This window comes from Dromaius novaehollandiae, chromosome 1, assembly GCF_036370855.1.
Source record: "Dromaius novaehollandiae isolate bDroNov1 chromosome 1, bDroNov1.hap1, whole genome shotgun sequence".
Lineage (NCBI taxonomy): Eukaryota > Metazoa > Chordata > Aves > Casuariiformes > Dromaiidae > Dromaius > Dromaius novaehollandiae.
The window spans coordinates 4,660,767-4,804,945 of record NC_088098.1 but is presented as its reverse complement, the minus strand read 5'-3'; the positions used below and the strand labels follow the sequence as shown (position 1 = coordinate 4,804,945).

General features: G+C 43.5%; 1 protein-coding gene and 1 long non-coding RNA gene across 5 annotated transcripts; one reads left to right on the top strand and one right to left on the bottom strand.

Moving 5' to 3' along the window:
* Nucleotides 1-67,650: 67,650 nt before the first annotated feature.
* On the bottom strand, nucleotides 67,651-69,054 carry LOC112994788 (uncharacterized). The gene is made up of 2 exons (XR_003262024.2): nucleotides 68,560-69,054; nucleotides 67,651-68,395 (listed from the first exon to the last, which is right to left on the bottom strand). It is a non-coding gene; the product is annotated as an uncharacterized LOC112994788 (long non-coding RNA).
* Nucleotides 69,055-69,085: 31 nt separating this feature from the next.
* FAM107B (family with sequence similarity 107 member B) lies at nucleotides 69,086-130,602 on the top strand. Of its 4 annotated transcripts, XM_064504798.1 has the most exons (6): nucleotides 69,086-69,214; nucleotides 71,145-71,264; nucleotides 92,738-92,881; nucleotides 120,140-120,323; nucleotides 125,150-125,303; nucleotides 127,341-130,602. In XM_064504798.1, the coding sequence occupies exons 3-6, from the start codon at nucleotides 92,833-92,835 to the stop codon at nucleotides 127,455-127,457; spliced, it is 504 nt and encodes a 167-aa protein (XP_064360868.1). In that variant the 5' UTR covers nucleotides 69,086-69,214; nucleotides 71,145-71,264; nucleotides 92,738-92,832; the 3' UTR covers nucleotides 127,458-130,602. The 4 variants fall into 4 exon arrangements, with proteins under 4 accessions (XP_064360868.1, XP_064360875.1, XP_064360878.1 ...); XM_064504805.1 differs by lacking the exons at nucleotides 69,086-69,214; nucleotides 71,145-71,264; nucleotides 92,738-92,881 and adding an exon at nucleotides 74,651-74,681; XM_064504808.1 differs by lacking the exons at nucleotides 69,086-69,214; nucleotides 71,145-71,264; nucleotides 92,738-92,881 and adding an exon at nucleotides 95,093-95,113.
* The last annotated feature ends 13,577 nt before the right edge of the window (nucleotides 130,603-144,179 follow it).

Genomic DNA, 144,179 nt, shown 5'->3' with positions numbered 1-144,179 from the left:
CTCCCCACCATGGGGAGTCCCTCTCGGTCTGCCTCACACAAGCCCCCTTGCACTTGGCCGGGCAGGTTTATTCTTTGCATGCTGCGTTTTACAGCTGCATTATTCTACCACTTTCCAAATCTTGCTTCTGAGTCACTGAGATCTCAGTAGAATTTGTTTCTATTTTCTGGTCTCATCAATGAGCACAGTGTAAATGACTCCATGTCATTTCCCGCCCCATCTTTGCACTGAGAAGAGAGTCCTGGAAAACTGTTTTTCATTACTTGGCTAATTTTACCAAAACAAAATAAATGCCAAAAGCCAATATACAGGTTGAAGGCTAATCTATAAATTATCTTGTTTGTTTGGATGCATCAAAGAATTTGTGAAGGCATTTGGTAATGTCAGTATTAACTATGTGGATAATTGTGGATTCTTGTTGAGTTTCCACCTGCAAGCTCCAAGTTTCTCTTCCAGAAAATAATCTTTTTTCATGAATAATAAAAAATTAGTTATATGAATGCAGTCAGTTCAGATATAGCTTTATCTTACATTATGCAATCAAAGATTATTTCAATGCTGGTCACTCTGCATATCTTGCTTTCTATACCAGACAGCCACACCTCTGTGGAGATACTTTAGCACTAACAGCTATTCCTTCAGAAATCCTAAGATTTGTTTTCTCTGACTGAACATTTTTGGTATTTATGAAGGGCCAAGTTCTGCCACCTTCTCCTACCTGAGTGGTGGAATTTTTACCTATTCTTAAAACTTTGGAAGAGTAAGATTCTGCTATCTTAGCACATAATATAGCTATTCTGAGGCCTTCAAAGTCCATTCCCTTTGGCATCACAATCTTGAGGCATGTGTTTCTCTTTGCTTCTGTTCCTCTTATTTATCTCATAGCTTTAAGTTGAGGACTGTTGCACATAGAGATATTGTAATACCTAATACACTGAATATTCTGAGGCTAGGTGATAGCACAAAATATATGTCTGAAAGGCACTGGCCTGACTGCAGCAGTCCAGCTCTACATGATACAAGCATTCAGTCTCTCCCCAGCCAACATGCCTAAGTAGTGATCTTTAGAAAAGTCCATAGAAGAGTCCACTAGCTTAGAAAAGTCTAAGCCATAAAAATAAGAAGGGAGTTCTTATTTCCTGATTATTTTAAAAGGAAGCACAGTGGCAGAAGCCAGATCATCTGGTTCATTAGGTCCCTTAATGAAACAACTGGGCACAGCCAGACCTAAGTGTTTGAAGTGGCGGGTCCATCCCAAGAGTACTGTCTTTGATTTCAGTGCCACAGTGTCAGGCACAAAGTGCTGTTGTTTGAACTTTACAGGGTTCAGAACATGTACGTGGAGCTTTACTTTGGGTGCGGAGTCTACACAGAGACTAAAACCTTTCCAAGAATAATGGCAGGTTCCTTTCATTTAGTGCCAACTATATATTTGAAATAGAGCCCTGTTCTGTCACCCTCTTTGCCAGACACCAGCGGTCACAACTCTCCAGCTGCTCTGTTTAAATTAGTGCCTTCTTGTAACTCTTTAATTAAGCAGAAGAATACCACAACAAAAGCAGAAGGGATTCTTAGCTTTGCTGCCTTGACACAGACCAGATATACGCCTTGACTAACAAGACGATGCCTTCTCTGGGGACAGGATGGTCTTTCACCCATACACTACCTTCCACAGCTGCCTATAGTTCTGCTGTTGTACTAGCTCCAAGAAAAGAAGCTATGCAAAGGCATATGATGGAGTCAACGAATAATTTAGCAGGTAAAAGATGCTGAATAATATTGTATAGATTCACATGTCATAAGACACGTGTTCCTTGCTCCACAATTTAGGATCGTAATGACTGGGTTGGGTAAAAAGGGCTTCCTTTCTTTTCTCTGACCCAGTCTGTCACAGAACTTGTGTCTGTCCTTTGGCATCTTATTAAAAGTAGTAGCTGGATGCCAGAAGCTTCAATTCTTTTTTAGGTACTTAAACTGAAACTTGGACAGATATTTAGAGGTGCTGGGGAATGTTAGCCCTTCACTCAGCATCTGTAGAAAACAAGCCCAAGATAACCAAAACTGGGCCTCTAAAAGTAGTAACAGTAGAGGACTGTTTCAGCTTCAGACCTAAATTACATTCCAGAACCAATTAATAAAAAATCAGTGTTTAAGCTTTATTTCTTCCAAAGTCCTAGAAGGCTCAGCAGAGTGATATGGACCCTTTGGTGAACACACAAAAAGTAATTAAATGCAGTGTGACACTGCTGGCCAGGTCTCAGCTCAGTGAGATTTCAAGTGGCTCTGGTACAATTTCTCACTAACTGATGTCTTCAACAGGAAGAGCAAGCGCTGACGTAAATCAGCATCAATACCAGCGCCGCATGAGTCCTGTCCACAGCCAAAGCAAGGCTGTTCCCAACAGCACTAGCTGGCTCAAAGAGGAGACAACATTTGCAGGACACTTCTCAGGCTCAGATTTCCTTGGGTGGATACAAACTTCTTGTCTGTCCCAAGCACCGTGAGCAGAGCCATGCATGCTAGCCATGCCCAAATCCCGTGTGACCATGACCCTGCTCCACATCCCCCTCCCTCGTATCTGAACTGTTCAGGCCTGCTGTCCCCACGAGTCCTGCAGTGCTGCATTTCCGTAATGCCGCACCAGCATGGGAGGTTGGACGCATTCGCCTGTTCTGGGTGGCTTTCTGCACAGATCATTTTTCAATGTTAAGCCCAGCTCTTTCTCTGCTTCAACAATCATGTGTAAAAGCTCCTCTGTCTGCTGCCATCTTCCTCCTGGGATCTGCCAGACTTCGACAGACCTGCCCGCTTTTACATGCAAAAACTTCTTGGTACTAGCTGTCTTTCTGCCGAGCATTTATGTGGCCTTCTAGAGGTTAAAAGTAAACATAAGTCTTAAACTGTAAAAAACAGTTTCAATTCAGCTTCTCTTTAATGAATTTCAGAAACTGAAGTGAACTTCAGTCCTTCATGTTGCATTTCTCTCTGCTATTGGGTCCCTACAAAAGAATTATTCTTCTGTTTTTTCCCCTATTATTCAATCAGTCAGTTTTGATGCACATACATATATCTCTTTGATAGGAACATCTGATATTCATTATATCATTGCCATACAATTCCCTTTACATACAACCTTCACCCTTTACAGCTTTTCTTAATTGTGACATTTGCAAAAGAATAATTAAAAAAAAAGAAGAGATTTTTCTTCTTTCAATCAAATATAATCATGTACATAATTTCAAAATGTTGTAATCTCATAATTTCAAGACAAGTCTGTTTTCATTTCACAAGAATTCTGCAATTTATTGTTTGGTATTATAGTTTTGTTTTACAGAAAAGTGGGTATATCAAGACCCAAATCTTGAAATCCTCTGGTCTGAAATCATTTACAACTTCAGAAAGGAAAGAGTCACAATCTCATCTCTTGGGAAGTTCAAACAATAAACTGAAGCAGTAAACGAAAATGATTTATACTGAACCATCATCCACTGGCAGAAAATTAATGGCAGTAGGATTGGGTCTTTCTGTGTGTAACTCAGAAGGTTGAAATAGATAAGTGTTTAAGGTCCAAAAATATTCACAAGGTGATACATGATGGTAGATTTATAGCAGAAGCAGGAGAGGGGGAGAAGAAGAGCATTTCTGTGTCCCCAGGATCCTCTCTGGCAGTCATGATTACAATGCTAACATACCCCTTAACATGACTCTTGTTTGCTGGAGATTGGTATTTCTGAGCATCTTTCAGTAGCTTACAAAAGGGGTAGAAAACGAAGCAGGATTACCTTGGACGATTCTCCTTCCCTTGGTTCTGCCCTGCCAAGGTTTAGCTGGCCCAAATTCAACAGCAGACGTCATCCACCATCACGGCATGTTTGGGCAGTTCCCAGGCTCTTTCCAAATACCACTGTGGCCCTTCTAGTCTCTGCCGTCAGGTTAAACCAGTCCTGCCCAGAAGCCTAGAAAGGATCAAGCAATCGCATCCACTGGATGACCCAGTCTTTTGAGTTCACCTTTGCTGCCAAGGGCTTTCATGTCTCCTGCTCTCCATCTGTACTTGCATTTGCCCCCACAAAAAGGGGACAAAATGCTATCTTCTTCTGGGCAACCCCCACCTCTTGCACCTGTGTGGGTCTGTCCCCATTGCGGCCCTAGATAGAGGCTGAGGTGGGCTGGGGCCCTGTCACTGACGGTGTGTTGGAGACTGGCAGAGAAGGCCTACGACTCACAGCCTCTATAACCTGTAACTTCCTTTGCTCCTCACCTTTACCTCTGATTGTTTTTTTTTTCTTATGTGATTTTAGCATTTCTCGTGGCAAAGAGAATAGTTGCAGATGGAAATTACCAGGTTTCAGGAATCCCACTTTGGTTCCTGGGCTTGACTTTCTTGTGCTTTTATTCTCCTGCCCTCGGTAGACTGGAATGGGAGGTTTAACCATGATGGGCAGGATATAAGAGAGGACTTGTGCACCCGAGAGCTCATCTGTTCTCCCCCCGTGCACTGCAGCTGATTTAATAAAAGCTATTACCTGTCTCTACAAACCTCCTTGGGCCATCGAAGCTACAATAAAACTACAGCTACCACCTTGTTGAGACAGAACTTGTGTTTGCTCCCTGAGCCGGTCACTGGTTTGGCTGTTTGCCCCGTGCTGCAAGGTGTAGCAGGCCACTTTGTCTTCGCTCACTCCCATTTTCTCTGCAAGGATTTTGCTGGGCACACGTCCCTCTCTTTGCCCTCCCTATCTAATCTGAGATCGCTTACGGCTGTCAGTCATGCCTGATGTTAGCCAGCTCCCGAAGGAGCTGATGGAGGGGGAGGCAGAGGCGCCGGGCCTCAGCCCTTCGACACAGATGGCCTGAGATGCTGGGATTTCCCTTGGAGTCCCCAGGCAGCTGTGATACCCACAGATGCCCACACAAAACCGCGGCTCTCCTCCGCAGAGTCCAAGCCAAGCTGAGCTCTTTTACCTGCAGTGTAGCCACCTCCTATGATTTTATCCTGCCACACGCTTTTTGGGGGGTTTTCTTAATGTCCTGGTGGTAGCAATAAAATCCTTATTGTCTTTTAAAACCATAATGTGTTTCTGGTCCTCGCGGAAGCTGAGAAAAGCTGGAACACCCCAGAGGCTTCAAAAGCAAATAAAATTAACAGTACTTTAGTATCAAAGCAAATATCATTATTCTGATCATGTCTGGCTTCTGATTTGAGGAACCCTGGAGCCTCTCTCACACGCACACGTGCGCCGGGCAGCATTTAAAGGCTTCCCAGGAGGGCAGGCAACGCTGCATTTTGCTACCCCGGCCTTCCCAAGCCGGGCAGAGCGGAGGGCAGGCTGTGAATGATGGCCCTGCAGCTCCCCATGTTGCTCCGCAGCCACGAGGCAACGGCAGAGGGCAACAGCCCTGCTGCCCTAACGCAGTTCTGGGACAGCAGGGTCAGCCCCCGCAGCTGGATGTGGCTATTCTGCACCCCCAAAATCAGTGGCCTCAGGCAACGCCCTGCTTTTCCCACGCTTGGAGTCTGCTCCTGTGGCTTTAATTTTTGGGGGGCTCTCCAGTTTCAGGAGGGACTTGTCATTTCCGTAGGAGGTTCTTCCTAGACCGCCTGGCTTGTGAGCATAGGGGAGAAGGCTGACACACGCTGATTTTAATTAAACCGTTCTTTCAGTTCTCCAGGCTAGTGTAATTTAACTGTTTCTCAGAGATAATATTAACACTTGCATCATTTTTCATCATCATTAGTTTTGTTTGAAGAATTGCATTAGAGAGGACCCCCCAGATGCAAATGCTCTCTGAATCCTAATGTGTCAGTTCCCTTCAGCCCTAAGCCATTATTTCTCAGCCTAAGACCAAATGTTACCAGCAACAGGAAGGAGCTTGGCTTTCCGAAAAAAAAATCAACAGAATTGCACACTCACAGAACTGGCATAATATCTCAGTAAAATCTGTCTGCTTAGAGGTGTCATTTGTCAATAAAATAATAGTAATAAAAAAACCAGGTACATCTGGCTGCAGGGAGTGAAGGGGGAGATGTGGAAATCGGTGGCATCACCCATGGCAAAAATCCAGGGCAATATGAAGTGGAGACATGGTGAGGTGGAAGGGAGCCCTCCTCTCCATCGCAGTCAACAGCATTAAGTCTCATCTCCACTTGTCAGTTCATTAGCAGCCCTGATTGCCATCAGAAGCAGTAAAATAAACACCATCGCAAGTGGAATACTCTTGAATTAGCTGCTCAGGCCTCTCAGGATATGAGCTCATACTTTACTCAGCTCTAGAGAAAAGGCAGATAGATAGCAAAGTATGGATTTAGTGTGTTTGTTTATCGTATTGCCCTCCAATTTGGAAAGGCTTTGCTGTTGCGTTTCAGAGGTTCACTCTTTTTTGCAAGGACAGTGAGAATGTGGCAGCTCTCATGAAGACATGAAGACATTTGCAAAGCTTAGTTAGGTCTTAAGCCCAGAACGGGAGGAATGCATATATTAAGATATAAAGAAGCATCTGGAGCCCAGCTTGCTTTAATGCTGTGCCTAGGAGAAATACTTCGAGTGCTAGACTAAGCTACAATCATTTTGGTAGTTTACACTGACATTATAAAGTGGTGTCTCTCTCTCAGCCCATATGGGCATGAAACTGTAGAAGCTGTGTTGTCACTTCTCCATTTTACAAGAGGAAATTCATGCGTTATTCACAGGCGAGTCTTGTGGGGCCCACGGGTGTGCTTGCACCCCGGAGTTCCTGCTCCGAAGGGCAGTCAGAGCAGCAAGGTCTGCCCACTGGCAGAAGAGCCGGGGAGCCAGGATTCCTGCAGTCATTTACCATTTCCCCACTGAAAATGTTAATTTGGTAGTTTGATTTCCTGATCGTGTACCCATCTGAGCCTGCCCCGTGTCCCCACTGCCTGCGCACAGCTGTGCTCCAGCAGGGAAGGGGCAATAGTTGAATCCATGCTGAGTTTTAGCAGACCTACGTTAGGGCTTTTGCCAGTATAAGCAGTGTGTAAAAGAAAGGCAAAATCTTAAGCAGTTGGCCTACTAGAAAGCAGCTCTGGTTGCAGAAAACAGTCCCATGCGGGTGGAACGACCGTATCGTGCAACGGGCAGCAGGACCTGGGGTGACCGACGCCAGCGTGGTGGGCTGAATCCCGTGCTCCACGTTGGGTGTCTCCTGGGGAGGAGACCGAGTCACATCCACGCAGGGGGACCCAGGGGAAAAGTGGTGTCTCCACAACCTGGTCCCCAAACAGGGGGCTGGGGTGCGGGTAAAATGGGTTTGTGGTGGCAGCTGAGACCAGGCAGATGACCCTCGGGTTCCCACTGCGTGCCGGCTCCGTGTGCGGGGTGTGTTACGCTTCCAGGTCCCGCGGCGGGTGGGAGAGGACGGGCTCGCCGTGCTACTGAGAGGCTCGCTGTTTCGGAGCCATGAGCCTCCTCGGTCACGAGCCACGCTGCTAAGAGCAGAAAACAGCTTTTTTTACTGGTAGAGCTGTAGTGGGGATAGATACGTTAATGACTGAAGTGCTGTTGTATGATGGTAACTGTGGCTGTGTAAATAACGTAGATTATTTCTAAAAGTTGTGCTGTTTTCTAGGATGCACCAAGACATTAGAGGGAAGAAATCTGTATAATCCAATGCTTATTAAGGGTTTCTTTTCTAGTCTATGGTGTCACTGTGAGCTTGGCCCAACTGTCCTTCCCCACCCACCTCACCTTCATGCCCTCAGCGGACCTGCCTTTCACCTTTCATTTCTTCAAGATTCTGCTTTGAGCACATTTGCTTCAAAATAGTAATAAATCCTAACCTGGCCGTCAAAATGCATTAGCAAAGCCTGCAGAGTATATAACAAGAGATGCTAAACACAATATCTGGAGCAGTACAAGTACCGGTATGCTGTAACCGTGCTCCCTGCGGAGGTGGCGAGGCCAGAGGTGCAGCAGGAGCGTTGCGTTAGTTCATGCCTTGCAGAGCAAGGAGCACATCTGGCAGGGGAAGCACGCGCTGGAAGCTCTTTCCTTTCCAAGAGCTCACCCTGAGCCGGGCAGGGCTTCCCATCGCTCCTCGTGTGAGGGCATTTCCTCTTAATCGATCTAGGAAATCCTGCAGAGGGAACTGCCTTGAGAGCATATTGAAATGAAGAAGTCAGCGGTCAAAAAAAATATTTGCAGTGAGCCTGGGGAGATGGAGGGTGCCGGTGGTGTCCGCTGTGCAAGGTCTGGCGCTCCCAGTGAGGTCGTGGAGCTGCGCCTGCCCCGGGCCGGCTCGGCTTCCTAAACGGGCAGGACGTTTCTCATTCTTTCGACCTGATGAATTTTCTGGGGGTAGCAAGACAAATGACACAGCCGCCGCTCGCAGTAAATAATTAACCATGTCCACATCCAACGCTCCCGTGCGGAGGGCATGGCTCTGGGTCAGGACTTCTCCCGGGGTTAATCTTGCCCTCCCGTGCCGCAGGTTGCCGCTTCCCTCGGCACACGGCTGTTCATCGGGCCGTGGTCTAAACCGCATCTGTGAAATGACCTGGAAAAACCCCGCTGCCACCCGAGATTTGTTGTTGTTGTGTTTATCCTGGGTCATTTCACAGATGTGGTTTAGGCTCAGTTTGGCGCAACCGCAGGGGCAGTAAACTGCTGTGGGAAGGCAAGGACTGAGAGCAAGGATACATGTAGAGGGGCGCGAATCTCCGAACCGAGCTTGTCACCCAAGAAATCGAAGGCTGCGAGCACGGCCAGAGGAGAAGCAAGTGAGGGGGAGGGAGGAGAGATGCCTAACGCTGCAAAACTGGAAGCCAGGCAAGTCTTGTGAGGGTGATGAAACTGGTCCTGCTCCTGCTTCCTCTCACGTGCAGTCCAAAAACAGTGGGATTTTAGCAGGAACAGTGCTGAGCTCTGAATCTATTTTTTGCAATTTCCGGTTTTTTATTCATTCCCCAAATAAAAGAATACATTGCCTGAAATTATTTCTGTCTCTGCTAAAGAATTTTTTTTTGTTTTGGCAAACAAAACAAAACAAAAGCCAAGCAGAAACCTTTGATCAGCTCTAATGAGATTATTAATATTCACCATAGCCGTGCATCAGGAAGCTATAGTTTCATAATATGGTTTCTTAAAGTACTGATGCTGGATATCAGTATGAATATTTCAGCTCTTGTCTTACGTCTTTCCCGGTTGTATCTTAAAATGCATCAAAACATTATGACACCCGCTAACCTCTGGAAATACCCAACCATAATGATTCTGGTGACTTTCTGTAAATGATGGTTCAAAGGCTTTTAATGTATTTTGGACCTCACTCATTATGGATTTATGGAGATGGCAAAGGGTAATAAGATAATGGATATACATTTTCGGCTGATGTGCTTCATTCATAAACATACTGCCAGCCTGGTTTGTGCAGGTGGAGCTGGAGGGCAGGTACACGGCGCGGTTAAATTCCACGTCGGGTTTGGATGTGGAATGTCAGGAGCAGCTTAGGAGAGTTACTGACCTGGTAGAGGAATTTGGCATCATTTAGGCTTTCTTCTTACCTAAGGGGAACGTGGTGAACACGTGCAGTTAATGTCCGGGTTTTTCAGGGGACAAGGGCAATCTAATAGGGCCGAGGTAAACTTTTTTCAGGAATAAATTAGAGGTGAGCTACTCCGCTTGCCTTTTCACCTCTTCTTTATCCTTGCTCTTTGGCTGGCTTGAAGGCACGTGGGGCATGTGTGGGAAGGAATCCCTGAACGCAAACAGCAGCGGTGAAAGCTGAACACGTCACCTCATCACTGCTTCGTCTTTCACACCCCTGCGCAAGTGTTACTAAGGCAATCCCAGTTTTCAAGGCAAACCTCCTGCACTTTAGAAATGCATATGATCAGATATTTTGGAAAGCACTAACTGGAACTGCCGCAGTTTTGGGGAACTGGCTGGGTGCCCTTTAGTACAAGACTAGGGGATGGAGCCCTTTTCCCAGGGCTTCTTCACTCACAAAACTGTGTTGCTTTAATTATAACACCGAGCAGCTCTGCTAGTGTGGAGCAATTTAAAAGTTGTTTTCCAGGACGGCTGGACCTCCATCCCTGGTTAAGGGGTGCTGCCTCTCGCTGAGCCCCTCTCCGAGGTCAGTGCCGTGCCGCCATGTCCCCACAAGAAGAGCGGGGAGATGCCCGACCCGTGGAGACCCCCCGACTCGCCCAGACTCTGCTGCGGCCACCGTGATGCCCCGTCCGCGCGGGCAGTGCGTTGCAGCCGGGCCCGCGGGCACTCCACTGCTTTGCACTCGCAGCCCTTCGGGGAGCACCCCGGCTCCTGCCGCGGGTGCACGCGTCTCCAGCACGGCTGCAGTCTCCGAAGGGCAGAGAGGGAGCCCCATGGGAGCTCTGTCAGATAACGTGGGTGCAGGGACCTGGTGCAGGTCTTTCTTTACCGCCTGTGGTATCGTATCAGCATCATCGTCAAGAGACTAGTGTGGCTCTATAACCTGATTCGCTTCTAGGGTCGGCTTAGAAACCCCTGGAAGTTCATCTTTGATTTCCGAGGGAGCGTGTTGGAGACATTTAGGTAATAATCCTTCGCACAGGAATGCGGAGGGGAGACGTCTCTCCTCCGAGGGACTGACGGATTTATTGCCCTGGTATCTGCTGGGAGCTTGGGTTGAGAAAGGGCAGCCGTGGTATCCTGTTCACTTGCCCGCAGAAGGCATTAACACACTGTCAGCCCTTCCTCGCGGAGCGAAGCAAATGGTCGCAGCCTCCTCCTCCTCCCTGCAGGTCGCCTCCCTTTCCCTTTCCCTTTCCCCCATGTGACCGAGCTCTTGATAACCTCCCCCTCTAGAAATCAAAACCCCCAAACCCAGCAACTTCATCTGCCTCCTGAGCAGCCTTTTCTATCTTCTTACTTCAGGGAGGTTCTTTAAACAGTCTCCTGCCTTTGGGTACAGAAAAGTCTTCTACAGCCTCTCTTTTCTCTCTGCAACTTCAGTGCTCCAAGCCTGTGTGCTACTGCCTAGGGTGACCGTTCCTTCTGGCATATGAGGTCTGCAGAGCGGACACAGGCTTTCACACCTTTATTACAAGGATAAACTTTCTTCTGCTTTGTGACAGGCTCTTTTTTAACCCCTGTTTCTCAAACCAGCCTGTGCAAATTGCACGAGCTTCAGATTTGTTTAGCAGCTCCTTAGCCTCCCCTCCTGCCCAGCAGACATGTCAGAGCCTTCCTCCCCTCCAGGGCTCTCTGCTGCAGGGTGAGGACCTCAGGAAACCCTAAGCATACCCTAAGGATAAGAAGGCATCCTATCCTAAAACAGTGGGGAGGAATGGCTTTGCTATCTCTCTCTGCCAAGTATAGGGTGACCAGTAATGACTGGTGAGAGCTGGGATGAATCCCATCCACACAGAAGGACTGGTCCATCTTTTTATTTCTGCCTTTCCTCCTTAATCCAGGATATGCTCTGGGAAGCAGTCTCCAGGCTCAGCTGATCCTGTTGGCTTCAATCCCATGCTTGCATAAATTCTGCAAGGAAGTCTGTCAATATTAAAGCACACAAGCAATGAATTTGTAGCAAATCCCTTTGATCTCGCGTGAGATATTTGCCTTTGAAATCAGACCATTGTTAGCTATTAAGGTTTGTCCACTTCATGTTCTTGAGACAGGAACTGCCTTCCTGTCTACATTTTGTACATTGGGAGCCTCTGATTTATAGCACTCATGTCCCTGAGGGATAAAATTGGTCATTTCTGCTGGCATGGGCATACAAAATCCTCTGCAGAATTAGAAATCGCTGCCTTTCTTCAGAATTTTGATGTAATAAAAACAAGGCATTCTAAGAAATCCATATGACAAAACGAACAGACTTTAAGGGCAGAAGGAACCTTAATGCATACCTAATCTAATCTCCCAAAGAGCAGAGCCATTGACTATTGTATAGCGATATGCCTACAAAGATCAACAAGAAAATTCATCAACATTTCAGGTTGTCTTTGGAAGAGATGTCAATTTTACTCTGCAGGTTTTGAGAGGGGCATTGCATAAAGCTAAGAAGCATGGTTCTTGTCTCTGCTACTGAAAAAAAAAAAAAAAAGAAAAAGGAAAAATAAGGAGGCGGCCTTCTTTCCAGGGCTTATGACTGAGTTTATTTTTCTTCCTGGTCCAAATTCTGCAGCTTTTAGCCCCTTATGGACATTTTTGCTTGGTTAACTCCTACTCTTGACAGGAGTTTATGAATTGGTCCTTGGGAATGAAGGATGTTTTGTTCACAGCATCCTAATCAACACTTTCCTCATGGGACTTTGAACCTACGGGAAGGAAACACCTTCCTTTTCTGGAAAACAAATCTCTTGAACTGCAAGCAGTTGATGGCTATTTGTGCTTGGAAAGCAGAATATGTTTGACAGAAATGCAAAGGTTTGTTCCCAGCCAAAAATCACACCTGTAAGCCTTTGATTCAGGGAATCCTACTGCGATGAAAAAGGATTTGTAAAATAGCAGTGTGGTCTCCCCCTGTGAAATAAAAGATTAAATCTTGATCACTTTGCTGTTGACTCAACTGTTAGCAGTTGAAATATTATTTGCTCAACTCAGTTATGATCTGCAGAAAGATGATGTGGTTAGAAAGTCCCCAAAACACAATGAAGCTTCAAAATTTCCCCATTAAAAGAAAATTACTCATATTTAGCAGAGGGAAAACTAAGAGCAGATTTTATGAACAGTTCAAGCCAATCCAAGACTGGGTGTCTGACACGAGGGGCAGTCCTGCCTCCCCCTATTGCATCCCATTCCATCCTGTCCCGTCCCATCCCATCCCATCCCAGCCACGCATTCCTCCCACCGCCGTTGTGCTGGACTAGCAGGTGTGAAACCACCCAGTGAGTCAGGTCAGCCTGTTAATCTGGCTGAAAAATGACGCACTGAGCTGATCTGACTTGCTGCAGAGCTGCGAAACAGGTTGTGCTGACACAAGGGAGCGAACAGGAGCAGGTGGCCGGGGCAGGGAGTAGGCAGGACCACACCGTTTGGTGGCAACATGGTCTTGTATTGGCCTACACTGATTGTGAACCACAGACATGGACGGAGGGATGTTCCAGTGTTGGTCCTGGTCCAGGACAGTGAGGTCTCATTTCCCTCAGAGGGTTCACAAGCACAGTCTGAGACCACAAAATGTACTAGCAGGGGCAAGAGAAGGGCCAGAGTTGACTGTAATCAGAGCATGGAGAGCATGGGCTGAATGCAATGGGACCCAAACCCAGCAGCCTGGCCAGCGCCCAAGTGTGAGAGCACGTCCCCAGCTCTACAGCCGCCAAGGTTTGTCATGGCCAGCAGCTGGTTTATAATATCCTAACCCTTTGCTCAACCCTAGCAACTCATATTGCTAGAAAGTTGTAAATGCGCACGATGGCCCATGTGAAAGGCATTGCTGTCTCGCATGCAGATGGGTGGTGGTGGACTTGCAGCAATGGACACAGGGAACCTCCCAGGCCCTTTCCTCTCCTGAACTCCCTGTTTTCCTGCACACAGACACCAAAGGTGGATTTTCTGGGGAAATAAAGGAGGTGGTAGCCCCCTCCCTGTTACCACTACCCAGTGTAACGTGCATTTTATGAGTCATGCAACGTTAGCAATTCTGTTCCCATTGCAGCTGTGTCCCCCCCACTATGCATGTTATATGGGCTGTTCCTGGCTCGCAGGCTGTAATATATCCTCAGCATGGGAACGGCTTTTTCCAGATATCGTTTCTGTGGTCTGCATTTTTGCATGCTTCATACTATGACACATGCTGAACTTGGTCTCCAGCTCTGCAACTGACACAGCTTAGCCCCCCCATATGCCACCTGCACAGACAGCGGTTCCAGAAAAGTTGGAAATAAGTCTCTGAGAGGAAGGAACATGCCCGTAAATGAGGAATATGACAAACCCCTGTGCTAAGATGTAGAGCTGTGCATGTTGTTTGCATCATGTTAAAGAGGAACCTTTTCAAACCATATTTCTACCAACACCTGTGATGATTAAAGATGAAAGAGTTTTCCAGCACCAGCTGAGGACAGCCTGTCTGACCTGGGTGCGAAGGGTCCAGCGACTCCAGGCACCCTAATTCTGTGCCTGCCACGGCTGTGGGGACAGGGCTAGGACTAGGCAAGGGAATATGCAGAGTGGCTGAGGCACAGAAACCATTGTTCAGGGCTTCCACAGCAAAAATTCAAGATTATTTTTGTTGTAGACTCCCACTGCCACCGAAAACAGCAGTCCATACTCCTCTCAGTTCTGGCTTCTCCTTCCCCTCCCTGCCTCACCCTCCTCCCTGTGCCAGCATGAATGCTGCTGTGTTTATGCTGTGACCAGGAACGGGGAACTGTTCTGGGTTAGCACTGCTAGAGGGTTTCAGTGCTAATGCTGTAATGGTAGCGGAGAAAAGCTTCACCTTACCCCGGGCTGTTGTTCAGGAGCTCACCTTGTATAAGCATGCCTGGCTTTGGGGGCTTGCACTAGTCTAGTGGGGAAAGAGCACATCTCTCTTGCACTTCAGCCACCCCTCTCTGGAGACCTCCCTCTTCCCCCAGATTGTGTAGATCACTGTGTTTTGTGGATCACAAGACCACGCAGTACCCAGATGTTGTCCTTGCCCCGTGCTGTGCTGTGTCACAGGCTGTAGCGCTGCTCTTGGCTTTCCACAGCATTCCTGCTGAGTGGCCTGACCACATTTATTATGCAGCCAGGGAGAGGATGAGCAATAGTCTAAATAGTAAGACACACCATGGCAGCTGATTTCAATGCTTTTATATTCAACACTGCTTTGGTGACTCCACTTTTCTGCAGTAAAATTGTGACAGTGCTGACTCCTAGCAAGTGGGTTCCAGCCCTTTCCACTGACGTGTTATTATTGTTCTTAGGGGATCCAACCTAAAACTCATTCAGATCAAACTTGTCATCAGTTTTGATCTATCCTGTTTAAAAGGCCCTATTGTGAGCTTTCTGTAGGATTTTTCTGCTAGGCAACATATTTGTTGTCAGAACTTTTAAAGCTGCTTTGCTTATACAGATCTCATCTCTCCTCCACCTGAAATCTCCACCAAGTTCTAACAGAAACAAAGGCTGGGCATAGAGGCTGCTGCCATTTTGCTCTTGGCAGGCTCATACCTCAATGTACGGTTGCTCTGGTTGCTGGGGATGATTGCTCGATGTTTCAGGAGGGTCTTTGCAGCTTGATGTTCCCATGTTCCTCTGCCGTGTGCAGGGACTCAGTCTGGCAGGTCCCTCCGTATTCCACCTCTAACCAGCCATACAAGATCACCAGCCCATTCCTTCTGAAACTGCATTTTCTGCAGGACTCTTCCCATGACTGAGGCTGAGTTGAGCTTTATCAGACTCTACAGAAGCAGGCCATCCTACAAACTGGAAAGAAGAGAAAAAGGTGTTGGGTACACGAGGGTTTTAATAATGCATGCGCCAAACACACTGATGCGCGTAAAAAGCCTGGCTTCTTATTGCCGTTTTCATCTGATAGTCTCCAAGAGCTTCTGCTGCCCGGGAGGGCTGGCCCACATTTTTAGGCTTTGGTACCTGTGAACCTCAATCTATCTTCTGCACTTCAGCGGCAGCAGACAGAGTTTACAGTGGAGAGTATGATCTGGAGGGAAATGGGGACACTTATTAAAGTGGTTTTGATTCGACAGTAGCTACACTTTCACAACAAGAACAGAGCACATCAGAGAAGTCCTTATCCATAAGATCATAACACATTTAAAGCAAGTCATTGTCAGCAAAGCAGTTTGGGGACAGAGTACAGTGAACCCTTCCAAAGTGACTAACTAATAGCCAAGCACTGCAGTTATTAATGAATTAATAGCCTAGCACCAGTCATGAAAGAAAAATAATTGCCTTTCAGAGACTTTTACCTGCTCATTGTAAAGTTGCATGACTAGTTTGTACATTCGAGCAGACCAAATTGGACATTAATCTAAGTCTAGTTTATGGCACTATGCACTTTTTCCAGAATATAGTTCAGTTCCAGCTTTTCAGCATTAATAGACATTTATGATTGCAGAAGTGAAGCTGAAAAATAGACTGGAGACTTCAGAATGCTCTTTATCCTGAAAGTTTGGTGACTTGTGCAGGCCAGACAGATTTATGTATTTCCCCTTGTAGAGGTCACATATTTCTAGCTCACAGATAATTTGTGAGTTGTAGAAGAATCTGAATCACTGCACTCTGAAACAAAAATAACTAGGGACTTTTTAAGGTTGATTCTGGTGGCTAGGTTTCTTGCTTTGTTTTTTAAATTATTCTATGAATAGTGCATAGCTGGGTGCATATGTTAGATACAGACCTTGAAAACAAAAACAACACAGAGGAGCATGGGTAAGCACAAATGTTTAAATAAGTTGGTACCATGGTGATGGGGAAGGACTGTGCAGGGACCAAGCTTGCATCTCAGCCTAGCCCTACATGCAGGAAGGAGAGGAAAAGTGGTGCAAATACCAACCCAACACCAACCACCTGGATACCCCTGGTTTCCCTGGCCTGGAGATGCATGTCACTGCTGTGACCTCCGCTGCACAGGGCAGAGGAGGAAGGGGAATAGCTTTCCCTGCCTGTCAGGTGAGGGGCGAAGGGGCCAAGGCAGGGTTATCAGGGGCTGTGATTTCGAGGCATGTGTCGCTTTCCCGTGTCTTCTCTGTATCGGGGTTTCCAGGCTCATGGGAGGCACGAAAATAACCCTGCTCCAAGGAATCATCAGGGAAAACCAAGTCTGCCTCTCTTCATCTCTGAATACACCTCCACTTACTACGACTAAAGCCCAGAAAGGCACGTGTGATGACTACCCCCTCTTCTTCAAATACGCTTATTCACAAGTGGGCTGCCCATGGCAGAGGACTTTGAGGCAACTGTATTTCAATGCACTGCATTGCTTTGGCTGAAAGGGGCTAAAAACCCTTCTCTGCCCTATGGTGACACCAGGAAACAGCACCCTGCGGGCCGAACCTTCAGGGTGGTTTGGGCCAGTGTCATCTGAGCTTAGACCCAAGTGACAGGTTGGGGCCAAGGTCGGGGCCAGGCAATCGGCTGCAGTCAGAGCAGGAGGGAGGAGAGAGGGGCCAGGAAAGATCCAGGGCAGAAGCTCCTGGGAGTCTGCAGGCTCACCAGTGAAGGGACAGAGCTTGATGCGAGCCTATAAGGAGTAGAGAAATCAGTTGAACAGCATGTAAAAGAGAGCCAGTTGTCCAAAGAGGAGGTTTCTCCTACGTGAGCCCCATGGAAGGTCTGCTCTGAAGAGGAGGAGATGGGGACTCCAGCATAGTGCACCAAAAAGCTGAGAGGAAGAGGCAAAGCCCATGCTTTGAGTTTTTTGGCCAATACGGCAGATGGAAACACAGCCCTGGGTGCTGTGTGACTGCCTATTGGGAAACCTGGAAAGAGGAAACTGAGGCAATAGCTGTGAGGGAGGATGATGGTCTTGTAAAAATGACCCATCTGAGTATCACATGGGAAGCATGAAGCAGGACCTGGAGTTGTAACCAACACTGCAGGGCTACTCAGGGGTGTCCATTCCCCACCTTATTTTCAGTCCCATGGGAATTTACTCAGAAAAGCCCACAAGCCACTGAAGGTCCTGGAGAACCCATTTATAAACATGAAGACCTTCTTGGTGAGCGCTAGTGATGTCTATATATAGTTAGTCTGTACTGCAAAGTTAGGAACCTCAAGAATTTCACATGCTGTGACATCTTGTCCAGAGGCCATCCTGCCATCTTTTTCACCAGTAGTATTGCTGCAATACTTTTTGACCTGAATGACATCTGGATTACTGTGTCACATGAGGACTCCTACTGCACCAGGTGTCTTGGTGGAAAGTCCAGAAAGTAATGAAGATTCAGACTGAAAATATTCTCCAATAAAGTCCAATTGGCTGTAGCATCTACTTTTCCCCTTACGTTGCTCCGTAGTGCTAATATATTCACTGGAAAGGCTTCTGCCTCTCTTTACAGCCTGCCAGGCAATGTGTAACCACGCTCACATCCAAATATAGGATTAATCTTGGTTTAGATCAGCCTTTGGGCTGCTCTGATTACCCTGGGAGTTGAACCGATCCCCAGCAACTCCCGGGTATTCCTGGCAGCGCCCTTCCTACTGCTTGGGTCCTGTGCTGGACACAGCACGACAGGGCACAAGGAGAGAGTCGCCGCGTTGTGAAGCAGTGTGAGGTTCATCCCCTGTCCTGGCTGGCCTGTCCATGCACTCATGCTTCTCCAGCAAAGGGGCACGTGAGGCTGAATCACGGCGAGCAGGAACCAAAAGGCACAGAGCTTCTCTGCCGCGTTGCAGCTCCTCTTGCAGGACACATGCACATATTTCTCCTTTACCATCCTGGAGCAGTATTCTTTCTTTCCATTACTGTAGCCTGAGGGAAATCAGCTGAGTGTTACAAAGGGGAAAATGAAAAGAAAAAATCTCTCGCCTGTTCCACTGCTGTATGGGAGCACAATAACAGCTGCACGTGGGTTTAGCTCCTACCTTCTGGAAAAGGACTTAATGAGAAATGGTAAACATTTCCCAGCACTTTAAAACCCATCATGAGGCAGTTAGGAGGAATAACAGTGCTGCAGACCTCAAGCATTGCTTTTATAATCTGATTAAATTCTGCAAGATTTCTCTAGGAGAGGCCATGAAAGTAAACTACCTGTGTGCCCTTGCTAATTCAGGTCCTCCCACACCTGGCCTTAATACTGCCACTTGTCTGTGGGTGACCCTGAGATCCTATAAGGTCTTAATTCCTGCCAATGGGAAAACAACCGGTTTGACTTTTCTAAGAAAATACATTCTACCTCTTCCCCCACTTCTACCAGCTCTGCCTGAAAGCACTGCTCTTAACCAAACGTCCACGCTCTGTTAAGCCAGGAAATCTGCCTGCATAATCAAGGTTAGGGTAGTTTGCTGCCTGCGAGGGGTCTTCCAGCGCATCGCCTTGTCCCCGCGGAGCAGCTGTGCCACGGACCTCCGGTGACTCCCCGGTCGCTAGGTGTCGGTGGGCTGAGATCATGCTCCTTCAGTCGATTCTCATTATATATTCTGGTCCCGTTTCAAATGAATAAACACAGAAGCAATGTGATTTAACGCGGAACATGTGTTCCTTTGTTCCCACACCTTTCACGTTCCTCCGCTTATACACGGGGTTTAAAAGGCTTGGATTTCCTGTTTGCAGCTGATATGGGGACCGAAGGCGTGATGCATCAGCATGAGCGTGCCCCAGCGTGGGCGAACCTCCCCCCACCCCGCTCTGCTGTGGACAGGGAAGGTCCCTGAGAGCTCCTTGCTGTAGGTGTCTCCCATGAATTTGGAGAACTGCCTGCAATCTGTGCCGGGGTGTCGGGCCAGGCGCCTGAGATTAGGCAGGTGTGGCCTTGGCATGGGACCCTTTTCAGTCTTGGGTGTTCAGCTGCTCTCCTTAAACACAAAACCTAGCAGCTTCTGCTTTCTAAATCTTCGCTGCAAAGCCCTTTGTAGAATTGCACAACTTGGCCACGCGTCTCAGTCATCTGGCAGTATTGTTGTACAAAGCATAAATAAATGCGGGAGGATTGGGGAGGGTTTCCTTTCTTCCCCTCCTCCTCTTCCCTCTTTGCTTTCAACTCTGTTGTTCATTTTGGGCAAAGTCACTAAAGGACTTGGTGTCCTTTAACTGTAGCAGATACAATGGCAACCTGTGCGCCTTAGGCTGGTACGAGGGTTTGCTGTGAACGAGGCTGAATTTCCTTTTATGCTGATATCCAATTAAAAGCTTTTTGGAAGCCGCTTCGTTCCTGGAATCTGTGAGCCCTCCTGACACAGTCTGTGTCCAAGTCAACAAATCCAGCTCCGCGAGTAATATAAATCTTGGCGCACGAGGGAAGCCCGCATAGGAACAATTTCTTGCACCTTGGTCCTTCCATTAGAGATTACCTCAACCACAGCTATGGGAAGGATATAAACATGAAGCGTGGAGGCTGCTGAAGGTGGTCTCAGCTGGGAATGCAGCAGAGGGACGGATATGCTGAGCACAACCTGAGCTCCAGCTGAGTTTTCCCTCTGCACCGAAGCTGCCACAAGTCACATGCACTAAGGGTGAGGAAACAAAGGAATATATTTGTTTGAACAAATTGTGTTCTAGAAGATGTTTGTTAAATATCAAATCTCCTGTTACTGGCATGATAGCCCACTCGCAGAATCACCAGAAGTGATGTGGGAACCAACAGAAACTATCTCAGAAACCAAACACCTCTGGCACAAGATTTTAAGATAATTTTACTGAAAGTCTTAAGCCAGGAACACAAGTAAAGAATAATGCAACACAAGTATTCCATAGAAAAGATAGATATAAAATATAATAGAAAGAAAAAAAAACCCTTAATATTTAAAATTTTGCATTCTGAGAGTCTAATAAATGCTAGCAGATAGTTAGCCTGTTAGAGAATGACCTTATCATGCATCAGAGACTGAGGAGCTCTTCAAACATCCTTAGGTGACAAACTGAGCATGAGTGGCAGTTTAGTTTTAGAGAAATCAGAGCACAACCTTCTTAAAAGGCTAAGGTAAAGCTGCACTAAATGTGGCAAGCAGCTGTACCAGTTTTCCTGTCCTACGGTCTGAGTTGGTCAAATGAGCCCGAGTTTGTACACTGTGGTTAAGCCAGATCAGATTATTATCGTTGAAAATTTATTGCTTCTAAAATTTCTTGTTGGAGATCACTTCCCTTGTTCTATGTCCTGTAACAGCTTTTCTCCCCTAATTTTGGCTAGTGGCTGACAGAGCCTGTGGAGCCTCACAAAACCCATTGGAGGCCTATTCAACCAAAGGATGAGAGTCTATCAACTTCCAGGTGCTTCTTTAGTACAGATGGGAAAGGATAATGGTTTTGAATTGGCAATTGCTGTTCAAAGGCTTCCTGATGGCCTCCAGTGTGTTTCCAGAAAGATAAATTTATCCTGTCTGTGTTTCTAGCCCAGAATGCTTACACTTCTCTGTGTGGAAACAGGAAGAAGGTAAATCAAGTTATAGTGACTATCTATAAGCTTATTTAATATGAGGTAGGAACTGGTGCCTGGGGATGTGGAGGGAAGCCTGCATGATTTGTTCTTTGGGAAAAATCTGTGTAAATATCATTATCGTGACAAATGTGATCTATTTTTAGCTCCTCTGTCTAGAAAAGTATTTATGTTTCTGCTACGCTCAGGTTGGGAGACCTAGTTCATGCCTTTGCCAATGTCTAGCTCCCATCTTAAATTTCTTCTTCCCTTTGCCCAGAAGCTCTGGTGCAATGCCTGCATTGACATTTTGCTGCCAGTGTATAGATGGATCTGCTCTGCTCCGTCTCTGCCCCACTCCTTTAAGCAGAGAAGGTGTTTACCAGACTCCTCAGTGACAAATATCTGGTCACGTCTCACGGCCTCATTTTGCTTGACCTGTTCACCACATGTAACGCAGTGGATTACTGTCTCCTCTTTGGCACTGGACCCACTGTTGATTTTTTGTGGAGCTTTATCCTCCTTTTCTGATTTGGGGAAAACTCATTACAGTTCTGTAAATGCCTTAGAATACAAAGTGATTTCCCTTTTGCACGAATCTTAAGCAATACCTTCCATGCTGGCCTCCTATCTTCTTAACTTCTCAAATTAACGACACACAATTTGTATCTCTCTAACACCTGCTGCTCTCTTCACTGCTTTGGCCACTGCATCATTACAAAAAACTTGGCAGTTCCAGCCTATGTCACTAAATTCTGTCTTTGGGGAGCTGGATCAGCCCTTATCCAGTAGTTCTTGTGTGTCTTTCTTGTTTGCTCTATAGACGCAAATATTGCAGGAAAGGCAGAAACTACGATAGCAAAAAATATAGAAATCAACAAGTTGAGCCAGGGAATGTGCTGTGCCTTAGGAACAAGGAAGTTGCAGATGAGCTGTCTGAAAATCAGTCTTTCTCGTAGGTATTTTTTCCTTTAAAAATAAAAAGAAGCAAAATTTGATTTTGCTCTGAACTGAACCAACAGCAAGAGTTTTCAGAAATTTCCACAAACATATCCTATGAGAAGCCTCCAAAATACCAGATCCCTAGAAGCTCCAGAAGGTTTCACTGTGGAAAAAAATGGGTCCTTTTGAAATAACATACACTCCTTGACCGTCAGAGCTGTTCCCCGGTACTCACTCCCCCGTCCACTTCCCACTGCTGAGGAACCGCCAGGTACCCTCGTGTGGCTGCCCTGGTCTCCACCAAGGTTGCCCAGACCCGTGGGTGGTGGAGCCATTTCAGGGCTCCCAGTTGGCTGCGCAGCCCTGTGGCAAGCTCAGGAGCTGAGGAGGGTTAGAGGGACCAGTGGGTCTTCTCAGCTGGCAGCCGGGGGCCTGGGGCACTTGTCGCCAGGAGGTCGGACATGCAGAGCAGGGCTTCACAGACCGCCCAGAAACCCCCCTGGAAATCCCAAACCCTCCAGCCCTGGTCCAGGTAGGTCAGCTGGATGCTGCCCTGATCTTTGCCAAATCCAGCTGAATATATTCTCAGCTAACCTTCCAGACTTAACCAATATCTCACTAGGAGCATTTCCCAGAATCACTGCTCTTTTGGGTGAGAAAGTGGGCCCAGCAGGTAGGGTGCCAGCCTGACTTCCTACATCAACCTTAGGAAGTCACCGATTCTCAGGGGTTCAGTTCCCTCGTTGCACAAAATAACAATTTTATGTTGAGTGCACACATATTTGTTGCAGCAGGTGATGTGTTCAGATATGGTGAGAAGTGTGGAAGGGAAAGGACCCGTCTCTCCCACTGTGGGCACTGCGTATACTCGTAACTTACCCCTTTAAAAGTAGCTAGGCTTCACGTAGATGCTGCCCTTTCAGTGCTTCTCTTGTTGAGCAAGGACTGCTAGACTCAGCCATAGAGATGCCATTTGGTTCTGCTTTCCCCCCCCCTTTTTTTCTATTCATTATGAGAGCAGACACCTCTCTCCGCTCCTTGATTCAGTTTGAATCTATAGTCTCCTCATTTTAAAAACACAAAAATTGTAGACCCATCCTACTTTGAGGGGTTGCCCTTGCAACCTGGAGGGTGAAAGACTAGGCATGATTTTCTGTTTCGAAAAAAAAAAAGGAAACTGGAATATGATCCCAGGCTGAGACATTAGCGTTAAGTGTTTCAGAGGCCTTTTCTATCTTGAGGTGGAATTAAAATTTGTGGATGCATTCAGTGCATTTTAATACAATCAAGAGGCTTAGAGACATCCAAAGTGAGGCTTTTATTTCAACTGGAATGGTTTCTGCTCAAAGAAATTGTGAGAAAATGTTTCTGTAAGGAGACAAAGAGGTTTTCCAGGCAGAAAGTACAAAAGCTGTTTATACGGCTTGTGTATTTGATCACAAAGCCCAGGGCAAGGCTTGAGAGAGCTAGTGACAAAGCTTTCTTCCTTGAAGAAAACCAGCGAGGGAGCAAACTACAGGAAGAGATCAGGCGAATCCAGTCTGACTCATTTTAAAAGCCCCTAAAAAGCCTCCCCTCTTTGTAAAGAGCCTTTCTACCGTAAAGATGACACTTTGCAATGTTGGCTTTCCCACTAACCTCATAACTCTGCCAGCCAAAAAATAAATGAGATGGGGAGGGAATCATCTCAAAATCAGAAGACTTACTCCAAAAACAATTTTGAGAAATATTATGTATTTTTCTATCTATCTATAAATATGTATATTAAAAAAAGAGAGAGAAGCAACCAAGAGTCCAGGAAATTCCCCAGTAACTGCTCTTGCTATCGATTTTGTGTGGGAAGAGCTCAGATTCAATAGCAATGGGCAGCAGTATATATAACCCATAACACATCTGGAAGCTTCTTCTAGAACTGAAAATCCTGTGCCAAGAACAGTCTCTGGCTCCCACATGCCTTTTTTTGGGCTATGTGACTTGTATTGCTTAAAGAAAAATGTGTCAGCCTTCGACCCGCACACTAAGCTAAACTCAAGGGGATTCTCTGCTTTTCAAGGATTTCTGGCCTGGGTGAGAGAGGGATGACAATGCAGGCAGGTGGCTGTTTTCTGACCTCGAGATCAGGCTGGAGACTTCGAAAAAGACAGCACATGGGACTCAGTGTTGGTGGCAGACCACACACATAATGTCTTCAGAGCAATTTTCCCCTCATCATGAGACTGCACGGTTGCCAGCACACAAAGGCTTAATGTAGGAAGATGGCCACATGTGTCCCAGACAAAGGGACAAAGTTTCCTTTAAAAACAGAGGTGTAAGGAGATGATGTTCAATGCTAGCACCACCCACTTCTGCACAAGAGAAAGGGCCAAGCAATAGTAGGTATCCTCTACTACTTCCAAATGGATTTGAGATCTCCGAGAGGAGATGGGGGACCAGATAGACCAGCATCCATTCTTGTTTTAAACGCCTGGTTGTGTAGGTGAAAACTGTGATCTCTAGCAGGTATCATAACATACTGGAATGCAGTCCTTAACTTCTTTGCATAAGAAGGTAAGAACCCGCTGTCATGGCTAAAGTCAGTGGCTCAGCAGTCCTGGAAATCAGATTCGCTTAGGAGGCTGCCTCTGCATTGTGAAGACCATCTTGAATTGCACAAGTTTGATTTTTTAATTAGTCGTCTTCTGCAGAGTTATAAAACACTGCAAGGCTGGCTAATGCACAAGTGTGCCACTGTTGTTAGCTGTTTATAAGCCCTTGCACAATGCAACAGTCATGATGTCTCTCCCCTTTTTAACATATTTTCCCCTCTCATTTCTGCATGTTTTAGGATTTTTTTCAAACTCACTTGTCAAGGCTCCTTAGCTTGCCTGATGGGAGGCCAAAGTGAAGGGTGTTTCCTAAAAAATTTCAAGACTTTTTTGTCCAGGGAAAAATATGGGAATTCTTTCAGTTTATATCAATTTATATATGTGTATCAATAAACTCAGTTATGATTAGCTCAGTAAATCCATCTGTATTGTTCATCATGTCTAGGATAGTGTTTATTGTTCACTGATACTCATAAATTCAGCTCTGATGTGACCTGGGCAAGAGGGGAGGGAATTTCACATAGGTATGATGGTATTTTCCTTGGCAGAGTATGTGTGTTAATAACCCATTGCATGAGTTGCAATAACCCATCAGCATGAATTGAATGGCTGATCAAGCCTACAAATGCCAGTCTCTGGCTAGCCAAATGCATACTTCTGATGGGTACAGCTCGACCCCCACATTCTCAAGGATCCCATTAAAACCAGCTCTATCCCTGACCAAATCAAATTATTGCACACGTGTTTATCAGGGTCAATCATACAGAGAGTTCCAGTCTGGATGAATTAGAAATACTCAACTCTCCACCACTTTGAAGGTGGGAGATGACATCTGACATCCAGAATGAGCCTCTTTCTATACCTTTTGTTAGCCTGTGACACCCCGAGCAGCAGATTCCCAAAGGTCTGCAGGCGTTTCCCATTAAATCAGCAGGCGCTAGGCCTTTTTTGGTGCTGGCCCTTACGTGCCTGAAGCTCTGCAGTGACACCTACTAACAGTGAACTCCAATGGGGCTTCTGTATTTGGTGATGCAGGGGTTCAAGCAGTTCACTTGGCTATCATTGAACCTAACTCCAGACATACTATTGAGGACTTCACTGTAGTGTTCTCCACACTTTATCTAAATGATGGAAAAGTCCAGAAAACAGCCAGATCTGGCCAGGTAGGTTTCCTACCCCTCTCTTCATCCCTCATCCCTTGCTTTGTGGAGAAACAGTCAGACGATGGTGAGCCAATGTAAATGGCTGGTGCTATGCCTGACCTACTGGGTCCTGGGTTAGGGAGCATGGCTCTGCTATTAGACACCTGTTGTGTGGTCCTTTGGGGCCCGATTCAATTGGCATGGACAAGAGCAATTCATAGACTAGTCTAAACTATTTGGAGGTCAGTGTAGTGATGATCCATGATCCAGGGATCCAGAATCACCTTCACAGTGGCGTCTTTCTGTCACTCCAAGGATCACGTCCATGAAGGGGAGAATCTAAGTCTGTGTCAGGCTTCAGGGGTTTGGTCAGGAAGAGCCAGAAGGTCTGTTCTCCTCTGGAGGAGCAATTCTCTCAGCTCTCAAAGGAGGATGCGGACATTTGCAGGGCAGCTACTAATCTCTAGGCATTCATGTGAAAGGGCAGTGTCGTTCTGTGCTGGGATTTATGAGAGCCTGGGAGAGGAAGTTAGGAAGTGTGAGTGGGTGTGATATCCCCCTTCGCTTGTTCAGACTGAAGAAAATCAGCTGTCAGAACAAGTGTTCGCTGCTGGCCTGGTAGGCAGTTAAAAGATACAGCAGACAGCATGTATGTGAACACCCATCCTCCAGCCTTTCATTATCAGCAGCTATTTCTGGATCCCACAACTTTCTCCAAGCTTTACTTTTACCCCTGGAGATGTTTTTTTTTGCTTTGCGTCAGAGACAAAATTCCTCTGAATAGGTAACCAAAGGGACACAATCTGTCAGAAAGAAACAAAAGCAGGTTTTCTGCTAAGGGGAAATGGCTGTGGCCTGTCTCCGAGCAGCAGTAGCACCTCAGAAAGAGATGGTGATAGAAGCTGAAGTCTGGCCAGAGCCATAGTCCTCATTATCTATCTGCGTCCTCTTTACATTGGCTCAGAGGGATGAATTATGAAGGTTTAGCAATCATTTGTTTGAGCTTAATGAAGGCTTATTCTTCTACCAGTAACCACATCCTGATGCTCCTTTATCAACATGCATGACCTAGGTGTCCCTTCCACAGCATTGGTCCTATTTCTGGCAAAGACTTGATGAGTCTCGTGTGCCTTGTTGCATCCAAGTATTTCCGAACTACTCCATGGAGAATAACTAATATTTGAAAAGTGGAAAGGAAGATACTTTATCTGTGGAGGAAAAGTGCTGATACCTTCTAACCCAAAGGAAAATTCATTTGGGTTGAGGGATCTTTTGTCTTTGGAGAGAAACTGTCAACAGTATAACTAAAAAAAAGAAAAACAGTTGCAAGATATGAGCATCCCCCCTAATCCATCATACAAGCTTTCCCTGATGTTTTGCTCTCAGCACTCTGTAACAAATCATAGGTGACAATTGCTTTCTTTTGGTGAATAATCAGGGATGTGCTTCCTTCTGCTTGTTCCTTCTGCTCGCCATGCCATACCAGGGAGCTTTCATCTTGAAGGAGGAGTTCAAGTGAAAGGACTCCCCCAGACCTACTATTTGTCATAATTCCTTAAGTGCTCTCTCCCCTCTGCATGTTTGTCACCTTTTTGCAGATCCGGCCAATAAATTGAGCCAGTGAAGGGTTTTGGTAAATGTATGCATTGCAAAGCCAGGGTAAACACGGACAGATAGGTGCCTATATGTGGAAAGAACCATGGGATCTTCTGATTTGGCCTCTAGGATAGGCCTAGGACTTTTAGAAAGGTACTTCGTATTGTGTCTAAAAGGGACTAGTGAGACCAGCACCTCTCCGGTGAGCAGTACCAGTGTCTAATTGTCTCACAGCCAGAGCATCAGGCTTGATCACCAAATTGCATTTATCCAGCCTCAGCTTCTGATCTCTGAATCTTATTGTGTCTTTGTCCATGACAGTGAAATGTTCCCAAACCTGAGCTGGGGAGAGGGGCACAGCCCTCATTTGACTGGGGGGAGAGTGGACAACAATAAGGCTGTTGCCACATTGCACAGTGCCAAGAAACAACCGTAACAGAGCTAGAGAGTGACAGTGGGAAGAGAACTAAACCTAATGCTCCCCACCCAGTAAGCCCTCTGCCTGTGATGTTTTCCCCAGGCATTTGTTTCTCTGACCAGTCTCCTCTCCTCCTTTTTTGGGCTGAGCCGAACAGCTTAACTTTTTTATCTCAAGGCTTGTTTCCAGTCCCCAGAACCGTATCATTTTCACGTCCTTGGTGGGTAGGTACAGAAAGACCTACGACTAGGTGACCCTAGTGGCCATCCTAGAAATATGGTGTACAGGGGCACCTCACTTTCCTTTTTCTGCTAGGCATTGCCCTGTGCTGTAAATCTACAGGTCACATTTAGCCACTGCCTGGTTTGTGCAGCTCAGGATGAGATGCCTGTTTACCTCAGCTTAGCTTGGTTGAAATCTGCAGGGCTGATTTTGCAAACCCAGCTGAGCTGGCCTCCAGTTGCCATTTCATAGACTCCAGTCTTGCCATGCAACCCGTCTCCTCCGCCCCCAGCCTTGGCTGCCTCCTCTCTCCCCTTCCAGCGGTTCCCACGAAGGCCCACGCTGTTGGGGTTGGCAGGCGCTGTGCCCACATCGCACTGACAGCAGCATCACTGCTCTCCCTGGACCCTTCATGGTCTCTCCTCCACCCTGGGTGCTAAACGCAGGGACCAGCTGAGGCATCTGCACTGGATCTGGTCCCTCGTGGAAAATCCAGAGTCTGACACAGCCTGAGGAGTTGTATTGGAGGGAACATTATCCCGGTTCGTACACGCATAGGCACGTACATCAGCTGCCCTATCTCTCGGCACGTTACCTCTGGGAGATAGGAAGCTCTTGTAATGGAAAACACACACGGATCTGCTGCGTGAGAACGGAGACAAAGCCCTCACTGGGGAGCTCCTCCGTGCTGTTCAGCATGGGGCTTTGTGGGGCATGGGGCTTATTCTGCACTCGCTGTTTGGACAGACAGAGGGTAGCATGTCTGGCAGCATTAGGAGCAGATCCACAGTGAGTTTTGGTGTCTGCAGCTGAAACGCTGCCTTTTGTAGGCTCCAGGAATCCACCAGGCTGAAGGGTTTCCTAAAACCAGATGCTGCTGCTTTCAAACCCAGATTCCTGAAAGGGAATTGCTTGAATCCACACCAAAGTGCTCAGATAAAAGTTGGACTACTTTCCTCTTTCCTCAGAGGCGCTGAGTCAATATTTTGTTTTGCTCCCGAAAAATCAGATCCCATTCATTTAAATCTTCCCATACCTAACTTTGCACCTGTCCTGCTATGTACACAGATACCATCGTACAAGCTCCAGCAGGTCTGTAACAGGAAAACTGAGGGAATTATTTTACTTTTCCACCTCTTATAATTCCATGTTATATACTCATATATACACAGGGAAGGGATCATTTACCTCATTTGTCAGCTTCAAAGGCTCAGATAAGTTGTGGACAACCAAAGAGAAGGAATTGCACCCTCCAAGCTTGATCCTGAGATTGTAGATTTGCTGGAAGGTCTCCCTTGACTGTACTTTTGGATTTAATCCACGGTTATGAGAGGCAGCTGAAGACACTCCCCCAAGCAGAGCATTTCCAGTCTCTATTTCTGTGGGACCAGTTCACGAGGGGCAGAGAGCTCTCCTCTCTGGGCTCTCACCTTGCTTCATGTCTCTGCCCAAATGTTCAGTGAGTTCCAGTTGTGTTGGAGCCCTTGGGAGAGGGATGGAGGTGATGAGTGCCTTTTGGATAGATCCCCAAATCACTCTCATATGAGAAGGGTGCCATTGATCTGAGCAGAATTTAAACCAGGTGCTGTGAAACTAGAGCTGGTTTACTAGAGGAGGTGGGTCAGGAGAGGAGAGGGAAGAGCAAAATGGACAATCCCGATGTGAGAGAAGCCGTATCCCGTTGCCAGGATTGTGGTGTACTGTTGACTATGTCGCGTAAATCAAGTACAAGCTCTCCACGAGGGTGGTATGGCTACACATTCTGTGGGGCCGAGGAGAAACACAAAAGGATCAGTTGTAATTATTACAGCCCAAATTACACAATGGAATAAGCTGATCATTTAGCTTGTTACTCTGTCATAGTTGGCATATGAACCAAATACATGCATTTCTAAGGATTATGGGCCAGAAATGCAGATATTGTAAATCCTCTTATCTATCCCAGAAGGCCTGTAAGAAACCTTTTCTTTTTATCTTAGAAGTGCTGAAATATGTATGAAATGTTACTCACCCCATGCACCCATAAATATGGCTCTTGCCTATCACTGCGTTTTCATTCAAGACATTATTTCATCCCCTTGGCATGTCGTTAACCACCCAGTCCCCTCCTTATCAGTCCACTTCAAACAGGGAGGAGCGCTCATGTAATGCTGGGCCTCCTTCATTTTCTGATCCATTTGGGTTACGTATGTGATCAAAGTTTCCTACGTCAAGGCAGATGCAGGCGTGAAGCCCCCGGTCCCGCAGCGCAGAGGGGGCAGTGCATGGCAGGAGTCGAAGCACACCACTGCGAAGGATTAGGTGCTCTCTTGTTACTGATAGGCCCTGAAAGACCTGCTGCAGCTGCTCCTCAGGAGCATCCAGCACCTTCTTCTCTGGCATATTTTCTGCCCTCCGCTGCTAGCATGAAGGCAGCCAGCTGCAGACCCCAGCTTTAGAAAGAGCTGTCTTCTTCAAAGGCAGCTGTGCAACTGGAAGGCCTGCCTCTACAAAGTGATAGGTAGGGTTTAGTGCTTTCAGCCTCTAGAGTCTTTGCTTCGCTGAGAAACTTCATCTGGGGTACCAACCCAGGCTAAACGTTTACTCGGCGCAAGCATCAGCATAGGCATGGGAGCGTGAGCATGCTGCTCTCTCTCAGACAGGTCCTTGGACCAGACCCTAAGCTGGCATTGGGAAGACATTCACAGCACTTGCTGGACAGGGACTAGGCTAATCCATTTAGCTTCTCTCCTAGCTTCCCTTAACTGCCTGAGGCAGCTGCTTTTCCAATAGATGCAAAATGCATTCTGCAAAAATAGGAAAAGTGATAGTCTCCCCTTGCATCCGCCCAGCAGCTCCTGACTAATAAGTCCTGCATTGCTCTTAGCTCCCACCAGCACTGTGATCCCACTGACAGTGGAAGACAAATGATGTGTGAAGCAGCCATAGAAAATAACAAGGAGGAAGGGCCTTTCCCAGCTGAGTGACACCGCACACCGTGACTGGGGTACTTTGCCCTACAATACCAGCAAAGTGAATGGAGAAAGTCATGCAAGACCAGTCTGCTCATTCCTAGAAAGTGGCTTTTTGGTTTCAAATGCACAGATGTGTGCTCACATGTATGCAGCTTTGCCAGGAATCAATTATTCTTTTCAGATGTTGTTAAAGTTGCATCTCCAATAACATTTTCATGTGTATATCAGCAGCAGAGGGAAGCACAAAGCGGTATTTTTGCCTCACTTGCAATTAGCTTCTTGCTGAGAGCTATCATGATGGTAGTCTCTTAATGATCCCAGACATAAACCAGAACAGAAGGGATTTTGTCTCCTTGGGACGGCCCAATGCAACCTTTTAGGGTTTTTGAAGAAGCTGTTTTCTGGTGCGGCTTCGGTGCTAGTGCATGGAGGGTATGAAGTGCTAATTTTAAAGATTAAATAACAGGGCCTGTAAATGCTACTGAGGTCCCTGGTTACTCCTTTATTTTAAATCCTTTACTGCTGGACACTACATGTGAATCTAAGCAGATATTGTTTCTTTGGTGCAATATAAATTGAAATTTTGACTTAGCCATAACTTGTTAAATCCTGGAGCATAAAACTGCCCATGTCTTTCTGGGGTTTTTAAGAATGTAGAGCATAAGAAAGTCTGTGCTGTGTCAGACAGATGTTCATCCAGGCTGGTATTCTCTCTCCAGCAGTGGCCACACACAGGCTCAGGGAAGAGTAAGAACAGGACAAGCGTATACGATGCTGTCCACGTGCTCTCCTCACCTCCAGCTACAGTCAGCTCAGGGGACTTTCTGAGCTGGAGGTGGTTTCTGTGTATTCGATAACCCCCCGTCCACTTCTTCCCGTGTATTTGTCTAACAGCCACTTGAGCCCACGTGAAGCCATCCGTCCTTTGCATCATTCTCATTGACCTTCTCTGAACCATTTCCAGTCCTGTTATGAAAATACAAAATGGAAAACTTCTGTTCTTTCATAAAAAGGAAGTGCTCTGTCAATCTGAGATACACAAGATGGATTAAATTTAGGCAGTAGAAAGTGGTGGGTGTATTTAGTGGTAAGCCATGTTTGTTTGGATGCCTTGACATGACATCTAGTTCTCACATAAAATGTCATGTGCTACAACTACAAGAAATGTCTTCTTAACCATGTATTCTCTGCTGTAGGGTTTTGATTTTTTTTCAACATTTGATGAATATTGGTATTGGTTTTGATTTTCACCCCAAATTAAAAATTTTCCATAGATGATCTTTCTACAGGGAAAATGCCACGCTCACTTCTTTCTCAGCCCGTAGTTCAAATTGCAGTGAGTTAACTCTGGTCATTCAGGTGGTGAGGCAGCTTTCAGGCAGCTGCTCGGGGGATGAAAGACGAGGGGGAGTGACGCAGTGGGGTCACATGCTAGGTGCAAGACCTTTGCCTGCAGATAATGCAGCTGTGCACCTATCCTTTTTCACTGTGATGGACACCACCAGCTTTAGCTGATTAAAGTCAGCGTGGCCAAGAAATGTTGCAGCAGGTCAAGTTCAGCAGGCTCCACAATAGACACAGCAGTGGGACCCAGGCAGATACGGGAGAGAATGTCTCCCTGGGGCAGCCCAGGTCAAGCGATCACCCAACAGCGCCCCGGCAGTGTCGCTCCCTCTTCCTAGCCTCCGTTTCTGCTGGCATTTCCTCTCCTCTGCCCACATAATTGCCCCCTTCACTTCTCTCCCCTTCCTGCTCTGCTTCAGTAATCTGCATTTCCTAAGAAAATGCAGGGCTTAATTCTCATTCATGGTCATGTTTCCCCACTGTGAGATTATAAACAAACCTCCAAGTGGACGTAACTGCTCACTCCTTGCCCCCTGTGCAGTTGCTTTGTGTAGTTTCTGTCAAAACAATGCCGAATAACAGCAAACTGTTCACAGACTTGTCACTCGAGAGGTTGTTGTTGTCAACCGGTTCTCCATAACCACCTCCTCCGTCCTCCTCCATTTGGTGGCTTGTGTGTGTGACAGATTTGCAATCTACACTGCATTTTTAATAAACCTGTTCTCCTTCTTTGGGTGTCAAAGGAGTCATTCTGAAAGTGAATCTCAGCATCTGACCTCTCTGAGCTTCCCTCTTATATTTAATCTGGAAATACTACTCTGAAAGCTAAATATGATCTCCTGCTCGCTTTATGCTCTGACAGCTCCTCCTTCGCTTGCCAGCAGCATTACATCTTGTCATTCCCAGTGCAGAGTCCTCCGGGCTGAGTCACTTACTTACATTCATTTCCACGGCCGGTTCACCACCAAATATCCCGACAGAGGTGTACGCAGGATGTGGAGCTTGCAACGGGGCTGTCGTTCCTTGTTTGTGGGTAGGAAACTGAGGCATGCAGAGACAAAGTGGTTTAGCCTGGTGTCACAGAGGAAGCCTGAGAAAGGGGCTGAAATCTGGTGCTTGAAGTCCGTACGCCGCCCACCGGAGCATGCTGTGGTTAGTAAAATAAGTTGGCATGAGACATGATCCATGCTATATTCTTTTGCTGTGGCTGCTGAGAAAGCTTGGCTGCCAGTATTTTTGTCCAGCTTGACAGACCGTACGCAATCCTACCTGTTTGCATTTCTTTCTGAATACCTGCCTGGCTGTATTTGCTGCGTAAAGTCAAACTATCTGTACCGTGGGCTGTAACAAGGCCAAGCAAAGCAAAAATTGCACTTGTTATTTTAAATACAAGCAGATGATTTACACCAAGGAAGGGGTGCTGGCTGTGTTGCCAACACTGTTCTGAGTTCCTCAGAACAACATTCTTTTTCCAAAGTTGCAGCATGAAACCTGCTTCCATCACACACTCAAATCTCAGTCCAGATCTCTCAAACCTGTTCCTCCTTTTCTTATTTTAAAGCACTTGGACAATTCTGACAAGGCATTATCCAAAGATCAGCTGAGAGTGCTGAGAGAAAATCTGAATTTCAATTGTCCTTCACTCAGGTAACTGCAAATCAGTTTTCACTGTATCTGGCTGTGGTCTTGCGTCTGTGTGGCGTCCATTCACTTCTCAGCACTGAACACATTTATCTCGCAATAGATGGCAGGGCCCATCTGATCTTACTGAAGTCCTCTCACAGCTGGCTCAGGATAGTCTCCAGCATTCATCCTAAACTGCATCTCCAGGTTCACCTCACCTCTCTTAGGTGACTCTCTCAGATGGGGTGGATCACCAGCTGGAGATGACTCTCTGTCACCATGGCCAGAAGGAGTCTATGGACCAAACTTAAAGTAGACTCCAAGAAGATTAAACTGAGGTGAAAGGAATCTGTCCTGGATCAGCTTGCCCCAAACATGCAAGAAGGCAGCTGTGGAGCTAGGGACTTGCCTCGCCACCTCCATAGTCTATGGTGATCCTGCATGCCCAGTCCCACCTTCGCCCCATTCTGCAAAGCATTATAACAAGGCTATTTCCATTCCACTGAATGCAGCCGTATATGTGCTGAGCAGACAGCATCGGAGTCCGTCAGGGTACATAGTTACTAATATGAACCCGTTTATGGGAAATGCTGGGTTCCTTTTCTCAACCAAACTTTGGGAGATCACAAGTCAGAAGCTTGGCTTTGACTGGATTTTTCTTCTGAATGCTGAAAACATTTACTTGTCAAGGGGCAAATTCTCAGAAGAAAAAACCAATTGTGCCTGTTGGTCTGTTCTGCGTTTGGCATCAATGGGATTTTCAAATGAATGGAGTTAGTATTTTAATAAGGAGAAGCTGAATAATTATAGTAAGAATTTATTTTTTTTCTGGAATGGACAGAGCAGCATAATGTCCTCAGCTGGAGTGTGAGACAGTCAATACTAGGTTTTAATGCCAAGATTAAATCTTGGATTTTAATCTCAAGCCAACTCTACCATCCAAATGCTGGGTGGGTTCTGTGAAGTTTCACATGATTTCTGAGCTTCAAATTCTCCATCTGTGTTAGTGGCATCATGGGGAAGTGACATCTGATACAGAGCTGTTAGGAGGCTTCCTTTAATGCTAGGCATGAATTACAGGACTGTTTGATGAAAGATCTTTTTGATGTAATTTCATGTTTCTATTTGTTATTAGAACTATTCATAATTCCCTGTCTCTTTTTGACAAACAGTAGGATGATTTGCATTTTATCTCTTTTCTTCTGTTTTCTCTTTGGAAATGCAACATAAAAGGAACCAGAAGAAGATGAGGAGTCACAGAAGGAGTTGGATTTGCCAGTCTTGGAGAATGAGCCTGTATCAGGTATAAGTGACATATACAGCTTGCTTCCTATCTGTGGTGCAAATTAAATCCAGTCTTTTCTAAATTAGCATGAGCCAGGATAATGTAATGATTTGTGATGTGATCATGGCAAATGAAAGAGACATATGTCTACATGAGCAGACCTGTAATGCTGAGACGAGGCCTAATCTACCTACAATGCATCAAATAACCATAGAAGTAGCATCATGTAGTTACTCTGCATTTATGTGACTTTCAGAAAAACTTGGAGGAAGCTAGAACAAGTCCAGCCATAATGTTCTTCTGTTTCCCATTTTGCTGTGACCTTCAGTGCTATTTGAGAAGCGAACATGCTTTTCATCATTCTGATGTTCTTCTGAGTTGACACAGTCAGCCGTTGTCTTGCTTCCTCATCTTTATTCTGCAGGAATCATAATACTCAACTTGCAACTTATGGTAATTTTTGGAGAGACAGTTGTGTCTGGCTCATCCAAAGACACCCAATTCGCCAATACTAGTATGACAATTAGATTCTGTCTTTGTCAAAATTAAACCAGGTACATTACAGGATTTGGCTCTGATATACCCCATAAATCATAGAACACTTTATTGACATACAGCTACCAACATAAGGATATATCAGACCACACTGGGACTTGTTATATATCTATTATGGCCTCTCAGTTGTCTCGGGGTTTCTTCAACTTGTTAACACAGTGATTTTGCGGTTCCATAAGAACAGGACAACCACTTGCAGCTAATGTAATTAAAAATGGCTTTGGCCTCATCCCTTGTAAAAGATAGTGGCTATGGATATGTGCAGTATTTGCTCTCTCCTGCAATCCATATACCCTAGAGGCATGTCCTTACATAGGGAATGGAGAGGAATTTGTCCATCTCCCCACTTAAAAAGCTAACAAGAAATGATGGGTCATGAAATCTCTCTATAAGGTTTGGATATGAATCACAGCTAGGCTGAAGGTTGTTTGTTCCAGTTTGGCAGAGCTCGTTGTTAAAATCATTGCCTGCTCCCAAAATAGAAAGGGTTAGAAAGATACCCAGCAATGTCTGTTCGCTGCCACTCCAAGTTTGTTTTAGTGGGAAGTTCCTCCTTCTCCTACTCTTGCCTACAGACTTGTTTCTTGTCTTGTGCACCTCCTGTTTCTCCAGAGATGCTCTGGGAGAGGGGACTCCAGCTATTCCCTAAAAAGAGGAGGCTTCTAGCCTGCTAAGAGAGGTTCCATCATAAATACTACCATCACTCATCAGGTCCCGCTGTTGCATCTGCTTTATAGAGTCAAAACTCAGAGGGATAATTTGTCTGGTCCTGTGAACAACACAGGCCAGGTTGCATTTAAATTTGGGGTGATTTGGTAAAACTGTATGAATTCTGTTAGTCACGCTTGTTGTAACAGCTCACTCTGTGGAAGGAAATCTCAGTTAAACAACCTCCTCCTCTGAGATAAAGACTCCACCTGCCAACAGCGAGAGGGATGAGATCCTAAATAAATGTGACCCCACATAAGTAGTTTTGGACACTCATTATTCTCATATGGACTCCGACTTGCCAACCCGGTGCACGTCCCATTATCTTTGCAAGTGCTGACCACATGTTGATGCTGTGGGAGCCCTGCCTGTGCTGGGTCCAGAGATATTATATCTTACCCTTATGGCTTTCTAGTCGAGGCAAAACAAACAAGAGGCCGATGCACATTTCAGCTGTTTATGGTCTCCTCCTCCTTTTCCTCTCTGTGTGGTTTGCTGTGAGTATAGTTATAAAATACAATGTTCTCAGCAAATCTGTGATTATATGCTCAAGTGGGGCCAGCATTTAACACAGGCCCACCCAGAGTGCAAGCCAGAGATCGCTGCTGGAAAAGGACCCAGGAAAAAGCTGCGGGTGTCTCTATTTAGAGTTTTTAAAACTTTCTGAGCAAATGAAGCAATTGGTCTCTAACATCCAGTGCTGGAACATAGATGAGCTCTAACCTGAACCCCAGTTTGTTGCTTTAAGTACAAGCCCTTGCCTACATGGTTGCTACAAGCTACAGGAAAGGAATGGCCCTTCGATTGACGGAGAGGGGGAAATGCTGCCGTACCGATTCCCCGGGCACTGTCAGTACCGTAAGCTCCCTGCCGTGCAGCGGCTGTCGAAGCCCCTGTTCTGGGGTTGCCTACGGCTTTTCGGTACAGCGCAGAGAGACAAAGCTGCTAAGGGCTGGTATTTGCACCGATGTGAAAAAAGAGTAGGAACTGGTGATTTAACGCTGTATTGTCCTCATAACGGCTGAAATCAAATGGCCCCGGGAAGCGCAAGTTGCTCCATTCCTACTCGCCAGTAGCTGACTTTGCTCCCTTAGCACCTCTCCTTGCATCCAAGGGGTTTGCACGGAGTACAAAAGTGTCTTCCTGGCTCTGCAACCCCCCAGCAGCCTCGGGGACCAGAGAGGACACAGCACCCTGCAGAGCTGAGGGACACGTCCTCCCTTGGCCCCAACCCCAGCCAAGGGCCTGTCCCCACTGTGAGATCTGGTTCAGGGTCAACACGGCGTGCAAGGAAACGACTGAGGGCTCTGGCCTCAAGTCAGTGCTGGGTCTGCCCTGCTTTAACGCGGAGGGTTTTGTGTGCAATGTCTGTACCACACCTTGAAGGCAGCTTTGCGATGAACTGGGGATGGAACAAAACATTTTTGCCAGCACAATTTTTATCATCTGTCAGCCAAGATCAGTTTCAAGGTTCTTCTTATTTTTGTGGCTGACAAAAAAAAAAAAAAAAAAAAAAAAAAAAAAAAAAAGCAAGGCTCCCAGCTCTTGTTACTGCAATCCAACAGGCAAATTAGTGAGCAGAGATCCTCTGAGCAGCACAGAGCTCTGGGACTGTTGCATGAAGAGTCAACTGGAGATCAATACTGAGCTGAAGAGTTGCCCTGTGGATTGTGATTTACCTAGATTCCACGAAAGAGAGAATCTAAGCAAGACTTACTTAATCTTCTGGGCAAAAGAATAGCAAATATTTTCCACAAAAAGTCTGAAAAGACCAGAAAATATTTTTATTTTTAAATGTTTTTAACATTGCTCACAGGAATGTGTCATTTTTTAAAAATGAAAAACTGCATATTTTCCTGGCTTAAAAACAGGAAAGCGTCAAAAGAAATTCAAGTTTGTGGAGAAAATACTCTTTAGAAAACAACAAAAGAGTTGTTTTTCATAAATCTCTGAGCGTAAACTAGTTAAGAACCAGTAAGATGCCAAGAGGAACTGGGAAGAGAGACTGAAGCTCCAGGACCCACTTTTGATGTCCAGCTGCTATCCACATCCATCTGTGAATGACTGAAACACAGAATATCCTTTCCCCACCCAGACCCTCTGTGAGACAGGACATGAGGCTGATCTGAAGCTGTTAGGAAATGCGCTGGGTGGCTGTGGGGCTGCTTTCTGGGTCCTTCATGCCGTGTAGGTAGGGTAGGAGGATTGGAATGAAGTTGAAGATCTCAGCCCCTGTCTTCTTGGTTGCAACGTTTGTTAAAGGATGATTAGTTCCTCTTAAGTACCAGGGTTAGAAGAAGAATAAACCATTACAAGCCTAAACCACAGCCCACTAAAAGGGAATTTTCCCCTTTGCAATTCCTTAGACTTACCTCTGGCTCTCCAGCAACAGGTTTGGTCTTAACTCTAAGCCATAGTTTAAATGTTTATGGCCTAAGGATCAGCGCTAATAGCTTTGGCATGAGCCTCGTGCAATGTAAACAGCATGTTTCAGTGACTTCTTCTCATCATTTTGCAATTGCATCTTACTCACAACCCCCACTGAACACTTCTCCCCAGCACGGGCGTCAGGAGCGATGCCAGCGCTGGCTGTCACTACCGAAGGCATGTGGTGTCCAGAGAAAGGTAAACATCCCAGACCAGGCTGAAACCACCCATCCCACCGCTGCTAACCTTGAAAGCGAACCAGAAGTAGGAAACCGAGGAAAATGAAGAAAAACAACATTCTGGCTTTTTGCTAAAGCCAGTTCACAGGGTGGCTCCTCTCTTCTCGATGCAGCGGTGTGGTTACACGCTGCGCCACGAGCAACCTGGTCCTGATCCAAGCAAAGCACCACAGAGTCCTGCTGCGGAAAGCTCACGTCTGAGCAGAACTCAGAGTTCACAGGTAACGGGCAGGAAAAAGAAATTGCAGTGTTTGTGTATGGGCACGTGTGTGTGTGTGTGTGGGGGGGGGCAATATGCTTAATTACTGCATATCATTTCCTCGTACGGCAATGCATTCGGGAGCCAAGACACCAGGATTTCTCCAGCCACAGTGAAGCCTCTATCACGCAGAGGATGTAGCTACAATGGTTTAAAATATTTAGGGCTCCAACTGGACACTCCACTCGTCTGTCAGAGAATACCGCTTCTGTAACAGGGTGGGAGAATGAAAACACTTAAATTAATTTATACAAACAAAGGAGGTAGAAATACACATGCTGGATGCTGAACTGCACAGTAAGACATGGGAGTATTTCTGCTAACTTTTAGCTCAGCCTGTGCTGCCTGTGGCATTAAAGCAAACATTTGCACCATGCTTCATAAAACAGAAATTACTCCCTACACCACGTATGTTATTAGGCATTTCAGAATGATTTAAAAAAATTCTTTCCTGAAACACTGTCAAGACTTCCTTCAACTGCTGCAAGATCAGGCTACGGGTATTTTTAACCCATGCTGAACCAGCTGAATTGCAGTTGCTCAGCTGTAAAGTGGAGGCCGTTCTCCTGGCAGCTGTGGCTCAGCTGGTCCCTAGGCAGCTCATGACTTTCTTGCAAGACTTCTCTTTTAAGCCACAGCTTCCCTTTTCAGTTACTATCGAATGAAGTGTTTTGTCATCTGGGACTTCTTCCTTTTCTGAGGTAGCAACTTACCTGAGGATAACCCAAAATGACCAGGACGCTTATATCCTTGGCAAGAGAGCTGCTTCAGCAGAAGTGGAGCCGCAGGTTAAAGAATGGCAAGTGGAGCAGGGTGTAAAAAGTGTATTGCTGAAATAACCCCCTGGCACTCAGCAGAGCTCAACCAGAGATGCATCTGGGTCTCGGGAATGGGAGAGTTCGTCAGGTTTCAGATTTATCTACCTTGCACTTCTTCCAAGCATTTGCTAGGTGTTCTTTGTGCGTGAAGGGGACTGTGTGACCAGCGCAGCGGTGCCGATGTGAGAGCCAGTCGTGAGCTTGTAACAAAAGTGTGAGGCTGCAGGCAGGAAGATCTGGATTCCGTTTCCATCTTTTTTGCAACAACATCCATGTCTTCAGGGCCCATATGTTTGTCTCTCTGTAAGGTCACATACAAATGGAAAACTGAAAATCAGAGGAAGCACGGGAAATGAAGGGGGAGAAAGGGTGCAGAGTGTGGGGGTGTTTTTCTAAAAGGAACTGAACTCAGCGTAGCTTAACCTGCTCTAGTAAAAATTGAGTATTTTTTGCTCTAAGCATAGGCAGCATCGTGATCGTTCTTCCAAACTATGGCACACTTGTTTATGTCGAGATAAAAATAAGAACTTAAAAAAAAAACCTCTCTACAGAGTATGCAAATATACATCACACAGCTTGAACATGACTTAAAAAAAAAAAGAACACGGCACATGCGACTTGATCCAAAATGCAAATACCACATAGCACACCAGGGCTCAGAAAGCAGTTTCTTTATATGATTTGCAGCAGAGTTATCCCCTGCCCTGGCCATCCCGAGAGCGAGCGCCTGTATAACGGCGTGGCTGAACGTGAACAGACAGAGGAAGGGGTTTCCCTGGCAACCCGAGCAGATGGAGGTGCTGCCGGCAGCCGGGAGCTCCCCCTTCCTCGGGGTCCCCCTCCATTGTCCGCCTCTGCTGTCATGGAGAAGGTGCAAAGCATGGAGCCACCGGCCAGCGCAGGAGCGACCCGCGTTGTGTCCCCTTCTCCGAGCAGAGGACGGTTCGCCAAGTGCCCAGGTTTCGCTATTTCCCTTCAGTTTGGCTGAGAAGCAAACAGAAGTCGGGGGATTTATCTGTGTTTCTTGAAGTGGTCAAATGGAGCTGGAAATCTTGAGGGATTTCTGGTATTTCCTACTTCCGGTCAGGCTAAATATACTCAAGGATGACCTTTATTTTGATATCTGAACCCTACTCTTCTAATCCTGATGTGAAAACCAAACCCAAGAGGTTCCTGGAAATGTGAGATAAAAAAGGTGCTGGTCCATCTTTTTTCCATCTCTGGAAAGCGAACGCAATCATTAAGAGGTTTGGCAGTTCAGCCTGTTTGTAATTTTATTCCATATAAATCCAGACCTCTTTAATTTTACTCAGTGAAGCTTTCCTCACCTCCTGCTTTTTTATAGAAAGTATAAAGATATATATATTTTTAATTCCTTTGGGACCAAAAGTCTCCCCATGCAGCTCCCTAGATTTTTCTTACTGGAGAATCTGACACTCTCAGCTAAAATTCTAATATCCATGAAATAGAGTCAGTAAAACTTCTGCTTAAAACTTTCGCAGACTCCAGGGGAGCAATCTTTTGTCAGGATGGCCTTTAGCTAATATTCAACCTTTGGCTACGTGGAAATCCTCTTCTAGAAGATCCTCCAAGAATGGTCTTCCTTTGGCCTTTTGTACCCCATACATTTTTCCTTTCTAGAAATAGGTCTTCCCCTGGCTCAAGGGGGAGATCAGGCACTTTGCCACTATGGGACATGGTCCATATCTCTCACTCTGCATCCTCCAGCTCCAAGATAGCATAGTTCCTAGAAAAAAACTGTTTTTTTTTTTAACTAGGAGTTTTTGTATTAAAAATATTGTATGCCATGACATAATCTATAAATCAGTTCTCCCACTGGAGAGTGGGACTTTTGGCACGTTCTTTGTGTCTGTCTGCCGGAGGCTCTGCCAAGCGATTGGCCACATCCCAGCAAACGCTGTTTCCTCGTTTCACTAGGGCCCTCTGGAATTAACTTTACCAATATCTTACTATTATCAGTGTTTTATTTCTTCCTCTAACTGCCTCTTCTCTTTTAATTCATGTCATCAAGTGCTATATATTAAGAAGGCAAATTGATGCTCATATAGCATTTGTAGAAATTTGACAGAAATTTCTCAAATTCTTCAATCTTGGGTCCCTAATTTTTTTCATCTGGAGATACAGGACTTGTATGAGACCAGTCATGGCAGGAGAGGCATAAAAAGACCTCATTTAAGGATTTTTAAAAGTAGTCAACACTTTTGAAAGAGAAATACAGTCCTTATAGTTAAAGCGTATGCTCATCTGCTTTTGAAGCCGTTGGTGTTGGTCTTGGAGACGGGACACTGAGCCAACTGGACTTCATAGGTGATCAAGCTTAGTAATTCTCGTGCTCCTTTTTCAATCTGCCTATGACAGTCTCTCCTGCTGAACTTCTCGTTATGAATCAGGTTTATACCTACACTGGGTCTGGCCCAGTTTCTCTCTCCTTAAAATACCAGTCTAAATGGAGTGCATGAGAAGCAGAAAAACTATGTACTCTGCGACTAAAAGCCGTAGCCTGCAGAGGAGGTATAAGGCATGACCCTGTAGCATCAGCTAAAGCAGCTGCTATGAGGAGAGGGCGTTTCAGCCTGGGTCTGCCACTGCTCAGCAGGACCATGTGGAAATCCCTCATCTCCATAGCTTTGCCATACCTGTCTGGACAGCAGGCTTTTAAAGGCAAAGCCACAGCTAAGCTTCAGTCCCAGCTGGGGGTTTCAGGTGCTGCTGGAAAGCAAATTACGACAAGAAGGAGCCGTTTGCAAGCAGTCAGGGGATTTTGCAGTTGCTCTTACCCAAGTCTGTAGAAAAGAACATCATTATCTTCCAAACTTCAAATGTTGCTTTTCAAGTTGTGGAGGTAGCACGGTGCTTATTAGTCAGCACTGGCTTTATTTGTGAAAGGGGAGCCGCAAACAAAGCTGCAGCTCTTGTCTTTGCAAGTGAGGGAGACTGAATTTCCTGCTGGGAGGAAACTGGATAGGTGGTGAAAACTTCATGGAAAGATTTGTTTGCCAGCTGTGGTGAGGTGGGATGCCTCCCAGACACCCCACCCTGTGGCGTCTGCTGCTTGTCACTGCAGAGAGATTAAAACCCAAAGCCTCTCCAGGTCTGTACGGACTAGAGAGAGCCTCCTTAGTGCCAAAGAGATTAGAGTATTTCCTCCACCCATCCTGCAGAAAGTGTTGTCGCCGACCGGCAGCACAGCTCTTCTTAGGGTCAAGGAAAAACAGTGAAAAATGCTGAGCAGCTACACAGAGTGCAAGAGTAATACTGAAAACTGCTAAGAACCAGAAACTGCGAAATAGCTGTGATATCAGGACTGAGGGGAGCAGAGAAAGCTAAATTTGTATATTTTCTGTTATATAAGTTTTCAAACAGCGTTGACGTAGGAGTAAATAAGCAGGTGGATTCAGGTGTTTAGCTTTCCAGCTCATGCAGTGAGAAATGTTTTTTCCCTCAGCAATGTGTTGGAGAAAGGGCTCTCCTTGCTGATGGCTGGAACTGCATGAAGCCTCCAAATCCCAGGCCCAGCCTAGGCTGGGGTAAATGATATGCTCTGTAAAATATGGTCAGGTTTCAGTATCAGATCAGCTAAACATGCTTCGGAGGCAGCAGGGTCTTCTCTGTGCTAGACTTTACTGATGCCTTTAAAATAGCTCCTACAGTTGAGCAAAAACTGCTTCCTGCTCTAGCTAAGGCCTCTCCAATCCGTCTGCTCAGGCTGGCAAAACCCAACAGCAAGAAGCAACAAGTCACAGAACCATCTGGCTCCAAAACGCCTGCGCAGGGCAAAGCAGGGGCAAGTCCATGCAGTCCAGCGCAAAGGAGTAAGAACAAGAGTGATCCACCAAGGGTGGTCTGTAGCTACTGTACTCCAGCGGAGCCCATATAAGGTGGCCACAAAGCAGGTCTACGCTTACGCTAGTGGAGAATACAGAAGAGAAAGAGAAGTAATGAGGCATCATGTCGTCCTAGGTAACTGTAGGAATATTAAAGCTCAGAATACAAGTAAAAATAACAAACAAACAAATAAATAAATAAAAAGGATCTTGTGATCTGCCCCAAGGAGAACCAGTCTCTATGCCATGAGCCTCAGGCTGAGGAAGAGACAGACACTCTCTCCTTTGCCTCTTTCTCAGACTCAGCCCTCGTGCAGGGATGGATTTGGGCCCAGCTGCCCGCAAGGAGCACCAAGAGGAACAAAATAAGCCTTACATTTTCCTCTTTCCTGTGAGAGAAGTACTTGCCGTGGCAGGTCAAATAGATCATGACTCTGCACTGATTTCTTAAAAAATTTTCCTACAGCAAGCAACAAAGTGAAAATCCTAGGCCAGTGGAAAGGAAGGGGCATAAGGTGGGATAGGTCCCTAGGTCCAAGGATGAGAAGAACAACCCGGAGACCTGAGTCCAGGTTTTTGGTCTGCCACAGACTCCATATGATTTAGGGCTACTATGTCAGGTAAACACAAACTGGAGCCAGATCTCCAGACTAAACTGACTCCAGTGTAGACCTACATACTGGGGCCACTCCTGCCTGAGCACTGGAGACTTCCTCATGCCTTAGCCTGGTCTTGAAAGAAGTGGACAGAAGAGGCACATGTGGAGGGCCAGGTGCTTCTGTATCCAACACATCTCGAGCTCAGCATTTCCTAAGCACGAGAAGACACAGAAGGCACATGGGTTGTGAAGCTCAACATGCCTGAACCTCATCAGCCAATTTATGTCTTAGTGGCCCAGCGTTAACAGAAGGCAATACCGCTTTCCTTGCTGACAGTGACATAGTGGGAGAAAGACGTGTTATTCCAGTACGGGTACTTGACATAGCTAACACATAGAAGACGAAGATGTAAAATAAATCAAACCTAGTGGCAATTTATCTGGTGCTTTCTCACATTTCCACTTGGTTTCCTCTTCTGCCACAACCCAGCTCTCCACCCCTCCTCTGAGTATCTCAGCCTGATTTCCCAGTCGGTAATCCTCAACTCCCTCCACATCCCCTCTCAATTTGATGTAGACGGTCTAATTGTATATAATCCAGGAGCTATACTGAACACACCACATCCAGTCCTGCAATTCCCTGCACGCCAGGGATTTACTTACACTCGTCTTTGCTGGGCATTCAGAGCACGTCTCGCTAAGGAGAACGCTGGAGATTAAAAGGTCAGGGTGAGGGTGAAGATGCAAGCACACTCCTTCACAATGTTTGATAAGCAGCTTTGGGTTGTAGTGATTTTCACTTATGAAGCCAGAAATGTTCAAGAGAGTCATGGTGTTATCACAGAATATTGTGGTCTTGCTCTGCCATGATTTTTAACTTTGCACACTCTGCCTGCCTTGCTGGGCTGCCATGGGGTACTTTATGGATGCAATTCAATGTTGCTTTCTTATCTTCAGCTTTGGGAACTGTAATTTTTTTTCTAATTATAACCTCTTTCCCCTTTTTGTCTCCTACTCCTTGTTGATGAGGGGAGTGGATCTTCAGTAGGGCCATACCGAGATCGTGTTGGAAGACGCAAGCTGAAGAGCTGACCTCTGAAGTGACAGCCCATCCTCTGCAGAAACAGTGTTAGACTAGGTGTTGTATGCAATTCTGTAAGGGAACACGCTCTTGCATTTTGCACAAAGAAAACCTCCCTGGTATTTTTGCTTAACACAGGCTATTTTTAATCAGTCTCAAGGGCTTGGCAGTGTGCAAGTTTCAAGTTTTGGAAAGTGTGAAAATGAGCTGAATGAAATCAGGAAGACAACTTATCTGGCTGCGGGACAAAACACAGAGGCCAGATTCCTAGAGGTTACTGGGAAAAGAGGTTTTAAATGACAAGCATTTATCTTTCAGTGCTCATAAGCATTCTTTGTCAGGAGGGATGGGTGGGGAAGAATGAGATGTTTTTATATCCTTAGAAGCCTTAGGAAAAGAGAGACATTGTTGTTAAGGAAAACAAACCTGCAAGACTTTACAGGCTCCTGCAGCGAGGAAGTGCTGGCAAAGAGGATGAAGCAACTGAGAGAGTTTCTTGGCTGCTGTGAATTGGCAGAAAGTTTCAGGGGAGCAACGCTGACGGGTAGCAGCGGAGGAGCTGGGCCCCGAAAGCACGTAAAGGTTGAACGTGAACACCAGGTGTCCTGGCAGAAAGCAGCAGAGCTCCGTGCAAGCCCAGGGAGAGGGGCTGAGCTGGTCTCCGGGCTGGACTGCTCCAGCGCAACGGAGAAAGCACTAGAGTCATCCTACCCAGGTGACAAACCTTTAGGGACCCATAAGTAGCAGGAATGACTAAACCATGTCTCCTTCTGTAGAGAGGACGTCCTGGAGTAGATTTACGAGGTAGAGAAAGGCGGGCTATAAGGAACTCTCTGTATCGGTAATATTGAGCTGTAACATAGAGTGAAAGGACAGCCAGGACATGCTCATGAAAGAGCTGAATCCTCCCGACATGCACAGTAATTGAGGTATTCCTGCTAAAGACAGGTTTTACTTTTTCCTTCCTTTTCCTGACTTTTTTTTTTAATTTTTCTTTTCTATACCCAAAGTAAACATACTCTTCGTTCAGACTCCTGCCCTGACGCAGCAAGTTGAGTTTGGTTTAATAGCAACCCATGTTTTGAAAACTCCAGCAGATGAAGTGTGAAGAACTTCCAGGCCTGCTTTCAGGCTCACTCCTGGAAGGGTTAGCGGCTGGTGTGCGGAGCAGTGCGTTTCCTGCTCCACGGCAGCGAGTGAGAGACGGATGGAGGAAACAGATGTGGAAATTCCCCCCTAGCCTGTCACTCAAAAGGAGCCAAAAGCAGCTTCAGCCTCTGTTCTGGTGTGCTGGTAACTCCTGCTTAGTTCTGCTAATGGAGAAGGGCTGCTAGTCCTGGTCGTGGGGTTATCATGCTGCCATGCAAACAAGCAAAGGAGGAGGAAAACAGGTTTTCTTTTGTTCTGTTATTATTTTTCCGGCTTGCCATCCGTCAGGTAAAACCTCACAAAACGCCTCAGTGGGTTTCTCAGATGCAGTCAATGGACGTACTGTACTGTGGTACCATTGACTGCAGGGGCTGAATGTGACCACTGTTACTCGCCTCCTGGCTCCTTGCAGGGACTGCTAAAAGGCTCCGAGTTAGGTTCAGCCATCTGAAGTGAGCGGAAGCAGGTTTTATCATCAACAGAGGTGAACATTCATTGCAGTCAGTTTGCATTGTCAACAGCTCAGCTCCCCAGAAGGGAATAACTACACCACTTGCAGATGGAGCGGCTGCCTAAAGCCCGAGCCTGTAAATTGTGAAACACGCACTGCACTCACTGAGGTTTCCACTGCAAATGAAGTTTGACAGGACTAAGCCTTCTGCATGCAAATTTCTTAAAGAAAGGGACTGCATTTTGTGCAACTCTGGTCAGACATTTGGTGATGCTCAGTAAATAGTATTTTATATGTTAAAACCTGTGCACATGCTGTTCCTCTCCTAATGTGTAACGTCTATCTGGGAAAAGCAGCAGTCAAAATTCCTGCAATTACTAGCTATACAGTTATATTATTTTTTATTTGTATTGTATCAGGAAGAGAAATCTGATAAGCGTTTGGGAGAGGATTTACATTGATCAAAATATTTTATAGTGAATAACAGCACGAGGGAATATATAATGATTTCTGTTTGTCCAATTAGAAGGATGGTGGTGAAGATTACTGCTGCTCCTAAAGGGCTAACCAGGATCTGAGCTCCACTGTACCGACACAAATTAGGAGAAAATCCTGAAGATCTCACTGTCTAGTGAGAAAGGAAAGAGCAATCAACCCATTTTCCCAATGGCAAATTCAGTCAGAGAATAACGGAGAGACCCACAGACTGTAACATTCATTCGTGCAATACCTACAAAATACACAAACACCTAAGGGATTAGGACCCAAAACTTCGGCCAGCCGTTTTGCACACATGGAGAAGTCATTTCTACAGGGAGCTGTTTGGTTAAAACTTAGCTTGCAGGAAAGCCCAAATGGGTAGAAAAGTCCTTTGTAAGTCTCTCGGTTAAATATATGTGTGTGATCCCAAAGTACCTGCATAGCTCTTGCTTTTGGTGGATTTCCCAAAGAAATCCATATTAATTGCTGTAATCTAGCCCAAATGCCTGGAATGCCAGCACTGTCCCAGGCAGTCGCTGTTACGGCAGCCTGCCTTCTGCTTCTCCTTGCATTCGCTATAGGTAGGAGTTTTATGAGCCAAAATGTAAGCGCCAGGGCCAACGGAGCTGGAATCCGCTGGAGCTGCCGCCTGGCTTAGGCTACCAAACCGATAAATAATTACAAAAGGAATTGCAAGCTCTGCGCTAGCTATCAAAACCAGTGGAAATTTTATCTTTGATTTCACAGGAAACTGGATGGGGCCCTTAATCTTTGTGACTTAGGGAGGGAGAACGGTGGGAAAACACAGCTTTTGTTAAGGAAAAGAAAAAGATGCAGATAATATGTAGTGTTTTTGTCAGGCCCTTAATTGCTGTTGCCAAGGAAATGTATCCTCTTGGGTCAGGGGTAGTCTAATGACAAAATGCAAACAGCTTGATTCATGTTTATAGACAGTGCCAAATTCATCCCTGGTGCAACTCGGCCGAAACATGGAGATAGATTTGGCTCGTTATCTAGCTAGCAATCCTATATTGACACGTTCTCTCAAGCTATTTTACAAACAACACCTAATATATTAAAAGGGAAAGTTAAGGAAATGTATTTTTCATGATTTATTGCTGCTTGCCTGCCAGTTGTTCGAACAAGGACTCCATCAGTCTGTTCTTTTTTTGCATTTTTATGTGCTAAAACAAATGCTCTAGCTTTGGGATTTTGAATCTGCCTCAGAAAGCTTTTAAATCAACAGCAGCAATCCCTTCACCCTCAATTATTGTTTATTTTTACATATTTTTACAAGACATTTCTAAAATAACCAGCAATTATTAAATTTCTCGTCACAATATTGCACTGAATGTCTCAAAGTAAGTGAATACTTTTACTACTAGTTTGCAGTAAATCATCGCTGTAGAACATAGTTATGTTTTTCAAGCAAGGAGGTGTAATTAAAATACTTGTGAAGCTCTTGTGCATGAAATGTCTTCCCAGTCCCCGTTCATTCATGCCCTCATCCTACATAAAAAAGATCAGTGGGCACTTTGCCATGCGTGTAGGACTGCGTATGCTGATCCAAGTCATGGCCATGAAATACACTCCAGGTCTCTGGGCCTGCACAGGATCTTTTTGGACTTCAGGGTAGCCGCAGTCATGATTTAGTTCTTTTTTGTGTTTTCTTTGCTTCAGTGCTGCACCAGCGCTGGGGGTCTTTGCACTGAATTCCTCTTCTTTTGCTACACAAAGAGGGAAAATAGGAGCACGCAGATAGCAGAGGCAGCAGTTTGGGAACACTTAGCTATTTGGCTTTCAGATCAGAGCAGGTTCACATCCAGCCAGCTTTCAGACCTCCGTGTACCTCTCCCTGCACACAGGGGCTACATGTAGCCCTTAGTTCACTAGCACAGTTTGCAATACCTTTTTCTAACAAAGCAAAGCTTACATCAGTTATCCTGCTTTTCCAGGATAACTCTCTGAAGAGAAAATCTGTTTCTCCAAAATCAAAATGCTTTTTTGGTGGAAATATATCTTCCATGAAACTGCATAAAAAAATCTTTTTTTGTGTGATTGAAAAATGAAAAAGTTTCAAGGTTTGCAACACAAACCTGAAAATGATCCAATTCTAAACAGACATATTTTGATTCTTTGGGTTTACAATGAGCCCCAAAGATGCCTGTAGAGGAAACATTTGGTGTAGCACTTAACAGACTGGATGCGTACAACTCACATTGACTCTCGATACAGAAACTGTTGAGATGGCTGTCCTCTGAAATGCCAGAGACGAAGCAGCTGAGGAAGAAGGGAGGGAGAGGTAAGAACAGATCATTCTTCATGGAGAGCTGTTAGCTGTGAAATGAACTTGCAGTGCTGTTAGGGCTGAGCCTGCCTGCTATCTTTAGGAGTCAGGAAACTGGAAAGATTAATCTTAATCTTCCAAAAGGCCTTGCTGCCCCAGCAAAAAGTGATACCGATCGCTGCAAACTCGACATTTGCCACTCTAATTGCCTCCACCAAAAAAGTCCATAGTATTCTTGTAAAAGTTACAACTGTAGGCAAAACTAAAAAAATCCATAAAATGATCAAGATACACAAAAATGAGCTAAAGACTCCCATAAGTTTGCTGGAGACCTTTACATTTGCTTTATATTTAATGTGAAAGATGCTTACATGGTAAAGAAGCTGATGGCAGGTGAAAATCCTGAGAGATGGCTTTGGATTCCTGAAAGATGGATCTGCCAGCTCCGTCAGGATACCTTGGACTGCAGCACAGTTGCTGTTTTACAGAGTTTAAGGAATCTGAGTGTCACTGGAGTCTTTCTTGCAGCTGAAGGACGTTTATAACCAAAGCTGGGAATTGCTGCTGACCTGTCCTTCATAGTCGCTGCTGAGATATTTTTTGCCCGGATGACCCTGATGTGGTTTTTAAGCTGTTGTTTACTGTGGCATGTTGCACAGGAACACTGGAAAAGTAGAATTTGAAACACTTTGAAGTTTTAAATAATCTGGGAAACCCAGCAGGGACCTTATTTTAGCGGTTTTGTTTTCAGTTTCAAGAAGCTGTTACATTTTGTAGACAGGTAATACCACGTTTAAAAAGAATCCAAGATCAGGTCGGTGGGGGCAAACCTAACAAAGTTTTTCTATTTCCTGTCAGACTCACAGACTGTTCTGCTCAGGAATTTGTGCCTTTCAGTCCACATTTAATTTCATTTGCTGCCTGATTTCTATTTATAATGCACAGAGCAATATTATTTGCCAGTAATACTTTAAACAATGCCAGCAATAAACTGCAATGTGAGCAGTACAGGAAAGAGGAGAAGGCATTTCTAAATAAGTTAACTGACTAAATTTCTGTCTTGTTTGGATGCTGAGGGAACCACAGGAATGAATTATAAGTATTCAAGGTTTGCAATGGAGCCTGACAATTCTGAGTTAATTAGATGTTGTGGAATAAAGGTTCTGTTAATCATGTGGTGGCAAGGAGGGGGGGCTCCTTTTAGAAAGGGACCTTGTTTCCCTTAGTTTTCAGCATTCTTATGGTCTGTGACTTTTCTTAATTTTATGTACACGCTCGAATCAAACTATTGCAAACTGGGCTCAGACCAGTCTAAATCACTGAGCTTTAAGGGATTTTTTTCTCCCTCCATCCCACTGTCATCTCCATCTACTACTGCACTGTTGCACATGTGCCTTCTTCAGATCTCTTCAGAGCCACTCATCCTCCCTCTCGCACAGCTGTCTTCCCGTCCTTTTGCAATATGGCCCTATACGTGCTTTCATGCTTCCTCCCTTTATTTAAGCATCCAAATATTTGTTTTGTGCCTCAAGGGTTACACAAATAACAGCAAAGTTTCTGCATTTGAAAGCTTATGACTAAATATCCAGGTCTTCAGGTGAACTCATCTCCAGCGGATCTTTCAGACCCGTTGATTCTTTCCCTTGGCGGATAGTGGTCAGAGATGAACATAAAATGGGCAGCTGGATCTCTGCATCTGGTCTCAAGTACTTCATTTTGTCAATTAAACTGTGCTGCAACGTGCACTTAAGAGAATCACCAAAATACCATTTAGCAAGTGCAGTGCTAGACAAAAAGAGCAAGTACAAAACAAACAAAAGGAGGCAGCTCCTCAGGCAGCGTTCAGTCGAGCTGCAGAACTCATTCCTGCAGGCTCTGGGCTGCCAGCACTTTCCATGAGTTCATTAATGGACAAATTCATAAAACCACTGAAGGTGGTTACAAAGACACCGTCTGCAGCTCAGCACATCCTTGTGCCATAACTTGCTGAGGACAGAAAGTATTCTGAGGAGGCAGCACTACCGCCTTGCCCTGCTCCTACATGCTTGCATATACCTTCACTGTTGGATGTTGCTGGAGACACACAACACACTAGAAATAATGACCTGTCTCATCTTTTTATGAAATATAATCGAAAAATACACATGAGCTTCATTAAACAAAGTGTCATATTTTCCACATTCTCGGAAATATGAGGTTAAAGCAGTGGCATCTTACACAGGAGAACTGTCCATCTTTGGCTTTGTTCCTCTCTTAGGTTTAATGTTCAATAAAGTTACAGTAATTTGGAGCAGAGATGCTCACAGTCCAAAGTAATTAGCTCTTAGTCAGGAAGTTCCCCCAATGTCAAGAGCGTAAATCTTCCAGCCCACGCAGATTTTAACATTCCCATAGCACATGGGGCCCATTAACGCTACTCGCAGCCCTTAGGAGTGGCAGTGCTGGGGCTGCTTCGCTCCAATGCCTTTCAAGCGCTATTTCTGCTTTGCCTGCCCGTGGTCTCTTTGGGGCTATTTCTGAGTAGCTTTGCTCTTTCTGCACTCTCAGCTGCATTGGTGCAGCCAGCAGGGAGCTTTAAGCAAGGGAGCCGGAGGGTCTCAGCGCCACGAAGGGACCGGCGGGATGAGCACCAGGGTACCCCTGTGCTTGGGTGTGAGAGTGTCTTATGGCCAGTATCTTATGGCTGGGGGGTTGAACCCAGCTATCAGCCCCAAACCACATACATCTACTGCTTTGGCTAAATGAATTGCTTGAAACTAATAATAACCATTACTTTCCTGCGTTGACCTCTTGCAAAATACAAGCTGTAGAAATGCACCATGTGCCCCTCTGCTTGTTAGTGTACCTAGACCAAACCCATCAGCTAGTCTTAGCTGTCTCTGCTGGCAGGTATCTATGCTACATCCAGCCTAATCAGCTAAAGAGGACCAGGGCTAAAACCAAGCACCGTCTCCAGATCACCTATGCTGTTTAAACATTAGCACGCTCCCTGGCACAGCTATGGCCCTGCCAGCTGGTAGGCTCCTTGGCACTGCTGAGGCACATCTGGGTGTCACTCAAACAGCCCCAGGGAACAAAGTCGCTTAGGGAGAAAAGCAGAAGGTTGATTTTCAGGGTGGAAACAGGCCTTTTTTAAGGCCAGATGGTATATCATGATGACAGACTCCTTGGAAAAGCGTTAGTGGATCTTCTGCACTGATCCCAAGCCAGTGCCACATGCTGGAGGAGGGGCTGGTAGCTCCTTTACTTTGCTAGCTTTGAGGACAGCCACTGCATTGAAGAGCTAAGCAATGCCAGCAAACCCTGTGATTTTGCCTCATTATGTTCTAATGAAGCAGGGTGTGATGGAGCTCTGATTTAGCGCTGTTCTTTTTCCAACAAGGCTGGTGGAGAAATGTCATATTTCACTGAGAGAAGCAGCTCTGAGGAGCACTTACACTAAGTAGTATCCTGATTTAGATTCAGCCTGTTCAGATTAGTTCTGTAGATGAAAGTGGCTCTTACCACAAAAAAAATAAAAAAAAGTCCTTCTGCACTTCTCACCCTTTTCACCACAGCTCTGCACTTCTCACCCTTTTCACCAAAGCTCGTCATGGTATTTGCAAATGCGCCAGGCCTAGTCTCCACTTTCACAGTGGGGGAAAGTGCTCTGATATCCAATCTTGGCCACGGAGTAGCACTCATGAATCTAAGCTAGGACATTCACAATGAGGGACCTGCAGCAGAAAAACTGTGTAAGAAACATCCTTCACTCTCTGCCTTGTCCTCATGTCCACATCTCAGTTGTGCTGCAGGGTGGGAGCAGGGGGACAGGGGAAGAAGGAGCACAGAGCAGGGGGAAGACATCTCTTTATAGGGCTTGGTCACCAGATTTCCTGCAACCATAGCTGATCAGAGGTCATCTGTCGGACCCTTGGCCAGCTTGGTTTCTTCACGTGTTATATAATTACAGTCTTCTAGGAAGAAGGAAATGGATTGTAAAAGATATGCACTGTTTTCTCACATGATAAAACATGCATGCCTGTATCCTTCTACTGAAGGAAATCAGGCAGATGTGGTCCACCGCCCACCGCCTGTATATCTTGGCCTGCCCAGACTAGGCCTGCATGAATTTCACGGTTACATACATTTATTACCACCCCTCTCAAGCAGGTGGGATGTATGGGGTGATGCATAATAGGTGCAGAGTTTTAAAAGTTTCACTTTCAGCCTGAAGGGTTTGTTCTGAAGCCAGGCCTCTGGGCTTTGCCTGAGGACAGTTTCTCTAGGTGCCTGCACAAGCTGTAAAGACTACTGGAAGCCTCTCTGCTGAGGGTGAACCCCTCCAAAGCCAAAACCTAGAGAGAGATGATTGCCTGGAACCTCAACCCACTCATTCATGGCTGGCCAGAAAGCCTTGGACATGCACTGTTCAAGGACTTCACGCTGTCTAAAAAATCAAGACCCAGATGTGACCCTCAGTCTTTTATAGACTTAATAAGTCCTGTGGCTACCAAGACAGAGTCAGCTGGACTTCCTTCAGTCGAGTGAATATTTCAGGTGAGACAATTTCAAACAAAGTCACTGAAAATCAGAATCAATTATGTGTTCTGAATCACGCAAAACAAGCTATGACATTGGCTCCCACATCTTAAGTAAATGCTCTAAACTCCAAATTCTTGCCATTCTGAGGTGGAAAAAAATGGCTATCATGTTGTATGTTTTTTCTCAGAAATCTTTCTTTGTTGAAACTGGTGTGAACACTCCCACAAAAAATCTCAGCTCAGGTAGATCAGGCTTCCCTCCCGCCCCCCAACAAAAAGCCAGCTCACTGGAAAATTCCCAATCTTCTCTAAGCATTATCCTTATAATTTGACCCATGTATACATAATTGCAGATGTCCTTTGCTGTCCACAACTGGGCACAAATGAAGCAATGCCTGCAGCTTTGTTAAGCTTGCTGACTTTTATAACGGGTGACACAAAATCATGCCCACAATCATTTTCAGGTAAAAAAAAAAAAAAAAGAAAGAAAAAAGTCAATTTGAAGCACCATTGAATTTCAGGATCTTAGTGGTTTGGCAGAAAGTGATTCTACTTTGATTTACACTCAGTTAATTTTTCACGAGGTGTCAGTCTGCACAACAACTGGCCATTTTGGTCTGAACTGTGACACATTGGCTCTGCTCAAACTGAAGCATGAAGCCCTCCTGGCCAGTCCCCATCATCAGCCTCTCCTGCAATGCTAACATTCATTCTGGCAGATCGTGTCACAGCTGCATGGCTGGGTTTATCCCACACGTCCTCCCGCTGTGCCTGCTCCCAGCGGAGTTCATCAGAGCAGAGCTGCAACTGAGACGAGACCGCGGTGGGAGAAGCCAAAGGCCTGGCGGCAGGGCAGGGGCCTGTGTCCGCTAGGGTCAAACGCGCATTCAGAGTGTAAAAGGGCACAGTGGAATGCAAAAAGATGTGCGTGGGAAAGAGGAGCAGCTTCGTGAGTACCGTGGGGAATCTAAAGGCACGTCAGGAAAGCAGGAAGGTGGGCAGAAAGAGGAAAGCAGGCTGACAAGATAAAAACATGGTGTGGGGGGGCCTCAAGCTGATTAATGAGCTCATTGTTGTTGATGTTTGCTGGTGACCAGAGAGGTCACAAGAACTTCCTACAGCTGAGCCTTTGCGCACAGAGCAATTAAGTCAGATTTACTGTCTCCGTAGGTTTCTTTTGTTCTACTAAAATTTCCACTCCTTTTGACTCATGACTTTTCCAACTTTGGGAAGCCCAGTGCCTGCCTGACTAGCAAAGAATACAAAGTCCATGCATGTGAACAAGGATGTGGATTTTGACCTGAAGTGTCCAGACCAAATCCAAGGTGGAGAAATCTATCATGATATCATCGCACATTCTTCCACACCTGTGCAAGTTTATATAACAGAGACTCGTTTTGCTTTGAGGTTAGATAACCTGCGTGAATTGTGCCCCACTCCAAACCGCTTAAGGACATGAGAAATGCCCTCCTGCTCAGATCAATAGCCCAGTCACAGGTCTTTCTCCTCCACCTTCTGGCTCTAAAACGGAAATCCAGTAGGCACGATGGCAATAGGACATACTAGCTAGGGAGAGCACAGGAGCATCATTGCTCCTGATCCATTGATCCTGCAATCCATTTCCCTCACACTCTCCAGCATCCAGTTACTGTATCGGGATTTTAGAGGGGAACTCCCTGCCTCTTCCCCTAACTATCTCTTTTTGGACCTGTTGTCCATGAATTTCTCTGTCTCCTTTTGAACTTGTTGAGACCATCTGCCTTTGCAACCTTCCACGGCAACAACTTTCAGAATTTCACTGCCTGCTGTGTAAAGAGGTGGCTTCCTTTGTTCTGAACCAGTCTTCTTCTGCTAGTTTCTTTGAGTGCTGTTCTAGCTCTAGGACTGTGGCATTGGTGAATATCGTAGCCACTTTCACCTTACCCATTTCCTCTGTGAGCTGGCAAACCTCACCCACATACCTTCTCAGCTGCCATTTCTCCAAATTGAAGAGGTCCAACCTCTTAGGTCTCTCCTTGTAAGGCAGCTGCTCCATCTGCTTGACTTCATTTGCCCTTCTCTGTACCTTCTCCAATTCCACTATGTCCTCCAGTGTTTTTGATATGCAAAAGCTTTCAGTTCACCACTGAGACAAACTGTGCTGTTTTTAAGTCCTGTAGAGCCATCTGATCTTTGTGACCAAGATACCCAGTGCAAATTATGTCTGCCACACAATCCTGGTTGAGCCAATTTGAAGACCAAGATTTATCTCTGGGAAAGATGCAAATCAATTCTTCTAGTAATGAGCAAGCATTTTATTTGTCAGTTTGTTTTAATTTTGCAATCTGTTCATGGACAGCTTATGAAATTGAATGGCACAAAAGAAACTATATCCTTGAAGTTATCTGCTCAGCTTTATGTTCACCGTGAGTTTCCTGCCCTTGTTTTAGTTAATTTCTCAGTTCATTTTAATTTTGTGAGTGTTCCTTGTTTTTAATCACAAGCTTGTGAGAATCCCATAGAAATACAGAGTTTGCCATCCCTAGCAAACAGATCAGCTTGCAGCTGGGTTTAAGAACACTTGATGAGAAAAGCATTTCACTGTTTCGTCTAACTAGCCCCTTTTCTTTGTTTTCTTCCGCTGTGAATTCGCTAGTTAGCAGATTATTTCCTATAGCGAAAGAGAGAGTTGTGAGGCCTTTAGTAACGCTCCAGCTCTGCTAGGAAAGCCACTGTGCTGATGGACTGAATACTTTCAACTCCACCCTTTTCCTCAGTCCCTTCTTACCATCACTTCAGCACATTCCCATGATCCCAGGGACCCAAGTGGATTTGCAGACCTAAGTCCTGTATCCTGTATTCAGACATAGAACCATACCAGGGGATTTATATATCCAGTAATTCCTTTAGATGCTGGTTGATTGAGGAAATTGGCTGAAACTATTGCATCATATACAAAATATGCCAACCTCCTAACCCATGTATGCAATTTCTTAATGACTGTTGAGATGAAATGAAATAAAGTGACAATATAGGTATTCATGCTCTGGAGATCTGAATGATCTAAAATGCAGCAGCACTGAAATTTAGTCTGCTTCTGTGGTTCTAAATAGATCAGGATTGTTTTAATTGAGTTATGTACTTAGTTTAAATGAGCTTGAGATGGCTTTATGCAGTCACCGAATAATAAGATTAATGTGGGACACAGACCAAAACCAGAACCATTTATCTAACTCTTCCCAGTCAGGGAGTTTTGATTATATCCCTCATCCCTCAAAGCTCCTATGCTGGATTTGGTAAAACAAAGCTCATCCAGCACAGTATGCCCTATGCAAACAGGGATTCAGATATGCTGCTTGGACTGCTAAAATCACATTCGTGTGCCAGGCGTGTCCTAAGGTGGCACACTGTAAACTCAGTTTGTCCTCTCTGACCCCTTGATATTATGGTCAGTGAAATGAAATGTGCTTTGAGCCAAACTTTTGCCAGCCTTTTCCCATCCACTTTATTACTAACAAAATATGTGTCTTTGCTCTGGGTGCTGTAAGACCAGAATTATGAAATTAGTGGACAAAACCAGTGCACCATGAGTAAATGCTACGGAGCTTCCCTCACCTCTCCAAAATCTGTAACGCATACACAAGCGAAACTCAATGATTTTCCATTCTGTCTCTTGTGCGAAGGGACATATGGTAAAACACTGTGGCAAGCTGGTCACAGGAGATGAATGAAAAATCCCTCCGTTGCCCATTAAGTCCAGGGGATACAGACAATGAGATACTCACAGGGGAGGAGTTGGTTTTAAAGGCAACTCATATGCCGCTTGTCCAGGGCTTAATGCATGGGAGGGTCCCATAAGCTACCCAAAAGAAAGCTCGAGGTGAGAATGACCTGTGTTACAAGGTCTGCCCAGGATCATTATAGGTCTAACATCAGCTTTTGTAGAAGGACTAGTATCACCAAAAATTTTTTTTTCCAGAAATGGCTTTTTAGACTAAATGGAAACATTTGTAGATAATATCTGTATTTGTTAAAAGTTTTAGGAAGGCATGTAGTTTTTTTGGTTAATAAATGAACAAACCCTGAAAAATGTTTCATTTTAAACTGAAACAAAATTGTTTTCAAGTTTCCATTTAAATATTTTGCCAGAAAAACAAAAATTCTGCGTAAACAGCTCCTTTTATCAGACCAGAATCCGCTTGAGTAGTATACGTGTATTAATAAAGACACATATTAGCAACTCTGTAAAAGAGGGCAGAGGAATTTATATAAATGACTGGCAAAAAACCCCAACACAGTAACTATGCCCATCAAAGTGGTGCACTTTCCCCTTGTGATTTTCTCAGTTCAAGGACATTTAGTCTAAGCAAGGATTAAGGACTGAGTGTTTTCTGCAGGGCCATGATGGCGATTGAATGTACTGGGGGAATTGCATTCCCCTCTAAAGGCAAGATGTATACTGTTGCAGTTCTGGGACTGTATTTTCGTAAGGGTCCTTTTCTGATGTTTTCTAACTACACTTTATTTCCACAGGACACTTCAGAAGTGAATTATTTCATTTCTGTGCTTCCAGGAAAAGCTAGCAGGAAGCTTTTTGTTTCCTTTTCTTCCTCTTTTGTGCGTATGGGGATTTATTTAATACAGCTGGGAGGCCAGGGCCCCCTGAGATCTATTTGTATGTAACTCCACAACTGACTTGCATTATAAAAGAATGCAAATGCAACACATATTGACTGTATGGGTCATAATGGCATGTCTAGTTCAGGGAAAGACTGAAGTTATCTACAAATAATACATAAATAACAGAGTCCTCTTCATTAAAGTCTACTGTATTTACAGGCTAGTGCTGCATTAGTTAATAGCTCAATAGAAAATGGCTGATCAAAACCAGAATACAACTGGTATAAATTTGAGGGAACTACAAGGAGATCATCCGGATTTAGATCCTTTGATTAAAAAGGACCACAATATAGCTAGATGAGGGCTGTAGCCATGTAAATGAGAACAGAGCTTTTTACTGGAGCTGTTTGTTTCTATAATTGTTTCTAGCGTGGCAGCCCCACTCCCCACGCATTAGCATTCACCCTCTCATCTTTCCGTAAGAAACACTCCGTAGCTTTTGTGAAATGAAATCAACATTGTGACACGTTCGTCTAGCAACCAGAGGAGCATTGCAAACCTAGAGCTGCATTTAAGGACACCGGCTACTAAGGGGATGTTAAACCTCGCTTTGACTGAGTTTTAATTTTGAAAGAGATTGTAAGTATTTGGAATCACTTTTTTGGCAGGTCGGAATTGCAGGTCTAACTAAAATCAAGAGAGACTCTCTTGTTGATTTTACGGGACATGGGTTAGACCGAATTGCTTAGCTCCTGCACCAGAGAAGCCTGAAGAAGTTTGCCTTTATCGATTGAAGGATCATGTGTCCTATAAGGAAGATTGTACTAAGTGCTAGTGATTAATATTTGCACAACACATTTCTTACCATTGGTAGCAGAGTATCGTCTCCTGTGAGAAGACTACTGAACTTTGGAATTTCTTGCCAAAAGATATTGACAAAAGCTTAAATGAATTTAAAGGGAAATTGGACAAGTTCATGGGAAAGAGATCTATCTGTCTGATCTGAGTTACCAGATTCACAGAAATCTATATCCACTCAGGAAGATGCAAGTGGCAAAAGGCTGTGAGAGTATTGGGGTATCATATGCCTTTACGCTTTTCTTATTCTCTTCCCCGGGCATCTGCTTTTGTTCACCGTGGGAGATGGCTCTAGCCATCTCTGAATCTAATCTGAACAGGGCAGACTGCAGGAATCTTACGGTCTTTTTGTATCCTCATACATGACCTATGAGAAGGAAGTGCAAAAAAAGAGGTCTCCAAGAGGAGTCCCTTGTAAAGATCCCAAGATCTGTTTCACTAGGAGGGATGGTGGGGGATGAGGGAAGGGGGGATGAAGGTAGGGCTTACGTCCTTTCAGAAAGAAGCCGTAGGACTGCACCCAAAGGATCAGTGGATTGCTCTCTTTCTCGTTTTCTGTAAAGGTGGCAGCATGCACTCACGCTTGTGGGATAGCTTTCTCAGAGGTACCTTCCTAAGATCCTCTGAGGCCTGTCCATCAGGACAGACAGCACTTCCTTGGACTGGTAATGTAGGCCAGGACTGAGGAAGAGTGATCCTGTGTAGTCCCACCATGTCCTCATACGAGTGCTTCTCCTTCCACCACTTGACATCTTGAGCTATCTTGGCCTCCTTAGTACAAATTAATGATCTAATGAATAGCATGCACGGATGATAGCAGTGACAAGACAGCTTGTTCTTTTTCCATCAGAGGGCAAACTTCACTCTGTATTTGGAGCTGAGTGAACAGTAAGCTCCCCTTAGACAGGAAGAAATGCTGTGGAATAAATGTAATCTGGGTTTTTAAAGCACAACTAGAATAATTCATTAGTGTTCCATTCAGTCAAACTGTCATATAACTCTTGGCTTGGGTTCACAGGCTCCATTAATTTGTTTGCCAGAGGCAAATTTGCCCCCCTGAAGGAAATAAATCCTTCTGTTTCTTTTTATTTATCCAGATGGAAATATAAAGCTGTAAATAAAAATAAGCTATCTACTAGTGCTGAAACATAGTGGTTACACTTGCATTAAGGCAATGTGCAGCTTAACGCTCTCTCCAATGAAAGGCGGCTCACAAAGGCGAGGTTCAAGGAAAGCTACAGCTCAGGTAGGACCCTGGGAAGCTGTACATTTGGGTTATTATGTGCAGGGAAGGCAACTGTTAGACCTTGCAGCAGGTACGGATCCAACACGAGGGCTAACAGGCCTTTTACTCACTCAGGCAGTGTGGTAGGCTGTGAGATAGTTTTGCAGCTGTGCGGTTGCACAGTCCTCTCTTTCAGCTCAGGACTGAATCTGTTTACTTCACAGAGCTGTAAACTGGGCTAACTCATCCCCATCAGCACCGACATATCCAATTCACCCTCCAACCCAAGGCATAAATTATCTGTCTAAGGTGCAAAAATCTCAAGATAAGCTTGTTCCTTCTCCATTTCTTTCTGACATTCATTGGTCTTACAGTCAAAAACTTGCAAGCAAAGTATTTTTCATGTATCTTGGTCTGGAGATGAGACATCTCCCAAAGTTTTCTATTGCAGATCGGAGAGCCTAAAGCAAGTGATTTATCCAGTACCTTTTCTAGGGTCGTCACCTGAATTGTCACACACATGATTCTTGCGGACAGAAATACTTAGAAGTTTTCTATTGACAGGTGTACGGACATCAATTTTGTAACTCATTTTTGTGGTGAAATAACAGTCAACATTAATAGCAGTGGTGATATGTTATTCAATTGGAAACCACATGGATATCAGAAGGAGACTGGTCTGGAAATGTTTAGCCACACTCTTGAGCATTCATGTTTATCCTATGTAGGAATAGTTTATCTCATTTCAGGTTCACTGGGGAAGCCACTTCTTGTATTGTAGTCACCAATAATTGAAGAGACATGCAGGATTAGATCAGGTTTGATAATGAGGGGAGAGCAGCCCTGAGGCAGATGCTCTTAAGCAGAGCTATAATTTACTGGCAACCTTATCTAACATATAGTCAGTCAATAAGAAAGCCTCAGAGGATGTCAGGGTAGCCACAGCCTCAATCAACCTGCTGATTTCTTTAGAAGGAATGCCAGCTGGTTACTAAACCACAGGGGGTGGGAAATAAAAATAAAGAATTAGGGACAGAATAATAATTTATTTCAGAGGGAAATCAGGAAAAATGTTGAAAACTTGTTTTTGTTAATTGCTCATGTTTGTGTCATTACTTTTTCTTATGATTTGTATTAGAATTGGTGACTGGAGACTTGTCTGAAAGCGGGGATCTATTGTGGTCACATGGTATCTTCACTACCCACTGTTGAAGGCTCTGATATGGTGTTTCCCATAGTCTCCTTGATTGTATACAAGACACTGTTATCTGATTTTGAAGGCACAGCTAAAAGTGTGGGTTTCAGCCAAGGTTTCTACTTTCCCTTGGGATGCTGACTTTGTCTCTTCAGTTTCTTCCCACATATTTTCTCATGTGTCTGGAAGAACAAGACAAGATCTCCCATGATTAATGACTCACTAAGAAAGAATCAGAGAGACTTTGAACTTATTTTAGCACAACTTCCCCAGGAAGAATGCCCCCAGAAGTCCTAGTGGCATGCAGGACTAGATACCATGCAGGCAGAAGTTTGCAGTTCAGCTGCTTAAGCTGAGCTAGCCAGAGTTGTTGCACACCGATGACAGCCACCCAAATCAATTCTGTCGTGGAGACAAACTCAAGGGTGCAATGTACCAGTTACTTAGACATGGAGAACCAGGAGCTCTGAATCTTACTTCCACCATTGCTACCAATGTGTTGACTTGTGTGTCTCTATCAGCTCTATGACTTCTCTAAGTCATCTGCCATCCTGTGGCTTTTTTTGCCTTTCTAGGACTTTATGGAAAAACAAAGCAGTTTGGCTGATGTTCAGGATTTCTGGATGCTCAGCAGCACAGCTGCTGTTGCAGTATCATAAGCAGAGTTGATCTGTGCACACAAAGATAGCCAGATGCTCTCACAACTCGAAAGCCCCCACTGATTCTTCAGAGCTTACTGCAAGCTTCGGGATGTTGAGCTTGCACTAGGCTCACTGCCACGTACAGCAGCAACCTATGCTCATGGATTTCTGCGTAGGAAATCCTCCATAGGGATATATAGCAAACTCAACACTTAAGAGATCAAACTCCCTGCTTTTTAAATGCCAAGTGCTAGCAGGTATGTTCTTTTGTTGTTGTTGTTTTCAGATTTGGTGGATTCTAAGGCTTCCATTAACTGTAACTGGAGTTGACAGTTCTTTGAAAATGAAGATCTTCAGTTTCCTCATCTCTAAAATATATATGCTTATATATTCTGGTGCTCATATATTCTAGGCATGCTGGAAATGGCATAGTTATAAGGGCCACTGTTGATAACTTTGGGTTGTTGGGTTTAACAAGCACTTTGCGATCCTGTGATGGAAGGTGCTGTAAAGTCTTGATCCGTGCACGTTTCTTGCAAGTGTCTATGTGGCCCATGGAAAGTCATTGGAGTGCAATCATTACTACAGGACAGACAGAAAAAAGCTGCTTGACATTGGCAATTTGCATGAGCTTTATGGTTCAGAGCATGGAGAGTATCTTGTCTGTCTTTCCCTTCATGGGGCAAAGAGCACTTGATTATTTGCTAGAGTGGGAAACGATATGAGATTGCTGTACTTGTTGTAAGGCCACCCCCTGTACAATCAGCTAATGGCCTGTCATGTCTGGTAAACAAAATTGCAAGGGAACGGATGAAATAGCCCAGCCTGTGTTGCAGTCCAGATGTGTCCTGGCTGGAGGTAGCGACAGACCTCCTCGGAGGCTTTGTCTCACGCTTTTCTGCCTCTCCAGCTATTACAGCTGTATATTTATAGATTTTTCTGTGTCATCCCTGGGAAGACAGCTGGGCATGTCTTTATAGGCCCAGTCTAAGCAAAATTCCTTGTGATCTCCATGGGAGCAGGAGCAGCTTCCCAGCCTTCTTCATGGCTTTGTCGCTTCATCTCTTCTAAGAGGAAACCAGAAATGAGTGTTCAATCTAAATCTAAAGGCTGTGGCAATTTTAGCAATGGCAATTTAGCAAATCAGCTTTGGATATGGCTTTCAGTGGCAGACCCAACTCTAGAGAAGTCAGATGGAGAAATTCTGTTATTATTAATCACTGTACCTCAAGGTTTCAACTCTATAGCAAATGCCAGAGACATGTTGTTTGAATCTGTTGTATGTTTTACATTACAATTCTGAGCTCACCTACTACCATATGTTTGAGGATCTGATTTCCCTAGAAAAGTGCCACGGAGTGTGATGCACTCTGTGTTTGTAATATGTGGGATGCACAGTAGGTCCATAGAAAGTCTGTGTGCCTTCAGGATCAAACTGACAGATCAGCTCAGAAATCTGGATTTCTTTGTACAAATGCCTGCTTCTTTCTGCCATGCCTACTGATACAATTTATGATATTAGAATGATATAAAATTACTATAATACCATGAGAAGGCAAACACAGTCTATGTACAAACAAAGTTGCAAGATAAGGGGAGAAGGTGGCCAGAAAACCATGAGCGAAATGCAGGCATCATTTTCTGACCTAATCCCGTGAAACCTCTAGCTTCTAGGGGACAATCTCTAATTTTCTCTAGAGATGAACCTCCTGTTTAGTGTCTTCTATCTGCAGATTTCAAATTGCATCAGCAAGGAAGTCAGTTATTTTCCCTGTTTTACTGGAGCAGAAACGGAGACAAAATTACTTATTTCAGGTTGCCCAATCGGCCAGTAGCAGAGGCAGTAAGAGAAGCTGGGGCTTGAGAGTCCGAGTTCAGGAAGTGCATAGCAGTTTTTCAAAGGGCAGTCTATAGGCAGGGATAAAATCAGTCTCTAAAAGAGTGATCAAATGAAATTCTGCTGTTGGAAGGGAAACAGAATCCCTCTTTTTTCTGCAGCCTGTGGAACAGGCATATTTTGGATCCTACTGTGCAACATTAATCACAATATGGAATATTTGAGCCAAAGGTCAGCCACAGGGGGCCAACTATTAACATATGGGATTTGTCTGTCTCCTTCTTCCGTAAAGATGCAGCACGCTGGGTAATTAAACTTTGGAGTGCCAGTGTGGAGTGTATTCTGGTTTTTGCACTGCTCTTTGTGATTTGGTCCAGAACTATTTCCTTTCACTGTATGCTCAGAAGGAGAGGAAGCAAAGGTGGCATCCTGATCTTCACTACTAATACACAGGAAAACTTAGAGGAAATCCCTTTCATTTCCCTGGCTTTGTGTAAAGAAAATCCTGCATACTCAAATGTCGTATTGTTCAGCTCCTATATATATTTACGTATCTATGTGCATAGCAGATGTTTCTTCAGGTACTTACCTGATGTCTCTGCAGAATTATGGTATGGAAAAATATTTATGGCAACCTACATTCTGGTTATTTACATTTATTAAATTAAAAATCTAAAAATAATATTTTAAATTGGTATATTTGAACAAAGAAAACCACATTCTCATAGGGTGCAAGTCAGTGCTTCTCTATGTTATCTGGAATAACAATACTGGTATGCTACCTGGGCAGTGCACATCTCACGTTTACAAATGCAAGCAGGTAATGGGGAGGCATTTTGCCACTTTGAAAAAAGGAATTACATATAGCTCAAGAATGTCTAAGGAAGGCATCTAGCTGAAGCTTGTCAGAAACTGCCTTTTATAACCAGCAGAAGCACTTATCCAGTTCTGATATAGACACCTAAGGTAGGAGGCCTGAATCTCCCTCTGACGGCACCTACCCCCCCCTACATGACCTGCTTAGACGAGACATCTATTTTCAGCCAGCTAAAATTAAGCAAGTGGAATCCCACAGCAGCTGACTCTCTATTCCACTTTGTTTCTGTCAAAAAAAAGTTATTATTTACGGTTATATTATGGTAACAGTCAAAGGCTGAGTATGGTGCAGACACAGAGTAATATGCAATCCCTATGCCCACAAAGATGACAACCCAAGTAATTAAAGGATGGTCTTGCTTTTAATTCTGAAGTTTGACTGAAAAGAAATATAAATGCCAACAGTCAATTAAAATATATAATATAAAGATCTGATTCATAAGACATCAGAATGCCAAACTACTTACATCCCATGATGCTTAGACAATAGCATGACTATATACTTTTGGCTATGATGTTAAAAAAAAAAGGATTTATCTTGTTAAGTATTTCCAGTACATCATTCTGCCTGAGAGCTGTTCTAAAGTGCAGCCAGTTTATCCATGGTTTAGATTCCAATACACTGCTTTTCATTTAAAATAAAATGATAACGTCTTATGCAGTGCTTTTCATCTAGAAAGATCCCTGAGGCTTCCTCAAGTGCTTTTTGGAATTTCAGCACCCACAGCACTGGTGGAAGAAGGCTCATCATGAGTATAACGTAGTGGTGGCCAAATTTCCTTATCACATGAACCACGTATGATAATTTTCATAAGGTCAGGAGCCATGAGGCACATGCTATGTGCCTAAAAGAAGGGGAACTCCAGGAATTTGAGTGGTCCGTGGATGGGAGAAAGTGCAATCCTCAGGTGTCCCCTTTCCTCACTATAGGATGGAGCTGGGCTGGACCCGTGGGTAGCAACCCTTACTGACCCACTTCCTCCCCACCCAGAGATTTGGGACACCTAGCAGCTCTTGTGCCAGCACAGGCCCACTGGCAACCAAATGCCACCGCCCCATCCCTTAAATTGCTTGTGAGAGGTTTGACTCAGAGCTATCATTTGACCACTGAGTAAGGAAGTTAGACACTAGGAGAACAGACTGATCTCAGCCATCACTGATCCTCAGATGTGTTCTTGGTGAGTCCTTTCAACTTTCCGCCTGTCTCTCTCTGTCTTTCTCTTTCTCACATATGCACAGTGATAGTCTTCAAGTCTGGATACGACCACGGGGGTTGCAAGGCATTGCAGTCATTTCATGCAGCACAAGCTGATGGTATGTGTGGGCAAGGACTTTGTTAAATCTGCACCTGGCATGATCAGCAATACTACACAACTACACACTTAACTGAATCTAACACTGGAACAAAGCAGCTATCACCATGAGAAATGCCTGTGCTCCTTTGACAAGCCATGGCAAGATACCCAGAAATTTTAGGTAGCTTCAGCAAAGTGTTACATTCCATTTAAAGGTGTGGATATGCAGTATCTGTTGGAGGAGACAGTACATATCACAGCAAAAAAAGCTGTCTGAGATCAGAAAGGGTCAGGAAACACTGATGTAGTGTCAGATTTCAGAGCAGGGACAACTGTTTGCGCAGTGTCTAATGCAACAGAGATAAAAAACTTGATTAGTTCTAAAGTCTCTTCAGAAGACGAATGGTTAATGCTTACGTACAGAAATGATATGGAGAGGTCGGTAAGGTCAAGAATGCAAAAGATAGGGAAAGCCAGCGTTCCAGCTGGCCTTGCAGCTCCTTTTCTTTGTTTGCTGCTCACAATTCTCTGATTATTCGCCATTTGCCCCCCTACAAGCTTCAGACAGAGGGTTGCTCACAGACCAGGGAGCCCTCCGACATTCATACTCCTTATTCATCTAGGCACATCATTTTACTGCATTTAATAAAAAATAATCATTTTTATGAGTTATTTCTCTCTGTAGTATCCATGGGCTCTGCATACAGGAAAAGATATATCTCACAACACTCCTGTGAAGGAAAGTGCATCTGGTCAGTGAGGCTGGCCATAACCAAGGCTGACACTGTGAACACTGACCACGCAAGTGGGTGCCCAACTTGTGATGCTGCTAGTTGCTTTTTGAGGAGCATGTAGCATTTTATAGCATTTTGTTTGTTCACAGCGTAGCTCTGATTGCATCTGTTGGCACTTGGCATCTGTAAATCTGATCCCCGACTGACTCAAACAGAGCCAGAAGAGAGAGCGGTCATGCGTGCTTTGGCTTGCATCCATGTGCTAGGTTTCGCACAGGTATTTTGTCGTTTCCCTTTTTCCTAGTGATAGAACAGCCTCACACAAAGACCTAGGCTGGCTTAAATACATGCCAGTGCTCAGGATTTCCGCCTTGCCCCACGGAAAACAGTAATTCTCTGGAAATAGCACCACCTGCTGAGCACCCAATATGCCTCCCACGGAGGCTCCTCGGGGTTGGGGTTTTTGGAGGGGATGGGTCCATCTCCCAAGGCAAAGCGATGCTGGACGCTCGGCATTGCTTAGCCCCCCAAGCCACGGTCCGACGGGCCCAGCAGCTTTCCATCCCTGCGATGAGTAAAGACGCCGCTGTCGCTTCGCTGTGATGCAGCTCATCTGCTCTGAAGAAACCTGGAATAATCCTGGGGATAAATATACAAAAGAAGCCAATTAAATCCAAATACGCACATGAACCTATAAACACACATTTCATCCCCCAAAGCTCGTTTTTGGGCGGCTCATCCCCAAAGCCGCCGCGCGTTATGCGACGCGCCAGACTCTCCGCGGTGCCTTGACTCTTTCTTACTTGCTATGAAGCAGGTTTCGGGGCGCCCCTCACCGCCGCTGTGTCGGGCCGAGGCCGGCGGCCTGGGCCCGGCTGCGCCGTGGGCACCCGCGTGTCGTGACCGGCGGAGACATCGCGGGGGACAGCGCGAGGCCGCAACGGTTCTGGCGGTGAAAAGATGAGACAGAAACGGGAAAGTGTGAGGTTTCTGACAGAAAATGGGGTTCTGGCAGTGAAAAGACGAGACAGAAACGGGAAAGCGCGAGGTTCCTGACGGAAAAATGAAAGGAGGAGCCGCTTTCGCAGGGAGGGGAGGTCAGGACGCCCGGGCACGGGCCCCCGCCGGGGCTTCCTCCGCGGCGCAGCTGCCCGCCCGCGGCCCGGCCCCGCGGCACCGGGGCGGGGGTCGCTGCCTGCCCGCCGGGGTGTCACCCGCCTCCCCCGCGGCGGCGGGGGCTGCCCGCGCGGTGACTCAGCGGCGGTCCCGCCCCCGGCCCGCCCCGCCGCTCCCTCGGCGGAGCCGGGGCCGGCGCGGCGCGTGCGGCGGGGCCGCGCCACAAGGCAGCCAGGCGGCGGGCGAGCGGGCGGCTGCCGCGCTCCCTCCCTCCCTCCCTCCCTGCCTCCTCCCCGCTTCCCGCCTCGCCTCGGGGCGTCGCCTGCCCTCGTCCCCCGCGAGGTAGGTGCTGCCGGCGGGTCTCCGGCGCACAAAGCCGGGGGGCGGCGGGGAAGGGCCCCCGGGCAGGGCGGGCGGCGTGCGGGGCTGGGGAGGGGGTCTGCCCTCGCTGCGCCCCCGCGGCGTGCGGGGCCGGCGGGGGACCGGGCGCTCGCGGCCGATCCTTCGGGGTTTTGCCTCGGGAGGGATGAGGAGAGGGTGAAAAACGCAACAATGGAGACCTGATCCTGCCTGCGGCGACAGGGACGCGCCGTGCCCGGGGTGGTGCCCGGGGCGGCGAGCGGCTGGGCAGCTCCTGCCGGGGGGGGGGGGGGGGGGGGGCATTTAAATGCGCCGCAGGACGGTTATTTCCTTTTTCTTGCAGAAAATGGAAGGGTTTTTTTCCCCTCTGTCTCTGCTTTTGGCTTACAAATGCGGCGGAGCTGGTGTTTTTGTTCCCCAATCTGTGGAGCAACTTTTATCCCTGCGGGCTGGTTTGGGGGTCTCCAGGGCGGCTGCGCGTGTCCGTCGCGGCCTTCCCCCCCGTTGCTGCCGCCCGGCCTGGCCTGGAGAAGTCAGAGGTGGGAAGGGGTAAACGCGTTGCTTTGGCGTTGCAGACTCGTTCCCTCACTTTTCCGTCCCGTGAAACGGGAGTTCAGAGCAGCGTCCGATGTGCGGAGCGTGGATGCTTCCTGACGAGTTTGGGTGAGAAAGTAAGACCTGGCCGTGGTGCGAGCCTCCGCGGCTGGCTCTGCCTCTCCGGGCGCCCAGTCCCGCTCCCGCGAGTCTGTCAAAGTTTCCCCGGACGGCCCCGAGAGTTCAAACCTCCAGGTTTTCCTGCGTGTTGGCTCGCGAGCCGGTGCGGCTCCGGGTATGACTACGTGGATAAGCGCCTTGGGAACATCTGGGTGTTCGCTGGGGCCAGGGGTGCGATGCAGAAAGTCTGTGCAACTTCAGTACTTGCTTCTTCCTTTTATTCATTTATTATAGTTTAATGAGACCTGGCATACGTCAGTACTGTGTGGATGTTGTGTACGGTCTCGGCGTCAGTGCGGGGTCTGGTCGGGTGAATTCGGCGCGTGCTCATAGCAAACTCGGGAGTGCAACAGGAACACGCGAGCTTTCGGTTTTCATTGAGAATTTGCAGTCAAACACACGCAACAAAATGAGGAAAAAGTACTTCTGAGTGAGCGTAATAGGGTTGCTGTGTGTAGTTTGTGGAGGGAGCGTTGCTGAATAACTTTCTGGCAGCAGTGCTGTTCTGCACTGGGATATACATTTTTGCACTAAATCCTGTAGCACCAACTAGGATATTGAACTTTCATTGACTTGGCAGAGAAGCAGGAGCATGGAAGAACATTGTTAAAATGGGAGTGTTTGCTTGTGGATCTTGCAGGCAATCTGAGATGCAGTTAAACTGTCTTTAATCTCCTCTTGATATGAACAGGACGCTGAAGATCCCTTGCTTTATTGGTGGTGGTTTTCCTAGCAGTATATGGACGGACAGCGAGTGCTATGAATGCGATAGTGGCTTGCTTGCTGTCGGTGATATTTGCTCAGTAACAATAAACAATTGTTTGCTAGGCTTTATTAAAAACAACCACAAACGCCCTGTATCTCCTAACACAAAGCCTTTATTGTCTTAAAGCAACTGTGGGCCGATTTCATGCTCGGTGTAGTTCCACTGATGTCAGTGGCGTTTTGCCAGGGATGATTTTGGCAGGTGAAGTGTCGCTAGTGTCTTTCAGAGTCCACAACATTGAAGGATAATGTTACTATTTTATCTCTGGTACTTTAGCATTGTTAATTAAAACGTTATGCTGATAGGCCTGAAAGCAGGGGGTAGTGGTGGGGGAGTCATCTGATCAGTTCATCTAAATACTCTCCCCACTTACTTTCTCCCCTCTGTTTCAGTTCTTATGTCCCTTAATTTACGATCTTGCTTCTTTTTCAGTCTTGGCATCTTTTTTCTCTCTTCAAAGTTAAGAAGAAGTTTCTCTGAACTCACCTGGGGCGTTTAAAGGTTTTGAGATTAGCTGTACTGAGCTGTCCTACGGTAGCAGTCCACCGCTAGGTAAGTGAAGAATCGTGCGGCAGCTGCAGTTCTGAGGTCTTTGCTTCCTCACGCATGCACACGCCTCTCCTTTACGAGCTCATTTGGGTGGTAACTGTGCTCAGTGCGTTTGCTGAAGTGGCAGATTGTTTGACAGAGTCACACAGTGCAACAGCCAGGCTTGAGAGAGATGGAGTAGGTCAGGGTGGGGGTGGGGAAATTTGCTGAATTTTTACATAGTGCCACACTCACCATGTTGAGAAACAGAAATGTTTTGGAGTATGCCCCTTCATAATGTCAGTAAAGAAGGAAAAAGCATCTAAAAAAGTGGAGCAGAAAAAAAATTGGTAAAGATAAAAGCAAACGTTCTTTTTTACTAGCTGTGGGAAGAAGAGTGGAATTGTTTAACTATTAACTGTCTTTAATAGAACTTATTTGGCTCCATAAAAGTTTCAAAAATGATCTTACTGAACAGAACTATGTTATCTTTGTATCCAGTTAGCAACATGAAATACATGTGGCCAACCCTTAGGCTCTTCTGACACTGGCAGTTTTAAACAGAGCAAGTTTCGGTGCTCAGCTTTACAGAATCTTTACGGAGCCCTTTTTGTTTCTGACGTTTGTACACTGTACAACTTTGGATCAACCTATTTTGATCTTGTAAGCATGCAAAGGGAACATGTCAGATACAATTCCCAGCTGATACTGTTCTGGCATTTTTGGAAAAAGAAAGCATCAACGAGCAAGATCCAAACACCATCTAACTTTGGGGGGAAAAAAGTGCTTAATACTTCTTAAAATCAGTAACTAGTTTAAAGTTTATTCTGGTCTGGCCAGACTTGACATGTGCTTGAGTATCAGTGGAAGTGTGATTTGCAACTTAACATGAAGTTGTAAAAAGTCTGCAGCTCTTCTCTCTTTACTTGAAGAACATGTACGTTGGAGTTTAATATAAGCCAGCAGAAGGGTCCAGCTGTGGAAAGGGAACTGGTCACATTCTAGCCTGAACATAAAGGTGTAAATTTAATAGGAAAAACTTTTTTTGATAGAAAGAAAAACTCTTTGGTTAGAACTGCATTTCTCAATGATACTTCCTTTCTTCCTGCATTGTGAATCATCAGACTCATCTTGTGTGTGTTTGTTACATTAATGATTCCAAAGTCATGCTGAAGTGGCAAGGTGCTGTGTCTTCTCACTACCACCATCCTTTTGCAGGTGGGAAAACTGAAGCACAAAAAGGTAAATGGACTTGTCCATGTTTACACAGGAAATGTGTAGTGGTGCAAGAACTTGAATTCGCGTCCCCCAGCCTCTTGGCTAGTGCTGAAAGGAGCGGACTTTCCCCTGCACAAGCCACGCAGAGTGAAGAGAAGAGGCACAATCCAAACTGACTGTACAGTGGGGTATGAAAAGCAGTTTGGTTACCCAGCTCTGTGCGGTTAGTGGGCGACTTCTTCCATCAACAACAAACCCTTTATGTTGGTCTTTGTTAGACTATAAAAACCCCCAAATTTTTTGCAATGGAAAGTGCATAACCAAAGACACCAGCACACGTAGGAGAGAGAGAAAAACAATAGGGTGCATTTTTCTTCACCTTACTACCCCTGCCTTTAAGTAGATCGGTGCTGTGTTTCCAGCTTGCTTGCTGGCTGGATCTTTGGGGAGGTCCTTCACCTGGCCTGTTGTGCAGTTGCATGTAGGCAGGTGTCAGCACCAGGGAAGTGAAGGCTTTGCACAGCCAGCAGGGCTGGGGTGAGAGCAGGACTGCCTCACTGCCAGCCCTGCGGTTAGGTCAGATGATGTGACTGCACTTCCCTACCCTGAGGGACCAGGCTCACAATTCCTTTTAAAGGTGTTTTCTAGAACGGGTGAGGGAGCTATGTTTACTTTTGTCATGCACAGTTGCTTATGTAGCTGCTGTTTTCGCCCAGCTGCTGTTCCACTTCAGTGCGTTGGTGTGAAGAGCTGTGCGTGTTGCACGGCAGTGGGGAGTTGAGTGTAGTAATTCTCTTGTGGCAGAAGTCGTCTGGGGAATGTATGAACAGGGAGTCTTGACACCTGTCGGAAGAGGAAGGATGTGGTCAAGCAGAACCATTTCTTCCTCTTTCCATATAACCTGAAAACTTACTGGGCAGTACCTGCTACCTCTGTGTTTTATGAAGCTGAGAATACTGAAGTTAGAAGTAACGTTCGTAGTTACAACACTGAGGTTGGTAGTTGGCTGTTTCAATTGCAAAGTCTGTCATAATCTTAAGCATTACTTTCAAAACGTTTCGAACTGGCAGCTTGCCTTTTGTATTTAGGACTACACTATAAAGCCTTGTGGAGTTGAAAGGCAGGAAAGTTGCAGATAAGGGAGCAGTGGTTCCAAGTAGTATCTATAAATGAATGAGCCACAAAGACTTTGGGGTGTTTGTGTGCCATCATCTGTCCACCGGCCCCATCGTATTTTTAAATTACACTTCAGATCGGCAGTTACTCTAATTTTTTAGCCTGGGTCTGTAGTTGGCAGGGCAGAGTTTGTAGTGGCTTGGTGCAATTTGCATTCGAATATGGTACTGTTTGGCCTGGAGGTAATCGAGGCTGCACGGGTCATCAAGTTTGCACAGATGGGAGGAGAATCCTAGTTTTATGATGAGAGCAGGGAGTACAAATGCAATACCCTTTGCCTTATTTATTCTGTGTAATAGCTCCTGGATTTGCTTACATTTATTAAATTTTTCTGGCAACACGAAGCCGGAAAACTGTCTTTTGTGCAAGTACTTGCTCTTCTTCAAAGAGAGAAATAGCGGAGTCAGTTAGGAACAGAAGAACAAATTCCTTCCATTCAGATGACGTGTGTTTCTTTCATTATTTTACATTTATGCTGAAATTTCAGGCATTACACTTGTTTGCACAATAAATCTGAAATCCTCTGTTCTGTCCTCTGGCATATCTTAGGCTGTTACATTTCCTGCCCCTCTGTACCAGTTGCGCTAGAGAAATATCCTTAGAATGACTGAGCATGAAACGTACCCTTGTTATAAGGAGAGGTTTAATGGTTTGGCCAACAAGCTTGCTGCTTGTTTTGGTGGGATAGGTCTCAGTTTTATCCTCTTCCCAAGAATTAAAGTTGCCTTTCCTGTAAGTTAGAAAGCTAAAATCCACAAATCCTTCTGAAGGAGATGTCCTCATATTTGACTTTTTGGTAGAAGTGGTCCCTCAGCTTTGCAGTGTAGTATACTTTTTGGAGAGGAAACTGAGTCTTGAAACTGTTTGATATAGTGTAAAGGGAAACCTGCATTAAGTTACTTTTGCTTATTTGATTATTAAGGGTTCTCCTGTCTGTCTTAGAAGGATATTCAGTTCACCGTGTTTGTGCCAACTGGTGCTAGCTGACTCGCAGAGTCCAGTGGCATCTGCTCTGAGCTGGAGCCAACGAGATGCTGCCAGTCAAAGGTATTTCTATAGCAATGGCATTTTGTGGGTCTTTCGGTGGGTTGGCGAGAGGGGGATGATGATGGGAAATAACAGAATGATTCTTTTCTCTCCTTGCATGTACAGTGAATGGGCATTCATAAGACCTCATGTATATACACAGTCCTTTGTTCTAGTGCGAATAATAAAACAGAGTTAACAGCTCTGGGTATGCAAGATGATGTGACAAGAAGTGGGTCAAGACTGTTCTTGTGTGCATAAATGCAGTCCTAATCTAGGCCAGTGCCTGTGCTGGATGCTTCCAAACAAGCTGGAAACATTTCAGAGGAGCTGGAGTTTGTGCTGTCAGATGGGTGAAGTGCACCTCTTGCTGAGCAGAGCACTTAAGGAGGAGGATCAAAATGGATGTTCTTGAGTCACTTTGCGTGTTAATATGACTGTGCGGAAAAAGCTTTATTGTTCAGTACCTCTGGAGAACAAGGAATTTAGTTGGGGCCAAGAAGAATTTTCTTTTTACTGGCAGGATGAGTTGCTGAGTGCATGTGCTGTTTCAGCTGAAATGTATGTCTTCTACCTCAGTTTCTTTGCAAGTGTCATCAGGGAAAAAGATGCCTTTCTGAGTATCCCACTGCACTGCTGCTGCTGATGTCCTTCAGATTTTCTGCTATAGTTGAGCTCCTCAATGCCCTTCAAGGAAGAGTGCACATGGCTACCTCTGTCTGCGCTCTCCTGAGCTCTCCTGACTGAACAAGTCATGAACTTCTTACGCGAACATATTTTTCCTTCTTTAGACAATAACTTTTAAAAACTAGCTTTAGAATTAAAGAAATTTCATCTCTCTGAGAAATAGAAAGGGGGCATTTCTTGGGCTAATGCTGCATCCCATTGAAAAGATTTACAAAAATATTCCCCTGAAATTCCAGCAACTAAAAATTCAGCCCTAAAATTTGTTATGAAGACTGTAGTTTGTGAATGTTCATATCAATCAGCCTAATGTGGACAATTTATTTTAAAAGGAGTGTTACACGGTGAAGCACAGGTTACCAGTGGCCTGAGGGCCCTTCTTGCTGAGCCACTCCTGTCCAGCCACTCCTGAAGAGACAGCCCCTGCCCCAAATAATTTACAGTTTAAATAGGGAAGGGACAGTGAGTGCATGGACAACAGAGATACAAAAAGATGAAGCATCTTATTTTTGGTGACATTAATTCAGTCTGGTTTTGCAAATCCAGAATATGAAGGTTTCCTGCATCTGAGATCTGCAGTTTTGCACTGAATGCAACTGTTTGCTGGGGAGTCAAATTTTTCTGAAACTTCTGGTGTGGATGTAGTTTTATGTATAAAGGTACCTTATCACTCATGTTTAATGCCTTACAGGATAAGTTTTTACTCATTTGGCTGCCTTACAGGGGTCTATATACATTCCAGCTAGTTAAGATTTACATTTTCTCTGTAGAAGCACTAAAAAAGACATCTCCTCTACCTTGTTATCTGCTTCAAGGCAACAAATAGGATATACTGATCCAAGACAACATGTTCTTTCAATTAATGTAATCCATTTGCTAGCTTCACTTAAAAATTTATTGCAGGGTGGAGGAGCACAGGCAAATATCCTAAGCCTCTTTTTCTAAGAAAACTGGGCGTAAAAGAAAACCCTAGACCAGTGCTTTTCACTAGAAAATCTCTGTAATTGATGTCATTTTTATTGTGAAATTTTATAAGACTCATCTAAAAATGGGGGCCAGTTCTAGGTGCTCAGTCAGAGATTGATAGTCTGTCTGGTCAGTAGTGCTGGTGTATCTATAAACTACTTGGTGAAGGACTTCGGAGGAGTAACTTAGAGGAAAATATTTCAATCCCAGAAGACTTCTTGGATGCTGTGACAATGGGCCATATGAGTACCTAAGCAGCTAAACTTCTTGATAAAATTATAATTCAGGTATTTGTTTGGTGTCTTCATAATCCACTGCCATGATGTCCTGTGGCTAAGTAATTCTGCACTTCATTTCCTGAAAACTGTCATGGTGTTGCTGGCACAGGATGACTGCAGCATTCAGCCGTGGAAATGTTTTCATTTCTCTGGTGCCGATGTTGTCGTCGTAGGCTTATTCTGTGATGTACTTAGCTTCCTACCCAGCAGGATTCCCAATTTTTATAACGCTATGCTACTAAAGCTCTCCGGGTCTGCAGTACAAAATTCTTAATTGCCAAAATTTTTTAATATCAGTTCTCAGTAAAATTGTTTTACTGAGCCTTTTTTTTTCCCTCTTTCTCTCAGAATTGTGCAAGGAGAAAGACCCTCTAGCTGCTGGAGCGCAACGCTGTGGTTTGTGTTACTTTTCAGTGTTTCTCAGCATTGAGGGAAGGCTTTGTTTTAATGTTTAATTCTTTTGACTGCCATCATCTAGTAGCATACAGGGGGAGGGCTGCATTTGTAAGGCGTTGTTCTGTGCACTGAAAGGCAAGGATTTACTAAAAAGCTTTGAGGTAGAGAAGTGTGTGATTTCAAAGGAGCTTCTTCCTTCCAAACACTGACTGAAATTGAATTAGTAAGAAGCCCATCAAATGGGGTGTAGCAGGCATTGATAAACTGTGCTTCATTAAATGACTGTCCAAGGGGATTCTTCCAGCTCCTTCTTCCCTTTTTATTATTGGACTTTAATTTCTTTATTACTGGCAGCACCAAGACTAGTAGAATAAAGTATTAAAAAAAAGTTTGAGTCACAGTGGTCAGTTCACTTATTCATTTCGTTATCTCTAGTGATGAAGAAGCCTCAGCTGATTTCCTAATCAATCTGATGATTCACAAGACTTAAGACTCACCTTTATCTGCAGAGTTGCACTTCAGGGATTTTTTCCTTTTTTTCTAATAGGAAGTTGATTAGTTGACAGCTAAAGCAGCCACAGATGTATTTAATTTCCTTTCTAAATGCAGATGTTTAAAGAGTGCCATGAAGTCAAGCAAAGGTTGGATTTGGAAAGTACCAGATTACATGCACTAGTCAACAAACATCGTGTGTCAGAGATCACTCATCACTGTAAAAGCAGTGAAATAAGGAGCTTCTGCTCCCCTTCCTAGTGGGTATTTCCCTGCAGGAAGGGGACTGGAAAGAGTTCTGTGCTCTAAAATACGACTATTCAGATTATTAAGATTAAATGTCTTGATAATCAATGTGTAATTTTTTAACCTCCATAGTTAAATGCCACAAACTCAACCTAAAATATCATGGTTTGCTCAAATGGGAGGCTTAGAGCTCTATTGTAAGAAATGGTATCCTTTAGCAAGGAAAGGATATCAGAGCTTAGCAAACAATTTACCAAATTATGATCATTTCAGTTAATGAAGTTAGCCTAGGTACTTGCTGCTTAGAGTTTTATAGAGCCATTGTGTATTTAAAAAAGCAAACTGTAACTGGGCAAACAAATTCTTCCAGTGTCTGTTTGAAGTAGATAAATGTTTATTATTGTCCTTATTTTACTTATTGGGAAACAAAGGCTGAATTGATGTGCCTTCAGCTATAACCAATTAGTGGCAAGGACAGGATTTGAACTCAGGACTTTGAACCAATAAAAACAAACCGGTTGAAACATTTGAAAACTAAGTACAATGAAAAGATAATATAAACATGCAAAGCTTTGCATTTCAAGCATAGACTTATTACCCCAACATAGAAATCATCTTCCTATCAAGGCCTTTAGGCAAGTGTGCAACCTGGAAAGCTGTTTCTTGCTGAAAACAGGGTCTGGTTAGACGACGATCTCTTCCTTACTTGCCAGTTCTGTGCCTCTTACTTTGCATCTATGGAGCTTATTGGTGCTGAGAAAAATCCTAAAAACCAAATGGAATTTAAACTAAACTGTCCAATAACTGAAGTTCAAAGAAGGTGCACCAGGCAAATGCCACTTTATCTTGAAAAGGTGCAACAAAATCATGCTAGAGATTTCTGTTACTTCTCTTCTAGACAGATAATTTGTGTGAGTCACCCAAACCAGCTGCATTAAATGTGGAAATATAGCTGACTCAATGACAGCTGATTGACATCTTTGTATGGGATGTCAGATACAGCAGTTTAGGATAGGAAATGAATGATACTTCATTAAATTGCATTTTTCCCTCTGCTCTGGTCAAATATTAATTTTCATTAGAATGGGACTGAGCATATGATAAACATCTCTTATGCTTTTGAAAAATTCTTTGGATCACTGAAAGGCCATAGCCCTTACTTTTTTTTTTTTTTAAATGTCAAGAAAGGTACATCTTGAAGCACGATGCTTACTTACTTCACTAACTTGCATGCAGAAGTCGAAATAGCACCCTTACAGTGACTGCACTGTTTCAGTTTTTATTTGACGGTCTTCCCTCAGTGTGTGACCTGTTTTGAAGCTGTGAAGTACTGTTGATTTGGCTAAGGATTTCTTGTTGCAGCAGTGGTATAAAAGTGCAGAAGGATAAATGTAGTTGTACTTTACATATCCCATTTTTACCTCGTACTTGGGTTTAGAAGAAGGCATCTAGCTGTTGGAACTGGAGTGTACAGTTTGCTTCTCCCATGAGATCTTTTTGGTGTGGTCGGGAGGTAAAGGAGAAAGAGAGAATGTCATACCCGATGAATCAAGAGTAGCACTTTATATTTGAATCTATATTTTGAAATAGTGCCAATGCACGTTTTCAAATGACTTGGGGCTCTAAGGTAGTTCCAGTGGTATGCTGTATTTTCACGTTTAATTGGAATGAATCACAGGACTATTTGTGAGCTTCGTGAGAAGACTGTGGTCCTGTAAATGAGTTTGGGATTTTTTTTTAATTTTTCTGGAGAAGGATTTGGAAAGTGTTTACATTGCGGTACCTAGTGGTTTTAGTCAGTGTGTTTGCATCACTGATGAAAATGAAGAGACAGGGAGTTTTTAGTGGCATTTTTATGTAAATTTAAGCAATTTCAGACTTTCTTAATGATCATTTCATGTTTCTAAAGATACTTGGTTAAGAGGCAAAACAACTTTTTCTCAGTTTCCTGGACTGCTCAATATCTTCTGTGCTGGCTGCTGTTTGAATCAGATTCCTTTGCCTTAACTGTCTCGTGTGCTCTCTGGTGCTTCTGCTTCATCTGGATGTGAATTAGCTTCCTCTTGACTAATGGAAAACCTAAAGTAAACAAGTGATAGTGCACACGAGAGCATCAAAAGGTCCTGCAGTGAATGCATGGTGCTCTTTAAAGCAATTTAAAAATATTTCTGTATATCAATTGTTGATAGAAGAGTAGATGAATGGAACTTTAAAACATGGAATCATTAAAGTTTGGGGCATTTAAAGTCCAGATTAGATTTAAATAGGATTATTTTGAAGCCCTTAAAGGAAGGGGAGGAGAAGAGTGTGTTTGAAAGGTGCTTTCTTGATCTTTGCTTGGGGTTTATGATTGAATCTAGGGCTTAAAATTTCTATCAGTTTGGTACTGGGGCAGAAGTATCGACCTCCTCCTCAAGTTCAGTGTAGTTAGTTTAAACAACCAGGTTTTTCTGCTGTCTTCCTCTCAACCCTCAAATAATTCTGTCTGTACCCTGAGTTGTTTTTTTTTTTTTTTTAATGCACACATCTTTTAAGCCTCTTTTATGAGGAGGTTTTAATTTAATGGCATAATTCCTCTCCCCCTTCCCCAGAGTATTTTTTTTTCTGTTAAGAATATCATACTTTTTATCCAGAGGCAGCTGTTTTGAAGCTTAAATCCTGACTTTAGAAGTTAAAGGCCTTGGGCTGAAATCCAGCTAAGGTGCACAGATGTGAGTGCACTCAATAAAAGGGAGCAGAAATCTGCCTCGCAGCTGCTGCTCGTGGTGGCACCATGCTCGCTCTCCTCCCAGCCCCGTTCTGGGCTCCGTGTGTTGCTTTTGATGGGCAGGGCAGAAAGCGGAGTGAAGCTGCATGCTTTGGTACAAGCTTGTATATATTTTCCAGAGTCAAATAATGGTGCTTGGACTGCAGATGGGCTTGTGCCTGGTTCCTCTCTAGGCATGAACACAATAAGCAAGGGGGTGAAAAGTGAAGGAGACGGCAACTGGGAAAATCTTTTAGTGATATGAACTTGTCCTCAAGTGAGTAACTGGCCTGGGATTAAACTGGGTTTTTCTTTGCAGCAGAGTTAGATCTTGCTGCATTATCCAGTATAATTTTTTTTTTCAGAGTAAAAATGAAATGCTTCAGAGTAAAGGTGCCAGTTATGTAGTGGGTAAACCACAGCAAGTTTGTAAAGTGACCAAAAGTGATTCTGGCAAAAATCTGAATAAAGTTAATTGAGGTATTATTAAGTAAGAGCAGAGAGGATGTTAGAAGATTTTGAATCACATCCTTTATAATGACGGTGTGATAGAAGATGCCTTTATCCTTAAAGCTGGATTTTTTTTTTAATGTGCCAATGAAGCCACAGGTCTCATACAAGACACCTAATTTCAGGTGGCAGGCAGGCAAGTAAATTAGAGCTGACCTTTTTTTCATCATGATGTTTGATAAATTTTGCCCCAGTCTCTGGATTGGTGAAGAAGATAGGTCAGATTATGCTACTAGATTATGCTGCGAGACTGGAAAGAAAGCGATGTGTGAGAGAATTGAGAAAAAAAAAAAAAGTCTTTGTGGAATATGTTTATACCATATGTATTTTCTCTACAAACTGAAGCTGTAAAGTGTCTAGCTGAGCTGCGTGAGATAAGCTTGCATGACTTTCACACCAGCATCATGAGCTTGAACTCTTCTCTGCTGCATAGCTAAATCCCCATTGTCATCTGGTTCACATGTGGCCGACGTGGGGAATTCTGAAGTCTTGCCTTCCGTAAACCTTGACTTTGTTTTCTTGACGCTTAGCTTCTCACTGACCCAAATTCCTAGTTTTTTTTTTTTTTTAACCTACTTCCAAGGACTGTTAATCTAACAGCATTGAAATCATTCCTCTCAGAGACTTTACTCCTGGCTGGAGTCTTTCTTTACTCAGCCACCAGTTTACATGAAGTGTAGGAGAACTTTGTATCTTAGAGGCTTCAAACCCTCTGAAAAGTTGGCTGAAACCAGCCAAAACTTGAGTCGTATGTGTGTACACTGAATTTACTGTATAAACAGTCTGAGAAAGTTGGTTATCTTGAACAGGAGACCTAACATGGTCATATATATGCTTCTTGGTTTTAGAACAGTCTCTCTTTCTGGTTGTGTATTTGCTGCTTACTTTTGTGCCAAGAGGATTCCTTAACATGGCTCTTGCAGCCAGGCGCTTGCAGTCTGGTTTTGCTAGAGTCATGCCGGTTTAACTAAAATGTTTGCATCAGAATAGCAGCATAGGTTCCTTCTCCATTGTTTCTAGATGTTTTACAACATGGTTGCTAACTTTAAAAAAAAAAAAAAAAAAAAGCCTCTTGTGCAAGAAAACCACACTAATTTCCTTCAGCGCTGTTTAACTGTCATTTAGTGGGTAGCTGAGATGGGGAATACTAGTTATGCTTTCATTCTTGCTAGCTTTCTGAACAATAAGCCACATGAAAACTTTGTGAAACTGAGGAGGAGAAAACCTATGTATTTCTGCCCCTCATTCTGTTACAGTTATAAAGATGCAATGCTTATTTAACCTTCCTTCTAGAAGCTTTTTGTAACTGAATGAGCTACGGCTGTAATGCAATGACATGTGCGTAGCAGTCTTGAAAATTAGAATTTATAGGAAACTCTCATGTTATTTCAAATAGTTGTATGTTTGTAAACTTACTTCAGATCTTTGGGCTGAAAGACTAACCATTGAATTAAACATGCAGCTGAGTTGTATCACAGGAAAATAAATCTTGAATTTACATGCAATGGAAACTTAGGCACACTGGTATGAAAGTCAGTAAGCTCGCAGTGCGTGTACATTAGAAGTTTCTTAAAAAATTGCAGGAAAGGATAGCACTGGAAAGCAATTTCTTTGGATCATTTAGCCTGTCATATCACGTAGGATCAATCTTTGCTTAAATAGGAAATACTTATTAAGGAAAGCTGCTGCAGACCAGAGCTTGTGTTATAACTGTATTATCTCTGTTGACCAGTAACCACATGTTTTATCTGGTATTTTTCCCAGTGCACAAACATGCCTAATGAGTAATACACTACAAACAAATATAACAAGGGTTGATACATTTAGCCAACTTGGAGAATATAAGGATTTTTTTCCTAGTTCCTGCCTCTTGCTCTTTTATTCTAAGTTTACCTTTTTAATACAATCTTTTTCCCTGAGCACCCTAAACAAGGTTCTTTCCCATTTCTCCTACATGTTAGTCTTTCTGTGGGGATAATTATGCTGAATGATGAATTTGGGTTCCTTTTTTTTTTTTTTTTTTTTTTTAAATAGTAGCTTTTTTATTGGCATCTTTCAGGGAGTTACACAGATAATTTTTCTTAATTGTTTTTATTGGTACATAAAAAGAAGGCTAAGAGCAACATTCTGCTGGAGAAGAAAGGAGGAGGTCAGAAACATACCACTTACTACTTTCAATAAAACTTCAGTTAACTAAATGCTTTCTCTGGCCTCTTGCCTGTGTAATAAATAAAACTAGGGAGACTCTCCTAAGCCATTATTACCTGTTTTCAGAAATACTTATGTTTCCATTTCCACTTACATCCCACAGGGAAGCTGAAGAACAAATGGCTAGCAAGTACCTATATGCAAAGAAATCTTGTTTTTTCAGGTCACGTGGTTCCCGGCGTTTACACGTATGCATCGAGGTTCTGAGGAGTCATCTTTATCAGGCTAATCCGTATTTAAAACCACCTTTATATATGCAAAGTATGAAACACTGTAAGACTCCTGTTGACTTCACTTGTAAGGGCTGCAGAAAGTTGTCTTGAATTATTATAATATATGGGATGCCATCTGCACCATTCCTTGGAGAAGAAAATTTCTCTTTAGCAAACCTTGTACCTTGTAGCTTCTCATATGCTATACCATTAACCTAGTCATTGCTGATGCACGTTCTCTTTCCAGATGCTACTCAAGCCCAGCAAGTCAGGATTTAAGCTGTCAGAGCTCATTTTAGACAGCTGGGCTGCCTGTAGCCAAAGCAGGCAGCAGCTCATTTGCCCCAGGAGGGAAGACGGTCCCTATTCCAAATTTGCACAAGTTTTTCTGTAGTCCTGAGCTTTTTGCTGGAGACCGAAAGGTCTACTCGAGGCTCTAGACGATAATGAATCAGTGTCAGCACTGTCTATCAGGTGACTGTTGAATTAATGAAGAGGGGAAATAAGAACTCCTGTTGCCTTTGCTTGTTTCTTGTTACTGAATCTCCCATTTTTTGTCCTTAAGCTTCAGTCTCAGATCGTTTAACTGCAGAGCCTAATACTGAGCTGATTAGGCAGAGGTCCACAGACATAACGTAAGCGGTGAAAAGGGAGACTTGCGTTTAGGTCCTGGCTATATGGCCTGAATATCCTGTTCCCCGTGAGGAAGACTGCGTGTTACAAAAGTGCAGCCCTGATTCAGATCGCTCAGGACTGCGTCTTTCTAGAGCACTGGGCGCTGGAGCTGGAGTCATGACAGTCAAGGACTTGAAATGCAAGCTGCACATCCCCTGTTAACAGAGGTAACCAGACACAATCCCACCCTGCACAAGGGCAGAGCGTGATGGCAGCATCCACACCGCCTTTTAAGCATGGTTCTGCAGCAAAATGTGACTCAAGACTCTCATGCATCCAGGTTTTGTGGATGCAGGCCTGCCTTTGGCCGCAGGCTTAGCGTGAGCCAGTGCACTGTGCCTCTCCCCAAATCGCCTTTCTGTGCGATGATGCCATGTGGTTGTGGTGACCTTTCTCTCCGGGGCCCTGTGTTAGCTGCTGCAGGAACAGCCGGGATTACGCTCAGGTTGGCCGTACGCAATGTGGATGCTGAGAGCCACAGAGAAACTCCAGGCGACGTTACCCACGTGCTGAGCTGGTCTGTGCAACTGTTAGCAGCCTTTGGTGATAGCCAGCAGAAGGGGGTAAGAAAACATGGTCTTTAAATCCCACTCTCTGCAGACAGAGAGCGCCTTGGCAGCCATTAACTGGGAGCAGGGACTTCCCAGAGCTGCTCCTTGGGGGGCCCAGGAAAATCCATCATTTTATCCCAGGCCATTTTTTCATTTCCTGGTTCACCACTCAAATTTCTTTGAAGTGTTGTTTACATTTGCAGCTTTAAAGATGTGGAAGATGCTCTCTCATGGCACTAATACAGTGCGAGTGATTGCTTCAGAGGTGGCCTCTGTTTTGCCTCTTGCTGTCTCATCAGTCATCCGTTCACGCCTATGTTTTGTGAAATTGTTGTGTAGCTGCAAATTTTTGCTGTGCTGCTGAAGTCCATTGCTGCTTGTGGCATGGCAAAAAGTGACCTCATGTGGAGCTCAAATTACTGTTGGACCAGTTCAGATCTCTTTAATGGAAACCTTCCTTCTCCACACCCCTTTTGCAATCATATTACTTAAGTCATGAAACTTCTTCTGTTTGAGCCTTATGAAAACAAACCAAACTTCTCTTCTCTGTTAGTTACAGAACACTCTGGTTCCTTTCCCTGTTTTTGTTTCATATTATTTACTTAACTGCTGTTGGAAGAGCTTCTTGGGGTAAAAAGACACTGCTTCTTAGCTAAAGCATTTTAATTTTTCATAAAGGGAGATGTATAACTAAACTCTTTGAGTTAAATATCTGTTCCAGCTCAAGCTTTAAAGTGGAAGCATGGACCACTTCAAAGGCCAGGAAAATTTGGACATAATAGAGTATGGATGCGATAATACTTTTCAGCAGCTGTGGAAATAAAGGAAAATGTCTAACTGGTTCTGGCAAAAACTTGCATAAATTTATAATTTCGGGTGTATACATATGATCTCATGAGACAGAGTGAATTTTTGCAACCACATGTAACACTGCGTGGTATGTGAGCATCAACCCATATTTACAAAATCCTGTGGTAAGTGTCTTTTCAATTTTTTTCTGAGGCTGAGATGTGCCAGGATCTATTGTAGACCTTGTTAAGTAAATTCCACCCCTCCTTTTGTATTCTTGTTTTGCTTTTCGGCTTTCAGTGCTACTGGCTAGTCTGTTAGAGATGCTGGAGCTTGGAAACCTCAAGTTGCAAAGTCATTCATGTGAAAAAATGTTTGTACGCTTCTGACTTCTTCTCTGAACTCTTTACATTTGCTTTGTTTTTTGAGATGGTTTGATACTGTCTAAGTTATTCTGTCAGATTGTGAAAAGCTTTTTAAAATAGTGGCTCTGGTGTTTATTCAGAAAAAGCATCGGTATTTTCTGTCTTTTAAGATTTCAGTGAACCTGTGATCACTGTAGAATCATTTGAACCTGGGCTTTTTCTAATCGTTGTGTTTGACTTTTTCCATAAGAAACTTTACATGTTTTTAAAAACAAATTGAAAAGAAATGATAAAATACTTTACTGCTTACGGATTCCTGCTCTCTCCGCGTTCAGCAAATGGCTCTCACTGAGATCAACGGTTTCCTGTGTTTTATTAGCACTCCAGTTTCAGCTGGTTCTATAATCTCACATTTCTTTTCATAACTATTTTATAAGGAGAAGGACCCAATTAAACCAGTTCAAGTTTCTCTGTTACAGTGCTGTTATCCTTTCTCTCATCATAACAAACCTGCCTGTGCGCGGTGCTTTGCAAGCCTCTGGCATGTTCCCCCGCCAGTCCTAAATTTGCACTGAAAGCTTCTATAGTCCCTTATGCAGCCATATCTTTTTGACCATCTCTGCCTCCTTCTGTTCTAATGTGTACACAAAAACACACAATCCGATGTTTGTTTTGTATTTTTAGTGAGCGGAGGCCTGGGTTACGCAGTGGTTCCACCTCGCTGTGTGGGACTCTTCTGGACCTTGAAACTTCCCCAAGCTGAAACTGTGCGCTCCTCGTGTCCTCTGTGCAACTGTTAACTCCTTCTACTTTTCAGTAATGGTGACAGCGACATGCACCCACTTGTGCCAGCCCAGAGAGCTGATGCGAGGACTTGTGAAAAAAGGAGGGCAGGGAAAGCAGGTGGCAGCTGCTGCAGATAGATCAGGAGAGCTTCTGCTATACGATCTCGAGAGCCAGGTGGTTTCTGTTGTTGCCAGTAAAGGCAAGGATAGAAGGTAGGCAGGAAAGAGGGGCCATCCTCTGTCTGCAGCAGCAGTTGCTCAAATGCACATAGCTGGGCTGTAGCAGGTAGACGAGAAGAAATTCAGCTCTTTCGCTTGTGTGCCTTTTGAAGACCTTTCCAAGGAAAAGTCATGGGCAGAAGAATCACGCAGGTCACTAGAGCCTGCAGACTTTCTGTTGGCCACAAACATGAGATTTAAAATGAGGTTTCTAAGATAAAACAGCAGCAAGCTCTCCATGAATCTGATACTGCTGTGGGTACCTAGGGTGTGATAAAGCCGCACTGCTGTGTTTTCACTGCTCCACTATTTAATCAAGTGCGGACACCTCCACTACGTTGCACTTTGCTTTTGTTGTGTAAGCATCCTGCCACCGTGGTGCTACGGGAGTGAGCCTTATCCAGGATAAGGTCAGGAGAGCGTACTGTATACCCCCTGTTGGAGAGGTACGTCTTTAAGGCTCATTATAAAGTCAAGATTGAACAAAACCTGTTTTAGGGTGGAATGCCAGCAGCTTCAGCGTGTCTGCTTTGAGATATTGAAATATTTTCTTGAATGTACGTAGGGGGTAGGTATCTAGCACTGGATAGATCGAAACATCAATTTAAATTGGATTAGAAATAGAAGGGGGGGGGAGAGTCTTGTTTGTGAGTAAGTTTAAAATAAATTTAAAGTGTAGCCATAATGAAAAATCCAGTCTAGCTTAATGTGTCTTCTCCCCTGCCCAGTTTAACCAACATAGGATTTATCTTTCTGTGAACATTTGTGACCTGTTGAAATTTTCCTGGTTCGCAGGTTGGAACCAGGTTTTCTTTGAGCATTAAGCAAAATTTGACAGCAGGCTCTCTATCTAATTCAGAGAGGCTATATCCTTGATTTTATTTTGTTCAGTGAATTCAATAACTAGCTCTTTCAGTTCAGTAACGAGTTCTTTTGAACTAGAAAGTGAGATTACGTTAGTTAGAAAGTGATGAAGGGTTTATAAAGTCAGGAACATGTCAAGATAGAAAAGGATAAACTCTAGCAGTTCTGGAATCTGGAATCATGACCAGAAATAATCCAATTGCTAACTTTAATAATTCATTTGTTTTATAAATCTGACCTATGAACAAGCTGTGTCTTGCATTTTGTTCCCACCAGACTTCAGATGATTTTATTTAACTAATTAAAATCAGTTTTACTCTGCCTTCGGTCACATTTCTAAATGCAACTTTGATACAAATAACAGCTGAAAATTTGTTCACTTGGAACATTAGAATGGAGTCGTTTTCCATGTTGTAAATAAAGAATTTGAATGAATGTATGTTAATATATGCAGCCCATTTAATTAATGCATCTTATCTGCTTGTTTAGCAAATAAAAGGCTCCTGTCACAGCAACCCTTCCGCAGAGAATAACCGAAACATAGGAAGTGCTGCAAACATTTAATGATCAAGATTTCTGCTCAGATCATTTTGATTTCAGAGTACATTCAGCTCTGGAATGCAAATTAACACCGGTGTTTCCTCCTCTGATGTGTTTCTTTGAATCCTTTTTAGCTGAAGTGAAAACGGAGGCGGGGGATTATTCTGAGTGTGCATGTACTTGGCTCTTGGTGTAAAATACTGAAACCCACAGACTCGCAGCTGCCTCTGGCCGCGCAAGGAGACGTTTGTACGTGCAGGTCGTGAAGAACCTCTGTGGTCTTCCAAGGAAAGACCACGCTGGGTAAAAGCAAGATTGAAAATCGAAACTTGCTATGACCTTTCTTAAATCTGATAGGCAGCTGGACAGCGGGAACTAGTCATACTAAGGGTGTCTTAGAACTGGTTTGAATTCGGTTTTGAAGGTGAGGGTATGTCAGTGCTTTAAAATTTTGGATTAGCACCACCAAAGTTAGTAAACTGTAATCTAACATCAGATTCTGGCAAGACACCGTCTGATCCATAACAGGCCTTACGCGAGTTAAAACAGACGTGGTTTGGGATCGGCTGAAGCGTATTTAGACGACTTTCACGGCGCATCCGTGGCAGGTGAGGGAATGGTATGAGTGTGAGAGATGACTTGCTCCCTTGGGCGTGGGGTTGGTGTAGACTCAGCTGATAGCAGGGCCGTTACTTACACGTGTTTTGGCAGGTCGGTTGAGATCGAGTTGGAGAAAGTATGTCAGCGACATCAGTGCAGCCGTGGTTTCTGAAGGGTTCTTGCTGATGCTGTACCAGTGCCTCCCTCCGGGCTTCGGGAGTGCCGCTGGGGAGTCTTCTGCACAGGTCCCCTTCCTGGCTCCCTGAGGCTTTGCAGACCATCATTTGATACCGTTCGCTTTCCCGTGTCGCCGCAGGTTGGCATCCTGCGGGTTGGCATCCCCCCCAATTGATATTCATTGATATTCATATTTGATATTAACAAAATCACAGTACGTTAAGTAGCGTTTTCAATTTCAACTTCATGTTTCAATTTTAATTGTTGCCAGGCCGGATTTGAAAGTGTTTCTATCTAAAAAGAACACCAAACCAGAGGGAGAGAGACTGCTGGTAAGATTACTACATAAAATACGGACAAATGGGATTATCTATCTTGGAGGATGGGGAGAGGGAGAGCGTAATGTATGCAAGCCAAAGCCTCTTTTCATTCTTTTGGCATATTAATTATGGATTAAAATTTACAGTTAGAACAACAGGATTTAATCTGTTAGCTGAATTACAGCTTTATAGTTAAAGTATGTGAAATAGACTTTAGGTGGGTATAAATATTCAAAACAAATATCAAAAAAAAGGAAACAAAAGGAGAGAGAAGGGAGAGAGGCAGGAGGCAACTGTTGGACTGTTTTTTTTGTAAGGCTTCGAAACCAGGACTTGTGGATTCAACTGATTTTTCTTCAGCCATTTGGAATATTGAATATTGTCTTTTTAAAAATTATTTTAAATGTTTTTGAATCAAATGAAATGTATCTTACCCAAAGCCTTTCCTTTTGTATTTCATTTTTTAATTGAGATTTTTAGTTAAAATTGTAAGCTTTTTCCTTTTTAAAGAATCATTTTGTTTAATAGGAAAAAACATTATGTCACAAAATAGTATTTCAAGACTTGTTCCGGATTTGTTTTAAACTTTGAATCAAACAATTTGACTACGACATGATTCTGTACAGTGTTCCTCTTAGCTGAAAGCTGAGCTGGGTGGTTGTTTCTTTTTTTCCCCCCCAAGTGAAGTTTTATCTGAAAAATGTTACCCAGTTTCCCACAGGAGCTTTCAATTCCCATTAGTGGTTTAAAGAGCCTGTACAAGGAACAGGGCACAAATGCTGGATTTTTGGAATAGCTCACTGAATTGTGAGCAGTTTTAGAGGAAAAAATGTTTCACAGTTTTCCATGCAAATGTTGCAAAGTTGAATTCAAGAATATGCCTAGATCGAATTGGCATGACACTGAAATTCAGGCAACTATGAGGCAAGGTGTTGGAAAAAAATATCCTGTTCTATGCACTACACCTATTCCCAGGTAAGGAAGATGGATTTTGCTTAAATTTATTAATCTCAGTGCGTGCTTTTGTTGTATTGAAATCCTTCCCAATCTTGTAGAGCACTTAAGGAAGATCCTGGACTGGAACCTTAGCTGTTTTACGTTGGTACAGGCCAACAAAAGTCAGCGAAAATTTGTATATAGTAAACATGAAGCATATCCTAAGAGTGATTTGTGGAGTGGGACTTGGGCTCTTTGGGCTCTATTTATGATCAGTTGCAGTTAGCACACTGTGGGGGTAGGAAGGATAAAGAAGGGAAAAACCATGCAACGTGCTATCTTTTTTTTCTGGGAATGTTGAAAAACAACAGCATGCTCTTTTCTGTCTGTGTTTTGGGTCATCATCCTGTCTCCCATGCCTTGCAAGTGTGCAAAAGTGCCATTGTAAATACAAACGGAAGTCTAATTCAGAGGTGGAAATGTCTGATCAAAAACCAATGTACACCTAATGTAGCTGACCACAGGGGGTCAAGATGAAAACTAAATATGACGGTATAAAGTTGTACTTCAAAACTGTGTGTCTTGGGGTAGCCACAGTGAAGTTGTGCAATTTGTCTGGCTTGTTACCTAGTTAAATAGGCAACAGAGATGTGCGTGCTACATTGGAGCTATAGCCAATATAGAAGACTATTTGAAAATTTAGGCTGCAGAAAAGTGCATTACTTTGCTCTAGAGCACAAGAGGCCTTGTTGTGTACTAGAGCTTCGAGGACACTGAGGAGTGCTGTCAGGACACCAGTACTGCCCCTGTGGCCATGCTAAGTCGAATGCTGTAGTCCATGTTTAAATATATAGTGACTGAATAAAACAACGCATGGAAGGGAGAGGAAGAGAATCACACTTTTATGCAAAAAGCATTGTCCTTTAACTATTAAAATTTTAATGCGTCATTCTCAGTATCGTGTCACGTCAGTGCTATCAGCACCTGGCAGTTTCTTCAGTGTTTATGTAGACCTAAATTCATCCCCTCTAGCACTGCACATCTAACTGAAGTGTCTCTATCCTCTCTTGTTGGTGAGTAAGATGCCTTTAGGAGGTGACTCAGGGCGAAGCTGAGCTGGGCAGATGCCTCCAGAGGGTGACACCTCTTCAGCTGCGGTGAACTTGGCTCAGCCGGTTCTGGGGCACGTTTGGTGCCCAGGTCAGGTGGGAAGAATTCGTGCCTGTGGCAGCGGTGTTCATTGACTATACCGCTGGTATCCTATCTCATCCTAGGCTGGCTTTCGATAAGGCTCTAGGCTCTTGATTGAGTTTTGAGGACAACAAAGGGTTTTTGGGGTTGTTTTGGGTTTTTTTTTTGGTCTTTGAAGCCCTTTGAAGGGCATTTAATAATGTACATGCCTTCTCCTTGGAGAAGTCAAGGATCACTGAAAGACAAATTAACTAATTAACTAGGCTTATCAGATGAAAACATACCCTAATTTGCTTTGTGATTTAAGGCAACAGACCACGTCAGCATGTATAGCAGCCATCTATTAAATGGCTTCAACATCAAAACACTTGTTTCGAGGATAAGTTTTCTTTTGTTTTACATGGTTTATGCTGCATTTTGGTTCTTGAGTTCTGCATGTGGCTGTCTCCTGTGACCTTTTTGTAAAGGACCTGTGCATGTTTCTGCTATTTCTCATGTATGTACTTCTGTGCAAGCTTCACCTGGGGGCAGGTCTGTGTTGTTCCCCCCTCCAGGCTTAGGAATAAATCAATCATTATTTTAGGAAACTTTTACACAGTGATGGAACCTATTAAGTGTGAGGTGTTTATAGGATATCCATTGGATTATTGATCTTTTGGGTCTTACTTTTGCCATATCAGCTTTTTCCTGTTACCTCTTTTTCTTATTTCATTCTGTGGTATGTTGTACATACTCTACAAACACAGCAAATTGACAGCCTCTGAGTGGGAGGATATTACAGTATATTCCTGATCAGATGAGGTCTCCTGGCTCTGTGTCGTGTAAATCCTAAATAATGCAGAGAGCTTTAGGTTCAAGTGCAATTTTAATAATAAAATTTACCCTGTGCTAAATTCCTGGAGATCTTAGTCTCTGTAACAGCAGTCCTCATAACTGGTCAGATTAAGATTATTGTTGACTTTCAGAGGTTTGCTAAGGCTGAGTCTTGTTTGCTTCTCTTCGGTATTCTCTTACTGATTCAGTAAAATATGTTAATCATAGCTTTGTCATATCTGGACCTCGCCTTTGTGTACTGAGAGGAGTGGTGATTTACTGACACCCTTAATTCCAAAATGACCAAATATTATGCTAAGTGCAATGGCCAGCGTTTGCTGAAGTTGATAAACCGCCCGCAGTGGAAGTAGACGGTTAGTCTGATAACAGCAAAGGAACAAGGATGACAGGATTTACTGGTTCGGAGAAATGGGTAGGTGTTAATGTTAAGCAAAGAATAAGTAAGCATATAATGGACAGCAGTGGAAGTAACTGCACTTGCTTCTATTCACAGCGATTTCGTTCCCGTATTCTTTTCTTGGTTGCAAAACTGGATTCTAACTTCGTGCAGACTTAATCTTCCCCTTCCCCTTCCCGGTTAGTGTGGTGATGGACACAGCTGCTGCCGCTAATGAGCCCACATACTGCACAAAGCCGGGTGAGACTGCAGTTTACTGTTGGGGTGCCAAGCCCTGCTTAATCAAGCCTCTTTGGGGGGGGGGGGGGGGAGCTGCAGTGGGGTATGCATTTTGTGATGGTGATAGAGCCTGTTAGATTTCAAAAATGCATTTTCCTTCCAGAAGAACGATAGTGTTTCCATGCAGCTGCGTGCTGTGCTTAAGGTTGTATCACCATTTCTACTATAAAACCCTTGTTTCCAATAACTATGCTGTGCAGCACTGCTGCTACAAAGTACTTAGCAGAAAATGGTTTTGTTAAGACTGAAAAGAAAAATTATTCTGTCCCTTCTAATTTTATGTTCACTGAAAAATATTAGAAGGGAAGAAACCCTCCATGGGCTTGATTGAAGTGGGCTGCGATGTAGCTGAAGATGCCTGCGATGAGAAGCACGTCTTTGGTGTCGGGGTGGGCGTGTGGGGAGGGTTAAAAGTGGAGTGGAAGAGCATTTTTCCGGAGTTAGGGACTGCTAAGTTAGTGGCGTTAGCCTAAAGCAGTAACATGAGGCTTGTGCGGTAAGTAGGGGTATGAGTGACTGTAATATCATCATACTGGAGTTAATTGCCACAGTGCAACAGGCTTCTGCCAACAGTAGGTTCTCGCTGACAAAGTGGAGGAGTCAGCTGGCAGGAGCTGGAGGGAGGGACTGGTTTTGCAGTTTTTTTTTTTTTCCAGCCCTATATTGCTGTATCAGGTGACTTTGCAAGCAGGGTTGGCAGTCTGTTTTCACTTCAAACTGGTGGTGTTGCATATAACAAGGAATTAATACAATCATAGTCCAAATGGGTGAACAATTGAAACCTCACCCCAAGGAAAAATGGGAAGCAATTTATCTATGTTGTCTTTTTTTAATGTGGTTGTGGTCGGGGGGAAGGCAGTGAAGAGCAGCTCTGGCTTCCTTTATTAGGCTTGGTGCTAGAGATGTTTATTTTGTGTTTTATTTATAATTCCCTCTTGCTTGAAAGCAAATCTCTTGGATCTCTACTGGTGACATATTCATGTGACTTGCAGTAGATTTTTCTGTGACTTTGGATCACATAATTCACAAAAAATGTAAGAGGAAATTAATGGAACATGTGAATGTACTCTTTAATGTTAGGTTTTCATTTTTACTTTCTTTACCATAAAGTTTTCATGAGCTCTAAGTTAAACTGTACTGCAGTTACTCTTTGTCTAGGGTGAAACACTGACTTGCTTTTTTTTCCCCCTCTTTTTCCCCATTTTTGAATGTTTCCTTTCTCTTGGTCTGCAAAACTGTAATTTCTAGATGTTCCATGAGATAGTGTTTGCTTGCTCACACACTCGGATCTAAACTCATGATTCAATTGAGTGGAAAAGGAAGCCTTGAGTTCATCAGCTGTGTTATACTTAGTGGATGAAAACTTCGTGGCTTTTTTGAGGGACTCGTAGCGCTGGCCGTGTGGGCTGTTGCAGCAATTCAGCAGTGCGCAGTAATATCCAGTTCCTAATTGAAAGCGTATTAAAAAAAGAAGTGCTGTCTTTGCTTGACTTCAGTTCCACATCATCTGTATTAATATCCAATTTCCTTTTTTTTTTTTTAATGCAGATTAAATAAGTAGTTGGGTTAGGGCTAATAAAGCAAATGGTATGTTAGATTTTAGAGTGAGACGATGCTGAACAGACTTATTCAGCCTACCTCTTTTTGCCAATCAGACTTTGTTTTTTCACAGTTTTTGGTAATAGTTTATGCGTTTGGTGGATTGCTTATTAAAGAACTACTGTGAAAAACCAGAGGTGAATCATCAAAAACCACTTCAATTATTAACAAAGGCAATATACTTACTTTTTTAAAGACAGCGGACTTCAGGCTGGAATCACATACAGAACATAATTGCACTGTTCTCGGCCACAGATACAAATGTACTGGGCTTAAAAAGGAGAATAAATACATGTGAGCAAGAGAGACTCTTGGGATTTATCTTTCCCACCAAAGTTGTGGGATCTCTTTTGCAGTGATAGAAAACTCAGCTGTCCCCTGAGAGCAATGACCGTGAGTCGAGAAGAGCAGTAAATGGTCAAATGTGGGAGGGCTAATCCCTGTGCCGCTTGCTGAGACTTGCATGGTTTGCTTTAGTTTCTGGTGCCACCTAAGCTCTTGTAAAGAGCAAGTAGCTCGATTTCTTTGCACGTTTCGGTTCCTCGTCTGACGAAATACGGAAGCTTGATCCCCGCTCCGCAGAGCGCCGTGAAGGTAACTTGGCAAGCGTTACGTGGCTGGATGCAGACTTCTGCTCCTAAATTTAGCCCTGGGCTGCCGCTGTGGCCGGTGGGGTGGGGAGAGGCATCTCCAGAAGGCGATTCCAGAAAGCACTCGTTTCCCTCGCTGGGCACTGCTAAGTATGTATGAGCAAGCGAATGTGAGTTTTCTGGGAGCAGTGGTGTATCCCAGCTCTCTTCCTGAGCGTTACGGCCTTTCTCTGTTCTGTTTTGCGTGTGCAGTTGTGCATAGAGGCACCTACGATTGCATCCAGGAGCTGGCATCACCAAGGCTGGGGCTGCACAGTTTTGTGTATTTTTTTTTCCTGTATTGCTGTAGTGAGACCACCTCTAATAGCTCTAAACGTGCTATTTCAGCAAGCACAGATACCTCTGCCTGTAAACTTGGGACACGTTTACCACTCACGTGGACATCAAAACTAGAGGCTCCCCAAAGAGGGATTCAGCTCAGCACTGAGTTGCCATCGCTGTTGATAGCAGTAACTGGCCCAAAGCACAAGTACATGCTCTATATTACAGTGTGGTTTTCTTTCTTTTAAAATGAATCACAGGGCACTAGCTTCCTTACAGGTGCTCGGGGACTCTGCAGTGCTTTATCGGAGCGGCCCTTTGGCTCTTGCCTCTCTGGTTCTGCTGTTTGCTCCTCCAAGGCACTTTAAAGATTTATGCGTTCACGTGAAGAGCATCTTTCGTAGCCTTTTGCGTTGGAGGCTGAGCTCTCTAACATATTCCTGCAGTGCTACAAGCTATAACAATAACGTATTATGAATTCCTTTTTTGAACCTGTATTCTTGGGGTGTGTGTGTGTGTTTATCTTTATCTCTGTATAAATGTATATGTGAAGGAATGTGTATGTATATGCATGTGGGTATATATACACATACACACAATGTGGAGATGTTCATAGGAAGAAGAGGGAATAATAAGCATGTTGCTTGCTTGTCAAGGGAAATCATCCTAAAAGCTGACTACCTTTTAAGAGCAAAAAAACTCTTAAAAATGGAAAAAATTTGCTGTCTGATGAGAAGTTCCATGTTCATTTAAACACTAAGTTGACCTGAATTGAAGGAGCTGTGAGAAAGTGTGCTACGAAAGCCACTTTTCTCAAGACCTAAGTGCTTTTAAGCCTTGAAAAATGCATCTCATGCATGCCTGTCTGCAATGCTAAACATCTTTAGGATAAATGTAGATTAATGAAGTGGCTTGAGTGTGCGTGCCTGTACATGCACTTAACCTACGTGGATGATGAACTGAGTATATGAATGCTTCATTACAGGGAGATAGAGGCGTGTCTGAAGCTTTTAGTTTGAATGAAGAAAGCAGGGACCGGCTTTCATATGGGTCCAAGTTGCGCTTGCCTCTCTCCTTGCTGGGATCCTGTCGTGCATTGACAGTCGGAGCTCGTTCCTCTCCGAGGGAGCAGATGGGGATTCTTGAACTTGGATCAAATTCCTAGAAAGTCGCTGCAGTGACATTTTATGAAGGTGTGAGAGGGAGGGGGAATTTGGATGGCAGAGGGTGCAATAGCAGAGAATGATGTAAGAAAGAAGCAGCAACACTTTTCTTCGCTGTGTTCAACACTGTGTTGATGACTGCCAATATAAAATATTTCAGCGTGGTAGAATAAATTCTTTTCTTCCTTGCTAGCTAGGTTCAATATCAAATGAATCTTGGTTGATTTTTTTTTTTCTTTCCCCCTCCCTTGTAATTAGTTCAGAATTCTAATTCTTAACGACACTTTCAAATTGGGGCACTCTAATATTTGATTCTTTTTTCAATTCTGCCTAATTCCTATTTGTATGGGAATTTTGGGATTTTGAAGGTTTTTTTTTTTTTTTTTTTCTGACAAGACCTATAGAAAAGATTAGGTCTGAGAGCTGCATGCACGTATTTCCCATTCCCCTTCCACCCCCTGTTCATGCCTGCCCGTTTTCCCATGGTGGCAGCGTTGCCGATACCCTCCTGTGGACCCTGGGGGGAAGCTCTCCCACATCCCAAGTGATGCGCGAGTGCGTCATCACTTTTGCACCAAAGACCTGAAGTGTTTAAAAAGTTCGGACAAGAAGGTGACTTTGACTCTGGATATTATCAAATGTAAGAAGGGAACAAGCAGAGATATGCATGAATGTTATCGTAATTGAAAGGTTATAGGAAAATAATCTCAGATATTATGTTTAGTAACAATAAGTACAAAACTTTCCAGATGGAAATATGATTCCTCTGCCCCTCCCCATGTTCCCCAGTCGTGCCCCACTCGCAGCCTATTCTCACTTGCAAGTTGGAGTGGTAATCCTGTTTGCCCACAGCTTTCCTGGCTGAGCTTTTCTGGCTTTGCTTGAGGGGTTAGATATTTTGCAAGCAACCTGGCAAGTTGGTTAATGCTAATTTAAAACATGCAGTGTTTAAGAGAAGAGTGTATGCTCCTAAACACAAAATAGCTGCTAAACACAAAATCCTCTCACTTCTCTTAAAGCATTAAATATTCACACCAGAAAATGTCTGGTACCTTTCCTTTAAAATGTGTGGCTTTAGCCTCAGTGCCAACAGGTTTTTGTGTTAGGTAGAAATTGCTGTATTATATCAGACTAGAATTTTCTTATTTTTCTTTTAGACCTCTATTTGTGAGATGGGCTTTTCGAAGGAAAGCTGAGTGTGTCTTTTGTTCTAGGTAGCATTAGCTTCACAGGTGCAAAAACCGTCTGTGTGTCTCTGTGTGTGAAAACACCTCTGCTGAGTCACGGCTTTGGAAGTGATTTGTACTTGGCAGACTTCAATATTGTGCACGTTTCCCCCCCTGCTAATTTCAGTTTATTAGTTTTCATTGCTGGAACAGTGAAACAAATGATATTGATTATTTATTTATTAATGTGGATCTCACGGACCAAATGAGATGACGTAGCAGAAGGTTAAAAAGAAAGGGAATTATTCCTAGTGGGCGGGGAGATCTGTGCTGTTCTGCAGCATCCAGCAAGAAAATTGGCCGATGTGTAGGCTGCAAACCTGGTATCAATAAGCACAGGCTGTTTGAGTTATTATCTGTAATACCCCGCTCCGACAAGCACGAACTAGTCTTGCGTGCCTGTCTCTAGTGCGTGAGTCATTTGCCACTCTCCTGAATGCACCCGCTGGTGTGTCTTACTGATGCCTTCCTACCCCGTGTTTCTTTATGAGGAAAACATGGGAGTAGGTAAGTCATAAAACATCCCATCGCGTTGCTTGTTGCAGCCAGCACCGAGGGTGGATCGAGAGAGACGCTGGTCCTGGATGAGACACTTTGCCATTTGGTATTGCTGTGTCAGCAAACCAGGAGAGCAATATAGCTATAGGTGCATCAAAGAAAACAAGAGGAACAGTCAGCTTTTCAAGCAAAATGTTTAAGCCATGCTAGGCAGCTGCTTTGGAGCTAGCAAGACAACTTGTGCCTATGAGACTAGTCCTCTGCGTGCGGTAGATCGTAGTACCTGTTACTGTTGAGTCTCCTTCTCCTTTGCTTGTAAGGAACAGACCTCAGTACCTTTCTCATGCTTTTTACCCCTGTTTTCAGGCCTGCACATGTGTTCATAGTGTGGTTTTCTTTTAAACTGCATGGTGTAATTCCTGTTACGTATCTTAATTTAATTCTCCTCCAGGAAAGGTCCTCTTGTCTGCTTTACACAAAGCACATGCTGACATCTGCCCCATTCTTTTCATCCAGTATTTGGCAGCCTAGTTGTTTTTGGAGAGTCGTTCAGGCCGTGCTGGCTTATACCTGCTGAAAGATCTGGCCCACGGTTTGTATCCCTCCCCGGGTTTTGGTTTACTCAACATTTGGCAGATACATACAAATATTTATGGAGGAAAAATGTATCTGTCGCTATTCAAAATCTGCACTCAATTCTTCCTTTTTTAACCACAAAGGTTATATTTAGTTTGTGAATACCAAGACACAAAAGGTAATCAGCACTTGCTTGTATATGGATTGAATAAAGGATTTAAGTGATTTAAATATGAAAAATTTCATGGGATAAATGAAACTTCAGATATTTTAGGGTTTTGGCAACTGAGAGGTGAATGGTTCCTGACTGCAAGCCTTGTAATTGCTTTCTGTCATGTAATTCAGCCTCGGGGAGCAGCTCCAACAAGGGAGAGTCCTTGGATGCTGCTTATCTTGTTACTTCGTTCAATGGCTAGTCAGGGCCTAAGAAAAGGTGGCCTGGTATTTTTTTGGCCTCTTTTTTTAACTGAGTTGCTAAGCTCTCGAACCCCGGATGCCTTACCGCCGCTTCCAGAGACGGCCGCCGAAGCTGTGGTTGCAGCAGAGCTCGGTGTTGCTCCAGCTTCGAGGTCTTCATTTTCCTATTTGAACTAAAGGAACAAGTGGCCGACACGGCGAGCGAGCGAACCCGATACGCCCTTCCAAGTGAAACTAAAGCCAAGACTTGTGTAACCAAGATGAAAAAATGTCACCGTTTCTCGCTGGAATCGGCTGGAGGAAACCTCACAGTTGCAGCAACTGGCCATCGCTGGTCGGAGCGGGGCAGTTGTCGCTTGCGTTGCAGCTGCCGAAGGCAGAGCGGCTGGATCCTCGGGAGGGTTGAGCCCGCGCGGAGCCCCCGGCTTAGCCAGGGCGCCGGTTGCCGCACGAAGGATAAGGGCAAGTTTGTCAAAGGAGCAGGAAAGTCCTGTGAGCTGGCAGCTGCGGGAATGGGCTCGTGGAGAGGTCAAGCCCCAGGCTGGAAAGCTGCCAGCGCAGCTCCCTCACCGTGAGGAGGACAACGTCTCTCACACGGGGCGCTGGAACAATCTCACGTGTATCACTTGAGGTGTGTACACACGCCAGATGTACCAGAAACGCCTTGCTTAGGACTTCGGCTGTTTCTTGCTGATTCCGTGATTTACTGAGGATTTGTAATCCAGAGAACAAAGTTGTCCAGTTCTATTTTATTTTTATTACTTCTAAGAAAATGCATTGCAGGTCTCCATCTCATGAATGTCTTTATTCAGAGTGATGACCCAAGCAGGTGGACGAATAATAGAATTTAATGCTATTACTTTTTATTTGAGAACTGCATGAATGATGTCAAGTGAAAATACTTAGTTTTTTGTGTTGCTTTTTCTAGATTGAACTCACTTTGTGACAAGTGACGTTTTCATACAGTTCTGGAAGAAGAAAGAAATTGGCTATCTACTTCTAATTGTTGCTGGTTGGGAATATGGTATCTGTGTAATGCAGGATAGATTGATTAGACTCATTATGACATGAAATGAAAATGTCAGAGCACAAAATTAAGCAATAGAGTTGTTACTTTTTTTAATTAGATTTTTGCCTTGGTTTTGCATAATCAAAAAAGGATCATGCACAAAAAATCTTGCCCTGATAAACAGAGCATCAGAGAAGGGAGGAAAAAAAGCTCTCAATTATTGGAGTAAACTGAGTCTCAGGAGATTGAGAATTGCAATTTGTTTGAATAATTGCATGCAAAGAAGTATATGGGAAAATACCAGAAATATCTGTCAGTTTAAAATCTCAATGAGAAGGAGACTGAGAGTTGCGTCTCCTTATATGCACTAAATTGTTTTGCCAACTATGGCAGAAATTATGGAAACTTTTCCAAATGGGTCCTAGTGAGGCCGTACTGTGGAAGGGAAGAAATGTTCTCATTAGTGGATTATTTTTTAAAAATAAGCTGCAGCACCTTGTTATAAGAATTGGTGTCTTGCTTTAATAATTAAAAACTTTTTCTCAAGCCGGGATCTGCTGTCCAGACTGATCTCCCTTTACCTGTAGCAGCACTGTCCGTCCTGTGTCCTGTGCTGCTGGGGACCCTCGGAGTGCTGCTTTTGTGCAAGGGCACATCACGTAATTGATTGCCTTTCCTACCCCCAAAATCCATCCCTGGATTTGTGCCTCTGGAGATTTTGGAGGCGGGAAGTGAAGGAGCCAGGAGCTGGCTGTTCTGAGGGACTTCTGAGCCTGGGACTTTCTGGTGGGAAACTGGAGGGGAGTCAGTGCTGTCTGAAGTGCTGTTAATGCAGACGTGCTCCTTCCGTGCCATCAGCTGTGCGGTTGCAGGGGGATCTGACAGGCTTTTAAAAGCCAAGGGATGGGAAATGAGCTTGGTCAGAGTAACGCTGGAGAGAATAACCCTGCCTGGGAACAGCGTGGCCTCTTCTGCGAGGCAGGGGGAGGACATACCCGCTGCCATCTCAGGGCCTTTGGAGGGGAGGGCTTGAATGCAGATTTTCCCATGTCCTTCATGCTCTTCTCCAGATGTGCTAAAAATATCTGCTGCAATGAGGATCTGTGGAACAGATTTTTTCTTTCTGCTGTGTTTAACTCTTGTCCTAAAAATAAGGACTCCTACCTGTTTATATTTTCCACTATCCCTAAGCTAGCAAAGAGCTCTGTATTCACTGCTGCTTACAGACTAGCCAGGTTTTGCTGTTCAATAGCTTTATTAGCATTAAAGGCCCAACGTGTAGTGCTTAAAACATGAATGACCAGGTTGAAATCAGGTCTTGTTTTAGATCAAGATCAAGAATGAAACATTTTGGCTCAAAAACTCCCGAGGAAGGAGGAGATGTCAGGAAGACTTAGGCATGCTGCAGCTTGCCTCGGGGCAGGGAAGGGATAAATGGCCCCTTGAAGTTCCTTCCAGCCCAATTTTCTGTTATTCTGCAAAAATGTGATTACGATGTGTTGTTAGTTTTGCAAATTGCTGTAGATAAATTGCTTTCAGCAACTGGTATACCTTTTATGGTTGCTTTCATAATTTTAGCTGATGCACTTGTATAGAAGAAATTTTATGTACGTTCACACAGGTCTTCAGCATCATGCTACCGCGGATGAGGGTTACCCAAGGCCATCGCCCTTGCACACTCTTTCGTCTCTGTGAGTCCGTGGTGAACTGCGTTATTAGCAATCAGGCTCATTCCCTGAGTGAGTCACATAAGCTGAAAAAGATAAATTGATTTCAGTAGATTTGCACCAGTTCATGCCAGCGGCGAGTTTAACCTTATGCCATTTATAGTAGCTTTTCATCTGATCGCATAATCTCAGTGTAAAAATTTGAAATTACTTGAATGTATGGATCTGATTTTCCTAGCTGACCTGTAATTTCTGAGCTCCTCAATTCTTTGTACCCAAGCTGAGCTATATTTAAAGTGGCCTTTGTTTAAGGTGCAGATGTTTAGCTCTTTAAAAAAAAAAAAACTCGGAAAACAAAAATACAAACTTGAAGTGTATCAGGTTGGTCACCTGGGAACAGAGAGGTCTAAAACAGTCTTTCAAATTCTCCACCTATTTAATATTGGGAACTATGTGTTCCAATATGTTTTAATCAAGTACAGCTGAACCTCTGGGAACATCAGTGGAAACATTGCAAGTATTTCCACACAGCCCTATTTAGGCAGAATTTATTTGAAACTCTTCTTTGTTGAAAAACATCTCTGGGCCAGATTTATCCCTAGAGTAGTTTTCCTTGATTTTTAATAGCATTGCAGGAAGGGTGAATTTGACTTGTGTTTTAATTTATAACACAGGAAATATGTATAGCTATAGCGCATCTTTGCCCAGGGTATGGTACACAAGGGGAAAACATGGATGACTGTATCAGTACTTTGTTAATTTAATTATAACAACAGATGCAGCATTTAATCTATTTGACTTTTGTTATTGAGTTACTAAATCCTGCTCAAAGAATATTTTTATTTTCCATTGAGTAATAAGCCTAACAGCTTCTTGAAATGTTAAGCAGCTTTGCAACTTCCCCTCTCCCTCTCTGCATCAATAATCTAATATTTTTGCTGATAGCACTTTGTTTTAAAACAGAGATGTAAATCTGTTTCCTCTCTGCTTGTACCAACACCTATTTCCGCCTGTGTTCGTGGAATGAAAAACTCTACAAAAGAGATCGTCTTCCTCTTCTTTCTTTTCCCTTTTAAGTAAGAAAATGCTCAAAGTTAATTTAAAAACACGGCTCATTCTGAGACGGAATTCAGGCACGTTTATTTTCAGAGGAGCATTTGGTATGCGTTCAGAAAAGTGCCTCCACTCAAGGCCGTTCTTGACCTGGAAACTAGAGTAGCAAAACTAGTAGCAAAACTAGTAAGTGCTACTTGTGTTTGGTGGCCTGGAAATAACAGCGATATTCCTCTTGGTATTTCCAGCAGTGCAACTTATATATTGCTTTCAGAAAGAAACCTGTGCTTCCCACCTCATCAGGATACACATAAACGGGAGATCTCCGACCGTGCAAGTTGAGCCCAGCGCTGCTGTACGGTCGTAGCTGCTGTTAAGAAGAGCAGTAATTCTGCCCTTGGGCTTCGTTTGGTTGCTGTAGTGCGTTTCTGGCTGGGGTTGTGGCTTGGGAAGAAGTGGCAGGGAGCGTCCTCTGTCCTGTTGGTGTTGGGGACCCATGGGGTCAGCACCGAGCTGAACGTTTGATCGTGCTTGAGGTCTGCATTCCTTCTGGGGAGTCTACATAGGGGTCTGAAAAAGAGCTTTCACCACATAGCACTTACTGTATATTAATTTAATGTAGTGATTGATATGATGTTCTGCCTCATTATTGAATTTCAGGCAAAGAAAAAAACAGATGTGTTGTACTTAATGACTGGTCTCTCCTTTCTTTCGAACAGTTTATCTTCAAGGTATGAAGGCCCTTTCCTCTCAACTCTTTTTCTAATTATTGGGACTTTCCGCTCTGGCACAATTGTTTATTCATCTTTCTGTGCTGGTAGGAAGGGAGTTTTGCCGTCCATATTTAGCACCTAGGAGGGATTTCTCCTCAGTTCAGCTTCCTTGAAAATTTCCTGTCTTCCTGCAGTACATCGCAGGAGCACATTGCTCTGGTTCTTTAGAGGACTACTCCAGACCGACAACGTTAATGACACTTGCAGTCATTTTATTATCTAGATAATTAATCCACAAGGCATTGCAGACAATGCAGTAAATAATACAGGAAATGATTAAACTGAGTATTTTTGTGGTTTCAGGATACCCGGTATATGAAGCTAGAGGCAACTGGCATGCTAGCGGTATTACGGAAAACCGTGTCAGGTTTGATTTGTTCAGTGTAATTGTGGTTTATGAAACTTGAGGAGGAATTTCTTGCTATTTTGATTTTGAAGGGAGTTTTCCCACTGTTGTTAAAAGGCAAGCTAGGCTCCCTGGACTCCATATAATCCCCGTGGAGAAAGGTAAGTGTCTTGAGAAGCTGATTCAGAGCAATGGTATTTGACAGGAGTGCTCAGCATAGCTGCTTTGATTTGCCTTGTGGATAACCATACTCATGTTATGAGGAGCTTGCTTTCCTAGCTTAGCAACAGCAGTTAAAGTCCTAAAGGTAGGTGTCATGCTTCCATAAATATGTATATTTTAATCAAGTCATCATTAGTAATTAGATAATATTGTAATGGGATAAATAAGGCTTAGAGTGGGACATCTAAAAGGTGTCAAGTGAGACAAAGACAAGTGGGGGTTGTCTTCAGCCTTTAGGTGAAGTCTTGGGCGAGACTAACAGAAGGTGTCCGTGGCTGAACTATGTTGCTTTGTCTGAAATATCCCTTGCCTTGATGTAGAGAAGGGGGGATAGAGTCACGGACATCTGAATGCCTCCCTGAAGTTTTTGTTGCCTTTAGTCTTGCATGTGTCTGCCTTATTTGCTCAGCATACTATGTCCTCCTGTCTCTCAAAGCATTTGTTAGAGTAATGCAGCTGTCCAATGGGAGTTTTCATGAAGGGATATTAAAAGGATGTATTCAGAGGTTTTCTCAGAATTGGATGTCACCACCCTCCAGCAATGGAAACAACCCCCAGCTGAGATTTGAGATTAAAGAACCCTGAAATCTTGCATGAATCTCTTTCCCCTGATAAGAGCCTTTGCTCAGCCCTCTACAAACTTCTCAGTTTTGACTGGAAACAATTAACAAATGCTCTGATCTCGCTGCTGGTGAGACCGGTGTGTGCATCCTGCTTCAGACAGCGGACGGGAAGCGTATGTGCAGTCACATTTGTTGGCCCACACCCTAGTAAATCCACTGCTGCAGACTTGCAAAGTTCATCCATTTACTTAAGCCTTGTAATGGTCTTATTGTAATTTTTTTTTTATCACTGTGTGAATTTAAACATTGCTTTCCTGGAAACACTGTTTTCCAGGGCATTAAATGTTTATGTTGAAGAGACCCGTAAGAAAACACTGAGCGCAGTAAGACAGGAATAAAAATTAAATTGCAGACGTGTTCTTCCTGCCTCGAAGTCTGGACCACTTCGGAACCACGCAGACTTAGTTTGTTCCACCAGGCCTGCAGGTGTACGTTTAATTACCTGTGTTTGTGAGAGGGAAAGGTCTCTTGAAAGAGGGCGTTTGGCCTGAACGTGTGGAGTTGATAGCTTAGCTGCGCTCAAAATGATGCCGTGTTACTGGACAGCGATGGAGGTGATGGCTGCGCAGCCCCAAAGACACGTAGTATACCATCTATGAAGAAGCTGTTTTTTCTTTCTGACAATGTCCTTAGCAGTGTTTTTTTTTTTTTTCCCCCCCACCTGCGCTTTCCAGTCTGAACTTAGCTGGTGCTAGAATTTTATTTAACTTTTTTTCTGCAAACCGTACTGTTTTGCCTGCAGGGTTGAAGCAGTACAATTCCCTGCATTAGCTGATTGTCTCTGCTGGTACAACTATTCCTAGCCTGGAACAGCTTTGCTTGATACGGATACAAATGGACCCATGCAGTGACTTTCATTGCTATAATGCATTGGGCAAAGTTGCACCAGCCCAGCTGAGAGTGTCTGCTTCTTGTGCAGTTTTGCTTCTTTGCAGGGCCTGTTTGCTCATGCGGGTGAGCACTAGCGGATGGCAACTGTAGAGCTTCTCAGCTACAGCTGACTTGGGACCGGCCAGAGTAAGTTGTCATCTGCCTGCAAAAGATCATTAAGACACATATCTAGTCAAGCTATACCATGTTCAAACATGTCCCAGGCATAGGCTGGTACAGTTGGTACCTCCGATGTTGCTGCCCTTGACCAGGCTGGGGAAGGTGTAGGTGAGAACAAGAAATATTAAAGACAAATCTGTGCAGGGAAAGGCTCCTGGATGACTTGTGATAGCCTCTTTCCTTTTATAGCTGAACACGTTTCAAAATTGGAAATGAATCCTGTTGTGCTCTGGCAAGGAAAATGCTGTCTTTGTTGTGTCCATATGCACCTTTTTAAATGGCTTTAGTTGGATCAGTGTTAAAGCAGGTGGGATCACATCCTGCATGCAGATGGGCTACCAGGTTAAGTGGAGCGGGTAGGAATTCTTTGTTTATCACATCATATATCTAGATGATCCAAAATTAATAAAAAAATATGACTGACTTGTTAACATTACACATTAAAGGATGGCAATGCTCTCTTGGTGGAATGGGACGTCACTGTCGTAAACGTTCATTATAATCTTAAACGCTAATACATATAAGCTTGCATTGATGTGGTGTCTAAAGACTCAGTATTTACCCCTGCTGAGCGCTGAGACTGTTGAAGAGTACATGCTGTTTTAAAGTGGACAGATTTTGATAAATGAGTCTCTGTCTTAATACTAACATGCTTGAGAAGAACGTGCTGTATTCACTAGCGAGGGATTCAAACCCTCCGGCTCCCAGCCTCTTCTTGATAGCCTCTCAGTGTGGATCTTAATCTCAGAATAGTTTCTTAAAGCGTGTTTATTAGTGCAGCTTACAAAAACATGTGTTAATGTGTGTCTCTTGTTATTTAAATGGTAAATCTGTAGAGAAATGGTAAAAAAGAAAATAATCTGGAGATTCTTGTAATAACTTGGGAAGGAAAAAATTCATGAAAACACTCAGAGTGAAAATGGCTTCATCAGTCCTTCAGGCATAAGAATCATAAAGCCATGGCATTTCTTTGTTACGAACTCTAATCTCTCTTAATTTTTTCCTGTGTATGTGTTTACCCATAGCTTTTAAGTTTCTTTTCAACATTACCAGTTTTTTTTCTCAAGTACTTTATTTTGCAAGTTGCCTATTTGGATTTTGCTTTTTGATGCTAAAACAAGAGTTTTTTTCAATCGCGACAAGGTATACTTAAAATGAAATTGCTCCAAAACTTTTGGCAAAATGCTGCTTATCATAGAACAGAGTGTAGCATTGTCATAATTTATGATGTTCCTCACTGATCCTCTCATCCAAAAAAGCATGTTTTGCTCTCTCAGCATTTGGTACCCAGCTTCTTGTCTTGTGCTGACAACCACAGCCTGCTCCAGGTTAATTCAGGCCTAAATGACTTGCTCAGCATCGCAAATTCAGTTTTTGGTGGAACTGAGAATAGAATTTGCCTCTTCTGCCATGACTCGGTTCCTTGCAGTGATTGCTGGGCAGCCTTTCCTTGAGCTGCTGTTGTAACCAAGCCCGTTCTAATGAACAGGTCTCGCTTTACATTCTGATCTATTCCCCTTTCTGAATATTTTTTGCTGTCTTTTCAAACCTGTTTGCTCAATAAAACATGGTAAAATGTGGTTGTCTAGTAAAAAAAGAAGCATGCATTAAATTTCTGCTTTAGCAATTTGGAATTCTCTAATATTTGCTAAACAAGCGAGTTGAGAAAGTGATTATTTTGCAAGACCACAGGCAAACTGTGATAGACAATAGGAACTTGAGCAACTTGGGTTAAAATGTTTGTAAGTGTTGTGGAGGGTCACTTGAGTTTGCTCAGATTTGTGGGACTGGTAAGAGGCCAAGAATTTACTGTAAAATAAAGGGGCTTCCCCCCACCCTCACCTTTATTAGTAGGAAGGCTGCTTACATTTGCAGACCACCTTTTTGCAGTGTGAGAAAGGAGGAGTGCCTGAGGTGCACCAGAATACGGCCTACCCCAATGCCAGGGCCCCCTTCCCTTTTGAGCATATTGATCATCAGCTGCCTCTCACCTTTTTAACAAGGCTGCGTTATCTTTGTAGGTTACACAATCATGGAGAAAATTAGTGATTAATTTGGCGATTGGGAACAGAAGGCAGCGGTCACCGTGATGTGACACAGCATGAGGCCTTCAAGGAAGTGCCCAGAGTGTTCGTTCCCCTGCGGCCGTTTGTCTCGGTGACTTTTGTTTGCAAGAGTTTTGCAAGAAACGATGAGATGGTTCCCTGAGAAAGAGCAAGTTAGTATGAATTACCATTAAGATTTCTTTTTTTAAACAAATGGCTCATTTAGCTATTGAGGGAGAGCAGGAATAGGACCACACAAACGTCCTGACCGTTCTTGCCTTCATTCTACAAAAAACTGAGATAAGATGATCGTCGTCTTAAAAATGTCACCGTATTGTCTCCTTAGAGAGACTTAGCTTCCTTTTTTTTGCCAGCTAACATAATTGTTGGCCGGAAAGTTTCCTCTTCCGTTGCCTGCCCACCGTGTGCTGAGAGCCCCCGAGTTGTCCGTTCAGAAGAATAAAGAGCGGAGCTGGCTTCCGAAGAGAGGCGGTGCAGCTGGCAATTGGCAGGCAGGACTGCTTTATCAATACGTATTCACCGTATTAATTAAGCTGTTATTGTTAAAGCTGGAGCTTTTCAGCCTGTCTGTTGTAAAATCGGCTGAGTCACCTGCGCTACAAACACAGGGTTTTGGAGAGGGCTCTGAGGCTGGCGAGAAGGCCTTCTGCACACCCTTTTCTCTCCGGGCTGCGGGAGGGCTGGCAGCGGCACGGCCGCCCGCTCACCCGCGTGTCTGCGGCGAGCACCGTCCTCTACGCTGCTTCCTCAAGCCTTGACCAGCAAGAGCCAAAATGTGACCTAATGCTGGTTTTTGTTCTCCTGCCACAGTGTGTTTAGACAGCAGGGATCGGACAAGAGAGACTTTAAGCCCCTTTCTTGGCTCTCTGCACCTCTTGTTTTGCAGCCCTTGTTTCTTTAAGGATTTTTTTCTTTATTTTCTCCTATGAACATGAAGAGGTCAGAATACATACATTTTATTTTCCCTTATCAGACCGTTATGAGGTAGTGTGTGACTTTTTGTGGTGCAAGTCGTTTGTTTTCCATAGTTTGCTGGAGATCCCTGCAGCGCCTCTTAGGACTGCTGATTTTTTGGGGGGGGAACTTGTTCAGTTTCTGTAGCCTAAGGGTTCTTCCTTCAAGTTTAAGTTCAGGTGCGGTTCCATTCCTCTTTGTTAATGCACACAGCAAGTGAGCCATCATCTCAAAAAGCCCCAGAGGAAGGATTTGAGGGATCCTACCAGCGTGGCTGGCCCCCTTTGCGAGCGATGCTGAGGAAGGACAGTCAGAGGTTTTCCTCCAGGTGCTCCGCCAAGCAGAAAGGTAACAATTGTAGGAAACTCCTTGCCTGCCACCAGCTCATGAGCTCAACACACGTTCCCTTTGTGGAGAAACTAAGGTCACTCCTCTAGTTTCTTACATTTTTTTATTGAGTATTAGAATTTGTTCCTTTTTGCAGAGATTAGGGAGTGATAGTTCCTCCCTTACCGAACCTCCTCAAGCCTCTCCTAAGAAAACTAAGCAAGTGAGTTTTGTAGAAAACATCCTAGAAAGGGCCTGGTATCATCATACACTAGTTAATTTGTTCTGCCAGAGCATAACCTGTAGTTTCCCTTGTGTGCGTGCTAAGCTTTTGTGGCCGCTTTTGTCCTAAATGTTGACATTCTGGGCTCCTCGTTCAAGGGAGGCAAAAAGGTGAAAGGCGACTCCGTTTTGTGAGCGGCATATGAATGTGCTGTTCCAATGGAGACGTGTTTCTTGAGAAAACAGCACCCTTGCCCTTCCGTCTGAGAAGCGAGGCCGGCCGCATTGTCCTTTTATCTGCACATCCTGGCTGATACTGCGCCCTGCCCGGGTGTCAGGGCTTCCTGATGTATGAGGCTGTGGTAGGAGCTGTTGACTGCAGCTGTTGGTAATGAGCATGTAAAACATTACCAGCTTTGACAGCTGTGACCTAGTGTCACCTTTTTTAAATTATTACTATTTTTCTTTCCTGTAAATACTTGTTCTTCAAAACTCATTTCTTCCATTTGACAATGAAAAGATGCTGGTTCAGTAAATGCGCTGTGGCATGGAGGGTCCTTTGCAAGTCTCCTGTAATACCTTTTGTGGAGACTTGTCCTGACTGCTGTACATCCTCGCACCCACTGTTTCCTTTTAAATCCGTTAGGGCCCTGTACCTTTGGTTAAGATAATGAGCAAGGTGTGGAATTACCTTCTCTTTAGTTTCTTGCTCCCCTTCACTTCTGTAAGACTAGGTCATCACTGGTAGTGATCTCCTTATTTTTGCCTTTTCCTTCAGGTCTTTCTTCCTTGCCTTTGTAAGTGGTGTGCTTTTTAACTGAGCTGTATTTTAAGGATGTGGCTCCTCGCTGCGTCTCTAATAGTTGAGGTGGGATGAAACAGGTTTGGGCGAGGACGGGTGTCTCTCTGTGCAGGCTGGAACATGGATGTAGTTGCCTGAGCCAAGACTAACTCATCTAGGTGAAGGTCTTACTTCTTTCCTGTAAGCTGGGGGCGTATCAGCTTGGAGTTGTGACACGTTTAAGAAAATGATTTTTGTTTTCTCTGTGTTTAAGAAATGATACCCCTTTTTTTAAGAAATCAAAATAGAGACTGTATGCCTGTTCTGAGCTATTTGTCACCAGAGAACTACTCCAAAAAGCAAGCTTTACAAGTGCAGCTGCATATCTATACCTATATCTATATATAGATATATATTTTTAGCTAGGAAGGGGTTTCTTCCTGGAAAAGGAAGGGAACTTGAGTTGTTGAGTTGGCAGGTAATTGACTCACATCTGCCTGGTCTGAAGAAGTGCTTTGCTTTTGCACAGCTACCTATGAATACATGTAGGAAACTGGCAAGCTGAAGTGGGCCGTGTGTTTTTCATTATGTCAGTGGTTTTAAATTTGTTAACAACAGGCTGCTTTTATGGGCAGTAGAATTTAAATTGCCATTCAAAAAAAAGCATAGGCCCGTTACGATTGAGGGGAGGCGCGACAGCTCGGGCCATGGTGTGCCCTGAGGAGCAGCACGTGGCATGAAGCAAGATTTGGAGGTTCACCAACGCCAGTATGGTTCCAGTAGGCAAGATTCAGGGTTTTATAGCACCTGTGTAACTCAGGCAGCATGTGAAATGCTGAGCTCGCTTGGCCTCCTTTTTGCTACTATGCCTATTTAATGTGCAGCTGCCCAATTAATGCAGAGTCCATTGCAAACGCTTATTAATTACACTCACAAATTCATAAATTTGTAAAAGTAGAAGGGATAATTATGAACCTGTAATTTAGTCTCTGTGAAACTGAACAGATTTTGGATTATCCATTGCAAGTCTTTTAGTAAATCCAGCATTTCATTTCCCTCACTTTTAAAGTGTATACCTTATTTTAAGAATATCTTAAGAATTTAAACAAAACAGCTTGCTGTGCTGATCATATTTGCATGAGTGCCAAGTAATCTACCTCCTCTCTTACTCCAAAATTTTCTTATATGTATCAAGGATCACTTTATGTTTTTTGGCTTATTGCTGTCATAGACTTCTGCCCAGCTGAATATATACCAGGGCCCCAATCATCATCATCATCAGCAGCAGCAGCATCAAAGCATCCAGCAGAGGTTTCTGTCCAGGGAGCATGACCTATGTTCTTTGCTCCTGGACCTTGCTTAGCCTCACTGGGGGACACATTTGGACCATTTGCACCAGATCTTTGTGAAAAAATACAGAACAAATGCAAAAACAACAGTGTGTGTGTCTGTCTCTCTCCCGGATGGCCGCATATTGTTGAAGTCTTGTGAGCTAGATTTTAGGAGTGTTCAAGACTCGCCAGTCTGCTTTTAGGCATCTGAAGTCAGATGTTGGAAATGTTTCCACCGTCCATATTAATAAGGGGCTGCTGGTGGTTTTGGATTTTTTTTTCCAGAAACGTACCTCTCTAGCACATAGTGTTAAACCTTTTTAATGCTGAATAGCCACTGGCCGCTAATGCTGATATTGTCAGAAATAAAATAACTTAGAAGTAAGACTTTTCTGCTAAAACAGTGTGGATCTTTTGTTTGTTTGCTCTGAAGTATGGCAGTTTTGTATAAAGACATTGATTTTTGTCACTGTTGTGTCATGTTCCCCCTTTCTTCCTCTTTTTTTGGTGATAGCTTCTGTTGCTGTCTATAGGAAGTCCTTTACCACTGGGTGACACTGTTTGATAGTTCTTAACACTTGCGTCAGTAAAGCCCTGAAGAAACTGGCCTCTAATTCTTTGGACTTCTGATTTAGAATGAACACTGTATTTTCAAATGAAATCCCATACGTTGATATATTTAGATCGACCAAATTTGTCCTGATTTTAAATTTAGTGGTCCAAACTGACTAGTCTGGAACATTGGTGTTACCCTGTAGCTACTGACAGTAACTGATTCTGGGTTTTCTGGGGTTTTTGTTTTTGCTTTTATAACCTTAAAATGACCTTAAAATGTGTCATTTCAGAATTGCATATAAGTCACTGTTGACCTACATGTAAATGAATTGCTAGTTACTTTTTGGGAGTAACTCAATTGCAAAATAATCCTGTGCAGTCCATCTCCCGGGAAGCGTAATTTGAATGATCTGCTTCTCCTGCAAGTCATGTTTACTGTGGTGTGTAATGATTATCTGTGTAGCATATTGATGAAAGCCACGTATATATTCAATTGCATGCCTTAGCTGGTCATGATTTATTCCTGTCAAAGGAATCGCATTAGATTTGATGGAGGGGAGGGTGTGCGTGCATGTCGCGTTGATGCATAAAGTATCTCTTATTCTGCAGAAAGACAGCAATACAATTACTGAGGGCCTTTTGGGTACGAGGTGTACAAAATACTGGGCCTTTCCCTTGACATCAAAATGGTTTTCCATCTTGGGATTTCAGTAATCACAAGGACCCTGAGCAAAGTGAGTTTTGTCTGCATCTGACAAAAGGGGACCTAGTCTCCTCCTGCTATAGTAAATGTAGAGATCTACATTTCAGAAATCAGAGATGGGTCTCCGATTCCTTCTTCCTTCCCTATCCTCTCACACTTCCCCTGGTGTAGAGATCTGTTTCTACAATAGGAGAGGAGAGGCAATTTCTTTCTCTCTTCCTCAACCTCTAATTACATATTTTCATTGGTACCTTTTCAGCTTTTTAACTGAGCCAGAGAAGAAACACCACTCTGTAGATGCTTACTTTTAGCTGGTTTCAAAACTGCTGAGCGAGAGTTTCATCACAGGTCCTGCAGCCCCTGGGAAAATTATTTTGGATTAGCAAAAATTCTTATTCTGGTGATTTCGGTGGAAGATAAAAATATTCTTAATGTTCTCTTTCCACCTCTATTTTCCAAATAGACTGCAGACCGAGGGAGACCAGCCGTTGTGTGCTTACCAGCATTGGTCTTTAGCCCTCAGACTCTGGGGGGATATAGGCTCTTGCCTTAGCACCCAAGGCATGGAGCACTACCCCAAATTTTGCATCATCTCCCTTCCTTTAGGTGTCATTGCCAATGCAAACATCTTCAGGATGACTCTCTTCTCGTTTCTCATCTAGGGGATGTTTTATCTGTGCTTTTGTTGACATTACATTCTCAGCAGTACTTAAGAGAAGAAAATGAATGTTACTGGATTTCCTTGAGATTTTGAGCGGTTCAGTTCATTTTAATATCTGCTAAAGTGACTACAGCATTTTCAGTGGCTGAAGCCTGATTCTCCCCATGTTCCTGACCTCGCTGAGATTGCTTTGCCTGCCTTGCTCAAGTGAGGGGGAGCTGAGCCATAGTTGCTGAGAGAAGGTGATGTGGGCCTTCAGCCTTCTGGCAGCCACATGAATAATGAATCCATTAACTGCTGATAGCATTACCTTGTTTCCTAGATTTAAGGCTGGAGCCCGGTTGACCCTGTTCACTGCCATTCTAATCAAGAAAGTGTTCTGAGATAATGTGATTGTGTTTATGTCTCGGGCATGGTTGGCCTAATTGCAATGTCATTTATCAAGGCTCATAACTTTTTAAGCACGCTGCTTCAAGACCTGTCGTTGCATGCGGTGAGTTACAGGAGGAGGATGCAGCTGGGTTACAAATAGGTTTAACAGAAACTTAGCCATTATCATTTGCATTTAATAGTGCTGTTAAGATAAGGAGGTTTTCCTTGCTGGTGTATCCCAGTGCAGTAATCCCAGTGTTATGCCACGGGAGAAAGTTTACCTATATTGAGAGACATTGTAAGGAAGGTGCTATTTGTTGAACTGTCCTAGCAGAGTATGGACCAAAGCTTTTCAGGCTTGCTACTTCTTTCTGTCTGCTGGGATCTGAAGCTTTTGAAGTACATGACAAACAGCAGTGAGTTTGGCCTTGCAGAAGCTCATGGTGGTTGCGGGGATATTTTTATGTTGTATGTGAGTGAGCTGTGGTACAGAGAAGTGAAATAACTTGCCCAAGATCATAGAGTAAGGCAAGGCCAGAACCAGAAACAAAAACCAGGTACCTGCCCAAGGGTTACAGGTCTGGTGAGCTTCACTCTGTGTGAAGGACAGCGATATAGTAAGTAATCTGATAACAGGAGGATGTTGAATGAGTGATCCCTATAGCATGCTAGGTACACACTGCCCTAAAGGTGCCCCAATTTGGAGGTAAGTGAAGACACTCTTTAATGTTCTTATGATCTAGAAGCAAAATCCTTGAAACTTTAAAGAGGCAGCTGGCCTTCTCGAACAGAATATGAGGGTCGGGGAGGAATCGAAGCGTCCAGCCTGCCTCTCTAGTTCTTTCCTCTCCCCTCCGTAAGGGCAGTCTTTTTGTGTTTTGCCATGATCCAAATCTCGCGACCACGTTTAGTTGCAAAGGACAATGTTAATGAGAGCCAAACTCATTGGACAGCAGCGGGCTTTAGCATCTTGGCTGGGAAGAGTATTTCTGTATTCGGCTTTGAGGAACTCCTATTGTGAATGAAACAGTGAAACAAGAGCCACGGGGTGTTATAAATCGTTTCTATAATCAAGGATTAATCAAGTAAATCTCTCTAATCAAGTGTCTCTTACTACGCTGAGAGCATGTAGATAAAAATGATAGTGGAGGTGAGCTTTTATGTACAGTGTTCAGATGGTCACTGGAAAGCACAATGTGGATTTACGCAGCTCCTTCAGTGTCCCTCCAAGCCTGACTGTACATGGCGTTGCTAGTTATAAAATGTTTGGGCAGAGGCATGTTGAAGAATTTTTATTCTAATTCCTCTCAAAATCAGGAGAAGGAGAGTAAAACCATATTTCCTCTCAAAGAATGCCTTTGGGTTACTTGTAACAAACCACAAGTCTATGCAGTAGTTTAAAGATCTAAAAATGTAAGTCTTAAAAAATAGTGCTTGCCGGTTTACAGTAAGGTTCAGAACAGATGTTCGAGCTTTTTTAAGAATAAAATTTTACTTCAGGAGGTATTCAGTGTTTGAGCTAATGCTTCTGTGCAAGATACTAATTTAAGGATTTATTAAAGCAAAAAGGAAATCATGTGAATTTAGCTCTAGTGTAATTTTTGGAGCCCGGACTAGTCTATTATTGTGATGTTAATGTATATTTTTAGGCATTTATTTGTTTGTTTTTTAAGGGGTCTCAACTCTACCTCTGCTTTCACAGCTGGAAATAATTGCAAGAATCATTTGAAGGGTGAAAATGCCCTATATGGGCATAATAATATAAATATATAGTGTTGCACAGGAATTTTTGTGTTCAGATTCGCTATGTAGAGGGTGATCTCTGGTATGAGGAATACCAGTGGGAAAATAAATGCAATTTCCCAAATGTCATATAAACACTGAGGTTTTTTTGGCATAAGCTTCCCTCTCTTTCTGAAGCCAAGGGAGCCCTGTTGTAGCAAAAGCTCTGGCAGCTGCTGAATCCTTAACCCGCTGTTGTTAAGATCTGTTTTGAATCTGTTAAAAATGCTAGTGGCTGTCGAGAGCTCTCTTTGCATGAGTCTTTCCAGTGTTACTACCATTAAGGGACTTTGCTGAAAACCCCTCTATAAACAGAATAAAAAAAGAGGAGCATTAGAAGCAAATGTGTTTGTTGGAGGTGTTTCCCCCAAATGTAACTTGTGTTGGGGTATGGAAGCAGCATGCAGTTGCATGTATTTGTTATTAATTCGAAGGGTCTCGTCTGTTCTCACCGAATTTACTTGCGATTCACTCATTTATTTTCCTTGAAAGGCATGTACATGACCTCCTGGTCTCGGCTTTCGAAGCCTGAGGTGTCAGTGTGATACTTCTCCATCTCTCTAAAAGCATCTTTGTGAGAAATAGAAATATATCGAAATATGAAACCTCTGTCTGGGAGAGCACTTGATAATCAAGTGGTTTTGCTACAGAGAGATTTTCTTTGTCTAGTGGGATACTGGAATAGCTTTGCAGTCTCTTTGGAGAGTCAGAAATTCCTCTTCCGCACAGACTCACCAGTCTGTTCTCTCTCGATAAAAATCCTTGTGTACATAAGGAGTCACGGACAAAGTTTATGGGAGAGTTGTTCAGGCAGGACAAGATATGGTAGATAAACACTTTTGTGTTGCTTGTGCAGCAGCAGCTAATACAAAAAAAAGCACTGAGGAAGCACCTGCCAGATTAGTGGGCATGTAAAACTGCAGCTAAAGCATCCCCCAAATCTGCCTTTCTTTCCTTTTGGAGTAAGGTAGCAGCAGGACTCAGGAGTGGGTTGTGTGTTCTCAGCTGATCATGTAACAGTAGCTGATTTGAAGGAGCCTCTCGGATGCTATTAAGGCATCATATTCCTGTTAAACGATTGTTTAGATCAAGGTACAGAGAAGTTTAAATGCTTCATCTAGATTCAGTGAAGCAGAATTGCTGGTCAGAAGAGACCTCTCTAGTGAAGCTAATAGCGGTGGAGAAGCAGTCTCACTGTTATATCCAGTGAGGATTTGAGAGCAGCTTTGTGGGTTGTGACTTTTGTCCGTGCCTCAGTTTCCTTATTTCTTAAAGTCACCAGCGTTTTGGCGAAGTGCTTTGATGTAAGTGTGAGAAAGTGTGGCTAGAAATAGCACTGCTCTTGTTAACTGTGTTGTGTGTGATGTTACATAGAGGCTCTGCAGAACTGGATTGGTGACCTCCAGCTGCGCTAAGATTTGCGAAGGGTTTAAGGGGATTCTTTGAATGGGGGACCTGGGTGCCCTATTTCTTTGGCTATGTTTTTGGAAATCCTAGTTGAAATCACTTGTAGCTTAATCACACATGGAAAGACTCTTCAGTTCCTGAGGGAATTCTATTCATTCAAATTTGCTGCTAGTAATGGTTCATGTTACATTGGGAAACCACGATTCCTGACCTCAGAGCTGAATACGTGTTTTTAAAAATAGAGACAGGACAGATGAAAGAAGACTTCATTTTAAGTGTTTGCCAGAAACAAATTTGCATGCTGCAAAATATTACGTCAAGCTTTGAGAAATGATTGAATCAAATTGTGTTTAAAAAAGAAAATAGTACATTGTTTGTGACAGATTAGTTGTAGGTATTTCAGCATTTTTCATATTGCCTAAGCAAATAGGAGATTTGTCTTAGAGGCAGGAGGTCGTTTTCTGATTTACTTTAGTGGAGAATCATAGATCATAAATGATTTCTAAAAAGCTCACAGCCATAATCAATAATCTGGAACTGATAGAGCAATATGGAAAGCAAACGTTATATATGGACCCTCCACTTATTTTATGTATGGCATGCAGTTAAACAGCAGAGGATTTGAGAGATGAGTTCAGTGGAGGACCAGCAAGGCTTGTTCAGCCTGGAGAAGAGATGGCTTCCAGGAGGCCCAACAGCAACTTTCCCATGCCGGCAAGGAGCTCATCACAACGATGGAGCCAGGCTCTGCAGTGCTGCATGGCAGGAGGATAAGAGGCAATGGGCATAAGCTGGAAAAGGAGAGGTTCATACTGAGTGTAGGAAAAACTTTTCCACCATGAGGATGGTCAAGCGGTGGAACAGGTTGCCCAGACATGTTGTGTACTCTGTGTCCGTAGCAGATTTCAAAACCTGCCTGGGTAGAGCCCTGAGAAACTTGGTCTGATCTCAAAACTGACCCTGCTCAGAGCAGGAGGTTGGACTAGAAACCTCCCAAGTCCCTTCCAACTTGATTTTTCCAATGTTCCTCTGTATCTGGTGGATGTGGTGATAGCTGGTTGCTTGACTGAAGTAGGAAGGACTCTGAAGTGTAGTAGCAGTATTTTTATTGTACGATCAATGTCAGTAAGAGATTTATGTCACGTACAGCAGTATGCTTGCCCAGTTCTGAACTGACAGTGAATCTTGTATTCGTTTCAGAGGTTCCCGCGGGAACGAGCATCCCCCCAGGGTTCAGAGCCTCTACACATACATATGCCTTGGAAAAACTAATGTGCAGGCCACTCTCAGGGTGGCTCACAGTAGTAAGCTGTCCCTCATAGGATTTGCTCCATAAAATCTTGATGTGTGAGGTGTAGAGCACCAATAAAATACAATTCACGTTATCCGTTCAAGTGAAGAAGCTGGAAGGGCTAGGCCAGATCCACTAGACGTAGTCAAATCCAGAGTGATTTCCCTGCATCCACGGAAAATTTAGCCTTATTGTTTCACTACTACTTCTATAACTACGCATGCAGCCCAAGTGGAGTGGTGGTGGTGTTACCCTGTATTAATGTGCGAACACATGACAGTGGACATCTTTCCACTGTGTCAACCGGACTTCAGATCGGGCCTTCTGAGCAACAACATGAGCTTTCTAACATAAACAAAACAAAACAGTTTAGCGATTAGACAGAGACCGAAACTTAGGCAGGTTTTACAGCCCATTGAGTCAGAAAGTAGGAAAGGGTGGCAACACTGGGATCTAAATTAAAGCTCATGTTCAACTTTTAGTGGAAAATAGGTGGCAAATCCCCGTGATTCTCTGTTTCTTTTCATAGCTCCACGCCATAAGGTGTGCAGTATTCAGCTGTTCTGTCAGGCTAATGGGGGTCTGTATTTTTATTTGTCTTTCATGTCACATCGATTCATCTCTGTAAAACCCACCTGCTGGGAGATTTTTGTCTGTTGAAGGGACCAATGTTTGTGTCATCAAACTGATAATTGCAGCATGCCAGTTTGTGCACACGGGTTTCGGTGACAGTGAGTGGCGACAGAATTGCTCTGAAGGTGTTTTGTTTCAGATGCTGAGTTCTTTGTGACTAAAGCTCTTTAACGGAAGGAGGTATTAATGGTCATGTAAAAATTATTTGAAAACTATAGTTTACTTGTCAGCTGTTCAGTAACAGTGTTGTAAATTGTTATATAGATATGCTTTCCACAGTAGGATAGGAAAATGCCAGAACTTCAAATGATATAAATCCTGGTGGTTTTATTGGCTTTGCATATCAGTGGGGTTCTGTGGATTTTTTCACTAGGCAAAGTATGGCCTTCAAGAAACAACCTCACTCAGCGTTTTTTCCCCGACCTCTCCACTCAAAAATTCCACTTGCCGCCCCCAAAATTGAAGACACGGCAATTTTCCCTTGAAAGCTCTTGCTTGGTAGCGTTGCAATACGCTTCAGGGCTTATCCACATGAGGTATTTTCCCTGTAGTTAGCATGAGACTGGTGGCAGAAAGTGAGAGTCTGTATGGTTTTGATACACATTATCAGTATTCAATATAGTAATTATTTAAAATGTCTTTTGGATCTCAGTATCTCTGATCTAAAAATGCTTCATTTGAGTAGACTTACTAAAATCAATGGGGCTTTGCTTAACCTAAAGTGTGTGTTTAGTTGCTCTTAGAATGGGGAGAAGCTGTATCCAAGTCAACAGGACGAAGACTTCTGGAGATGATAATGTTATAAAATTGTCATCCATTTAACAAGATGCTACAGATGTTTGCTCTGAGAGCTTGTACTTACTGGAAACAAGATTCACTTAGAAAAGCATAAATGTTATCAATGTGATATATTTATACCACCTTTATCTATCTTAATACATCTTTAAAAGATCTTTCAATATGTACTTACCACACTGTTATTTTTCTTCCCCGTTTTACAGATACCTTGAGTGAGGACACAGGACCCAAAGATCCATATCCCATTCCAAGAAAGATTATGGCTGAACCAGACTACATAGATGATAACAATCCTGAGTTAATTAGACCTCAGAAATTAATTAATCCTGTGAAGTCATCCCGGAATCATCAAGATCTCCATAGAGAGCTGCTTATGAACCAGAAAAGGTAAAAGTCTAAAAATTGCTCTTTTTTTAACCTTCTCCTTGAGTGCTAAGTTTAGCAAAAGAATATTTTACCCAAAACCCAGCAGACACTTTTTGTTGACTCAAATCTTGTGGACAAGAAAACTTTGTGATTCTTAAACTTGGTATTTATTTATGTTTGAGTTTCAATTAAGTTGGTCTAACCCTCTTTTTCCTTGATAATTGTATCTTCTTTGCAGAACTTGGGTTGTTTGAAACCAAACATTTTTGCTATCATTTTAATACTGAATCTTCATTTTAAAAGCTTTGCCCAGGTTGTCTGCTGTTGAGTTTATGTGTTGTGTAATCTGTGGTTGACCTACACCAACCAGCAGGTGGGATACTTTGCAGAAGTCTGACTAAACAAATAAATCAGTATGATCTGCAAAATACTGGAATAATAGTTGTAAGAAAGCTGAAGTTTGCCCCACTGTTTCATCTGTGGGTACTGACCTAACTTTAGGCTTTCCACATCTGTTCTGCTGCTAGTAAAAGAATATATTGAGGAAGTTGAACACAAGACCGGTTGTTGATTTTGCAGTGAAGCTCTGCAAAAGCTTGTTGTAAAAGGCTTTTCACTTTGTTCTTGTGAATAGGCATTAAGGGTACATTTTAGGAGAAAATGGTTCAGTTTTCTTCTGTCACGTTTCTGTATGAGACACAGGGCACTATAATTTGTCCTGAGCTCTTAATTTTATCAACTACTTGAGAAAATTTTGTTGTTACCAGCAGAATCATAAAATCTGCAAGTTTTTACCATTCCCAGCAGACTGAGTTTAGGGGACTACTTCTAAAACAAAGAAATCATATATTTTATTTCAGATGAAATTCTTCTTTATTTACTTGATCTTTCTTAAAATGCAGTGTTATAATCTGCTGCTGGTTCTGCTGCTGCACAAATGTTTCTTTGTATGTTATGCAAATGTTGCTTCCTTCATTCTGGGATGAGATGTGCGGCTGTTGCTTTGTTTACTGCTTTTGAAAATGTAAAGATCTGGAGCTTGATTCCATCGACTTCAGAGAGACAGGGACTTGGCCCAGAGGTAGCAGAAGTTGTGTTATTAAATCTCTTCAACAAAGGAGGACTTGTTTAGAAAACATATTAAGAAAATAGTCATGCAACTGCATGAAGGCGAAAAAGCCACCAAACCTGTGAGACTCATCAATTAAACAAACAGAAACAAACAGAAACGAACTCCAATTTAAATTAGTGATTTCATGGAGATTCCCTGTGTTAACTTGGCATCAAGAGTGCATGGTTATCCTAACAGAAGTTAAGACTTGATGTCTTCCTGCCCATTCTGGGAAAGATTAATTGGAACTTGCTATTCAAGACTCTTTTTTTATTAATCTGTTACAAGATCTATAATTTTCATCCTGACACAGGCCTTGGAACTCATAAGTTCTTTGCGTAGTGACATTTGGTACAAGGCATTTAATCATTGTTTACTCATTCTCTTCCGTTGACTTTGTTGAATGCTACAGGGGGATTACAACGTGGACACTGCCATCTCAGGAAGTGGGTTGGACTTCCTTTGCTCCCTTTTCTTTGTCCTCCTTGGTTTATCTATGTCATGTCTACTGTTGCGATGTTTCACTTAGGACTACAGTAACAGATGCACCATGAGTATCTTCTCCGTAGACTGTCTCCAGAGCAAAGAGTACAGGTCTTTGTGAGCTGAAGCCACTCAAAACCAACTTTTCATAGGACAGGGTGTGGGGATCCACAAAACAAAAGGGGAAAAACAGTATTTCAGAGTGCACTTGATGATAATAAAGTTACCATCAACAGCCATTCAGGCTTTTTGAGACCAAGGATCTTGATAGAGGAGATGATGCAGCTATTGCTTTGGCTTCTCCAGCATACCTGGATTTATATATTTGTCATTAAGAGTCATATTCTGAAAGTTTCTCCTTTTTGCCTTTGACGTTGTGTTATTCCGAGGAGAGAGAGGGTCTTTTCTGCATGTAATAGCAAAATCCTCAGAAATGGTAGGTTTAGATACTTAATTCTGAATGCATTGCACACACAATACAGCATTCAGCTAGTGATGAAGTAGAAATGTTTTACAGAATACCAATTGAATTGGAAGGAACTGGCATTTAGGTGTTTTTCCTATTTTTCATTAATGGGATTAAACTTCAAAGTCAGTTTCTAGCACCAAGAAGTTTATAGGCATTGAAAGAAAGAAAGTTGAAGTTTCCCGACTTAAGATCTTTTCTAAAGCCTGCAGAGGCTGCAAAGGCTCTACTTTTTTTTTCTTTTTTTCTTTTAAAGTTTATAACAGCATTAACTACTTTCAAATAGTATGAAGTTCTTTTCTTTTAGGAGAATATCCTATTACATAAGAGTTGTGGTGTCCTCAGTACCTACTCTTTCTCTTATTGTGATGCTGATTAGCTGCAGCTGTTAATTTTAGATCCTTATTTATTGGTGCAGAAATGAAATATTTTGAGAGTTTTCATTAGCGGATAAACTGATATTTTAGAAAGAGTTGGAACTCTGTGCTTCATGCCAAAGTACCAACTCTGATAGAGGCTTTTCTATGATACAGATACTAGGCTGGTGTTCTGCTTTGTTGCTGCAAATTGCAGTATGAAAAAATTTTAGTGCTCATATGAAAGTGTTGCTTAACACACACCTTACTCCATTGTGAAGACTCAGTGTAGGCACCAAGAGCTTTATGACCAGTCAAATCTGAACAGCGTTTCTGAGTCTTCAAGTTGTCAGTGCTGATCCGACCACAGTCTCTGTGCCTAATGTAAGCAGTGTCCGTTTTGTCTTAAATTAATAGTTATTTACTTTCAGAAATGGTAGTCATTTTGGACAAGGATGAAGGTAATGGTAACTTTAGGCACTGATCACTTACATTAATGTATTTTTACTTATTAGGAGTCAACCTTAGCTCTGCAGGCCATTGCTCCTGTTCCTTCCAGATGTTAATGCTATCAGCTAACTGGTGTTAAAGCACACTTTGCTTCGTTTATACTTAAGTTTTAGGTTCTTTTATTTAACCAGAAGAGCCACCAAGAGGTGATAGAAGAAGCCTGTTTGTTGCTTTTCCTTTTTAAATATGAGGGTGAAAGTGGCATTGAAGTTGCAGTTGTTCTGTCACAGATCTGACTGCCAAACCCATGTGATTATACTGAGAGGATGTATTTATTCTTATTTTCTGCAACTGGTAGTTGTCCCTCTTGCTACAGCACATCTAAATCACTCTTGTGCCTCTGCTTTGTTACATGCACAACCTTACCAGAGAAACCAGGAATGAGCAATGTTACTTTGCAGCTGCACCTGGTTCCTTGCTATCTTGGTTGGTGTTCACTAGCACAGAAACTTCTATTGACTCAGCTCTCACTCACCGGGTATTAATGATAAAAAGGGTCACTCCAGCTTTTCTCTGCTTGTCTTAATTTTTGTATGCATTAAAATGATAATTAAATAGCACGAAACATAAAATATTAACAAAATCTTGTGACTCTTGTTGCATTCAGACCATGAGAAATTATATTATGAAAAATACAAAAGAGCATTTGGTGTTGCTGAATATTTGATCTTGCTGTCAGTGTATGTACAAGGATAGAGTATTGCATTATATATAGAGTCATTCATAGAAGTCATGATAAAATGACTTTTTAATACATTATTGGACAAGCTGTCAGATAGGCATATTATAGAAGAATTAGGTAACCGTAGAAATCTTAAGTAGGGAAGGGTAAAAATCTGCTTCATGGAAGTTAATTCATATTAAAAAATTAATTTAGAAAATTAAAAATGGCTGATGTTAAACAGTGTTGAATGTTTTCATGTACTAATCTTCCCAGGTAAGGAGACAGTAAAAAAGGCAAATTTCAGATCTCTCTGCTCTGACTTAAGTGACACTAATATCTGAATAATGGGGATATCTCTGAAACTTTTCATAACAAATTTTGAGAAGTTCATAGCGTAACAGAGATGAAAGAAATAGTTGAAGTCACAAAAATAAGTGTGTGTGTGTGTGTGTATGTATGTATATAAATAGTCATGCATCTTCCCAAAGAGTAAACTTTCTCATTGTAGAGTAGTTGGCTCAGAAAATGCTTTGCACTGAACAGACTTGAAAGAATCAATTGATGTACTGGCTAAAATCTTGCAAGGGGGAGAAACCGCCACCCTTTTTCTGGTCTCCAAGGTGACTGCAACTTTTTTTATTCCAGACTTTTGTTGTCTCAGCCTCTTTCTTTGTGATTTTGAGTTTAGGCTGGCAGCTCTCACCATTCTCAATGGAAGTAGCTTAACAGCCAGCTGTAACTACAGTTCTTCAAATTGTGAAGGAAGGACAGAATCCTCGATTTTCAGGAGCAATGTAATAAAATCCAAATCTCCAATGGAGACCATTTTTTAAGTTCTGCCCTTGTGAACTTCTCTGGACACAATCCCCCAGCAAGGGATGCAGTTTTTCCCAAATTTTTGTTTCTAGCTCCACCAGCATCTTTATTTGAGATAGTTGTTAAATCCATTCCTCTGGAATAGAGAGAACAGAGGGAAGACTAAAGATGAGAACAAAACTGAATTATCCGGGAGAAGTACTAACGTGCATGTTAGAAGAAAATATCTTTCAGAATAATGGGGCTTAAATTCCAACCTAAGACTTTGGTTAGAGACCGCTAAAATATCTGCATATTTTTTTTTCCTTTTAACTAATGTACCTAAAGAGGCATAAGTTGATTTGAGGAAAACCTGCCTACAATTCTGTATAAATTTCTGTTTATTAAAAGTGATCTCTTTCTTCCCCATTTCCTCTTCCCTCCTCCCATTTAAACATGAAGGGGTCTTGCACCTCAGAACAAACCAGAGCTGCAGAAGGTGATGGAGAAGAGAAAACGAGATCAAGTTATTAAACAACAAAAAGAAGAGGAAGCACAAAAGAAGAAGTCAGACCTGGAAATAGAGCTACTGAAACGGCAGCAGAAGCTGGAGCAGGTGAGATTGGAAATAACACTAACTTGACACATCTGCGTCTGAGCTAGTCACCTCAGGCTCCCTTTGTAGACAGGAAAGAAGCAGCAGCTTGTCTTAAGGCACAGTTCGTCTCATCAAATGCAGACATCTCTTTTAGGATGAGTCAAATCCCACCGAACAATTACCCATTTCTTTCTGATTATATAGGAACCACATATAGATGTCTACCTTTGGTCAAATGAATCCTGCTGTGGACAACAGGAACATGTGTGGAGTGAGTGCTGGCCATATTTGACCATTGAAACTGTGGTGAATTATCCACTCCTTATAGCCTTTAAATTAAGAGATTGTCCACTGAGAATGGATGTTAGGCTGCTGTGCATCAAAACTATATGCTTAATGAATAAAAAAATCAATTGATTCTTTGCCCTGGTTTATGTCAGAGACTAGGTGACTTTAAACAGATTTTTTGTAGCCTTATAAAATGTATGAGTCTATTGGCAGACTTTTTCAAATGAAAAGAAAAAATCTTCGCACTGTAAGCACAGAGATGATGTGGAGTTGCAGTCCATTGCAGTGACGCTTATTACTATGTATAGGGCCAGCCAAAGGTCTCTGAGCCTCTTAAGACACTTTGTGTACACACGAGGAAAAGTATCCACAGTGAAAAAGCCTCATCAAGGAAGTGACTCTGCAAAAGCATTGCATTTATATTTAAATAAAAGAATCCTTTAAAACAGTATTTACTGTTCCTCTTAACAAAAATCAGTGAAGCCAAATAACTATCCTATTAAAAATGATCTATAGTCCAATCATTATTGAGGGTTTGGATTTTTTAATTATAGGATTTTTTTAATTAGCTGTATAAATATTTTGGGGGAGGAGAAAGCTATTGTAATTTCAAGAGTATCCTCCTGTTGCTTTCCTCCTCTGCTTTTAGGAAGGTGAGGCCAACTTCAGATTGTTCTGATTGTAGGAAGATGCCCAACTTTAACTCGAGCCATCCGGGGACATATGTAGAATAGACAATTCTCTTAGAAGAAGAAAAGCTTGCCCATTACAAGCAATTTTGTGACTTTGCAAGCATCATAGGAGTGACATTAATTGACAACATGACTTATGGAAGAACATTGCCATGATTTACTGTAACGAGGCATGCCCCTTGTCGATGAGCCAGAGACAAAGAGCGGTACATGGTCCCCATTAATCAGGGAGACCTTGGTGTGTTCATAGGAAAAGCTCCTTTCAGGATTACTTTCACTCTTAGTTTTCTAAAGAGTTGTTTCTTCCTTTCTGCTGACTTACTTGCCTTCACTGAGGATCACTAAGTTGTCCTTACTCTATGCAATCTGTGAGCAATGTTCTGTGCTGGCACAAAACGTTCTGTGCCTTGCCACACAGAATGTAGTGTCTCACCTCATAGATAACTTTGAGTGTCTGCAGGAGCTCCAACTGGGTCAAAAATGTCAGCAAATGGACTCTCAGAACTGAACAACCAATGGGGCCAAGGAGATTTCTTATTTTTATTGATCTTTGTGATAGGCAAAGCAGATAAACCAGAAGATGCTTAAGTTAGATACCTAAATCCATAGGTAGACACTCAGAAATAAATTCAGCAAGTGTGCTCAGTAATGGCTGTTCATATGTGTTCTCCCATGAGACAGATTTTTCTTGTCCTGCCCTAATAGCCAGAGCAGGGAATTATTATTATTTCTTTAATGAAGATGTCCAAGAATTTCTTCAAAAATGCCTTACCTTGTTCTCTTACTGAACTAGCAGAGTTTTTGTCCATCTGGCAAAGGTGTTTGGAGGCTTGGTGGAATGAGCTAAAGCCAAGGATTTGAAAAGATTCATAGTTCATGAGAACAGATACTCCCAAAGAAGTACAACTTTATCTTTTCCATGATGGAAAGAAAGGAAGCAATTTAAAATGTTTTGCATGACTAGTTATTGAGGTCAAATGTCTCTGTCTAAAATGAAATCTCTTTTTTTTTTTTGTATTGTATTTCAATGTTTTGTTTTATATACAATTTTTTTTACATGTGAATCCATTTTAAGCTGGAACTTGAGCAACAGAAAATGCAAGAAGAGCAGGAAAATGCACCTGAATTTGTCAAAGTCAAAGGCAACTTGAGGAGGACGGTCCAGGAAGCAACAGATGCACCGGACTCCTAGAGCCAGCTCCCGCTTAGACTTCCAGCGTTCCAGTGGTGGCTGCAGAAAGGCTTCTGCAGGTTGTCTCAGATTTGTCCCTCAAGAGGGAGAATAACAGCATCCAGGTGACACTTGCTGAAGAAGAGATTTTTTTTTTTTTTTTTTTTAATTCCTGGGACGTGTAAAAAGACTGTAACATAAACAGGTTGACTTGCCAAACGCAATCCTGAGACTGGATAAGGAGTCTGTTTGTCAGTTTGGTGTCATGGACCAGTCTGAAGTGCTTTCTCAGAGATTTTAACCAGGGATAGTAGAGAAACTTCTTCAGTGTTGCACTGCTTTATCTCTTGTGATCCTAGTTTAATGGAGATACCAAGATTATATTTTGCTTTAAAACAAAAAAAAAAAAATCCTTTTGCTGTGCAGGTAAATTTCCTCCTTCCAGCTCTGCAGCTTGTGTATAGCCCACAATAATTTGCATTTAATTAGAATTTGGATCAAATCTGGGAGGAAATGAGGTATGCTGATCATCGCTGCCCATCTGCACTGGGATAGATAGGTGTGGGAGAGCTGAGAATGCTTAAAATTCACCAGCAGTGAACAGCTAAGCAACCTTAAACCCCAATTCTCCCTGTTGAGAACGTAGAATCTGGGCTATGGAAGAGCAGAAATCTGATGATCCTCCCACTGGGGAAGATCCACAAGCTGATTTCTCTCTGTCTTTAAACTTTTCCCTTACAATATCGTGTATAGGCCTGGGCAGTGTTACCTGTGAATTTAGCTCTGTCATTTCTCAATGCAAAATGATCCGTCTTCTAGTTTTTTTTTTGAAATCCTACTTTGCTGTTGTGGCCTTTCTCCTCCAAGGACATGCTGATCTGAATACAGTGTTAACACATTACTTGGTAGTGTTTAAATTTATTTCCTGGCATTGAACGCAGGGATCTGATTCTGTCACTAGGTCCTGCTTAGCTCTTACAGGAACTTATTGCAGTTCCTGCAACAGAGCAGTATTTAAACCAGGCCAAACTGATCATTGGAATCTACTGAAAGGGATTTCTTTTTTTTTTTTTTTTTTTTTTTTTTTTTTTTTTTTGTTGCCCTAAAGTGAGGCATAAAATGAAATTCATTTTATCCCATCCTTCCTCGTGCCTCAAGAAAGAAGGGAAGTGTGTCATCATTGAGCCTTAGGATCCAATTCTGTCACCGTCTGCCTTTCTGCAAGTTGCCTTTGTGACTTGCCTTTGAGTAAAATACTACTCATCTTGCGTAGGGATGGCAGATCTGATCCTTCATGCTTATGACTACTAGTTACCCAGGAAAGCCTGGGATGAGGAGGGGGGAACAGATTACTCATGTGGGAATATAGAATTGGATTCTTAACTGGTGCGAGTGGGTGCAGATAACTTATCTTGAGAAGTTGGGGAGAAATCCTCATCTTTGAGTGGCACATTCCTAGCTCTCACTGAAGCTGTGTTCATCCATACCAGCTGAGGATCTACTCATGGTCTTTGCCTTAGGATGTTAAACAAAATAATTTCTACTTTGTAATTGCATTGAACATAACTGCTTGAGAACACTTTTTATTAAGGTCAACAGTGGCGTGTTTGTATTGTAAAGATGGTGGGGGAGGGCTGATTTGTTTGTTTTTTAGTTTGTTTTGCCTTTCTGGTAGATATTGGACATTTTAAATACAATTTCAGCTTAGTACTTGGGACAAAATGCTCCCAATTAGCAATGTCTCCTAGATATAGCCTTCCATTTGTCAAGATCCAAGCATTTCTTACGAGGACACAATCAGATCAAGAGTAAATTAAATTGTGATAAGTGTATTGCCATTGACTTAGATTTTCAGTGTGACTCACGTCTAGAAGATTAAATGTGAAGCTGGTTTACTAGACTCTTCAGATTGTGGACTACGAAAGACAAAGGCCAAACAGAAGACTCTCCTATGTATTTTCTCAACAAAGGAACACCTTAACTGTTGCAGACTTCTTCCCTCCCTCCCTTCCTTCCTCTGGAAGGAGAGGATCTTCATTTCTGGCAGCACATTGTTCAAACACTTGCACTGATTGAATTTGTTTCATGTTGTTGATTGTTGAGGCAGCACTGTATGCTAGATTTCCATACCACTATTGTTTTATCTTAGCCTTTCCCTGCCTACCACACTTCTTAATATCTGTTGGTTTCCACTCTGCAATTGCTTTCTGTTCAGTATGGAAATCTTTGGAAACTGGGGAGAAACCCTCTTTTGCCTTGACAAGACCATTTCTTAGCCATTTTCCCTCAATGAATATGGCAATCCTCCTGTGCATACACAGTGAAGTGAATGAAGCTGGGCGTAATCCAGATGGCAGCAGCGTCTGTGCTGGGGGGCACTGCTCTTTGACTTCAGTGAGTGTTGGATTGGGCCCTTTAATGATGAATGCTTTCTGCTTTCTCTTCATATTGGCTTGTGATTCAGGGTAGAGTTTCTCCCTCTGAAACACAGGAAGCCAGAAAACACCCTTGTACATACAGTGTGAAGTAGATTTTTGTTTCCAGTTGCAATTCTCTATACGAATAGGACATCGTGTTTGTTAGAGCACCTTTTCTGCTGATCTTTTAGGCTAGGAATCCACATCACCTTTGTGTTGATTTGACAGGCAAAAGCTTGTCTTTAAAATCAGGATTGGGCTAGAATGTGCAACCCTTAAATGGGTGGTCAGCTAGTCACACCACAAGTGTCCTGTGCGGCTGCTCAAGTAAGAAACTGCTTGCCAGCGAAAGCAAGCAATTGTTGATCTGTTCTTTAGCTATATGAATTTTGAAGCAATCCTGCAAATACTTCAGCGAGAAATCTTTCTGATTTAAAAATGGCTCACTTTTACCACTTTTGCTTCTTAATAAGGCAGTACTTTTTTAAAACTCTCTTGCTTTTGATAGTATAGTAGTAAATTTTTAGACTCTTTGTGACTTTAACCTTCTGTTAATATCTGCATTTGTGAGTGTACATATATAAATATATATAAATATAAAAAGGGAGCCTTAATGGATTTGTTTTCATAATTTAATATTTTTTGTATTTGCTCTTGTATAATTGTTTTTAACTAAAGGTATTACAAAAATGAGGGTGGAGTACTTAGAACCAAAGTTATGCTTAATAAAATCTACTACATGCTTGGAATATGCAGTGGTGTCTGTCATGTCCTGCTGAAGTCAAAACCCTGGAGACTGCAGTGAGATATCCAGGTTATTTAAAATTCTGCAGTGCGGGGGAAGTATCAAGATCACAGTGACTCTTCGTTCTTTAAAACTTCACCTGTGTTTGTGTGTGCAAAATTATTGGCAAATCGTTTTTAAAGATGCAGAAAAAAGTTTCTATTATCACTTGAATATTCTTGTCACAGAAAATTTTTAGAAGGACTGTGTAGCTGTTTAGCTAATGCAAGGTAAGGCAGCGTGAGGAAAACATGTAATGGGATTAAATAATTGTGGAAATCATTCCCTGTTCTGCTAACTTTATTAAAATGCACGAGGCAAAATTCACCCTTGGAATCACCAGCACTACAACAACTCCATTCAAAAAAGGCAGTGAGAAAATAGCAATGAGCCTGGTCCTGGGTTCAGTCCTACAAAGGACTTTAGTAGAAATGCTTCAGTCCTACAAAGGCTTTTAGTTTAGCAGGCCTGTGGTTCTAGTAGGGAAACCTGGATGTGTAAAAGCAAGTACACGCTCATATGGTTTGTTGGGTTAGGGTCATATTGTTCCATGCCTTACAAAATTGAACCAAGAGCAAAATCCTATGTTAACAGCAAACTGAGAGAACTAGCGATAGGGGGAATAGGGCAGGAAGAGGTGAGAGAGATGAATTCTTTCTGAAAATGCTTAGATATTAATGATGAGCCCTGGTCAGCCAGGGACAGGAGTTGATGGAAGGAGAGACAGAAGTGCTAGGGTGAAATGAAGTGGGGGAGGAGGAGAGGAGCAGTGAATTCAGAACAGATGTCAGGAAATGCTTTTTCCTTCAGAAACAGCTCAGCATGTGGAATGGATCCTGACAGTACTGCTGATGCAATGATGCTGGACCTGCTCCAGGAGCTGTCAGATGTGGGGGAGGTAAGAAAGAATAGAGAGTTAATAAGGGATAGGTTTCTGTGGCCTGTTGAAGATATTGCCCTGTGCTGTCTTACCTCAAGCATGTCCAAATGTGTTTTGAATTATCCTTTGATATTTCACTCCAGCTCCAGAAAGAAAACAGAGTGGAGGGTGTTTGATCTGCTTTTGTAGCAAGTCCAGCAAAAAGATGATCTTCCTTTTGTATGCTTTTTTGGATTGCACTGAGCTAATACATTTTGTCATGTGGCTTTTGCAAGCACAGGTCTGCCATGGAGGGATCCTCACGATGGGGGCTCTGTTTGTGCTCCCCTGGCCGTATGCGAGTTGGTTGTGTCATGCCATAGCTTTGTGGAAAGAAGTACCTTGGCCACTGTTACAGGGGCCATAAATTGTCATTCATAATTTAAAATTGCTTGATTAGACTTGGGTTGTCATTTGCACTGCAGTAATGAACTGAGTAAGGTGGCTGGATAGGAAATGACTTCCCTATTGCGGTTTCCATAGGATCAGTACTCATATCTGTAGGGTGAAGAATGGGAGGGCAAGTTTGATTCTCAGCACATACCAATGGGAAGAAAGTTCAAAGTGGATGAGATCTGGCGAAGCAGAAAGACGAGGTATCTTTCCCCTACCACCTGCACTTTCAACTATTTTCATAGCACTTGAAATCTTTCACCTGACAGGGCAAAGTTCTGCAGTGCTCTTGTAAATATTAATGATGCCTCTCCTTGGTGGAGGCGATGGAAACTGTGGCCCAGAGGACGTATTTAGCGATGGTAACAGAACACAGATCTCCTGATTTCCACTCCTGTGCTCATCTTTCATGGCCCATTTTTTGAATTGCTTTAGACCTTGTTAAAGGCTTCATTCAGTCCCTCACACTGGCACTTGCTGCCTCCATTGCCTCTCTGAATTTACCTAGAGACTATTTCTATTCCTCTTTGACTGGGTACCTAGGGGTTCATCGCGCTGAACATCAGATGGGTACCTTTGAGCTAACCATCTGGATTTCATTTACATCAGTGCAGAGAAGCCAACCCTCTGGACTGCAGGTCCTTTCCTTTCCTTCGATTATAAGGGAACCTGCATGCATAACTCAGCGGGAACATCATCTATGCTGTAGGACTCTGAAGCTGGATGATTTGAATGCCACCTATTAATTTTTCCCATTTTTATAATGCTACCCATTAATTTTTTTCACAGAATTTTGCAACTTAATAATGATTAGGCACCCAAATACCTTAGTAGATATGGCCTTAAATCTCTTGGTGCTTCCTAAATAGAGATAATGATCCCTCCCTTTCCATTGCACTTCCCAGCTGTTTGTACAGGCTCTAGTGCTTGCTTAGAGCAGTGGAGTCCTAATCCTAGCTGATCCCGAAATGCTGTTGGAATAGGTGGCCTGTACAAAGGGCTAGTGGGAAGGGACCTGCAGGGCTCTCACTATAGCTGTAGTAATAATTATCAGAATAATAATTTTCTGAATTAACTTCTATTATATATCCCAAGCCTAATCTCTCCAGTTGATGGCATAAGCAATTTAATACATATTGAAGCTGGCACAGGGAAACTTCAGACTGATTAGGTGGGAAGAAATTTGTACTACTTTCCCCCTCTTCAGCTGCTCAGAAACAAATCTTTCATAATGCAATTGAAATGCCAAGTCTGCTTCATTGTGCTTGAAAATTAAAGAGTGCCCAGCAAGCCTAAGCCCCTTAGCAGGGTTCATTTGAAGCTTGTATCACACGGTATGAAAAGGCAAAGGAAGCGGCCTGCAGAGCTCTCCCTCGTGAAAGCCGAATCCACCTGTCGGCACATCTGAACTTTTCTTTCTGAAAAGGGGGATCGCTTTGTTTTGTGGTGTGGGGGCTTTTCCTGTTGAGTCCGGTAGGATATCTTCTTTTGAACTCTTTTTTGGTAAATGAAGCCTAAAAGATGCTCCAATGAAAAGCTGAACAGGAATTTGCTTTCATCACTAACAGAAGAAAAAGAGAGACTTTCTTCAAACTTACGCTGTCAAACCTGGGAGGCCTTTCCTCACAGAACAGTCATGGATTGTAATGAGTAACTTTCCTCAATGTATAACTTCAGCATTTGTCTTCAATCAGTTTCTTGGCTAGTAGTTTAGGTGAGTTGTCCTCCGTGCTGGGTTGTATTTTAGGATCCCATTGTAAAAAGTTGAACTGAGGTTCTGTTGGAAAGGGTGGCTTTGGAAAATGTGCTATTCTTAGTCACGTGCCCCCTACATTTCAAGACTATTGGTTCATTAGGGAAAATTTCCTCCCATTTGGGATATATTTAGAGTTAACTCATTAAATATCAGGGAGTAAGTTCTCTTCACAACAGAGCTCTTGTATTTTTGTCGTTTCCTTGCGCCAAGGGAGTTCCTCCTGCACCAAGGGAGTTCCTCCTTCGCCAAGAACTCTGTTGGCTACGTAGTTGTCAGGTAGTCTTCCTAATCCCCACGACTGGAGGTGAATAGCAAACTACTGACAGCTTTAAAGTCCCCTCAGGGGGAAGACCTGCTAAATCCTGATGCTCAAGAGTAGGAATCCCTGCTGTTTGGGGAGGGGAGGAGAAAGGAGGTGATAAAAGGAGGACTGGACAGTGGGGGAAGGTGAGACCCTGACCAAGTTCATCTCCTTATCCAAGATTAAGCAGCAAGTCTCCCTTGAAGGTGAGTACGGCCTACAGCCCTGTGCATGACATCATGTGTTCCTGTGTTCAAATCTAATGTATCATATGTCTTGTTTTTTCTTTCCCTGAAGCCTCATTGTGCTTTTGATTCCTCTTCTATTGTTTCCTTTCACCCCAAACTTTTGTTGCCTACTCAGGCCTCCCTTCCCTTGGATTATTTCCCAGGGCTGGTTTGTAATGAAAGGCATTTAATTAGTTACAAATTCTTGGATTGGTGCATAAACTGGGTGTTTGAGGCTGACAACCACACTGACTTTCAGGATGAAGGGAACCCAGCCTGACCCTCCACGTGTTGGTGTGGGGAATGGAATCAAAAAATATTCTATATGCAGGGGGAAATAGCAAATAGGACTGAAAAAAAGGAGGAGAAAAAAAACCTGAGAGTGTAAAATGAGCCTGGGCAGCCAACAGTAGCATTAGGCCCAGGAGACTGGATGTCTGACAGCATAAATGAGCAACTAGTATAGCTGTATCTGAGCTTTGTCTCAGAGCCCCACTTAGAAGGAAGGGAGGGTCATAGTGATAAAAGCCTGATGGGGATGAGAAGGTGGATTTAGGAAATGTGTTGTGTGTTTAGTAATAAGCCCAAAACACGTAGAGAAGCAATCCCGTGGCAAATTCCAATTGTCCTGTTTAAAGCAATAAGAAGACTCTCTGAATTATTTACCATCCAGATTATTTGCCTCTCGTACACTAGAATCGAGAGCGGCTGTTTCCAGGGACTGTTGAGACACGATGAATACCTGTGCGCCTCGATTCCTGATTTTCACACATTTTCCGGCGCTGCGGCTCAACTCGCACACGCTGCTGCCATCTCCTGGGGTGAGCGGTGCTGAGCGGGTACGTCGCAGGGCAAGGATCGCCTGGGACCTTGGGGGCAGCCCTCTGCAGACACTCCCAAAATCTTTCTCGTAAAATGCATCAGTGCTGAGCACTTGAGTCTTACTGTATTACAATCTGGTACCTTCCTGGGGAAATGTGAGATCGGTCCCGTGTTCTTTTCATTATTTATGTGATGATCACTACTGTTCCATTGCGCTAAGACATCATGCTAAAAAGCTGTGACTAAACTTCAAGATTTCAATGATTTGGGAGCCTAGACTCACAGAGGTTTTTGGTCTCCTGGTTTTTATTAAAATACCCTGTCTCTCTTTGAATTCTGCTGGGACAGAGGGGCGAGTTTTTCACAGAGAGGTCTGCGGTGGCCCTTGTGGACTCTCCAGGACCATCCTGCCTGGGTGATCGCTGGAGAGATCCAAGGTGTTATCAGGATGCTCTGGAGGCATAATAAGCTCAAATGTGTCCAGGTTGCGCTGGTGAAACGCATCTCCAGGGGCGGGTCCTTTATCCTAAGTGACAGTGCCTAGCACCCTGTTGTCCTCTTGGATCACTGTAGATGATTTTCGTAGTGCTACAACCTAAGCAATGTGCACAATGTCCCCTGTCCTCCTGCCCTTTTCCTGCAGGTGGTCCTGCTCATCCTTGCACAGTGTCTGTCCTCATCTCCAGGCTTTCAACTTTTCTCTCTCTTTACTCATTCCAAATCCCTCCTTTGCTTTCTAAAAATCTTCCCCCTTCCCCATCCTCCATCCTCCTGGCTGCCAGCAGGCTCCTCCTGTTGCTATAACAACGAGCAGAAGCTGGGCCAAATTGGCCAGACCCTGCCACACTTCCCTGCCTTCATCAAAATCGCCTCCCTATGTGCGAAAACACTCGCTTTCTCCTCAAGCCTTCGCCATCTGGCAACAACAGGGAGATGTGCCCCGCAGAGGAAGGCAGCCCCACAGCGCCCTGGCCGCGTCTTCTCTCGCCTCCCTCTTGCTTCCTCCTTGGACACCCTTTCCCAAAGGACTTTGAGGCAGGAGAGCAGACAGGACACCTGTTACCAAAGCACATGCACATATTCTTAAGCATAAATTTCTTTTTTTTAGCGTGAGATGTGAGTAAAGTGTGTTGGCCTCATGCAGAGCGTAAGCCTTGTCAGCTCACACTTCAGAGGTTGTCTGCTCCACCAGGAGACTTCAAACCCCTGGGGACCCTTAGAGATGGGCATGTCCGCACTGGTGTCAGTGCACATTGCTCAAAGTGTCGGGAGGGCGCGTAAGGCATGACCAGCCCCTCACTAGCGTTGGCACACAGAAAGGCAGAAAGTGGTGTCCTCAGGGACGCCTGCTGACCTTCATCCAGGTCTGTGGCAGCGAGAAGCATGCCTCCTCATGTCCTAGGGAAGCCCTAGGTGCAGATTAAATGAATACAGAGGCCATGGAAGTGGGAGAATTGCTTGACCAGAGGTGAAAAATGCGTGCCCAGGGCTGTGTCCTGGCCTGAAAGTTAGCTAGCATTCAGCAACTGCCCGTCCAACGCAAAACGCGTCTGCAGAAGTGCAGCGGACAAAAATCTAAAGCAAGGGCATCAGTTCTCCCTGCCCTGTGGTCTGAGCCTCAAGTGCAGACTATGGATGATCTCTTTGTGCTGGGTAAAATGTGTCTGTTATTGCAGACCGGATTGTAAAGTGTTGTAGACTGAGATTCCTGCTTCCACAGAGAGAGTGAAAAACAGCAGTTATGCTACCCTGGGTCTGGTGTGGGCGCCCTGCAATTATTTATGGTGGCTTTTCAGCCCTGGATCACGAGATCTGCTCAAAAGCCCTTTTCCTGAGCCCTTCTGGCCCCTGACAACAGCATACGGGAAGAATAGTTTTGTGTAATCCAAAGCTATATATATAAAGAAGAGAACTTATATTGTGGTTGAGGCCACATAAACACCAAAAGTATCAGTAGCTGATAGAGATATCAATATTAGCAGATAGCTGGCTTACTGATTTATATAGCTCCCTTGTTTCAAAGCTACTTATCTTTTTTTAAACAATTCTTATATGCAAAATGCTTGTGAATGGGTTTTCATTCATTTTGCTTTTGAATGTGCAGACGAACTTTTCACAGAACCTGGTTTTGACAATTGGGGAAAAACGCATGAGATGAATTTGTGATGCTGCTGTGCTCTTATGTCAGAAGGAAGCAAATATTCTTTGTATGACCACAGGGAATGCTGCCCCATTGTTTTAAGTTTTTCTTTCTCTAAGGAAGAAATGAGGATATCTTTAATGAACTATTAAATATTGTAGATTCCCTTATCGGACAGAAATTTACTCCCATAAATGAGTCTGAGCTGCTTTTTTTTTTTGCAGCAACTTCAGACATTTCAATATTTCTTAAGAGCCTTGTGTTTTCCCGCAGCCCCAAGGCTCCTGCTTCCTGTTAAGTTTAAGAAGTGCCCACCTGAAATCATGACAAATCACTTTTGAATCACCTGTTCATGCTGATAAAATGTTCAGAGCCTCATGGTTGGGGTCCAGCATACTGTTTCCCATAAGGATACAATCCTTCCTAGAGCCAAGCTGCAGTTCTTGATTAAGACAGTCTTGGGCTTCGTCCTCTATGAATCCATGGATCTCCTGTTTTTCTTCTAAAACTTTCAGCCAACCCCAGTCAGATTAACCTGAATATACTGTCTGTGGATGGCGCATGATTTTACAATCTGGACGTTAGCAAAGACCTCCAAATTTGTGATGTTTTTCAGGAAGAACCGGAAAGAATTTACTTCCAGACAGAGGTTACCCAAGTCTCATATACTATTTAATATCACAAATCACAGAACAGCATCTCTTCAGATAATAGCAAGGTACATTCAGTTGCAGTTTTCTAAGACAATGTATTTTTCCCTACCTATGTTTTACTCTCCAAGACATGTAGGGCTGGAGGAGCTTAAAGGGAGTTAAACCTTAATATCTCATAAACCGGTTTAGTCCTCTTGCTGCAAGCTTTCAGATCTGAGCAATGCTTCAGAAGAGCTGTTCTACAGGTCCTTATCAAATAAGATATGTCAAGGAAGCTCTCCCAAATCTGCTTGTTCTTGCCTCAAATTGAATCTCACACATCTCACACATTCAAGAAAAAAGGTTATTTATCAACCTACTCTAATTCCTCAAGATTTTTACCAAACTTCATGTGTTTTATTTTTGATTGTGTGCTTAGTTTGTAGTTGGCCAAAAAAGTTACTCTGTTACTGCTGTGTTCATATGGACCAATATTGGAATTTCTATGCTTAGAGAAATTTAAAATTGAAGATATTTGGAATATCTGAGCTTCCAAATTGGAAAAAGTTATGTAAGAAAATGCCTGTATAGTTAGGCAATGCTATTCAGTGAAAGCATTTTGTCCATATAACTCCTTTGAAGAAGGTGTCTTCATAAAGGCTAATGTTCATCCAAGAAAGTTTCAGAAATCACTCATTGTCCTGAAAATGTCATGATTATCCCAAATATAACACGAATAAGACATGCATGATTCTTCTTCCAGCCATGACTTACTGATTACTACTGTGTTTCATCTTTTGTGAGCCAATCGTTAGCTTATGGAGAGATCACTGAAGTCAGTTCAGAAATATCTCAATTTCAGTCTCTGCACTGCAGGCAGTGCGGACATCGGTGGTTTTCAGAACCTGCAAGGAATGGTGTTGGAGATGCTTACAGCCAGTGCTCTGAGCACTTGTAACGTCAGCAGTCTCCATTGTATGTGAGCGTAGCTTGAGTCCATAGCAGTATAACAACCACTCAGGCAGAGTAAGACTTTTTGTGTGTGCCAGGGGAAAACTGCCTCAAGATAATTAGTTAAGAAAAACAAAGTAGAGACCACTGTTTGGATCATTTCATGTTTGTAGTTGATTCTTTTCCTTGTGTTAAAAAAATGCTTTAATGAGTGGCTTTGTATCATGAATGGTCACTTCAACAGTTTCTTCTGTTATAAATTTAATAATCCTTTTTGTTTGTTTAAAAATTCCTATTTTAGAAGGAGGGAACATGGGGTTAAGCCTCATACGAGGTTGTTTATACTCATGCAAGTCCTACAAATGTCTCAGTCCCAGAAATTCACTGTTTTAATGAGTATTCCTATTGTTTTACCAAATAATATTGTGACCTATGTCTTTTTTTCTAATTTTTGGATCTTAGTTTTCAACCCTGGTCTTTATTTGTGCAGTTCCCATTTTTTTTCCTCATGGTTAATTGTATTCAGATTTGGTTACCTCCCTCTCCTCAAGTATTTTCTCTGCAGGTTATCTGAAGCACCAGTCACTGAATGCAATGTGCAGATCATCTCCAAAGAACACAAAGCTAGGTTGAAAATGACTCTTCCAGTATCATCTCCTGGTTTTCTTCACTGCTCTTACATGAAATCACTGGAGAGAGGAAACCTGGTCTTGTGGCCTGAAGAGGAACAAAGAGTGAAAAAGCTTCTGGGTTTTATTCTTAGTGCTCTTTCTAACTCGTTGTGCAGTCTTGGTCTACTCTTTTAGGCTTCGATTCAGCAAACCATTCAGCTTTTTGCTCCCATTTAGACTCTCAAGTGCTCACTGAGTCCAGGGAGAAGGTAGGAGTCTAAATGCTTTTTTGAATTTGGGCCTTAATCTTCTGGTGTCAAGTGCGCTAGTGTTAATGTATTGTATATATTACATGCCTGTAATGAAAAAAAGAATATGAATGAAAAAATGAAAATGAATATACTTGCATCTGGGTTTCTCTTTGCCATTTGTAATAGTTCCGAATGCAAGAATTAATGAGGTGTAATTAAAATGAAAAAGCAGTGTGAGAACACAAGTCCAAAACACCAATTAAGCTGACGTCTCATCGCTGACGTCTCATCGCTGCAGCGATGAGAAAAGATGCCATTTCAGCTGATGTATTGTGGATTTAAGTGGGGACCTGCAGAGTTAACAACACTGGTTGTTCTACCCTGAGTTTAAAAGCTGGAGATTTTTAGCTGAGGGACTCGATATTCTGCGAGCAGTTGGCACTTGAGGGAACTGGTAACAAAAACTGGGTTAGTCACAGGTCCTGCTCTGGCCCTTTGCACAGGACTGAACTCATCCAGAAAGCAGAACACGAGTTGTGAGCATTCCTATGTCTTCCAGGCACTCCTGAGAACTTCCTTAGATGTCTGCAAAGGAAGCTGGTTCCTTAAGCAAGAAAGCTTCAGACTTGTTCCTGCACCCAGAGTTTTCCCTTCTGGCTTGTTCTTTGCCTGGACAAAAAAATGAGCTGCCTTCAGGTAATGATTTAAAGTTGTTCGTGGTGATTTAGAGACGGAAATTGTGTTACTTTTTAACACGATTTCTCTGCCTGTAAGTGCCACTTCGAAAATATATCCCCTAGTGATTAAAATTGATTAGGTAGTCTAGAGGAAGGAAAATGGTGTTCAATATTCCCTACTCTCTGATTTTTGGAAGGTTGCCTGGAAATATTTCTAAGTTTCAAGTGAAGCTTTCTGTGAAAAAAAATATGAAAAATGGAAAAGCAAGAGGAGAGTTCAAGTGACGTGGGTTATTTCTACGCCTAACCAATGCAAATCCATTAAATACGTTTGTTCTTTAGCTGTGGTTTCTCTCTGGAAAATCAAACCCTAACATGACACTAGGGGAGCTGCATACTTTGGATCATTCTCTTCCAATCTTTTGGCAGGGATAGAGCAAGACCTGTAGTCAGCAACCCCAGGATCCAGTCTCATGGTCTGACCTGTGAGCCTCATTGTGCCTGCCTTACCTGGTCTCTGGATACATGCGACAACCTTACCAGTGGCTTTTGTCTGCTTAGCTTCTCAGTGGACTACATTTGCATTTCTGCAGCTGGTCCATGCTCCTGATCAGTTTGTGCAACCTTCCTCTGCTCTTTCTGGCATTTTGTTTCAGATCCTACCTGGTAGTATGGACCCTGTGGCTTCCTGTCATCTTGGCCATTGATCATAAATGTGCAGAACAATTCAGGTTGGAAGGGACCTGTAGGCATCTCTGATCCACCTCCTGCTCAAAGCATGGCCAGCTTAGAGGAGGTTACTCATGGCCATGTCAAGCTGAGTTTTGAATATCTCCAAGGATGGGGATTTCACAACCTCTCTGAGCTACTTGTTCTAGTACCACATCACTTTCTTTGCCTTTCTGTTTGGTACATCTCTTGCTTTTCTGCATTCCCATTTTGGGCTTGTTTAGGTAAGATCATTGGGGGATTTGAGTTACATAAACATTGGTATTTAATCTCATTTTAGGTACCAGTGGGGATGCTGCCTAGTCTCCAGGAGGCCATTTCAGACATAACTGTGGCCAGGCAGACATGACACAGGACCTATGGGAAAGCTGCATCCTTTGGTGTTAACAGCTGGAGGCATGTGGCTTACCCTGGCACACTGAAATAGCACTAGACAGCGATATGTAGACACCTGACCCTATCCACTGATTTCCACCCAATCACCTGCACCTTGACAGAGTGTCTGTAATAACGTCAAGCTTGGCAAAGTCATTTTGTGGCTTTGAAAAATAGGTCCTATAAAAGGTTTTGGAAAGCGAGGCTGGGGAAGAGATGAGACTCTGCCTTTGTGGGGGATGCTTTGGCAGCTGGGCATGGCAGGCACACAGGAGAGGCCTGCAAAGGGGACTGTCACCTGAGGTAATACATGCTGGAGGTAGGTTAGCTGAAGATTATGTGGCAGTGCAGGCCGAGAAAATGTTCCTGGTGGAGGCCTCCATGCTGTCTGGCTGTGCTTGTGGAAAGGACCAGTTTGCTCAGCACTGCCGCCGTCCTGGTGGTGCCATCCTTTTGCAACACTGCTACCGCGGCAGGGCATCCTGTGCTTACCAGAAGCGGTACTGCTCAGCACAAAGCTTGACTTTCCTGGGGCCATGGCCTCAGCAGCAACAGCAGCTGGAGGCAAAATGGTCTTCAAAGGAGAAAGCAACTCAAAAGTGTCTTCAGTCAGTGGACGCTGGTGTGCTGGCATCGCACGGATGCTTAAGGCCTCAACAGGACAGCATGGGTTGAAGGCTGGTGGGACACAAAGTCTTGTGGATAGCCAAGGAGTCAAAGGAATGTTGCACCATTGGGTTTCATGTTTGCAGCAAAAGTCTAAGTGTTTGTGGCCTCGCAGCTTGCCAGCTTCTCCATACCAAGCAAGAAGCAGACCTCCTTTCAGAGTCTGATGGGCTGCACTGCCTTAACCATGTGGCTAAAGCTGTGTTTGGGTTCAATCGCTGCAAAACTGGGAAGCTTGTCACAAGAGCTTATAGTGCAGCTTGTATTATATTAGGTTAGATATAGGAGATGTTGCCAGTTCATCATGCTATGAATAGGTAGAGCTGATTTTATTTTTTTAACCAATTTAAGGTATGGTTCATTATGACAGGAATCCTAGTATAATCACTGGAGCTACAATTTGAGCAGGACATAATAGTCAAAATCTTTTTGCAAAGAGTGCTAGAGACAATATATATTATATAGAGAGACAATTGTTATATGTCATATATATTTAATGTTTAATATTAAATTTATAAAATGGCCAAGGGTTTATTGTCTGATAGATGGCATCCTCAGCTGTATTGTCGGCTGAGGATATGGAGCACGGTGAATAGTCAAATGAGTTGCAGGGCACAACCACAATCAGGGGAGCCATAAACTTAAGCTCTTTATTCTTTCCTGAGACCAACCTAGAGTGATTTTATACAAATGTGATACAGGCACATACTCTACCTGAAAAGAGGGGGTTGACAACATTAAGATTCCCCTGCACAGAGCCTCCGTTCCTGCCAGAGGTGGATTGCAACAGATACAAACATTAGCATTTTCTGCTTCATAAAGCAACTGCTGGATGGGGAATTTTTCACCCAAGAGCATGCAAATAAAAATGTTTGACGGAGGCGCAGTCTGAATGACATGTATCAATAATCAAAGGAACCAGCCTGCATCTGGGGTTTACTAAAGGCTGTAGCACACTGAAGTTTTTCTAAACAACCTCCTTGAAGTTTGAATTCTTAAGCTCCCAGATTTCTCAAGCCCCAGAGGCACTAAAGAAAAAAAGATGTATAAACAGAATTTTAAATAAAGCTCTCTCTAGGCAGGAAACTGAAAAAGAATATGAGTTTGCTCCTGTAAGGGAGAAAAAGAGCTGAACACACAGGTCCTTTGTTGCGTTAGACCCTTGAACACTTCTACAAGATGGTATCATTTGCAATGGCTTTGACTCAGGATGGCAAACATCAGGAAAAACAATGCACAACTTCATCAGTCAGCTGTATTTTGAGGGAGGCTTCCAGAAACTAGAAAACCCACCTGAACTGTAACGATTTTATTTTCTTGAAGAAACAAAATTAAGTCTGGAGGAAGGACTCCTGGCTGAGTTAATCAATGGAACAACTCTTCCATGCTAGCACTGCCTGCCTATTTGGCACTAGACAGAAGACCCAAATAAATTATAGACAGACTATTTGAATTCAGAAACAATTAGAGAATTTGAAAGGCTTTGTATATTGGACACAAAAGCTCTTTCTTAATTATGTAAATCTTGGTCCTGATGTGAATAGCAGAAGTACAATTTGTTAGTGAGCTAGGACTAGACCTTAAATGCCCATTGAAACCAGTGAAACCAGAAACATGAGTACGTATCTAATGTTGTCATCCAGAAGGACACAACCTTGGATTGTCTTCAGAGACATCTGGTCAAGCAAGGGCTCCTAAGAAAGAGTTGACTGCTGGAAACCTTCAAAGACACCTTGGATACTTACTTTAAGAGGATTTGTCATTAGGACCAAATGTGAGGTACCTAGTGTCAGAAGTCTGGCTCCTGCTCATCATTTCTGGATGGAGACTTTAAGGTCATGCTAAGGATCAAGTGACTTTAACAGAAATGGAGCAGACATCTGAAGATAATGCTGGGCCACTCAGTTTTGGTGGGATGGAGCTCACTGCAAGTGACGATGTTGACTGCAAAGTTTGAGTAGGGAATAGCCCAAGAAGTTTATAAAGAAGCAGCTTGTCCACAGCAAGAAGTTACAGAAAATCTGCTGGTACCTAGGTGAATTTTGCAGAAAAATTGGCTCATTTAAACTCACTAAGATGTTGAACAACCATT

Coding starts and splice junctions, on each gene's coding strand:
- FAM107B (XM_064504798.1), top strand. CDS start 92,833: ATGGACACAGCTGCTGCCGCTAATGAGCCCACATACTGCACAAAGCCG. Junction 92,882..120,139: donor CACATACTGCACAAAGCCGG/GTGAGACTGCAG, acceptor CCCGTTTTACAG/ATACCTTGAGTGAGGACACA. Junction 125,304..127,340: donor GGCAGCAGAAGCTGGAGCAG/GTGAGATTGGAA, acceptor ATCCATTTTAAG/CTGGAACTTGAGCAACAGAA.